Source organism: Panthera tigris, chromosome D4, assembly GCF_018350195.1.
Source record: "Panthera tigris isolate Pti1 chromosome D4, P.tigris_Pti1_mat1.1, whole genome shotgun sequence".
Classification (NCBI taxonomy): Eukaryota; Metazoa; Chordata; class Mammalia; order Carnivora; family Felidae; genus Panthera; species Panthera tigris.
This window is the reverse complement of record NC_056672.1, coordinates 4,520,277-4,661,963: the sequence shown is the minus strand read 5'-3', so window position 1 is coordinate 4,661,963 and position 141,687 is coordinate 4,520,277. Positions and strand designations below refer to the sequence as shown.

General features: G+C 51.7%; 1 protein-coding gene across 2 annotated transcripts; it reads left to right on the top strand.

Moving 5' to 3' along the window:
* Window positions 1-33,283: 33,283 nt before the first annotated feature.
* ROR2 (receptor tyrosine kinase like orphan receptor 2) lies at window positions 33,284-111,307 on the top strand. 2 transcript variants are annotated; one of them, XR_006210571.1, is made up of 9 exons: window positions 33,284-33,349; window positions 65,507-65,584; window positions 82,053-82,340; window positions 83,194-83,224; window positions 98,333-98,460; window positions 101,826-102,140; window positions 103,685-103,896; window positions 107,085-107,287; window positions 108,883-108,966. XR_006210571.1 is itself a non-coding variant. In XM_042964492.1 (9 exons), exons 2-9 carry the CDS (start codon window positions 65,512-65,514, stop codon window positions 110,323-110,325), a joined length of 2,727 nt encoding a protein of 908 aa, XP_042820426.1. In that variant the 5' UTR covers window positions 33,284-33,349; window positions 65,507-65,511; the 3' UTR covers window positions 110,326-111,307. The 2 variants fall into 2 exon arrangements, 1 of the variants encoding a protein (XP_042820426.1); XM_042964492.1 differs by having other exon boundaries at window positions 103,685-103,930; window positions 108,883-111,307.
* Window positions 111,308-141,687: the final 30,380 nt, after the last annotated feature.

The following is a 141,687-nucleotide window of genomic DNA, read 5'->3' as shown; positions in this document are numbered from 1 at the left end:
GACTGGGGGCCGTCCTCCCCTGCGGGGCCGGCAGTGGAGCATCCTCCCGTCTCCCCCTGTCCCTCGTCACATGGCCCTTTCTCACCCTCCTGTGTCTCTCTTCACAAGGGCGCTGGGGATGACAGTGGACTCACCCTGATGATCCAAGATCATCATCTCAAGATCCTTAATCACATCTGCAAAGCGCCTTTTGTCGTGTAAGGTACCATAGTCCTAAATTCTGGGCATCAGGACGTGGACATCTTTGGCAGACCGTAATTCTGTCTACCACACTAGGATTGAGAAACACGCAATGAGTTATGATTTCCCACCATCATTCTGGCAAGGTCTGAAGAGTTTGCTAAGGACTGGGGAGGGTGTGGGGGGATGGGCATTGGTATAAACTGTGGAGTATAGACCCCTCATCCATTTTGAGGCCAACCATATCTCTTTAAAAAAATGTTTTTTAATGTTTATTTATTTTTGAGAGAGAGAGAGAGAGCAGGGGAGGGGCAGAGAGAAAGGGAGACAGAGAATCCGAAGCAGGCTCCAGGCTCCGAGCTGTCAGCACACAGCCCGACGTGGAGCTCGAACCCATGAACCGCGAGATCATGACCTGAGCCCAAGTCGGGACATGTAACTGAGCCACCCAGGCACCCTCGTTAGCCGTATCTCTTAAATAAATGAACAGCGTGTACTCCCATGGGCCTGCTGGGTCCGTGTCTCGGGCTTCCAATCCAGACTCACAGAGCTTGGGGCGCAGAGAGTATATGGGGTCTTCATGGCAGTGCTGTTTGTGAGCAAGAAGAAAAAACACGAACTGTTTCTTGTGTTGCAAGCGGTGTAAAAATGCACTCGCAGATGCGGTGCATTCGTACTGGGGAGTATTATGCAGCCATGGAGGCAGTGAGGCGACTCTGCCCTGAGAGGTCCGGGCTCGGTGAACCCAAGTCATTTGTAAAATAGCACGCCCACGGCGATGCCGTTTAGGGGAGAAGATACGCTCAGAACCACGTGCTTTTGGAAGCGTCCGTGACAAAGCCAGAACTGGTCACGTGTGCGGAGATTGAGGCGAACTTCATTTTTGTCCGTGGGCATGACTCCCGACGGTTGAAAGGCATGGACAGCTCACTTGAAGCAGAAATCAGCTCTTCAGCAGTGAGCCCCCAGAAGCGTGGGGTCTGTGGGGATGCACTTGGTTCTCGGGCTCTGGGTCCTGTGTGAACTTGGCTCCGTTGCAAGAGTTAGTCCCATCCGAAGAGTTAAAGAGCAGAACCTAGAGGCTCAGCAATTGCATTTTCTTGCTTCCGGGACCATCTGCTTGTCCGTGGAGATGCTTCTCACGTTGCATTTTATTTCCACCTCCTGGGTCCCTTCCTCTGGTCTTTTTCTCTTTTCCCTCCTGAGATTCTCGGTGTTGAAGTCAAGAGAAACCCGAGACCCCTGTGTGACCGCGGTTGGGCACGTTTCCTGAGATGCTCCCGAAATCACGCAACCCCGCAAGAAGGCCTTGGGTCCCCTGGTATTGTTGGCCGAGGGGATCTCCCCACACAGTGAGCAGCCCGTGGACGCCTCCAGAATGACACAGGGGGGAGGTGGACGCGCTGATGGGTGCGTGCACGGTGGCTGCCAAAGACTTGACTTCTCAGTTCTCTGGGGTGGAGCGTTGAGAATCCTGATTTTCCTAGAGTTCCGATTGCTTCAACAGTCTTTGAACAGAGAAGTACTGTCTTAACATATTTCTTTCCCCATGTTTGACTTGGAGATCATTCTAAGGCTGGCCCCAGCCGTAGGCCAGCATGAGTCCAACCTGATATTATGGACCAAAGCCTTGTGTGCAGCTGTTGTCGAAGTAACAGAACTTCAGCAGGCGGGTGAAGAAACAAGGAGCAGGGACCCCTCCACGTCTCCTCCTCCCTCTGCATGGCTGGACACACACACGTCCACCCCTTTTTGAGAAACCAGCAGAGTTTAGAATACAGCCTCCCTCCCCTTAGTCCTGACCTTCAGGGTGTGCAGTCTCAAAAGGAGCGCTTTCTGGGGCGCCTGGGTGGCTCAGTCGGTGAAGCGTCCAGCTTCAGCTCAGGTCATGATCTCGCGGGTGGTGGGTTCGAGCCCCGCGTCGGGCTCTGTGCTGACAGCTCGGAGCCTGGAGCCTGCTTCGGATTCTGTGTCTCCCTCTCTCTCTCTGCCCCTCCCCGGCTCATGCTCTGTCTCTCTCTCTCTCTCTCTCTCAAAAATAAGTAAATATTAACAAAGAATAAAGAAGGAGCGCCTTCACCGAATGGCATTTTCCCTTGATGGATGAGAACGGCGTGCATCTGTTACTGGAAGGCGAAACCACGGGGTAGTAGAATCAAACCAACGCCTTTTCCTTGTGTTTCGTTTCCGTAAAACACATCCGCCCCTTGGGTGCAGGGAGGCCCGAGTGTCATTAGTTTTGTGCCCCAGGTGATAAGCCTCTTCAAGTTTCTGCTTGCTCTGAAAGATGCCGCAGCATAAATAACGTTTTCTTTAGAAGGCTCATCTGTTTCGCATTGCGCGGCAGTTTCGACACCGCCTGGCGGGACACGCGAGGCGATGAGGTCGGCTGAAGCCGGTGCCTGCGTGCTTCCCATCCCGGGGAAGGAGTCTGGGCCGCTCTCCAGATCAAAGACAGACGCGCGTCCAGCCGAGCGGAACTGGAGCCCTGGGGAGTGTAATTTCGGTGGCAGCATAGACGTGAAGGATGCCTTCCTGCTCGACAGCAGGATGGAAGGGGCACGGTCCGCCGTGTGCCGGGGCATTCTCGCCTGACGTCCGCCCGGCACCCTCGGGGCGGAATTGAGGACGGCCGGGTGTTGTGGGTTCGGAGCGACTCTCGAAAGACGGCAACTGCTGGGGCGCCTGGGTGGCTCCGTCGGTTAAGCGTCCGTCTTCGGCTCAGGTCATGGTCTCGAGGTTCACGAGGTCGAGCCCCAGGTTGGGCTCTGTGCTGACAGCTCAGAGCCTGGAGCCTGCTTCCGATTGTGTCTCCGGCTCTCTCTGCCCCTCCCCCACTCGCACTCTGTGCCTCTCTCTCTCTCCCTCCCTCTCTCAAAAAGAAATAAAAAAAATTAAACACATAAAAGACTGGACTTACTGTTCTATTTGTAAGCTGCCCCTTGTCGTCTCTGGTGCCCTCCGAGCCTGCCTGTGTGTGGGGTGCTCTGGACTGAAACTCCGTTTGCCCCACGTCCGCGTGTCGGAGCCCTAACTCTCAGCGGGGTCGTGTTTGGTGTTGGGCCTTTGGGAGGAGATCACGCATGGGGTCTCCGTGGTGGGTCGGTGCCCTTGTAAGAAGAGGAAGAGATCACAGCGCTTCCTCTGCCACGAGAGGACAGCCAGAAGGCAGCCGTCTGCACGCCCAGAAGAGAGCCCTCACCAGAACTGAATCTGCCAGTGCCCGGATCTGGGACTTCAGCCTCCGGAGCTTTGAGCAATAAATGTCTGCTGTTGAAGGCCCCCAGGCGGTGGTGTTTGCTCTGGCAGCTGACTGAGATGGGGAGTTAGGTTTGGTAGTGCTTTCTGGGGCGTATTTGGGTCTCTGTGTGGTGTGTGAGTGCAGCCTTCCATTTTCGGGTGCGTGACAGAGAGGAGCACGGGGGCATCTAAGCTCTTAGCAAGACGGATGCCTGGAGTGGCCTGCCTGCCACAGTTAACGCAGGCCTCGGCTGGGTGGGAGGTTCCAGGAGGGAGGGCAGGTGGCTCGTGAGAGCCCGTCCCGGTGGGGCGGTGTCCCCTCCCGGCTGGTACATGCTGACACCCTGAGTCTGATCTCCCTCCTCTTTTGGGGACAGTGTCCCACCCTGGGCTTATGGGGCTGTTGTGAGTGACTGCCTGTCCTGGCCACAGTAGCCCCTGTGTCCTTTTTTGGGAGGGACGGGGTTAGGCCTACTTTTAGCCGAGACCCCCTTGCATAGCTGCTGCCTCCCTCCGTAAACCCCCCTCCCTCTCTCTCCCCGCCCTTCTCTGCCCTGTGCCATTTTGTGCCCCAGTGCCTTTGCACATGCTGCTCCCTCAGCATGTGCTGTCTTTCCCTCCATTTCCTGGGAAATCCAGTCCTCTTTCAGCCTCGGCTCTATGGCACCCTCCCCTCCCCCGGCATCTCCAAATGTGTGCTGGTGGACACTTTTTCCTGAGCATGTCTTTATGCATTTTGACACATAGTTTCTGGAAGCGCAGTTCTGTCCCCGAGCTGTTGATATTTGGGTCGTGGGGTTTCCCAGGGAAATGCATCTCCTCTTCTGTAGAAAGCACGGAGCGGGAAACAAAAAGACGTTTCTAGCCCGGGGGGCTTTCGGGGGTTCTCCCGAGCCCTGGAGGAGACAGCTCGACCTGCAGCCCTTTGCCCACGTGAGTAGGGCGCGTCCGTCACATGCTGAGTAAGTGGGGCCTCCCCGGAGGTTTTCCTTAAGGCAAGTGTTGTGTCTTTGCGCCTGGGCCGTAACAGAACACCACGGGCCGGGCGGCTCCCACAACAGACGTTTACACCCTGCAGCTCTGGGGGCCGGAGGCCAGCATCGGGGGTACCCGCAGCGTCGTGTTCTGGGGAGTCCTCTTCCTGGCTCGCAGGCGGAAGGCCTCCTTGCTTTTCCATCGAAGAACCCTGAGTGAGTCCAGAACGACCTCCCCCAGGATAAGCGCAGACTCTGAGCTGCCCAGGCTGGCCACCGGGGTTAGGGATGCTGGGGGGACCGACCCCACCGTGTCCTCATGTCTCCAGACAGACGGCCGTTCAGAGAACGCTGTCCTCGTCCTTCCTTGAACGGCAGGGAGGGCCGCACCTGGGCCCAGAGAGGACAGGGCACGAGGAGCACCCAGCACGACACCGTAGCCACCCCCCCCCCCCCACCCCCAGTTTTGATCGGACCCGTAATTTCCAGCAGGGTCACGAATGCGTTGCGCTTTGGCCTGGCAGGAGTTTGCAAACCAGAAAATGTTTGCTCTGAGTCAGGACTCGTGTGTGGAACACGCAGGCATCAGTCCCGCTTTTCTGTCCGGCCCTGACCCAGGGGCGGCCGCGGAGGTCGTGGGGGAACAGTTACTCAGTGCAGCCTCTTTTTGTTTTTGCCCCAGTGAACCTCCCCCGGTTCTGGTTCTCCCCGCGGCCCTCCCAGCCGTGCGGGTCCTGGCAGCAACGAGATGTTCCCCAGACACGCGGGGGCCTGCTCAGCTGAACACGGACGGCTGGTCCCGAGGAAAGCGGTGGCGGCCGCGGGCCGAGTCCACGGTGGCCGCGTCCCGGGGCTGGAACAAGCGGCTGTCTGTGGACGGAACCGGAGCCAGGAGCCCGCGCCTTCCTGGACGAGGAGGCCCCGACGCCCAGCCAACAGTGTTTCTTTGTGCGCGCGGCTCCCGGGACTAACGGCCTGGAGCTGGTAGCTGGAAGTCTAGTCACAGGCAGCGGTTTAAATCAAAATAATCACTTTAAGAAACAGTAGGGAGCTTAGCTGGAGAGCCGTTTCCTCTGCCCCGAAATGCTAAGGCACGTTGTGATTTATGCCTTTGGCTCTGGGCGGCTTGCGCGCAGTTAGGAGGACCCCCTCCCCGCGGCCTCCCCCCACTCCAGGGATGAAAAAACACTTCAGAAGGAGGGCGGGGAGGCCCTTGGTGCAGCGAGTGGCTGTTGAAAGGAAGGGGGTCTTGCAGGGAAGCGGCCGGGCGGGCCAACCAGCGGGGAAATGCGCGCCCGCGGGCTGCTTTCCTTTTGTGCTGAGCTGAGGCTTTTGGGACCCTGTGCTCTGCGCCTCCGACAGGACGAGACCCTGGAGTTCGGTGTTGGAGACCCCCATTCTACAGAGGGGAGCAGGGACAGCGGGGCGGAGGCCATCCTGGCCGGGGAGGGGCGGCTCTGTGCCTGCGTTCCCCACGTTGCTGTCAGGATCTGGGCTTGATGGGACCGCTCTGCACGGGTGACCAGGTGGCTGAGCATCCGGCATCAGCAGGTGTGGATTCGGGGCCCGAGCTGATTGCCTTGTGGTGGCAGGTGGGCGAGGCGTGGAGCCCCACGGCGCCCCCCGTGGGGCCTCCCTGGCCTCTCCGTCACCCTTGCTCTGGTGCTGGTGTCTGCCCTCCTCCCCTCACGTCGGGGCTGGTGTGTCCACCTTTGGTTGAGGTCCAAGTGCAGATGGTGCTTGGGCTGAGCAGGTCTGGCCCCGTTTCTCGGACGGCTCTGTCGGTGGGTGGGGGCCACTGCCCAGGACGAGCGGCCTCTCTGCCCGGTGTCCGCGGAGGCTGGGGTTTCTGGGAAGGGGAGCAGGGGTTGCGAAGGAGGATCGCACACGTGTTCCAGGCTCTCAACCGCCCCCTGGTTTGTTACATATAGACCTCGATGTCCACTTGGACACGTGGGGTTGGTGGACATGGGGTCATCGGTAAGTGGGAAGGAGCCGGAAAGACTGGAGCAGAAGTGCCCTGATAACCACCTTGCCAACCCCAGTCTAGATGAGCACTTCCTATGGGGGGGGCTGTGGGCTGTCAGGATGTGTTATGTGGGGCCCGGAGAAGCTTTCTGGAACTATCAGTAAGGTTAGGATACACAGGTGGTCTGATGGGGCCATGTGGGCTTCTGGGTGGCTCCGGTACCTGTGCCACTCCCGGGGGCAGCGTGGAGCCCCCCCCCCCCCCAGATGGGAGCCGGCTGTATCCCTGTGCCTGTGATCGGGATCTTCCCACGGGCCCCTTCCGACATCCTGTGTCCGTCCGAAATTCCCCGGGTGCTCCCTTTAGCCTGTAGGCTCATGTCCCGCGGAGCACTTGGGACAGGCTGGTTTTCTCCAGAGTCCGTCCCTGGGGGGGCTTCTCTTCTAAGTCCATCTTCCTCCAGCAGGTGCTCATGGAAAGCAAGTCTGGAAGGCCATCTTGCAGGGGTGCGGGCTCCACCAGCGGTGTGGGTGGACACCTGGGTCCAAGGGGCGGAAGGGAGTGTGCCTTGGGAGGATGCTGCCCTGGGGGCCGGGAGCCTGCCACGATCCGTGGCTTCTGTGCCCTTCAGCTCTGCTACGTGCAGCGTCGCTCAGGGTCCTGCAGACCCAGCAGACGTGGGGCTGGTTGTGCAGGAGCCTGGGGCGTGGGTGGCGGGAGGAGAGCCCGGCACGCCTCTGCCCTTCCCCTCCCAGTGTCCTGGGTGCTCCGCTGGGGCCTGGGCCCGGCTTCCCACCTGGCTCCGTCCTGGGTCCCACGAGCCGGAGTGAAATGTTGAGGCCTCCAGAACTGACCGTCAGGGCAGGGAGCTAGGGAATTATGAACGCGTGCTCAGTGGAAGAGCTTCTAGAAGTATCGATGCCACACAAAGAAACCTGTGGACGTTCCTCAAAAAATTAAAAAGAGAACTACCCTACAACCCAGCAGTTGCACTACTAGGAATTTATCCAAAGGATACAGGAGTGCTGATTCATAGGGGCGCATGCACCCCGATGTTTACGGCAGCGCTTTCAACAATAGCCAGATGATGGAAAGAGCCGAAATGTCCATCAACTGACGAATGGATAAAGAAGATGCGGCTTATATATACAATGGAGAACTATGTGGCAATGAGAAGGAATGAAATCTGGCCGTTTGCAGCAAGGCGGATGGAACTGGAGGGTATTATGCTAAGTGAGATAAGTCAGTCACAGAAAGACAGATATCTTATGTTTTCGTGCATGTGTGGAAATGTCTGTTCTCGTCGAAAGCCCGGTTCTGGCCTTCCTCATCACAGAGGAAAGATGCCCCGATGTGACCTGTGGCTGCGGCGTGTTCGTGGGGTCGCTCGTAGGTACAGCCCGTGCGGCTGGGAGTTTCTGCTCTTGGGAGTCACGTTCTGCCTCATTTCCATCAGCCACGTGTGCAGGCACCAGTATTTGTCCCCGCTCGACCCGCAGTTACGCAGGCCTCCCATCCGGCCTCCCAGACGCAGACGCCTGGACCCACGTGGCGGGGCTGCGGGTGGAGTGTGCAGACGTCTAGGTAGGGCTCTGGAATGTTCTGGGGCGGGCTCACTCTCGGGATGCTGTCCCTGCAGGAGAAGGGAGGCCGCACGCGCGGGCTGGGCTTCGGGCAACACGGGTGTGGACTTGGCCGCCAGCAAGGCCTTTCTGTGAGCCGTTGAGACAGACGTGCTCGTGAGAACCAGAACGTGCTTCAGGGCTGCGAGCGAAGGGTGGAGGGCAGGTGAGACGCGGCTTCCCTGCAGGGGTCTCGGCCTGCGGGTGGTGTCGTGACGTCAGCCGAGACGGGGGCTTCTGGCTCCCGACGCTGCCCGCTGACCCCGTCCCAGACAGGTGCACACACACACACAGTAACACACACAGATACATACAGATACAGAGGCAGATACACAGACACAGAGACAGGCGCACACACACACACACACACACACACACACACACAGACATGCATACGCACGCGTGTGCTCTGGGCCGGCCACCCCAAGAATCAGCCCGGGATACTGGAGGAGGTATCTTGGTAAAGACAGAAGAAGGCCCCCCGCGCTCCCCGTGAGCCCCTTCCTCTGTCTGTTCCACGCCTCGTGGAGAGTGAGCTCTGAGTGTCTTTGCTTTAATGTCCTCTTGACTCCCTGCCCAGGATGGGTCATTAGGTTTTCCCCTACCGAAGGGAAATGTATCCACTTTTCCCTCCCGAGTTCACAAAGAGACCTTCTCTCTAGTTTCTGCTGAAGCAGACTTCCACTCTAGGCCGAAAAACGATTTTCTTGTTCTTTGTGCCTTTTATTTAAAACCCCAGAGCGGAGCGTTTGCTTTTATGAATGCTGGGTTTCACGAAAATTCATAACATCTGTAATGGCGAAGTGCATAAACACACAATGCCTGCTTTGCTATTTTAAAAGGGCCTGGTACCACACATCACATTTTCTGACTGCTCGGGGTCGGTGTCCCCAGGAGCCCGGGCCCCCTCCCCTCCGGAGAGGATGGGGCCGTGCTGCGGGCGTCCCCCTGCGTGCCCCGTGCGGGGACGGGGCCTGGGCCGCGGCAGGCTGGCTCAGAAGTAAGTGGAGGCCCTGATGCCTTCCCTCTGGGCCCTCAGGTTAACGCAGTCTCAAACTGGTGGTTTAGGTGGCTTGCTCTGTCCCCAGACGGCTCGTACCGCCTGCTCTCATTTGTTTTACAAGCTGACAGGAGACACTGACCTTCTCATAGGGATAGTCTTTTCATGGTCTGAGTTGCATCTTTCAGGATCCAAAGGGAACATTCTGCATCTCAGATGTGCCCAGTTTCAGGAATACAGTAAAGATGTTTACTGCCTAATAAACTATAAATCCCAAAATAAACTCTGGACAAGGCAGGAAAAAGTCCGAGTCAACAGGCAAACACAGAACTGGTCTTGTGAGGGCAGTGGGGGTGTGGGTGACTGCTGTGTTTCCGAAAAATGTGCGTTTAAGGTAGCAGTTTGACAATTAGAACTAACGTGAGGGTTGTGTTTTTTCTTTTACGTGTTTTCAGTTAGAATGTGGGAACAAGTGGCACTTTAATCCACGTCTCCCATTCTTTCTTTTTTTTTTTTAAGTTTATTTCTTTGAGAGAGAGTGCAAGTGGGGGAGGAACAGAGAGGGAGAGAGAGAATCCCGAGCAGGCTCCGAGCTGTCAGCGCACAGCCCGACGTGGGGCTCGATCTCATGATGCTTGAGATGGCGGCCTGGGCTGAAATCAAGAGTCCGCTGCCCGGGGCGCCCGGGTGGCTCAGTTGGTTAACCGTCGGACTCGGGATTTCGGCTCAGGTTACAACCTCATGGTTAGTGAGTTCGAGCCCCATATCAGGCTCTGTGCTGACCGCACAGAGTCTGCTTGAGATTCTCTTTCTGTCTCTCTCTCTTTGTACTCCTCCTCTGCTTGTGCTCTCTCTCTCTCAAAATAAATAAATAAACTTAAAAAAATAAAAGGAGTCTGCCGCTTAACTGACTGAGCCACCCAGACACCCTGCCGTATCTTTTATTCTTTTACTTCTACTGGGTAGTTTAAAATAAGGTATGGGGACCATGAGTTGAACCCACAATAGCACTTAAAAAAATTTTTTTTTCCGCTTGCCAAATGTGCACCGATTAGTCTAAGAACCCTGGACCTTAAGACATTTTCTGGGGCACGATTGGGATTTTTTTCCTCCTTTTGAAACACATTAAGAATCCTGGAAATGAGACATTTGGGAAATGGAAAATTTATGAGAAGCCTTTTTGAGAATACCTGCCCCCCCCGTAACTGATTTACACCACCCCCCCCAAACCCCTCAACATCTCCCACTCTTGGATGGTGTTCATAAGAGTCAGGTTTCCCTCCCTCCCCAACACTTACATCTCTGCTTATACTATTTGGTGATTTTTTTTACTGTTACAGTTTTGGGCTTTGCTACCCTGGATGTGACCTCATGACATGGTTTTCTGGTCTTCAGCCCGCAAAACAGCGTAGAACAGAAATTCTTAAGGAAAGACTTAATAACATGCATAGATATAAATGTTTTTAACCTGAAATGAACTTTTAAAATAGCTTCTTTGGGTACACATTCCATAAAGAAAAAAAAAATGTTTTCATTATTTTTTTCTGATGGTTCTCAAATCCAGTAATCTGGAATTATTGTAAATTCTTTTCTCTGGGAGGTAATAATAACCACACACCATTGACCGCAGTTGTAAACAGAGGTGGCCCGGCTTTCAATACTGTGTTTAGTGCAGCGTGTTGGAGCAGATAGGTTGAACGGGACGGGCTGAGGTGGCCCGGGGTGTCCTCACCTGGTACCTGGGCTGGGAGGCTGGAACCCCAGGGCGGCCCAGATCATTCTTCTCTCTCCAGGTGTGCGGGAGGCTGAGGCAGGTGGCATCACAGCTGATGCTTCATGCTCCGGAAGGGAGTTTTCTGGGGGACCGGAAGCACAGACTGCCGGGGGTTCATGAGATCTGGGTCCAGAGTTGGCATAGCATCGCTTCTGCCTTCTTCTTGGGGTCAGAGTAGCCTTGGAGCCCACCCAAACTCGAGGGGAGGTGGGAGAGGACCGAGGTTTCTCTGCTGCCTCCAGCCTGCCATGCTGTCCCATGCCTGGGAGCCTTCCTTGAGACCGTCTCAGGAAATGCTGATGCCCAGGCCCAGAAACGCGGACTTCCTCGGTCCAGGGTGTGGCCTGGAAACCTGTTGTGTTTTTTAAGTTTATTTCTTTATTTTGCGAGAGACAGAGAGCACGAATGGGGGAAGAGCGGAGAGAAGAGAGAGAGAGAATCCCAAGCAGGCTCCACACTGCCAGCGCAGAGCCCCATGTGGAGCTCAAACCCATGAAGCCGTGAGATCATGACCTGAGCCGAAACCAAGAGTTGGATGCTTAACTGAGTGAGCCACCCAGGCGCCCCAGAGCAGGTATACTTTCAGTGGTTCTAAAGTACGGCCAAGGTTAGGAGCTGCTGTTCGGACTGAATAGAAGTAGGTGTTTGGTATAGAAGCTGATGCACATAGTAGGGCGTCCCTAAATCCTTTGGGGGGTAGCCAGCTGCTGGCCAGGGCACGAATTGTTGGTGATGACCTTCAGACCCAGATGGTCTGTATGCAACAGGGGCTGCAGAGGGACATTCGTTTAGGGACCGTCGCTGCCCCGGGCTCTGTGGCAGCGCCGGTGGGGGGGGGGGGCTGCACACTCGCACTGAGCGTGTCATAGACGCGTGCACGTGGCTTGGCCCTGACCATGACCATGAGTCCTGATTGGGCGGGCTGGGTAAGCCACGCCCCGGGAAGTTCCGGCTCTTGCAGTGAGGAGGGGGGGCCCGAACAGCCTCTGGGCAGCCCCCAGACCCTGTGGGGTGTCGGGGCGAGGCGGGGTGTCGTCCCGCGTCATCACTACAGTTGGACACAGGAGACCCGGTTCAGAATGTTCTTAGCGCTGCACGAAAATGAGCCTTGGATCCGTGAGCGGGGACGGTCTACACACGCCAGGGCAGCGGGGGCGCTCCTGCCGCATCGTGGGCAAATCTCTCCGGCCGGTGTCTAACCAGAGACCGCAGGCGCAGGTGCGGGATTCCAACCTGCGGAACTGTTTTCCGCCCGGCCGACGATGTAGGTGGTCGAGGTCTATAGAGAAGTGGGGAAGCCGTGACCACAGAAGCATTTTGGTTATGTTCGGAGGGGATTGGGACCCTGAGCGGGAAGGACGCACGGAGCTGTCGCTGGAGAGTACTTTTCAGTGTCTCCTGAGGAGGACCTCGCAGGGTGACCTTTCCAGGCCAGGGGAGGGGCCGGCTTTGCCTCCCCGGGTCAGCCCCTAGCCTCCCAAGCTGTGTCCTGCCCTCTCCCACGGTGACAGGTACACCCCTGTGTTCAGGCCTTTCCTGGCCTTTCTGCAGGGACTTTGTGCACCGTTTTTTCAGGAATCTTCTGGAAGGAACGTCCAGTGCCCCTGGCACAGGTGCACCAGAGGAAGAGCGGGGCATCTTCCCTAGTAGGCGAAGGGGGGGCCAGGAATGAGGCCCGGGATCCTGGAGAGGCCCGTTCTGACGTGCATCGAACCCAAAGCCTGCCGGGGCAGCCCAGGGTTCTGGACCTGCTTATTTGGCTGAGCTGTAGCTGCTGTTTTGGAATAGGGGCTGGGGGCAGGGTGGTGGGTGCGTGGAGAGAGGGAAGGAGCCCGTAACCAAGGCCGCGATCCCAGCGAGTTGCCGAGGAAGCATGGAATTGGAATGGCTTACGAAGACCGGACACCGTTGGTACGTGAGGCACGTCTCAGCGTTCATCAGCGAGCGGCTGGGTTGGTAAAGGACACTGGCAGGGAAGGAGGGAGGTGGCTCTCGGGCCCCCTTCCATTCCTGCTGCTTCCAGACCGGCCGGGCCGTGGTCCGCAGGGTCCCCGTCGGGCGTCGACGCGGCCTCTGGCCCGCTGCCCCCGGCCCACCCGTCCGCATGACGTCTACGCTCCCAGACACGAGGCCGGGCGCATTCTTGTGCTGGGGTGGAAAAGCAATCATTCCCTGGCAGAGGGCTTGGCCAGGTTATAAAGTGGCCTCCGGTGAGCAGAGCCCGCGCTATCGGGTTTTATTAGGGCTGTGCTTGTCTTGAGCCCCGCGGGAGTCAGAGCCGAGGCTCGAGTGAAACCTTTAGGTAAACTTCAGAGCCACGCCTTCCTTCGATTCAGGATTCGACAAACGTTTGTCTCAGCTTTAAAATCGCAAGGGCTTCCACTTGGGGATCTGTACCTTTTGAGGAGGCTTTAAAAACTTGGTTCCATTTCAGGTTTTCGCCTTTGGAATTTTAAGGGGCGCCTGGGTGGCTCAGTCGGTTAAGCGTCCGACTTGGGCTCAGGGCATGATCTCACAGTGCGTGGGTTCCAGCCCCGCGTCGGGCTCTGTGCTGACGGCTCGGAGCCCGGAGCCTGCTTTGGATTCTGTGTCTCCCTCTCTCTCTGCCCCTCCTGTGCTCACGCTCTGTCTCTCAAAAATAAATAAACATTAAAAAAAAAATTACTTTGGAATTTTAAGCATTTGGGTAGATGGGTCCGTTACCTGGTGATGTTGGTTTGGGGCTAGAATGTAAATCCCGCTGACCTTGGCTTTGAGTGGCCCTGGAAGGACTGACTGGGTGTTGGGGGCTGTTCTCTCCCTGTTACTCCTCTGGGAGGCTGGTTGAGCGGATCTCCTGCCTCGGCCGGAGTTATAAGTACCGAAAATTCACACAGCACACGCCGGGCCAAGTCCAGAATTCATGTTTGCTCAGTGCCTGGATTGAAAAAAGAAACCACAGAGCACAGTGGCCCTTCAAGCAGGGCTGGCTGCAAGAGCCAGCAGCCGTGCGGGGCCGCAGGTTTGAAGGTGGGAAGCTGGTCCCAGTGATCCTAGGCCTGTCCCTGCTCCTAGGCCTGTCCCCCAAGCCAAGGGTGTGCCTTTTTCTTTTTCTCTGGGTAACAGGATTTACTGCTCTTTGTCATGGAAATCAATTTGCAACCTGAGCCACATTTTTGCTTTCCCTTTTGCCAGCTGGCAGGGAACTTGGATGAGCTTTACAGCCCAGCAGGGGAGGGTGGGGAAGGGGGGAAGGCCAGCCCTCCTTGCCCTCCTGCACCGCCCCTGACCTCAGCCAGCAGTGCTGACGGCTGGGGGGCAAGACCCCTGGAAGATACCATGTTGCTCACAAATGCTTTGGATTTTCCCCGAAAGCTGGGCTGGGAAAAAGCCGATCTAATCGGTGCATTCAAGCGGATGCTTGGGGCAGGAGCTCCTTCTCCTCTGTGGGGAGGAGGGAAGGCAGGGTCTAGGAGGTGGACCACGGGAAAGCCGGCAGGACATGGGTCACCGAGGGTGTTTGGGTGCTTGCTGGTCAAGTCACATGAGGTCCACAGACTGGGCTGGGTCTTGGGTTGTTTCAGTGGGGCGGGGGGGGGGGGGGAGGCACCGGGAGGTAGGTGGTGCACAGAACTGGGGTCTGTGGGTGCCATGGAGGGACTAGAGATGTTGTGCACTCAGAGGATGGGGCTGTCATGTCCTGTGAGTGCGGGAGTGGCTGGGGCAGGGCTGGGGACCCTTGGTGCCTGTGCCTCGTTTGGCTCTCTCTGTTCCTTGAACCTGTTCTGCAAGGTCGGCTTTGCCGTGACCTGCCAGGATCAGCCGGCGGCGAGGCCCAGCGAGGCAGGAGACCCGTGTCCGGCCCGATGTGTGGCATATTGGGTGAGGAGTCCCAATCAGGACGCCCCTTCTTGACTCTGGGACGTTCTCAGTTGTCACTTGGCCTCACACAGAGCCTCTTTTACAGGCATGGGAGACGGGTGCTCTCTTCCAGTAGTGCAAGCTGACATCCACGGTCACTTTGCTGCTTTTCTTTCTTTTTTTTTTTTTTTAATGTTTGTTTATTTTTGAGAGAGAGAGAGACAGAGACAGAGCACGAGCTGGAGAGGGCAGAGAGAAAGGGAGACACAGAATCCGAAGCAGGCTTCAGGCTCTGAGCTGTCAGCATAGAGCCCGATGCGGGGCCTGAACCCACGGACCAGGAGATCATGACCTGAGCTGAAGTCGGACGCTTAACCGACTGAGCCACCCAGGCGCCCCACTTTGCCGCTTTTCTTAAAAGGAAGGGGGTTGTGCACACAGCTGCCTCTAAGAGGTAACGGCAGTGAAATCCAGACTCTACTGGTCTCTTCCAGAAGGTCATTTGATTCATCTGACCCCAAAAACGACTTCCTGCTTGCATACTTCTTTTTTTTTTAAGTTAATGGTAATAGTCTGGTGTCTCTTTTTCCAACCTTTTTTTCCCATACATTAAAAAAAAAAAAGAATTGGGGTGCCTGGGTGGCTTAGTCGGTTAAGCGGCTGACCTCGGTTCAGGTCATGATCTCGTGGTTCGTGGGTTCGAGCCCCGCGTCGGGCTCTGTGCCAACAGCTCGGAGCCCGGCGCCTGCTTCGGATTCTGTGTCTCCCTCTCTTTGCCCCTCCCCTGCTCACTCTTTGTCTCTGTCTCTCAAAAATAAATAAACATTAAAAATAAATAAATAAAATCTTAAGGAAGAGGAAATACATTTATAGTACTGTATCAAAAAAAACCTGTGTAAAAGTGGATGGAAGCAGTTCAAACCCGTGTTGTTCAAGGATCAGCTGTATGTGCTTTGTGAAGAAATCAGTGTAAAGAGAACTCAGTAGATTTTTACTCCAAGAAAGGTCCTGGGCTCTATCTACACCAGTAGATTGATTAATGATGGCTCCTTTGTGTGTTTTAGGTTAAAATAAAATATTTATCGTAGGCGTATGTCATTTTTTTACGACTTCCCCACTCCATGTGGCTGGCTTCCATTAATCAGCCATCTGCAAATCCCGGTCACTTTGGGACGAAGGTGTCCGTTGGGCTTACACTCCAGGATATGGCCGTGCCTTCATTTGATCACTCCCCGTTCTGATTGTTTAAAATTCTTCTCTCTCTGGTGGTTCCAGGGATGTGGAAATACAGATTACACCTGCCCTGGATGTCCGCGGTTAAGCGTCGATGCGCGACAAAGTGTGGCCACACGTTTGGGGGAGAACAGCGTTGTGTTCATTCATTTTGTCTCTCTGAATGCACTCCAGGGAGGTGACTGCTCGTGCCGTGTCAGAGGTGTGGCAGAGCGATAGTGACCGCCGATGTGTATTTAAGCTCTACCTTGAGGTCGCTTGAAAATGGAATTCTCCCTCGTTCTCAGCTGGTGTTTACTTTCTGGCGTCTGTAACCATTTAGACGTTGTAAACAGGGAGATTATGAGATCCCCAAACAGGCTTTTAAGAAAATTAATCACACATTTCTCGTTTTTAAAAGCTGTAGGAAACTAGAGATAGAAAAGATAACTTTTTCTAATGTTAATTAATATCTATGCCAAAGTAGAAACCAACATGAGTTGTGTAGCCTAGATAATCCTATTAATACCAGGCCAATAAAAGAAGCCTTACGTGACGTTTGGTAAGGGGAGGTTGAATGGGTTGTGTAAGATATGGTGACTGTTTATAGAGACTGTGTACTTTAGAAACCTGGGTAAATAGACTAAAAACTTTCAGAATTAGTGAAATCATTAATATATTTGGGAAAAATCCATTGGAAAACCTTTTCTAGACACCATGAATGATCAGAAACTGTCTAGGGGAAAAATTTCACTGCACAAAGCATAACCAGTTAAACCACACCTTTACCAAAGGGTATGAATGTGTGTTAGAATGATGAAAATTTTTAAAAGGACAATTTAGGCATGGTCTGGATTCCATTTTCTTTCTCTTTATAATGTTTATTTTATTTATTTTGAGAGAGACAGACAGAGCGTGAGCAGGGCAAGGGCAGAGAGAGAGGGAGACACAGAATCCAAAACAGGTTCCAGGCTCTGAGCTGTCAGCACAGAGCCCGACATGGGGCTCGAATTCACGAGCTGTCAGATCATGACCTGAGCCGAAGTTGGACACTCAACCAACTGAGCCACCCAGGCACCCCTGGATTCAATTTTCAAGTAGACCCTACACCCAGCGTGGGGCTCAAACTCAAGACCCTGAGACCCAAGAGTCACATGCTCTTCCCGACTGAGCCAGCCGGCCGCCCCAGGAAGGTTAAATGCTTTAAAGGTGTCCATTCCCCCCAGGGTAACAAACATCAGAAATAATCTCAATCCATATCCCAATGGGACTTTCGGGTGACACTGGACAAAATGACCCAACAGCCCATCTTGAAGAATAAAGAATTGGTTAAGTGGCTACAAAAATTTTTGAGTAAGAAAAGTGCTTAAAGCAGATCATCGCTATGTTTAAAATACATTATAAAACTGTAGTCTCTAACACAGTATGATTCTGCCCCAAATAATGACTAATGAATGATAGGAGAATAGGCAAATGATACAAGTAACTTTGCCGATGGGCATCACAGAAATGTACAAAGGCCTCAACATCCTTCAAAATATGCAAATAAAAATTAACCTTAACGATGGACTGCTTTTTAGTTGTTGAATCATGAAGCTTTCAAAAAGTATATTCTTTTTATTTTTAGTTTTTATTTTTTGAGAGAGAGAGAGAACACGCACACTTGCGCATGAGCAGAGAAAGGGCAGAGGGAGAGAGAGAATCTCAAGCAGGCTCCAAACCCAGCCCAGAGCCCAACTTGGGTACCAGTCCCACGACCCTGGGATCGTGACCAGAGCCAAAATCAAGAGTCGGACACTTGACTGACTAAGCTAGCCAGGTGCCCCCAAAATTATATTCTTTTTTTGTTGTTGTTGTTTATTCATTTATTATTTCTGGGATAGAGAGGGAGACACAGAATTGGAAGCATGCTCCAGGCTCTGAGCTATCAGCACAGAGCCCGATGTGGGGCTCGATCTCACCCACTGGGAGATCATGACCTGAGCTGACGTCAGATGCTTAAGCGACTGAGCCACCCAGGTGCCCCAGTATTCTTACATATATCATAAGCAAATGTGTGGATAGGATCAGACCTTGTGTCTATTACTTACACTTTTAGGAATCCATCTTGGGAATATGGGGAGAGATAAAGAATTATAGACAGGGATGTATATTATAGCTTCGTTTGGTACAGTTAATTATTAGAAAGAGCCTGAGTGTTCAGCAGCAGGAGACTAGTTAAGTAAACTTGACATACTCCATTTTGTATTTTGTAGACATTAAAAAAAAATTACATTTTCAAAGAATAATTGATGATACAGCAAAATCTTCATCACACAATGATACCTATAATGATAGGGGGAAAATGTTACAATATAATATTCATTTGTTCAACTAAGGCATATTGAGTGCTTAACGTGTCTCAGTGCTCCAGACTCCCAGGATCTGTTTGAACTATGAAGAATTCCCTTCCTTACGGAGCATAGAGCCCAGGGAGGAATTATGACTGTACTGTTAAGGATCGTATAACAATATAAAGCTCAATTTAAGAAATGACTCTCCTCTGGTAACAAAAAGTGTTTCTATCACCACGTAAGCATGTATGGTCTGGGGAGTCAAAAAGAAACGCACACCGAAATGCTAATACTGGTTTTGTTTGGCTCAAAGTCTGATAGGTTTTTTTGTTTTGTTTTTGTTTCTTCCCTGTGCTTTCTAGTATTTCCCAAATTTTCCGTAAAATCTGACTTCTATTTCAGTGATCAGAGCAAAGCTAAGAACAAAGTTAAGAAAGGAAGGGAACTTACAGTGTTCCCTTCTCAAAATGTGACCACAAGAGTAATTAAACACAGAGCCATTTATATACACAGTAATTGTTGCCTATTCGCATTGACAAAAGATCGTCTGCTTAACCCATGAATTAACTACTGGATTTGTAGTTACCTTGTACAACTGCAGGGTCAAGGAATTTAACCACAACACATGTGGGGTTTTAGGGAGAACACTTTGGTTATAACACAAAGATGTCAAGGATAAAAAAAAGTATGTCAAGGATAAAAGGACCATGCAGAAGAAGCAAGACCTGGAGTGTGTGAGAAGACACACGCACGGGGGCACCTGGGTGGCTCAGTGAGTTAAGCGTCTGACTTCTGCTCAGGTCATGATCTTGTGGTTCATGAGTTCAAGCCCCGAGTCAGGCTCTGTGCTGACAGCTCAGAGCCTGGAGCCTGCTTTGGATTCTGTGTCTCCCTCTCTCTCTGCCCTTCCCCAACTCGTGCTGTCTCTCTCTGTCTCTCTCTCTCTCTCTCTCTCTCTGTCTCATAAATAAACATCTAAAAAAACTGAAAGGAGAAGAAAGACATATATAAAAATGAACTACCACTGTAAGCACGGGTGGGATGCTCGATGTATCATGCTCTGTCTACACTTCTGTGCATTTCATCCTGTGAACCAGGAGAGCATCTTCCTTGGGGACATCCTTGGCCTGTCTAGGACTTGGCCGAAAACTATAGGACATCTACTGCGACGTTGTCAGAACAGACCCCAGGAAAAGTGGTTACTCCCCTGCGAGTCAGAACTGCCACGTGGGCCTTCCCGTCTTCCCACCCGGTTAGATTTTCATAGAAGCCAGGAACGTGTGGACCTGAAAGCCTGTGTCCCTTGGGCCTGTGGATCACGGCTGACTTAATGAGCCCTGATGCCTTTCGTCGGTGCCTTTGCTGAATTCAGGAGGACTTTGTCTTGCTGAAAATCAGAGTGTTTGCCCGAGTCAGCAGTTTGTGGCCACGGAGAAAATCCGAGGATTCTCTCTGCGGCTTTGCTAAATTGATGCTTTTCCTTTGATGGCCCAATTCTGAGCTGATTCAAAAGTCCTGTGATTTATAAAACCGTAACATGTGACTCGTGTCCCGTCCCTTGGGCGTCCCAGAAGATGGGAGTCGGGAGGCGTCCTCAGAGCCACCTTCTCCCCTCCCGGGTGTCAGGCTGGATATCCCCCCCCCCAATTTTTTTTTTTTTATATTAATTTTTGAGAGTGAGAGAGCGCAAGCAGGGGAGGGGCAGGGAGAGAGGGAGACGCAGAATCAGAAGCAGGCTCCAGGCTCTGAGCTGTCAGCACAGCTCGTGGGCTCAAACCCACGAACCGTGAGATCATGACCTGAGCCGAAGTCAGATGCTGTGCCCCAGTCCAGATAGTCCTATAGGAATCGTTGTAAGGAATTGGGCAATGGCAGCTCTCCAGGTCTCTCAGGGGCAGGATCTCAGGATGGTTTCTCAGATGTTTTGCTCGGTTTCAGTTTTCACCCCAGCGTGATTACAGATGAATTAAACGTGAGCGGGACGTACTGGTCACCCGCACACCGGCTCTCCAGGGTGGGGGTGTCCCCGGGCCCGTCCCGTGCACCTCCCCTCCGCCCCTCCCTGCTGGCCATCTCACACCGCACGACACTGGCCCCTGTGTGGGGCATGCCAGCGGTGGCAACAGATGTGTGTTTTTCTGATCGTCCCGTAAGTCTGAGAGACACATGTTATTTGGCACTGGCTTCCAGAAGGCCGTAAAGAAACATTCAGGGGCTTGGCCGTGTGGCCCGTCTGACTTGGACACGTATCTGCAGCCCAGAGCTCCCTGTCCTCCATTTCCCACAGGCCAGAGGACCGGGGCGCCCTGTGAGCAGTGCCGTTCGCTGGGTTTAGGGGGCATTGTTTTGGCAGCTGGCAGGAGGCTTTGCTGGGCCCTCCCCTCCTGCCAGGCCGTCTCCTGATTGCAAACACATGGGTGAGTTCCAGAACTCGGGGACCGGTTGTGTGTCCGCCTGCTGAGAGCTGTGCGTGTCCCGCCCCTGATGCCCTGTTTCTCCTCGAGGAAGCAGGGCCATCCCCTCCCTTACCAGGGACAGAGGACACCTGCCTCAGCTCAGGTGCGCCTCCCGGACGCGCCCGTCACAAACGTCCTGGGGCAGGTTGCTGAGCGCTGGGATCTGGTTGCATTTGGGGCACCTTCTGCAGCTCCGGGAAATGGTTTCCAGTCTTTCTGCCTCTCCTTTCTCTTCCTGTGAATGTGTTTGCCTTGTGTCCCGCAGAGGGGACGCTGATGCCGCCCGAGGGGCCTAACCTGGAGTGGGGAGGGCCTGCGTGCACAGCAGCGTGAGTGAGTCATGGGCTTGTGTCCCACTGGCCACTTCCCTGTGGCCCCGAGCATCTGCTGACCCCCCTGAAGTCCGTTCTTTTTTCTTTTTTAATTTTTTTGATGTCTATTTTCGAGAGAGAGAGAAACAGCACGAGCAGGGGAGGGGCAGAGAGAGGGAGGGAGACACAGAATCCGAGCTGTCAGCACAGAGCCCGACGCGGGGCTCGAACCCACAAACCAGGCGATCGTGACCTGAGCCGCAGTCTGACCCTTAACCGACTGAGCCACCCGGGCGCCCCCTGAAGTCCCTTCTCGACGTAGAGGGGCCAGCAGCCATCTCTCCCCTGCAGGGGGGGGCGTCACGATGAGCACCAGGGACGCAGGAAGTGGTGTCCCACAAATGCACGGTCAGCAGACCTCGTTCTTTCCTCCCCGAGAGAGAGACCATGTGCGTGGAGCAGGGCGTGAGTTCTAAGGGCTCGCGAACCCAAGGGAGGTGGGGGCGGGGAGGGGGAAGAGTGGCTACCAATTGGGGATCTCAGAGGAGCCACCCAAATCCAGCAGGACTGCATGCGAGGACTTTGGGGGGTGACGTATCGGGCTTCCCCGGGAACCTAACTGAACATAACCCTGTGGACTCGTCGTCACCCTGCCGGTGTCCCTCCTTATGTCCCTCATGTCCTGACGATGCACATTCTCCAGTGTGCAGAAGTGTGAAAGACAGTACAGCAGGGGGGGCGCCTGGGAGGCTCAGTCGGGTAATCGGCAGACTGCAGAGTCATGACCTCGCGGTTCATGGGTTCGAGCCCCGTCTCGCGCTCTGCGCTGGAGGTGCAGAGCCTGCTTGGGATTCTCTCTCTCTCTGTCAACTCCTTCCCCCTGCTCATGCTCCCTCTCTCTCAAGATAAATAAACTTAAAAAAAAAAAAAAGTATTGGTAGGGCAGAGACGCACAGACTCCCCGCCCCCGCGCTCACGTTTTGCAAACCTCGTTCGCTGAGCTGTTTGAAACTAAGCTGATGACGTTGTGGCCTGTCCCCGGACTTTCTATCCAGAAAGTCTCCTCCCCCTTTCTTTCTATCTCTGTGACGTTGGCCATGTGGTACAGCGGGCTGGTTAGCCTGTGGGATGTCACCCGCCCCGAATGCCGGACTCCTTCCTGCTGGCTCCCCTATCCCTCGTGCACGCTCTCGGGACGGTATTTGAGCGTTTGTGGCCCGAACGCTGGGTGGGTGAGCTGTGTGCTTCCTACCGCGTCGCATACGGAGGGTCCCAGCTCCCCCACAGCCCTCTCTGCACAGTGTTCTGCCTCCCGGGACGAGCCTTGTCCCAACCAGTTGCGACGCGGCAGGTGGCGAAACGATGACGTTCTCATTTAGTCGTTAATACCGCAAGGCTTCCTTCCACCCCAGTTTTTGGGACTCGTTAGGACTGCGGGTTTAAAAAAAGGGAAAAAAAAACCCTCAATGTGTTAGAATTAAAGGCGTCTTTAGTTTGGCTGATGCTCACGTTTAGTCAGTGGAGTGCTTTAGGCTGGCACCTGTGTCCTTCGACTTGACCCTGTTAGTGTTCGAGGGTGCGTTCTTGCTGCCCGGCTCCCCTCAGCGTCCCCCTGACCCAGACAGACAAGCAGCCCTTTTCCCAGGGAGCCTGGTCCTTGCTAGCGATGTGGAGACCCCAGGTATGGGTGCTGCTGGCCTCCTGATTACGGGGCCCTCATTGCTTCCAGGCCCTTTCTGTGGCTAGCGCCATGTTTTTAAAAGGCGTGACTTCTGGGCGCCTGGGTGGCTTGGTCCGTTGAGTGTTCAACTCTTGATTTCGGCTCCGGTCCTGGTCCCCAGGTTGTGGGATCGAGCCCCGTGTTGGGCTCTGCACCGAGCCTGCTTAAGAGTCTTTCTCGGTCTTTCCCTCTGCTCCTCTCCCCAGCTCGCTCTCTCTCTCTCTCTCTGTCTCAAAAAAAAAAAAAAAAAATGATGATTTTGTCCAGATCGTTGTGATTCAAATTAGAATCGGAATGCACGCCTCTACGTTTTCCTCACTTTCCTGAATTTCCCGCATCCCAACCTCGGTTAGCTGTCCGTCTGCTGCTCCTTGAAGGGTCTTTTCTTGGTCTTTGTTTGGTGGTGAGTTTGTAACGCTGTCTCCTCCCGTGTCATCTCTGCCTGTGTTCACCCTTCACCAGGTGCACCTCAAGTACCAATTTTACGTGACCTGCCCGGGAAGCAGAAAGCCTTGGGAGACGGGGCCCCTGGGACCTGACCCCAGGCACCGTTTGCATCATGCTCCCCAACCCGTTTCTACTCCTGGCCCCTTAGAGAAACACACGTTTCTGGGGGAGGGGAGGCGCCCCCCCCCCCCCCCCCCCCCCCCCCCGTTAGCAGTTCAGAGCTGGGATTTGTCCAGTTCTACTTAGTTGTTCCTTAACAAGTTTGGTGTGTGTTAGATACCCTCCCCACCACCACCCTGTAATACAGCCCCAGGGAAGAGTGTTCAGGGCCTCATGCGGAGGAGACCGTGAAGCAAGGGTGTTCTCTGTGTGGTGATAACCCTGCGAGGTGCCCAGCGGCTGAAGGGATCGGAAGGTTAGTGACGGGATGGAGGCATCCATTCCGCTCCTGGCCCCTTGCCCGCCCTCCCCGGGCCACAGGGGATCCGGCCAGCCTGTCCCCCAGACGCTCACCCTGGCCTAGTTGCTTGCCCAGCAGTGGTCTCTTCCCCGAAGCTGGACCATCAGGCTCCTCGATGCAGTTGAGGTGGGAAAGGAGGGGTGACTTCCCCAGAGTCTGCCCGGGTAGAGCAGAGAAAGGGGCACCGTGCTTGAAGAACAGAGGCAAATGAGGTGACCCGTGGAGAGGAGACGGTAGGAGAGCGGAGAAGGTCTGATGCCCCGCAGGTCACAGGTAGGGAGATTTCAGGGTCCAGAGGTCAGAGTTCACCGGAGTTGACGCTCATGCCGTTGGCCGTGTCTGTTCCAGCGGGGAGAGAGACCCAAGTTCATGCTCCCGGTGCCGTGGGCGGGCCAGTTGGCCTCTGGCTGGTGTTTTGTGTTTCCAAGCTGTCTCGGTCCATCCAGGCTGCTGTGAAGAAACACCACAGACCGATGGGTTGGAAAAACAAGGTTTCTCAAGAGTTCTGGAGACCAGAAGTGTGGGATCAGGGTGCTCGCGGGGTCTGCCGAGAGCCTTCTTCCGGATGGCAGGCGGTTGCCTCCTCCCTGCGTCCTCTATGTGGAGGAAGGGGTGGGGAGCTCTCCGAGGCCTCTCCTAAGGGCGCTAATCCCATTCGTGAGGGCCCCCCCTCCGGGACCTGCTCACGTCCCAAAGCTCCCCCACTAACGCCACCATACAGGAATTCCGACCGTAGCACAAGTGCCCTGGGGCAGTGGCTGAGTGCTCCTGACCTCTGCCCGTTCTTTTCTGTGTTCTCCTGTGTGAAAGGGTTCGATTTCTGTGCGGCCGGGACCGTTTGTTCCCGTGTCTTCTGCAGAAAGCCACGGGGGCTACTTTTGTGACAGATTCTTCCTCTCTCCACACCGGAGGGCTCTGTTAGGACCGGTCAGGCTTCCAGAGATGCGGTGACCATGCAGCTGAGGGGTGGCTCCACGGGAGGGTCGACGTGGCCAGGTGCGGGGGTAGGGGCCATGATGGGGTGGAGGCGGAGGGCTGTCGGGGACGTGTGGCCTTCTGTTCCCATTACACATGTGACAAGAGGCACCAGCGGCCGCCTGGTGGGTGCTGTTGGGAAAGCTTGAGTGTCTCTGCCGGCTTGAATGAAAGATGCTCAGCTGTGCACATCAAAGAGTGGAAATCTGTCATCTCAGGAGTCACTAATGTACAGTTATGTGACACAGATTTGAGTAATTAGAGGGTTTGATCACCAGGCATGTGAAGCCTGTACAAATGTTGGTCGGCGTTCCTGGAAGGAAGTCAAACTTGGAGACTGTTGGAGCAAGTCACGACTCTTTAAAGGTTGCCACAAGCTGGATTGATTTAGTTTGGCAGAAACTACAAAAACAAACATGGAGCTCAGAAAAGCAAAGGCTCATGGGATCCCATCTCTGGCCCCGGAGAAGAGGAAATGCTTCATAAATTGCCCCGTGGACCAGCGCACCGAGGCTCCCTCTCCCCCACCTGATAATTTTCAGATCGTCTGGAACAGCCATAAACAAACGCGGGAGACACCGAGAGGCCTGGCCGGCCCCTCCTCCGCGCCCTCCTCCCGCCTTCTCCCCTCTCCCGTTAACAACCCCCCGGCCTTGTGGTTTCTTTCTGCTTTTACTCCCTAAGTAAATCTGCATCATCGTGGTTAAGCCCAGCTTTGACTTCTTCCGTTCCCATGGTTACCAGATGGGGGCCTCGGCTTGGCGAGATGGACGCAGGACTGCCCGGCTGCAGGGGGACCGTGGTGCTGTGTTCCTGGGCGTCATCACCCGGACCAGTGGGCACCAAGGGAGGCCCCTTCTTGGGGCCTGCCAGATGTGGGAAGACGAGGTGACAGCCTTCTGGACACAGACCCCCTTCTCTGGCTTCTGGTGGTAGACGTTCTCTTCTCAGATGCATATACACCCTGAGGCCGCAGTTAGAGGCTCCTGATGTGGCCTCGCTCATTTACCGTGACCATGTGATCCATCGGTTGGCCCTCAGGCAGCCGTGGTCCTGTGGGTCTGGGCGGCCACCGGGATCCCTGGACGCCGTGGAAAGCCTCCCACCAGTTGGAAGCAGGAATGACCTTGGGGTGATGGGGGGGACGCACCCACCCAGCTCTGTCCCACAGCTGGGTGCAAACCTCCCTTCCCCCCAGGCTCTACCCCAGATGTGATGTTGGCCACGACCGAAGCCAGGGGCCTCCCCAGCACCGAGCTTCCAGAACGTGTTGCCGAAAGTCATTGAAGCGGGGGTGGTCCGTTAAACTACACTTTGTCACAGTTTTGGGCGAGTTGAGATAATGTCGACTTAAAATAACACAACTTGCTAGCGACTGGTTATGAGTCTTTCACAAGTCGCGTTGATGAGTGTCCTTTCTTTTTGAAGTTGGGCTCAAAACCAGTAATGCGTGGTAAATGAAGGTCTTCCCCTACTGGCCTGCGCCCTTGATTTCTTATCTCATGTTTAAAGCCTCTGTGGATTATCATGTAATTTCCTTTGAAATACAAAGAGCCCACCAGTTCTGGAAAAGGGGGGAGACAGTAACCAACCAAAGGGTAAACGAAGGGATTGGGGATAGAGGTAACGGCAATGCAGCCAGCAGTGTGAGGGGATGTGGGGGGGTGCAAGCATGTGGATTATGATGGGCGAATGTGGAGGTGGAGAGCCTGAGTGAAGGCCGCATTGTGGCACCAGAACAAATATAGCGGAGGCTGGTCTTTGGGTTGGGGCAGGGGAGGCTGGGAAAAGAAACTTGCTTCGGGACCTACCCTGGGGTAGAACTGACTCCTGACCCACTGGCTGCCAGACGCAAGATGGCGGATGGTGTTTGCCTTGAACACCTGGACCAAAGACGGGGGTGTTTACCACTGATTGAGAAGGGTTTTCTGAGAGGAGGAAGCCATGGGCTCTGGGAGTTCTACAGGGCTGTCCGTTATCAGTTGCCCGTGACCGTGAGCATACTCAGAGAACCAGCTCTGGAAAGCAGATTCAAGGGCAGCGCGCCCCCACCCCCTCCCGCCCCGCCACCCCTGCCCCTTGCCCTGGGTGATTGTTGCTTTTGCATTGTTTTTATTGTTGGGTGTTTGAAGCACAGGCACCTTCCAGCCCTCTGGGTGTCGCTTAGGGATTTCGTACTTTCCTCCTGGTCGATTACAAAGGCCCCCCCAGAGCTACCCGGCATGGCGAAGCGGTCCCTTTTGATTCCTTTGGCATCCCTTCGACTAGTTTTGGTTGGTAAGGAATTTACAGGAAGACCATCAGTTTCTGGAAGGCTGACAGTGAAGGTGCTGTCACAGTTTCCATCAGGAATACCCCTCGACGGCCAGCCAGCAACTTCGGAGCTGAGAACAGTATTTACACTGTTTATTCGAGGATTAGTGAAAATCCTGTAATTCTCAGGAGCCTGTCAAATGTAAGGGGAGGTTGATTTAATGCCTCAGTCTTGACTCAAATGCAGTGATCTTACCCGCAAAATTGTGAATGTTCTTCTTTAAGCACCTTTTCTGACCCGTGTATTCTAATTGCCTTAAGGTTTATTTTTCAAGCCACGTGATAACTTTTATTATGACTGAGAACGCTGGTGGTTTCTTGGCTCCTGAGAGGGAGCGAGAGTGCTCTCTAATACCGGCTCGTCAGAGAAAAATCATTTTATATACGCCATGAGTCTGTAATACGGCCCGTTGGAAGCCATAGGTCGTTTAAAAAACGTAATGCGTATCATTTATTATGGGAAAGGGCGGTTGACATGATTGGATTTCCTTCTTGACACATAATCTGTGTAACGGTGAACTTTTTCCTAAACCCACACATACCTTCACAATTCAGTAGGAGGATTAAATTGCTTGCATTCACGGACCCTGACGTAGAAGCGCTACCATGTTCTGGACCCTGGATTTTGAGCCGATCGTGAGGGCAAACCTTGCTGGACGGCAAAGTGCCTTGACCGGGCACTTCTCAGGAACGGTTCATTTCCCACCCTTGCCCCGGGATTGTCACGGGTTGTGTCGGCCCGTGGGACTGGGGCGGGGGGGGGGGGGATAGAGCGCCCGGGGAGTGCAGCTAGTGGGTTTGAACTCCGTGTTCTTTGTTTTGCTTTCTAAATCACGAAGCCTATGTTCCCGTTTCACGGTATTGATCCGTACAAACCCCGTCTCCTCTTCCTGGGAGGCTGTGGTTGTCCCTCCATCGTCCAGACCCTTGAGAGGCAGGAAGGAACCCCGTCGCTTTACTCTTGCAGAGAATGGAGCACGAGCGGAGTTCCTAAACCTCAGGGAACAGAAGTTAACTTTCTTTTTAAGTTTATTTCTTTATTTTGAGAGAGAGAGAGAGAGACAGACAGACAGACAGACAATGAGCACAGGCGGGGCAGAGAGAGGGAGAGAGAGAATCCCAAGCGGACTCTGCACTCTCAGAGCAGAACCCGACGCGGGGCTCCAACTCATGAACCGTGAGGTCAGGACCTGAGCCGAAATCGAGAGTCGGACGCTTAGCCGACGGAGTCCCCCAGGCGCCCCAATTATTGTTACTGTTTCTAGCGTGGTCCAAAGTGCAGTCCCGAGCCGCAGGTCTGCTTTCGCAGTATTGCTTACGGTGACGTTGTATTTTTGTCTTGTATTCGGAAGTCACGGGTTGGTGGCAACCCTGCAGTCACTGAGCGAGGACCCAGCCAGCGACCAGGATCTAGGGTGCGTGTCATGCCACGGCCCTGGGGCAGCCACCTGCTGTGATGTTCTGCCCCCCCACCCCCGTCCCTGAGAGGTCTCACCCGCAGCCCTGAGTGTCCCCTGTCCTCACCAGAACGTGCACAGGGCTGTGCTAAAGGCCGGAAATACGCGTGCATGCCTTGGGCATGGTTTTCGGCTCTCTGGGCCGCTGACCCCTCAGAAATGGAGGATGGGAATATGCCAGACTTAATTTTGCTTGGACTTTTTCCTCCTTTCTTGGCAGAATTATGTCGCGGTTTCTCCTCGTGGGGAGAAAATGCAGCAGTATTCAGGGTCATCACGAGTGCCCGTGGTGCCCAGCGGGTCCCCAGCTCTCTTGTTCTGCCCTCTTTACGTTTTCCGCGTGGAGTCTGCTCATTTCCAGTGTCCGAAGGCCTTCTCTTCTCTTGCATGGGCTTCGTGATTCCGATGGGGCATCCGTGAAGGGAGAGTCGGAAAGGCCTCTTCAGGGCACTTTCTAGAGTGGGCCCCGACTTCCTCCTGAGTGGCCCAGGGCAGCCCAGGGGACGGGGCACGACAGAATCTTCTAGAAGGCTGCGCTGGGCTCTGGGACAGGGACCGGTGGGGCTTCTGTGGTGGAATGTTTCTCGCCGTGTGTTTCACCGAGGATCCAGAAAGCAGGCCCTACAACGTACCCCTGTTTACAACCCACAACGGTCTCTTCTCACGTCATAATCTCCCCGCTGCCCGCTTATTTGGCTCCTGTAAGCGTGCGGGTCCTGAGCGGCGGCCCACAGACAGCAGACCCGCCCCGACCCAGACGCGCCAGCCCCAAACAATCTGGTTACTGTTTAAACAACCGGTGTAAATAATGAGCCCCTCCATTACCGAGAGTATAAATACATTTCGACAAGTAAGAGGTCTGCCGAGTGAAAGTTTAGGTTATGTGAAAACTTCCACAGCTGTAATTTGTACACCACGGAGACGGAGGGTGTGAGTGATGGAAGCCGGAGAAAGCCCACCTTTTCGCTCATGTGTGTTTTGTCATCGTGCCAGGAGGCCAACGCCGTTCTGTTTCCTTCGCGGGGAATTAATCACGAGGGGGCAGGCAGCACCTGCCAGAAAAAGAAAAAATGTCTTTGGCAAAAGTCGACCCCGCATAGGTGGCTGGTGTTAATGAGGCTGGCTTGGGCGGGCTGACCGTAAACCCTGCACCGGGGGCCTGCTGTCACCTGTGGCGGCTCTTTTCCCGGTACTGAAACAGAACGAGAGACAAGCTGCAAAGACTTGTGATCGAGGTGACTCGGACGCTAAGCGGACAGAAGGACGCGTGAAGAACCGCAGTGTCGCCTACAAGTCCCCGGCCTCAAGCTCCGCCGCTGGGGCACGGAGGGCGGGGCCTCTCTTGTGGGAGGACAGAGCGGAGGCTCCCTCTCTATTTCTTGGCCAAGGTGGGAACTACAGGACGTCCCATAAAATTAAGTAGTTTTCTTTATGAGGAGAAACGGGAGAGGCAGAGAGCCGCCCGGGTGGGAGGGATCACTGGGGTTTCTCCCCAGCGACGGCAGGTTTCCAGCATCCCTGCTTCCCACCCAAGGCCTGTTGGAGAGGGTCCCCGGGGTGTCAGGCGGCCACACACCTGGGGGTGCCTGACCCCTGGACGTGCTGATCCCGCCCCGTGTTTGGAGGTCACCCTTGCGTCGACTTTCAGTCATTGCAACTCAGGGGCGGCTTCTGAGGCTTCCCTGATGCCCCCTCCTCCCCAAAGGCTCAGCCCAGCCTGGAGGTTTGAGGCCATATTTGTTTTAAGATTACCTACTTGGGGGGGGGGGCGCCTGGGTGGCTCCATCCATTGAGCGTCTGACTTCAGCTCAGCTCGTGATCTCGTGGTCTGTGGGTTCGAGCCCCGCGACGGGCTCCGTGCTGACAGCTCGGAGCCTGGAGCCTGCTTCGGATTCTGTGTCTCCCTCTCTCTCGGCCCCCCTCCTGCTCAGGCTCTCAAAATAAATAAACATGAAAAAAATTAAAAAGACAAGCTTACCCACTTGGGAAAGTACACGGATCGGTCATCTTGACTAGCCGTTTGCTGAATCTACTTACGTTCTTCCGCCTCTCCCCTCCCAGGAGACGAGAACCATGGGTTAGACGCGTGCGTGCACGCACCCACGCACCCACAGGAGCTGAAGGAGGGGTTGGGTGTGTTTGAGCGCAAAAGCAGACGCAGGTGCACTGAAGAGCAGGGCGGGCCTCACCAGAGCCCCGAGTGAGAGGCAGGCAGGTGCTGGAAGTGTGCGTGGGAATCCCCCCGACAGCAAGGCTCCGTTCCCAGATGTGCCTGGGATTTGCTTTAATCAGGTCGTGATACAAGCAGGCATGGAAAACGACTTTTCTGAAGAGAGAAGCTTTATCCTCACGGATCCCGGGATGCACGCAGGGCCGCGCGGGGAAGCTCGGGGGTCGGTCCCGAGGCACAGGGGAGTCTGGGCCAGGAGCCTCGACTGTAGTTTCCACAGGAAGAAATGGGTGAGACGGCGTGAGCAGGCCAAGCAGGTTGGGGGGTGGGGGTTGGTCCTGGGGGTGATGAGGGCAGGGGGGTGATGGTCTGAGAATGTGGTTGGTTTGCGTATCGGCTAGCCCCACGGGTGGGGGCCGGTGTCTTCAGGGTCCAAGAGGCCTTGAATGTCAAAACACCAGAACTGCAGAAAATACAAAGGAGTGGTTAATACAACCCCTCCCTCAGGGAGGCCTCACGTGGGCCCCAGCCACACCCAGGAGCATTTCTTTTGGAGAAAAGGATGGAAGGATGCTCACCAGGTTACCTGGAATGAAGATGTGCCCCAGAGACGAGGCAAAGCGAGGTGCGCAGAGGGAGAGGTTCTAAAGACTCTCTGTCTTAGGGTGTCTATATTATCATGGGAATTCATTTTATTTGGGTTTCTTGGGGTTATTTTAGTTGGATCACAGAAATGCATTATCGTACATTTACGATATTATCAGTTCATTTACTTTACAAGCCTGTGATATTTACATGAAGAGAAAACAATCTAAATCCTCATAAGAGAGAAGCCATGAGAAGGGTTTCAGGCCGCACTCGTGTGCCTGGCTTGACCTAAGCGAGGCAGAGAAACATTCCGGCTAATCGTTGGATTGCGACGCCTCTTTCCTGCGTGTTTTTGTTTTTGTTTTTTTTAATTTTTTTAACGTTTATTTATTTCTGAGACAGAGAGAGACAGAGCATGAACGGGGGAGGGTCAGAGAGAGGGAGACACAGAATCCGAAACAGGCTCCAGGCTCTGAGCTCTCAGCACAGAGCCCAACTCGGGGCTTGAACTCACGGACCGTGAGATCGTGACCTGAGCTGAAGTCGGCCGCTCAACCGACTGAGCCACCCAGGCGCCCCTCCTGCGTGATTTTCCACGTCTTTGTGTATCATCTTACCATTTCCACTAACATGGTTCCGGAAAAGCAAGTCATCTGGGCATGCTGTGCTTTTTCGTTTCTCCTCTTGACCCCGAGGTGTGATGGGCTCACGTTTCCGAGTTCTGGAATCCAGCTCCGTTTGAAAGGGGGCCCGAGGCATCCGCTTGGGGGAGACCTGTTCATGCCGTTCTGCCGTTTGCTTCCCGAGGGCCACACTTCTGGAGTCCCCCAGGCTGGCGAGAACCGAATATGCGGGTCCTGTTTGGAAATCCGCTCCGTGATTCACATTCCGCTGTGCAAATAGCTTCGATGCTGCTGTCACTAAAGATCGTGGATTTCCTTTATAAATTGCTCCTTTCAAGGATATATAAGGGTTCTAACTGGACCTCAGAAATTTAACACCCAGTGGGGCCTCGCAGTTCACTGACTGGCTCCCACCCTAGTCTCGAGAAGGAGCCGCTGGCCGTGGCATTGGAGAGTTGGGGCTCTTGGTTCTGCTTCTACGCAGACTGCAGACTGGCCCAAAGGCTATTGCTTGTTGACTTTTTAAAAGACAGCCGTGGTGTGCGTGGCTGCTGGGGGCTGGCTTCACCCAGAACCCCCGCCACCTTCCGCCTTTCCTGCGGACTTCTGCCCCATCCGGGCGGGCCCCGGCCTCCCCGCTGGCCTCCTGCCCATCCACGTCCACGCCTGCAGCCCACCAGCACCTCACCTCCCCGGCTCCCCCCGTCGTCTCGCTGCTCCTGGGGTCCCCGCGGGCGTCTCCTGGGCCCCACCCGACCTCAGCTTCTTCCCCTCAGCCCTGCCCATCCCCGCAGAAGGCCGGCCATCTTCAGTGACACGATTGTGGCTTCTCGGTGGCAGGTGTGAGACAGTGGTGCCCAAGGACCTAGGTGGTGCAGGCACGTGGGATCGGCTGAGTGAACGGAACACGGGCTCCTGTCACTGCAGGTGGGGTCTCATGTGACTGTTTGGAGCCCGTCCTTGGAGGTTTCTGTGAGTTCTCCTCCCCTGTGGGGCGGGGGGTGGGGTGGGGGGAGGGCACTGTGTCTACGCAGGTGGCCACACCCCTTCCAGCAGGTGCGTGGAGGTCCAGCTCTGATGCCGGGGATGAGGACCCCGTTGGCTTTCTTCCTCTACTTGAAGTGCCCCCTTTATATCCGCAGTCATGACCAAGAGCAGATCATAAGCGGGAACAGAAACAACAGCCCGGGGCCGGGGCCGCCGAGGCAGGAGACCGCCAGCCCGCTCTCGGCTCCCGGGCAGGTGTCGAGCACTTCAGGCCGCTGCAGTGGCCTTCTGTCCTCGCCTCCAGCCTGTTAGCACCCAGCGGCTGCTCGTTCTGGAAGGCGCTGTGTCCGTCTGCTGGGGCCGCAGTGATAAAGCACGACAGCCCGGGTGGCTTAGCAACAGGTACTTACTGTCTCCCAGTCCTGGAGGCGTCTCCCCTTCTTCCGAGGGCACCAACCCTATGGGCTTAGGACCCACCCTAGTGACCTCATAGTACTTTCATCACCTCTGTCCGTGCTCCTCCCCCAGATACAGTGCCATTCTGAGGAGCTGGGGTTAGGACTCCAACTCACGGGTCACGGGGGCCACGATTCAGCCCATAACAGATAAGCCGACCGGAGAAAGCAGGACAGGGAGTCCCTCTGGCATCGTCTTCTGTCGCCCCCGTCACCGGCACCCTGGAGGGGGCTCCGGCCGAGGTGGGGGGCTGCCCTCCTCCCCGCGCAAAGCGTGCAGGCCCCCGTGGACGTAGGTGGCTCGGCCCAGCCCCAGCGCAGCTGGAACACAGCCCCACAGGGCCCCCTGTGCTGAGGTCATCACCAAGGCCAGCCTCAGTACCCAGGCTTCTTGGACACCCTCCGCCCGGCTGTGCCCTCTGTCACCTCCTACGCCGGGACTGTGAGTGCAGACAGTGCGGTCCCCGCCGTCCGTGGGAACCACGCGGCAGCCTGTATTCCTGAGCCGCCGGGCTTCCGTGGGGAGAGCCTGGAGGTGCCCCGTGTTTACGGCCTGTTTCAGGTCCGGTTTACCCCAGTGTTAGAGGCACGTGGCTGCAGGGCGTCCCCTGCCGTGTCCCGTGTCTTCCCGACGCGGCCACCCGCTCTGCCCCGGGGGCCGGGCACACTTGCACGGACACCCAGCCCGACGCCAGGAGGCAGGAGTGGGCTCCGAGTGTGGCAGCCCCCGTGGGCCTGCACGAGTGCGTAGCACGGGTAGGTGATTCCTGTGGAAACAGCTGCTTACTCGTCCTGCCACGCCACCCCGGTCAGTCCCACAGGCCCTCGGGTCTCGCCAGTCGCTCCCTGGCTGCCTCTCTCTTCTGTGCCCGGTTCCCTCGCACAGGAAGGCTTAGAACGAGCTCCGTGTTCCCCGTGCCACAGACGGGGTGGCCGCGAAGGCGTTCCCAGCTCGAGCCGGGGCGTCGGGAAATCGCGGTGGCCCGTTCGGGGGCTGGGGCGGCCCCAGGCGGGGTGGCAGGTGTCCCGGGCCAGCCTGTGGACGTCGGCACCCTCTGGGTGGTGTGGGAGCCCGCCCCGTGATGCTCGCTCCTGCTTCGTCCTTTCCACGGGCGGACCCCGCTGCCTCCCTTCGTAGCTGGGGGTGCTGGGGCTCACCGGCACAGTTTGGCCAGCTTTCTTCTTGTGGGTGCGTCCCGTCCGTTTCACCAAATTGCCACAAACTGTGTCCGAGACGGGCCCTCCCTGTGGGTCACAGCTGACTGTTCCTTTAGATGCCGTTACGGGTGTGGATGTGTTACAGCCTTTTCTGGCGACGTGGTCCCATCCGTTAAACGTTAACTTCAGCCCTTACGGCACCCACGGTGGGGTGCGTGGGGGCTCCTGGGTCTGGTCTGTGGGCGCGTGGGTGCTTGGACACGCGCAGCAGTGAGGGCGCCCGCTACGTGTACCCTCCCTTGCTGCCCCCCGGTCCTCGAAACCCACAATATGTGGCCATGTGGGAGTGAATTGCTGAATGTGAATCATGCTGGTGAGCGCTGCGGTCTGCTGACCGAGTTTGGTTTTGGCCCAGGACCTTCCCGGTTAGTACAAGCCGCAGACAGCCATGAGGCAGGCCTGGCCTTTCCCTGCGTTGGTCTTCCCAACCCTCTCTTCCTCCCCCCTCCTGCCCCATCCCTCCTCCCTTCCTCCCCTCCTCCCTTCCTCCCCTCCTCCCTTCCTCCCCTCCTCCCTCTCCTCCCCCTCCTCGCCTGCCCCTCCTTCCCCTCCTCCCTTCCCCTCCTCACCCGCCCTTCCTCCCCTCCTCCCTTCCTCCCCCTCCTCCCCTGCCCCTCCTCCCCTCCTCCTTCTCCTTCCCCTCCTCCCCAGCCCTTCCTCCCCTGCTCCCTTCCCCTCCTTCCCCCCACCTTCTCTCCCCTCATCCCCCTCTTCCCCCTCCTCCTCCTCCTGCTTCCCCTCCTGCCCCTCCTTCCTCTCTCTTCCTATTCCCCACCTCCTCCTCCCCTCCCTCCCCCACCTGTCTTCCCTCTCTCCTCTTCCTCCTCCTCTTTCTCTCTCTCCGTGTCTCTTAGGTATGTGTGTGTGTCAGGGAGAGTCAGTGGTTTGTCCAAAGGGATACAGACAATTGTGGAGCCAAATCGTTGCTTCTGCCAGACGAGTGGCCGGAAAGGCATGTGGTTACTTGCAGAGAAGCAGAAGCCGCAGGGAGCGGAGGAAAGCTGGCACGCTGTTATCGCTGGAAGGTCAGTGAGCATCGGAGTCTCAGGTCCTCTCGGGGGCCGCTCAGATGACGCCACGTGGGTGGACCGTCCAGAGCAGCTGTCATCCGCATGCTGTCCCTGAGCCTGCAGCATCACACGCTGGGACCTTGTTGGACGCGCAGGTTCCCGGGCCCTTCCCACACCTGCTGAGCCCCGCGGGACTCTTCCCAAGGCTCCCAGGTGACTCTGACGCCCACACGGGTTTCAGAGGCACTGGGCCAGCAAGGTTGAGTGGGGACGGACAGCCGTGCTCCCTGGTCTAAGCAGGAATCATCCGGGGAGCTTGGCAGGCTTGGGTGCAGCCTGGGCATGGGGTTTACAAAGCCCCTGTGGTCCCGGTGTATACCAGGGTTGAAAGCTGGCTCTTCCCGGTCCTGGGGGCCCTCTAACTGCGGGGGGACCTCTTCTGAAGACACTTGGGTCAAAACGTGAAGCAGCTGGGGGCAGGTGGTCCTCCTGGCTGTTTCTCGAGCTCCACTTTCTTCCTGTGACACGGGGAAGGGGACACGCATGGCACACGCAAGCGACCGACTCCCCAGTCAGGCGTGTCGCTGTCCTGAAAAGCTGTCCACGGGCACAACCACTGGGCGTGTCTTTCCAGGGAAGCCCTCTCCTCAGTGACCGTGTCTTTGTCCTTGGTGGCCGTGTCTTGTGCAAAGTTGGAAAGTGTCCTTCTGTGTCACGTAGCCCAGCAGCCGAGCCACGTGCGTGCTGGTTCTGGGACGGGTGACCTCAAGGTGCTCTGTCTGCGTGGGTCGTGTTAGGAACGGCTGGAACAGACTTCTTCGTGGGCCCCCGACGTGGTGCTGCCTGGCCACTGAGGCCACGGACTGTGTCCTGTCTTCTTTCTCGAGTGGAGTTTTGTTTAATTTCTGTTGCACTGCCCCCGAAACGTGCAGGGTATTGTGTGGCCCGCTCCCCCCCCACCCGCCCCCAGGCTCTGTCCTGTGTTCTCCCGCTCGGTTCGGAGGCCGGTGTGCACGTTTTTGGTGTCTCTGAAGCTGCTGCCACGTCTGGCCACGAGCTGGTTGCCGGGGGTGAAGGGTCCGTAAGTGAGGGCTTCGGTGGTTGAGATTCACTCGTCGGGCGTGCGTGGAAGTTTCCAGTTTTTAAAAGAGGATTGCTCATAAAACGTTGCTGTGGCTTGGCGTACGTGTCCCCGTTCGCTTTCTCTGTTGGCAGCTCTCTTTTCACGAGAACAGCTTCAGTGGATGTTGCCGACGCTTCCCGCGATGGGCCCCGCAGGCCAGCGAGGTCTCCACAGCGGCTGTCGGGCGGGAAGATGGCTCGAGACCCCTGCACGGCCCCATGTGCATTTGGTTAAATCGCTCGGTTGCTCTTTTCCTCAGTTGACTCATCCGCAGGATGGGTATGACAGTGGTTGCTTCACGGGGTCGTTGAAAGGAACGCGGCAGGTAAGATTGCAAAATGCTCAGCACAGCGAAAACGTTCAGCAAAGGGAAGCTTGGAGGCCGCCGATGGCGTGAACGGTCCCCACGTTTGGTGCCGCGAGACTGTCAGCTGGGGGAGGTTGGGTCGGGAAGCACAGAGATGTGTCCTCTCCACACGTTTTGTTTTAACTCCCAGCGTGCGTTGCTGTGCTGGGATTTTAGCTGAGGCCTTTGAGCCACAGCATCATTCTCACACCGGCCACACCCAGAGCACATTTTCAGAGACCTTCATGTTTCCACTTCTTTTTTTTAAATTTTTTTAAATTTTATTTATTTAAAAAAAATTTTTTTTTAATGTTTTATTTATTTTTGAGACAGAGAGAGACAGAGTTATGAGCGGGGGAGGGGCAGAGAGAGAGGGAGACGCAGAATCCGAAGCAGGCTCCAGGCTCCGAGCCGTCAGCACAGAGCCCCACGCGGGGCTCGAACCCACGGACCGTGAGATCACCACCTGAGCCGAAGTCGGCTGCTTAACCGACCGAGCCCCGCAGGCGCCCCATCCACTGCTTTAAAATGGAAAGAAACCTCCATGGGGGAGCGCCTGGGTGGCTCAGCGTGTCGAGCGTCTGACTCTTGATTTCGGCTCCGGTCGTGATCTCAGGGTTTGTGAGCGTTAGCCCCGCGTCGGGCTCCGCACTGACGGTGCAGAGCCTGCTTGGGATTCTCTCTCTCCTCTCTCTGCTCCTCCCCTGCTGGCTCCCTGTCTATCTCTAACTGAATAAAAACCTAAAAAACAAAACAAAAGAAAAAGAAAGCGCTGAGACACTTGCAGCATGCGGGCCTCCGTTCCTCCCAGTGTTTACTGCTGTCATGTGCACACGGGGTGCAGTGTTGCCAGGGAACCCACGTTCATTTCTCTTCCGGAAGCGTTCACCTTTGCTTCTCTAGCGGTAACGTCCTTCTCGCCAGCGGCCCCGTGCAAGTAGCACACGGCTGCCGTGAGCAGGTTTGGGCCGACAGCTGCCACTCGAAGGCACAGGGCTCGGCAACGCGGTCGGGGCGTGGAGGGGACCAGGACACCCGCCAGGGGAGGCCAGACGGCCTGTCCCAGTGGGTCCGCCAGCTGGTTTGGAAACCGTCTGTCATGTTCCCGTAGTTTGCAGTTATCTCATCCGCCTCTCCCCACGAGCCCCGAATGGAATGCCTTTTCGCGTCCCAAACCACTGCTTACGTGTTCTCCCTGGTTCTGTTAATAATCCACCCTGGGCCCCTTTCTCTCGCCTTCCCCACCCAGGAGTCAGGAGCAGCTGGTCCTACCGCTGAAATGCACGTCACACGCAGCTGTCTATCCAAGTAAAGCTGAACTTGCTGCTGAATTCAGTGTCCGCGTCGTGGGGTGATGTGCACCCCGCCCCCTCCCGTGCTTACGTGTTGTGCTCTCCTGGGAGTTACGCCCCGGGAAGAATGCTGGCTGAGGATAATAGTCCCTTTATCCTTTTGGAAGGGATGATGTTGATGATGGAATGCAATTCCTTTGAAAGTTTGAGTGGGCTCTCATCATCCTGTCCCTGGTCCCTTTTTTAAAAAATGTTTATCTATTTATTTATGAGAGAGAGAAGGAGGGGAGAGTGGGGAAGGAGCAGACAGAGGGGGAGACTGAGGATCCCAAGCAGGCTGCTCGCTGTCTGCGCAGAGCCCAACGCAGGGCTTGATCCCGTGAACTGTGAGATCATGACCCGAGCCGAGATCAAGAGTCGACGCTTAACGGACTGAGGCGCCCAGGAGCCCCTTCCATCCCTGTTCTTTCTTCGTTCAACCCAGGGCGTGTCGTGAGATGCTTCCCAACGAGGTGTTGTGAAAAGTGTAGTTGTGTGTGCAGGTGTTGTCTATATGTGTGTTCATGTGCCCATGTGTGGGTGTGCATGTGTGTGCATAGACGTATGCATGTGCACACGACAGCATGTGTGTGCCTGCGAGTGACCCTGTGCACGTGTATGGGAATCTGCACGCGCGTGCGTGTATGTGTGTGTGCATGGGTGCACATATGTATGTGTGTGCACGCAACAGCATGTGTGCGAATGTGAGTGAACATATGTGCACGTGTGTGGGGGTCTGCACATGTGCGTGCATGTGTGCATATATATGTGCGTGCACGCGACAGCACGGGTGTACATGTGAGTTAATGTGTGCACACGTGTGTGCATATACGTATGTGCGTGCACACGAAAGCATGAGTGCCCTTGTGAGTGAACGTGTGTGCACATGTGTGGACACGTGCATCTGTGAGCGTGGCTTCCCCCTCATGACACCCCCAGAGCACGTTGGCATTTCTTCCTGTCCTGCTCCCTTTGCTTGTAAGTGTCTGCATTTTGACTTTTTCAGCTCGTGTGCTGGGAGTGTGGGACTATTGAGCCAAGAGGTGCCCCTTCTCTAGGCTTCTTGCTCTAGGCCAGAGTGCAGCGTCTTTAATTCAGGACAGAGGGGGAGAGTGGGGCCGTGTTTGGAGGGTGAGGGGCGGGTTGGAGGAGGCAGGACCTCAGGGCTGTTCTGGCTTTGCCTCCGGCCGGTCTGCCCGGGCTGACTTGGGGTCCTCGCCTGTGTAACTGGGCCCCAAGCGGCAGCTAATGCCAGAGGAGGGGCTCTCAGGTTCCCTGTTCCTCCCTGAACTCAGCGCCTGGGGAGGGAGTGGGTAAAAAGCAAGGGGCCCGTGACTGTTGCCGGCCCAGTGTGGGTGTCCAGAGGCCCGTGTCGGCCCTGTGTGACGATCTCTGTGCTCTGTGTGTGTGTGTGTGTGTGTGTGTGTGCGCGCAAGGGACACTGAGGCACAGAGAGGGGGATACGGAGGAGATTGGAGACTTGAGCATAGTCCTGTGGCTTTTGAAGGCCAGAAGCTGTTGAATACAGTTGTACTCATTGAACACTTAGTATGGGAGTGTTAACGTGAGGTGCTTTGGGTAAGTCTGGAGGATTAAGGGCATCTGCTTTATTCCTGCTGAGCGTTCTCGCTTAAAGCTTTTAAACCATAAAAAAAGGAAGAGGAATGTTCCTCGGGGGAAATGCTAATAGAGATGACTGGAGAAGACAAATGAAGCTTTCAAATGATCCAGTTAATTAAAATAGAGGAAAATGACGCAAAAGCCCTGTGCTGAAGGAATGTCCCAACGATCTGCATTCAGACTTCTGGTCTGCAGAGCTCAGGACCGCTGCCGTGCTTCGTCCCTGAAGATTTGCTCTTGGGGACGTCTGGATGGCTCAGTCGGTTGAGCATCCCATTTGGCTCATGTCACGATCTCGTGAGTCCTGGGTTCAAGCCCCGCGTCGGGCTCTCTGCTGTTAGTGCGGAGCCTGCTTCGGATCCTCTGTCCCCCTCTCTCTCTCTCTCTCTCTCTCTCTCTGTGCCCTTCCCCTGCTTGCACTCTCTCTCTCAAAGTTAAATAAACATTAAAAAGAAAAAAAAAAAAGGATTTGCTCTTAACGGAGTCCAGAGCTTAGGTGGCCGGAGAAGGGCAGTGGCCTCTTGGGGAATAGGCATCTTGGGCAAGGACCGGCCACGACGCAGGGCAGTCACGCTTGGAGCTGGGATGGCAGTAGGTTCTTGCCAACCTGCCGAGTCCTGACCCAAAGTGGGCTTGCCCAGGCTGGTCCTGTGTGCCCGTTACCTTCTGGCCACCACGCGGAGCCTGTGGGCCGGGACGCCAGGGAGTGAGCCCCCCCGCCCTGGGAGGCCTCCAGCTGCACAGGACCTCAGGTTAAGAGGCTGCCAAGCCAAGGCTCCTCCGGGGGCAGCCAGGTGGTGGCCTTGCCGCTGTGGGGACAGGCACGGGATCTAGCGATGCGTACGTTGGCTCGGCGTGGGAAATCAGGGGCTGCTGGGGCACGGCGGGGAGACGCGGGTGGCATGCGATGCTTCCACCGTGTGCTCCGCGTTGGGTGTCGCTGCAGTGGGCCAGCCCCGAGCCCCCATGTGCCCGGTGCTGTGCTGATAGGCGGCTCTCACGGGTGGGCGCTGTTCGTATTGCTCCCATTTGCAGACGGGAGACAGAGCCACGCATTTTTTTTGTTTGTTTGTTTGTTTTAATGCTTATTTATTTTTGAGAGACAGAGTGAGGCGGGGGGGGGGGGGCGGCGCCGAGAGAGAGGGAGACACAGAATCCAAAGCAGCTCCTGGTTCCATGCCGTCAGCACGAGAGCCGGACGCGGGCTCGAACCCACAAACCCACGGACGCTTAACCGCCTGAACCGCCCCCAGGCGCCCAACCCAGAGCCACAAATTGCTCTCGTTGTGTCGGACATTCAGAAACGAGCGTGTTTCTGGTGACGACGGCCTCCCCGGGGTCCCGGTACCTGAAAACTGTAAAATGCTTTCACCCAGACATGACGTAATCCCACGCGATGTGGGCCTTGACGTCCACACCCCGACTCCGTGAGATTCTAAAGGCGGCGGTCGCCAGGCAGGACCTGTGGAGTAGGAGGAGTTCCTGCCAGTGACCGAGGCCCCGTGGAAAGCCTAGACCATGCCGCTTTTGTGCAGGGCTCCAGCCGGTCCGGAGAGGACGTGTGTCCGTGTTCGTCCGTGTGCGGCCGTGGTCCCACTGGGGGCGTGTTTGTGGTTCTGCCTGGGACCGTCGGGCGCCTCTCTGCTTGGAACGCTGTACGTGGGTGTCTTGAGGCCAGACTGTGTGTCCTTGTTTCCTTTTTTTTTTAAGTTGGATTATTTATTTGGGGATGGGGGAGGGGCAGAGAAAGCTAGAGCGAGAGAATCCCAGGCAGGTTCCGTGTTGTCAATGCAGAGCCTGATGACAGGGCTCAATCCCATGAACCATGATCGTGAGCTGAGCCAAAATCAAGAGTCGGGCATTCAACCAGCTGAGCCACCCACACACCCCACCTGTGCGTCCTTCTGTGCGCCCATCCAGCGTGCACAGATTTATTTTTCAATTGTGGTTAAAAACAACCACATAAAATTTGCCATCTTAGCCGTTCCTAAGCGTGCAGTTCAGTAGTCGTAGGTACATTGACGATGTCACACAACCTCTAGAACTTTCCCACCGTGCAAGACTGAAACTGTATACCCATTAAACCGCTACTCCCCAGCCCTGGCCTCTGGCAACCGCCATTCTTTATTCTGTGCCCGTGGGGTTGACTATTCTAGACGCCTCATAGGAATCCTAGAGTATTTGTCTTTTGGTGACTGGCTTATTTCACTCAGCAGAACATCTTCAGGTTCATCCACGCTGCAGCGCACGTTAGATTTTCGTTGTTAAGACTCAACACTACGGTGTTGTGCGTATACACCACACTTAGCTTGTCCGTTCATCCCCGGGTGGACCCTTGGGCTGCTTCCATGTTTCGGCTGCTGTGACTAACGCCGCTGTGAACATGAGCGTGCGGCTGTCTCTTCAGGACCCTGCTTTCAGGTGTTTTGGGTACATACTCGGAAGTGTGGTCGCTGCGTCATGTCGTAATTATATTCTTAATTTTGGGGGGAACTGCCATACCGTTTCCCAGCAGGTGACCATCTCGCAGTGCGACCAGAAGCACGCAAGGGCTCTGGCTTCGTGACATCCTCTCCCACGCTCGTCATTTTCTGTTAATGGATGCGAAGTATTTCATTGCGGTGGCTCGTGCGTCTTGCCAGTGATTGCTGGTGGTTTTGTAATCTCTTTGATGATCGGTGATCTTTTCGTGTGCTTTTTTTTTTTAAGTCTGTTTATTTTGAGGGGGGGCATGAGTGGGGAAGGGACAGAGAGAGAGAGGGAGAGAGAGAATCCCAGGCAGGCTCCGTGTTGTCAGCACAGAGCCCTGCACGGGGCTCGATCTTGCGAACCGTGGCCTGATCCGAAACCGAGAGTCAGACGCTTCACCGACTGAGCCACCCAAGTGCCCCTTTGCATGTGCTTGTTGGACGTTTGCGTTTCCTCTTTGGAGAAGTGTCTCTTTGGGCCCTTTGCCCACTTTTTGGTCAGTCCCCTCGGGTTTCACAAGGCGGCATCCCTGCGTGGCCCTCCGACGCCCTGCACTTTCTCCCTGGAGTAATGGTGTGGTGGTTCCTGCCCCTCCCCATGGTTGGAAAGCCAGAAAAACCTCACATCCTTCCTAACTTGGCTCTCCCGGCACACATGGCCCCGTGGGGCTGGATTCAGTCCATTTCCCGTGGGCAAAAGGGCTGGTGATCTGGAGCTCTTTCACGGGCTCTCTGCACACCTCCCCTCCCCACTGCCCTGGCCTCTTCTGTGTCTCTCTTTGCTGAGCCCTGCAGGTGAACTTGCCCCCGTTTCAGTGCCTTGGAAGATGCTTTGCGGCACAGAGGAAGTACAGCCCTTACATCTAGGGTCTACAGACAGCTGTGCTCACAGTTTCTCCTGCTCGCAGGTGAGGCTCAGCAGGGTCTCAGACCCAAACGCCCGCAGGGCTCGGTGGGGAATACAAGTGCCAAGTGCGTCCTTCACCTAAAACCTCCCGGATTGAGCAAAGGTTTATTTGTGACGAGTGTCATTGACCAATCAGAGGGCCTGGTGACGGCTGCCAGTCTTAACTCACGCCAATTTGAAAGCGTGTGACCCGTCTGCCCAGAAGCCAAGACCGTTCACGATGGTCCACGGACCAGCAGCATGGCTTTGCGTGGGGGCCGTTAGGAATGCAGAATCCCAGGTCCCAGCCAGCCGAGTCAGAATCCAAAGGGGTCACCTCAAAGCAGACACTCCCCGCTCCTGGCCTGTACCCCGAGAATGGGAACTTAATCCCACCAAACCTGTCCGCGAATATTCTTAGCAGCTCTATTTGGAATGGCCCCAAACTGGTGCAGTGCAGCTGTCCTTCAGTGAAAGAATGGATAAGTAAACTGTGGCCCATCCATACCATGGAATACTGTTGTACCAAAAAAGAAGCAAGTGGATTCTCTCCACAGACACCAAATTAGACGGCCCCTCGAAGACATTATGTTGAGAGAAAACAGCCAGTATCAAAGGTCACGTAGGGGAGGAAAAAAGCTTCCTCTACTCCCTTAGGTTCTGTGACTAAGGCCTGGGAGTTAAACTGACAGACGGCGTCACGGTAGGAAAGGTGCACGGATTTTGTCGATGTTGATTTTCTCGCGCGGATGAATGCTTCGGGGGGAAAAAACCCCGCGAAAACCCAAAGAACTGCCGAGGCTCGGATGCCTTACGCTGCGTACACGAAGGGCGAAACATCGCGGAGACAAGATGAAGCGAAGGGAAAGAGTTTGGGCTTCCAAGGGTGGTGGATTGTGACGGAGTGACCCGGAAGTATGTGGGGGGGAGCCGTGGTAGGTTAAGGGTGATTTCCTGGGATTTACTCAGGCGGACTCCTCTTGGTGCTGTATCTACCTACAACGATCAGGCGATCAGGATCGTTCTTCCCTCCTGGTACAGAAGAGGGGGACGCCTTCACAAAGGGAGATGTATGCCCTGCTTTTAGGCAGCTGCCGAGAGCAGAGAGCTCCCCTCTCTTTGCTGTTTCTTAGCTGTCTTCACTTCAGGATAATCCTTCTGCCAAAGGAGCCTCTTTTGGGGATGGCATGATCTGATCTCCATCAGTTACATTTTATGTGATTCCATTTTTCTCAAAAAAGCCAATGGAGAAAAAAGCGCGCGCGTGCGTGTGTGTGTGTGCGCGCGTGCGTGTGTGTGTGTGTGTAAAGGGAGAGTGCGGGAAGAGTTTTTGGGGTGATGAGTCTGTTCTCCGTGTCGGTTGTGGTTGTGGTGAAATGAATTTGTTCCTGTGTTAAAATCTGTTAAGTCTGGACACCGAGAGACAAAATAAAAGCCCACGGAAATGCAAACAAAAGCAGAAATGCAATGCTTCGGTTACCGTGGGCGCATAGCATTTCATGCGTGCGTGAGTTCGTTTTGCGAGATGCATTTCCTGGAGGTGGAACGGTCGGGTGGCGGGTGTGAACGTCGCAGAGGAAGGTGGCTGTCCCGTGTGGCCTTTCCCCCAGATACACGCCCGTCGCCGTGTCCGCACCTTCCTCAGCCTAACCTGGGGATCTTTACCAGCTGATGGTGGCAAACTGATGGGAACCATCAGTTTTGAAACGCCAGGTAAACTCTGGTCCGGGGCAGCTCGTGGGCCAGAGTCACCCAGGTGGGCCTGCACGCGTGGGATGGTTCCCCCCACCGTGGGATGGTTCCCCCCGCCCCCCGCACACATTCGGCTGCCTCCCGTGTTAAATTGAAAGCACAAACTCCTTTTGGCAGCCTGCCAGCGGTAGTTTTGTTGCACGTGTGCGCTTGTCATTCAGGACTTGGTCACGGAGCCGCCGCGAGGCCTCTCACTTGGGACCCGGCCCCAGCCTACCTGTCGACAGGTAAGATGGCCTCAGGGATGTTGGATGGATCACAGCAGCCCTCGAGTTCTAGTTCCTTTTAGAGCCCGCTGTTGTCCAATCTTCCCGTGCACAGCTGCTGCCTCGGGCCCTCAGGGACCCGCATCGGTGACAGGCTCCTCAGGTGTGGACGTGTCTGCCCCTCCCGAGGGCCCCCCTGCGTGGACGCTGCCTCTCGTCACCGTGCCAGGCCGCAGTGTGGCATGCTTTTCTGTTCCCACTGAGGAGAGTGTATTCCCGCTGGAGGTGATCCCTTGTCGTCTTTCCCTCTTGAAAACTGCCACCGAGATATCTTTGGGCTCTTCCCTTTTTACTCCCCACTTTTAGCACAAGGCCTGGGGGTCAGCGAGGTCCAAAGAAAGCCCTGGAAGAGAGTAACCGTGCCCAGCACCCTGCCCTGCGGATCTCACGTTGTGGCCATTCCCGTGTTCAGAGGACAGCTTAGCCTCCTCTGATGCGTACGTCCGTGTCCGTGCTGCAAAGTCTTTTTTTTTTTTTTTTAAGTTTACTTATTTTTTGGACGGGGGCGCGGTGCAGAGAGGGAATCCCAAGCAGGCTGCACCCTGTCAGTGCAGGGCCCGACACAGGGCTCGAACCCAGAAACTGCGAGATCACGACCTGAGCCGAAGCCAAGAGTCGGAGGCTTAGCCGACTGAGCCCCCCAGGGGCTCCCATGCTGTAAACTCCTTACACATAAAGGTGATGGTGGGAAGGAAGGCAGAGTGGCCTGGGGGTACGATCCAGCCTCCTTTGTAGGAACGAGGCGCTATTGGAGTGCCTTGGTCTGACCTCCCCATTTCTGCAAAACCTCCCCCTCCAGCGCGGAGGCTTTCCCGGCCTTCGCGCCCTGCGACGTTTACGTGCTGTTACCCTTGGCATCTGCTTTGGTAGATATTTGAAGCAGGGCCGTGAACTTCACCATGGCCTGGTCACTAAGCGCGGAGCCAAGTACGAGAGGGTGTGCGTCTGCACGGCCGTGTGGGAGCTGGAAGCCGCAGTCCCCGTGTCCTTCCCGAGACGGCCTGGGCCGCTGGCCGCCCTCCCCTCTCTCGTTCGCGCTTTTGTGGCAATGAGAAGCCACCGGTGGGTGAGAGCCCGCGTCCCTCTCACCCTGGTCAAAGGGCATGTGCTTTCTCCAGCAGTTTAGCTGTCTGGGCGACCCCAGTCCCTCCATGGCCGATGACAGCGGGCCGCCTTCTGTGCAGCCCCAGCCAGCGGCTGGCCTGCGGGCACCCTGGGACACACGCAGGACGTCCTCGGTGACGCGGTGTCACAGAAGCAAACATAGGCGTGGCTGGTGTTTCTGCTGGTCCTGCCCGGTCCTTCACGTCTGAGTTGCGGCCGCTGCCCTGGGCTGGTGTTCGTGGGGGGTCCCCGCCTCACTGGCAGCCGTGGTGGCAGAGGAGGAAAGCTTAGACAAAGGGGACAGATGGAGAACAAGAACACACACTTACCGGCTTCGGTGGGAGGGATGTAAAGCCCAGTCCAAGAAGTTCCGTGTGACTTCCCGGGACCGTCACGGCTCTGTAAGCTTGTCTCCCGGGGTACGAGTCAGAGAGGCCGGGAAGCCACTTGTCTGGCCCCCCCTCAGAGCCGGTAAGAGGCAGAGGCGGGGGGACCTCTGTCCGACTGTAAAAGTTGGGCTCGTCCAACATGCCAGAGCCTTCTGGGGCTTAGATTGTGTGTGACATTGGGAAAGGATGAGCCCGGAGCCCCGATGGCTGGATGAGATTATATCTGAGTTTTATTCCCACTCTCAGGCTTGCGGACCCTCAACTAAGAACACGCAGCAAAATAGAAGGTAGGACAGACCCAAGCAGGGGTTCTCAACCACACGGTGTTGACATTTGGGACCTGATAATTCTGTGCGATGGGGGCTTTTTTGCATGGTGACTGTGCATCAGAGCGTCCCTGGCCTTGGGCCACGAGGGGCCACTGGTGTCCCCACCCCAGTCTGACAATCAGAAACATCTCCAGGCATTGCTGGACATCAGTGGGGGTGGAGGGGGGAGGGTGCAAAATCCCTCTGCCCATTGAGAACCAGTGGAGCGAAGGAAGGGTACCCTCTGGGAGTCTAGAAGGAGAACCGGACCAAGAGACAGAGAAAGGGTCCCATTACAGCTTCCTCTACCCCTACACGTACGGACCCTCAAAACGAAAAGGAAAAACACAGAATTAAAATGGGAGAGGGGGAGGAGAGGAAGGGAGGCAGGAATAGAGAGAGAGAGAGACTCCTTTCCATTAACCTGTTTGTTCTCTTTGAAAATTCTTTACAAGCAGCTCTCCAAGAGGGTCGTATTGTCCTTGTAAAATTGCCTGCAGATGAGCAGGGAGGGGATTTTCTCTGGCTGGTGGCCATTCTCTCTCCCCCTGCTTCCCTCACCCCGAGGTCTGTTCAGCCTCACAGATGTATTATGAGCAGAAATGCTGTTTTCCCTGAATTCTCTGCTGGGAAAGAAGGTTTCGGGAAGGTACAGTACAGTGCTGACAGACTGCATAGGATGTATCTGAGATGCTACCATTTTCATGGACAAGGAGGGAGAGCCCATGGATGCCAGCCCCCTATGCCTGTGCCTAGAGATGTCAGCCCCCTGCCCGTGTGCCTGGGGATGCCAGCCCCCTGTCCCTGTGCCCAGGGATGCCAGCCCTTATTGTTCTTTTCATCTGGTCTCATTTTCTTCCAAATCTGTCTGTTTAAGATCCTGAAAGCTTAAAGTCATGAGGAGGAAGTTGCAGGGACCCTCTGAGTCACAGGCACATGCGTGTGTGTGTGTGTGTGTGTGTGTGTGTGTATGTGTGTGTGTGTTTCCTGGGTGTCCCAACAACTGAGAGAGAGAGCTTCCATGGTGCCCTTTGGTTGTTAAAACAAATGTGCTTTAAAATATGAAGCTGAGAACACACCTTGAGAGACAGAACAGGCAAGTCCCGCCCGTGGTAATTGCCCATGACATTACTCCATGATTGATTAGTTTAGGGCTTCTGGCTGTGAAAATAAAGAAAGCCTCAAAGAAAATCTTGAAACGACCATGATTTATGAGTTTAAGAGTCTCACTTAGGTAAAACAATGTACTGAAAAATGTCCTTTTTTTATTGGAGCATGAGGAAATAGGCAGTGTCTGGTGATAGGATTGCCAACTTCATGCTTTCAGTAAATTAGTTTAAAAGAAGCTTAGAAGAGACAACGACATTCATTTATAGAAAAAATGATAATTGGCAATTAACCTGCATTTTTATGGTAACGACTTGCACTGGTTAGTATTGTTTAAAAAAAATTTTTTTTAATGTTTATTTATTTTTTGAGAGAGAGGGAGAGAGCGTGAGCGGGGGAGGGGCAGAGAGAGAGGGAGACACAGAATCTGAAGCAGGCTCCAGGCTCTGAGCCATCAGCACAGAGCCCGATGCGGGGCTCGAACTCACGAACCGTGAGATCATGACCTGAGCCAAAGTCGCCGCTTAACCGACTGAGCCACTGAGGTGCCCCTGTATTGCTTTAATATAGTCAATGTTAATGGTCCAAAATCATAACTGACTGAGTGCAAATATTCGTGTTGCTATTGCAAATCCTTGCTCTTTGCATTGAACGGATCAGATACTCTCCAGTGGGATCAGGTATTTGGGAAACAGAATATAAAGACTGTTTTCGGGTTGTTTAAAACTCCTGGGGCGCGCAGGGGACTCTCACTATGGCTGCATCTCTCTTTGTGCGGTAGATATTTTAAGTTACGTAGTTTCATTAAATTGTTGACATTCTTTAAAAAAACTAGAATATCTCATTCGTTTTTTTTTTAATATATACATATTTTTTAATGTTTCTTCACTTTTTTGAGAGACAGAGACAGAGTGTGAGCAGGGCAGGGGCACAGAGAGAGGGAGACAAAGAATCCAAAGCAGGCTCCAGGCTCTGAGCTGTCAGCACAGAGCCCGACGCGGGGCTCGAACCCACGGACCATGAGATCATGACCTGAGCCGAAGTCAGACACTCAACCGACTGAGCCACCCAGATGCCCCTAGAAAATCTCGTTAGTTATACAATTTCCAAGATGAGTTATTTTGTTCTACCTAAAAAATTTAGCTAGGTGTTTTGTTTTTTTTTCTTTGTTTTTTTAGTAGAAAAGGACATGTATAAATTTGCTAACATGACTCAGACATGGTGCATCCTGTTTCCTGTGTAAGTCTCTGCAGGGTTGTGTTTCCTGCCTAGCTTCCACGACTCTAGGTCACCTGCCTTTCTGTGTCTGGGATTGGCCTTGGGGGACACAGGGTACACTTGGCTCTCACCTTGCTCTGCTCACTCAAGAGTCTTGACTTTGCAATTTTCTGCACTTTGTGTACAGATTTACTTTGTTCAGATTTACCATGATGTGCTTTCGGTATCAGGACAATACTGGCCTTATCAAATATGTTGGAAAGTATTCCATTTTTTATTTTTTGAAGTGTCTGTGAAGTTATAGGTGTTAATTCTTCTCTAAACATTTGGTAGAATTCACCAGAAAAGCCATCCGGCCCTGGGCTTTTCTTTCTGTGCAGTTTTCTTATTGTTAATTCAATGTCTTCACTTGTTCTAGACCCGTTCAGATTTTCTGTTTCTTCTGACATCAGTGTCAGTTGCTGCGTTTCTGTAGGAATGTGTCCATTTCATCCATATTATTAACTTGTTGGCACACGATGATTTATAGTATTCTTTTCTAGACCTTTCTGTTTCTTGTAATTCAGTAGTAATGCCCCCATATTTCATTTCTGATTTTAATAATTTGAGCCTCCTCTCTTTTTCTCTTGGTCACCCTAGACAAAGCTTTCTCAATTCCGTTCATCTTTTCAAAGAACCAGCTTTGATTTTCTCTGTTATTTTTATTCTTTTCTTTCTTCTGTTAGCTTTGGGTTAAGTTTGCTCTTCTTTTTACAAGGCCTTAACGTGTAAAGCGAGGTTATTGGTTTGACATCCTTTTTAGTATGGACAGTTAAGACTGTAACTTTCCCTCTAAGCATTACTTTAGCTGCACACTTAAGTTCTGTTATTTTGGGCATCACTCTCATTCCTCCCAGAGTATTTTATAATCTTCCTGTGATTTTTTTCCTGTGGCTCATTGGTTATTTAGAAATGTTGTGTTTCATTTCACATATTTGTGAATTTCCTAAATTTTCTCCTGTTACTGATTTCTAATTCCATTCTGTTGCTAGAGAACGTACTTTGCATGGCTTTATTCCTTTTAAAGCTATCAAGTTTTATTTTATTGCCTAGAATATTATCTGTCCTAGAATACTTTCTGTGTAAGTTTGAGAAGAATGTGTATCTTGTGGTTGGTGTGGAATGTTCTTTAGTGTTAGGCATAGTGTATAGTGTTGTTTAAGTTTTCTGTTCCCCTGCTGATCTATTTAGTACTTATGTCCATTATTGAAAGTGGAAATCTCCAGTTATTATTGCTGACTTAGCTATTTTCCCCTTCATTTCTGTAAGTTTTTGCTTTGTGTTTTTGGGGCTTTGTTTTTAGTTGCATATGTGTTTAAAATAGATTGGATTGACCATCTTGTCATTATAAAATGTCCTTTGTTTCTAGTAATGATTTATATCCTGCAGGTTATTTTGTTAGGTACTAATATAGCCCTTACAGCTTTCTTATGATTATTGTGTGTGTGATACCCCTTTCCAGCTATTTGTGTTCTTGAATACAAAGTATCTTTTATAGACAACATAAAGTTGGATAATTTTAAAAATCCTTTTGGCCAATCTCTGCTGTTTTGATTTGTCCTTTCAACCCATTTGCTTTTAATTAATTAATTATGAGGTAGGTTTTACTTCTGTCATTTTGCTACTTATTTTCTATATATCACTTCTTTTTTGTTCCTCTGTTCCTTGATTCCTTCCTTTTTTTTTTTTTGTATTAAGTAGATAGTTCCTGGTGTGATTTAAAAATTTCTTTGTCTCTCATATATGTCATTTTTAAAAATCATTTTCTCAGTGGTTGCATGAAGATTACTATTATCATCTTACTTAACAAAAAATCTTGCTCACTCATGGTTCATGGGATTGAGCCCAGTGTGGGGCTCTGTACTGACAGTGTGGAGGCTTGTTGGGATCCTCTCTCTCCCTCCTCTCGCTCTGCCCCTGCCCCCCCACCCCCAAATAAATAAATGAACATTTAAAAAATATAGTTCAGATTAATACTAACTTAATATTAATAGTAAATACTTTGCTCCAATATGTTGCTATTCCTTCCCCTTCCCTCTGAACTATTAGTGCCATACAATTTACATCTTTATGTTTTAAGTTCATCAACACAATTTTATAGTTATGGTTTTATGCAGAAGTTTTTTAAAAGAAATAGAAAAAAAGAGCTACAGACAAAAATACGCTTATATAACTTTCATAGTACCTATGTAGGTACCTTACTGGTACTATTTTACTTCTTTGTGTGGATTCGGATTCCTTCCAATGTCCTTTCATCTTCCCTCAAATAACTCCCTTTACTATGTCTTGTAGAGAAGTTTGCTAATGACAGATTTTCCCCATTTGTTGTTCATGTGGAAGTGGCCTAACTTACTCATTTTTGAAAAAGAGTTTAGCTGGGTATAGAATTCTTGACTGACAGTCTTTTTCTTCCCCCCAAAACTTTTAATATGTCATCCCACTTGGTTTCTGATGAGAAACCAACTCTTAATCTTACTGAGGACCCCCACTACATGACGAGTCCCTTCTCTTGCTCCTTTTAAGATTCTGCTTTCGTTTTTCAGGTTTGTTTGTGGTGCGTCCAGTTGTAGGTCTCTTAGAGGTTGTCCTACTTAGAGTTTCTTGATTTTCTAAGTGTTTAAATGAATACTTTTTCTCCAGTTTGGTAAGTTTTTGGTTATCGTTTCTTCAGATATTTTTTTCTGCCTTTTTCATCTCTTTCTGGACTCCCATTATGTATGTGTTGGTGCTCTTGGTCATGTCCCACGGGTGCCTTAGATTCTGCTGCTTTTCATTATTCTTTTCATTTTCTTCTCTTCAGAGTAGATAATCTCTATTGCAGGAAAGATAGTAAAGTGTCTTCTACTTCACTGAATCTTCTGCCAGCTCACATCTGCTGTGGAGCCCACCTGGTGAATTTCAGCTATTGTTCTTTCCACTGTAGAATTTCTATTTGATTCTTTTGATTTCTATCACTTTATTGATATTCCCTGTTTGGTGAGAAAAAGTTGTTGTAATTTCCTTTGATTCTATACAATTTTTTTGAGGGTTTATTTATTTTTGAGCGTGAGCATGGGAGGAGCAGAGAGAAAGGGAGACACAGAATCCAAAGTGGGCTCCAGGCTGTGAACTGTCAGCACAGAGCCCGACAGGAGGCTCAAACCCACAAACTGTGAGATCATGACCTGAGCTGAAGTCAGACACTTAACTGACTGAGCCACCCAGGTGCCCCTCCTTTGATTCCTTAGATGTGGTTTTCTTTCTTTTTTTAAACATATTTATAATATGTTTAAGACTATATTTATAATGGTCTTAGTCTCCTCAGGGACATTTTCTGTTAGGTGTTTTTTTTTTCTTCCTGTGTATGTGGCATGCTGTCTGATTTTTTTTTTTCTGTATGTCTTTGTACTCTTTGTTAAAACTGGACATTTTGGTTTTTTTATTAAAAATGTTTTTAAATTTATTTATTTATTTTGAGAGAGAGAGAGAGAGAGAGAGCACACACAAGCTGGGGAGGGTCAGAGAGAAGGAGAGACAAGATCCCAAGCAGACTCCATGCCATCAGCACAGAGCCCGACATGGGGCTCAAACTCAAAAATCTTGAGATCGTGACCTGAGCTGAGATCAAGAGTCAAACAGACACTTAACCAATTGAACCACCCAAGCACCCCCAAAATTGGACATTTTAAATAATATTTTAACAACGCTAGTAGCAAACCCCTCTACCCAACAAGGTTTGTTTTTGCTGCTGTGGTTTTGTTTTTGTTTTTCATTTCGGTTTTTGGGGGTGTTTTTCTTGTTACCGTTTGTTTGTTTAGTGGCTTTCCTTGACTAATTCTGCGGGTTCTCTCTTTCCTATGATGTGTGACCGCTGAGTTGTCCGCTATTCTTAAGTTCTCTTTGTTTTGTTTTTAAACCACTCAATTGAGGTATGATTGGCATCCAGAAAACTTTACAGATTTAACGTACACAACTTGGTAAGTTTGGGGATCAGTGTATGCTCGTGAAACCATCACCACAGTCTGGGCTATAAACATAGGCATTGCTTCCAAAAGTCTCCTTCTCCCGTCTTTATTACTGTTGTTAGTATTGTTATTATTTTGTCTGTGTGATAAGAACACTTAACATGTGGTCCTCTACATTTTATTTAAAGTTATTTAATGTTTATTTATTTTTTGAGACACACACACACACACACACACGCACACACGCAGAGTATGAGTCTGGGAGGGGCAGAGAGAGGGAGGCACAGAATCTGAAGCAGGCTCCGGGTTCTGAGCTGTCAGCACAGAGCCCGACGAGGGGCTCAAACTCATGAACCATGAGATCGTGACCTGAGCTGAAGTCGGACGTGTAAACGACTGAGCCACCCTGGCGCCGAAGGTCCTCTACGTTTTCAAGTTTGGGTTCCTGAGGGTCACCTCTCAGTCAGCACTGTTGTGTGGCCAGCCAGTCCCTGGTCAGGAGACTTTCTTACGCACCTCGCTGCGTGTCTTGAACCTTTTGCCAAGGGGAGCTTGTGAGCGGGCATCCATCAAACATCAGCCTTCGCTGCCTCTTCCTGTTGGCACCAGAGATGAGGGGCCGGTGTCTTCCGCCTTCTAGCCTTCCTGGGGTGTGCGCACGGCCTTCCACGTGCGCAGTGTTGTTGATCCGGGAAGTACGTCAGACTTCTCGAAGTTTCCTGTGGTCCCCTGGGTCTGGATTTCCTTTTGAATTCTGGGCGCCTGGTGTTTCCTGCCCTGTGGTCGCCACGAGGGAGCTGCTGAGGTGTTGCTGGCAGCCTGCTGCTGTTTGACAGTGTCCCAGGGGTGACACCCCCCTCCCCGCTGCCTCCCTACGACCCCAGCCCCAGCCCAGCCGAGTCAGACCTAGGATCTCCCCCGGGTGCTGTACGTCCAGACGATGCAGCGAGGCCATCTTCCCGGGGCCCAGTCCTTCAGTCCTTTCTTTCACGTGGACGATTTGTTTTCAGCTCATTCGGTGGCCCTGGTGAATTCTCGGAGTTCCGACGTGCTTGGTTTTCATCGCGTGGCCCAGGATTTTGTGGTTTTGGAGGCAGAGTGAGTTCACCGAGATCCTTAGGCCACCGTTCTGTGGGCCAGTTCTGCGGCGTGTGGTCCGGGGGCCTGGCGTCTCTCAGCAGAATGCATCTCAGGTGCACCTGCTGGGGCACGGGGAGGAAGGTCGGGTCGGAGGGCAGTGGAGCAGGGAGGTGCTCGCTTGCTGTTGGGAGGAGCAGGGGCCCGCACTGTGACCCCCTTATCTGCCTCTGAGAAGAGGAGTGCAGCAAAGGGGCCCCCCCGCATGCCTGGGACAGGTGTGAGCCCCCCCTTCACACCGTGAGCTGAACCTCAGGGTTTCCGGAACGTGAGCGTGACGGTCCCACGACTCTGCCAGCGTGCGTTTTGTCCTCGGAGTTTTGGGGTGCTTCCTGCATGCCGGGGTTCGAGGTAACGCCTGTGACCGTCACCCACAGCCTTGTTCCACGGACCACCCTCTGCTGACGTGGGACAGACACGTTGCTCCGGAGAGAAATGCAGCAAGGGACGGGGAGGGTGGCCTCACAAGCCAGCAACGGAGCGGAGAGGTCTCAGGTGGCGTTTTCCAGGCGGGGGGCAAACAGACGTCAACTCTAGAGGGAGAAGGGGCTGGAGTTGTTGACGGGGGGAGGGGGGCGTGAAGGGTAGAGGAACCCCGGGCGAGTTCAGGAGGGCGTGTGTGCGTGTGCATCTGCATGGAGGGCGGACAGAGGGTAGAGCAGGTGGAAGGTGCTGGAAGGTGTCGAGCACGGGAGCATTCATTCATTCACTCGTTCGCCAGAGGAACCATCCCTGCTCAGCTGCCGGGCTGAGCAGGGAGCAGACAGACGGAGGAATAAACGAGCATGTGGTTTTTAGGCAGCAGGACTGAGAGCTTGATGTGGAGGGAAGGGGTCAGGGCGGGCCTCGTTGAAGGAGGTAGTGTTACAGGAGCGAACACGCCAGGGGAAACGCGGTAAGCTTGGGGTGGGCGTAATACGCATACGTGCATCAGTTCGCACGTCGCCAGCAGCCTCGCAGAAACCTCTGTCCTGCTCCGTCGTGGCCGTCCCCCGCAAGGGTGCTGCTGACCTCCGTCACCACACGTGCCTCGGGCTCTCGTTGAACGTGGTGTAAGCGGGAGTCGCACAATCCGGGCTCTTCCGTGTCCGGCTTCTCCCGCTGGGCCTTATGTTTTCGAGGGTCACCTCTGCTGTCTCAGGTGATGGCGCGTGAAGCCCCTTCTGGAGGGGAGGTGGGTCATGCAGGGGCTGTCATGTGACCCAGCAGAGCCAGGAGCGAAGGGGACCAGGCGTGAGCAGCGGGGCAGGGGCGAGGCGGGGGTGGGGCGGGGCCGGCAGCATCGATTCTGATTCATTTTGAAGACCGAGCGGTTGACATTTCATGACGGGTTGGACGCAGAATGTGGCTGGAAGGGAAGTCAGACACAACTGGGGGGGGGGGGGCTGGGGCCTTGGCCTGTGGATCGACGGAGTCAGAATTCAGGAGGTGGGGGGCAGCCGCAGGGGAGTAGTCTGTGGAGGAGAGCGGGGTTCCTGCTTGGACACGTCGAGTATGATGTGCGTATCAGATGGGAACCGGTCCTCGGGTCTGTGACACTGGCTTCCCGGAGAGGGGTCTGACCTGACAAGGTACATTTTGGGGGCTCCGTGCATTTTCTTTTTATTTCTTTTTAAGTTAATTTTTGAGAGAGAGAGAGAGAGAGAGAGAGAGCGGGGGAGGGGCAGAGAGAGAGGGAGACACAGAATCTGAAGCAGGCTCCAGGCTCCGAGTTGTCAGCACAGAGCCCGACGTGGGGCTCGAACCCGTGAACAGCGAGATCATGACCTGAGCCGAAGTCAGACGCTTAACTGACCGAGCCACCCAGGCGCCCCTGTTTTGCTCTTTTAAAGCCAAGCCCTCTCTCCCCTCAAGGGTGGAAAGAGGGAGGAGCTTTGCAGGTGCAGCCTTCGGAGGAGCAGGGAGGGGAAGACACTCAGTGGCACGGAAAATGAGGGCAGGAGGAGAAGGTCCAGACGCGGAGGTCATGGGAAGGGGCTATGAGGACAACGTGGGTAAACTGAGGCGCCATGTAAACGTTGACGAGCGCCCCCCTCCCTGCGGGCCTCCCTGCCGCCCAGCGGGGACAGTGGCGCTGACGTGAGTGAGCGCCGTGAGCGGAGGGACCTGGCGGGTGCGGGCTCGGAAGGCGTCACAGCTGCTTCTGGAAATCGCGGGTGCATGGAGCTCGGAGAACCCCTGTCCTGACTCACGTCTGGGGGAGCGCAGCCACGGGGTGTATTTCGTACAAGAGAGGAGGTGTCTGAGGCAGCAGCGAGGGCGCTAGAATCATCAGCGGGCTGTGGGCGGGTCCCCCAGACGCACCTCTGTACCTGGTCCAAACCCCTGCCTCCTGTCTCGTTGAGGCCTGTCTGTCCGTCTGCACCCCGCGCTCGCAAAAGCCGCTTTCACATCCGCATTCTTTCTAAAGAGGCAATGAGGGCAAATGAACACTACCTGTTGTCGGTTGAATCGTGCTCCCCCAAAGTAGACGCGCTGCAATCCTAGCCCCCCGGTATCTCAGAGGGGGACCTTGTTTGGACATACTGTCTTTACAGAAGTAATTAAATTTAGATGCGGTCATTAGGGTGGGCTCAAAGCCAATGCGACTGGCGTCCTTATAAGGAGAGATTAGGACACAGAGGGGACGCAGAGGGGACGGCCGTCTGCACGCCTGGGAGAGGGGCCATGAAGAAACCAGCCCTGCTCGCATCGGGATCTCGAATTCGGCCTCCAAAATTTAGACATCCGGGCAGTGGTGCATTGTTGCTGGCAAGCTCATACAGAAGGTACCTTTAAACAAAATCATCACTGGGGCGCCTGGGTGGTTCAGTCGGCGAAGCGTCCGACTTCAGCTCAGGTCATGATCTCGCGGTTCGTGAGTTCAAGCCCCGCGTCCGGCTCTGTGCTGACAGCTCAGAGCCCGGAGCCTGTTTCGGATTCTGTGTCTCCCTCTCTCTCTCTGACCCTCCCCCGTTCATGCTCTGTCTCTCTCTGTCTCAAAAATAAATAAACGTTAAAAAAAAAATTTTTTTAAAAATCATCACTGTCACCACCTGGGTTGTAGCAGACATTGACCCCCATTTTGTTGCTTATTTCCATGAACTTGAGGCGATCGCATGTCCCACTTTCAAAAGAACAATTGGACGATGCCTCTGGGGACGAGAGCAGCATCTGGCCACACAGGCCGGACGTAGATTCTTGGTTGACGCAGGCCTCTTCTGACCCTCGGACCCTGTTCTCTCCAGTCCCGCTCACGCCAGCCTACGGGTCTCGCAGGCCTGGGTCCCGGGGCTGCGGCGCGTGTGGCCGAGGCCTTTAAATCCCTTCCTTAAACAGTTAGAAGGTCACTTCCCCTGTTTCTATGGGTTACTGCACAACTGGATTCTTTTCCCACTAAGGGTTGCTTTATTTGTTTGTTTTAAGGTATCTTTTCCTCTTTTTACCTTTAATGAAATCTAGGGATTCGAGGTAAGAAACGACTCCTCGTGTGCAGGGGGACAACCGACATTCAAGACTCGTCCGTGAAACCCAATGGCAACAGGGAACATACCCAGCATGTCCGTTGGCTCCTTTTCTGCGGGGGGCTCTAGGTATTGGGGCAGACGGAAGTCCCCGATTCAGCCTCCCGAGCGGCCCCTCGCCCTCCTCGGCCAGATCCTCACTGGACCCTGACAGCGGGGCCTCTGTTGGGGGTCCGGGGGACCCACCGGGGACCCAGGGTGGAAAAGCCCTCCCTTCAGGGGGTGCCGGGGCGGCAGCTGGGTCTGGGCTCCCACTCACCCGCGGCCTTGATGGGGTTTTTTTTTTTTTTTGCCGCAGAAGTGGAATCAAAGCGGAGTGTAAGTTGGTGAGGGACCCTGGTGACTCCGTTTCAGGTTGGTGGGTGTTACTTCGTGTTTCCAAAGCAGGGTTAGGCCAGCCCTTGAGGGAGAACACCACCAATGTTTACTCAACCCCGAGGTAGCAATAGTGAGAATAAAGACGGCCGGCGATTGGGCACAGGCCGCTCACCCTGACCGCTGTGCGCTTTTCTGGCTGGAGACACACAGCGTGCGACGTTTTAACCAGCGTGTTCCCAGAGACGTTATGGAGTCTTCTTGTTGGACGTACCTTCTCTGGCCGAACGCCCAGACTAACGGACGCGCCTTTTAGGACCATCTACCGCGCTCCCTCTCGGTTGTTAGTTTCTTTCCCTCCATTCTTACACTTCCGGCGTCACGGATGGTTTCGGTTGCACATGTTGCTCAGCCGAGGGGTTGCGCTGGATGCACGGCCAACGTTGCCCGTCGAAAACGGGTGTGCTGTCTGGGTTTTCATCGTAAAATCCGGGCCTGTCCTTTGAGAGGCTCCTGTTCTGCTACACGATCACCCCTCCAGACTGTGGGCTTTTTCTGGGCCCTCCCTGACTGCTGTTCTTTCTCATATCCTGGAAATTATACCTTTTCGCAAGGATGACCAAACCCAAGAATGCCAAGCTCCGGTGAAGAAGGCAGCCTCACTAATTAAAAGGAGCCTGCTTTGAAGGTGTCCAGATATTCTAGAGACTACATCTAATTAAATCACAGCACGTGTACCGATTCAGATCAGCAGGTAGGGCGTAAGGATGAAAACAGTAGGAATAACAAAACACTTTTTAAGAGACGCAAATCGCAAACAGAATAGCACCGTGGGCCCACATCCGAGGGCGTGGGTTGAACTTCATTAGTAAATTCTTGCTTCATAGTGTCTCTGCTGCTGATGAGAAAGCTGGGATTTTAATAGGACAGAAAGAGCCTGGAAATCAGCACAGACCCACTTGCTGCTTTGCAGACGTACACGTCTCTTACGGACGCCCTAAATCAGGACGTCACGCTGGAGGCCCGTGTTGAGAGAAGGTCTGTGGAAGATTCCGTGTGTGTGTGGCTGGTGCCTGGTTCCCAGTTGCTCTGCATTTTCCCACGTGTGGGCAGCGTGTGTGCCATGAAATATCAGCATCAAATCTTTTCATCGGGCCATTCTGACGCCGGTCAGTTCAGCCCTGAATGTGCGGGACACTGATTAGTGCTGCCCAGAATATGCCCTAAGTTCCTGAGTAAGAGCTGACGTCACCACGCCTGATGAATGACGTAGGATTCAGGTCCGAACCTAACTCACTTAACTTCTGAGTAGTCACTGGCCTGCTATGGACTCTTTGAACACCTGACACTAAATCTACTGTTCATGCCTGGCTTCGGGGCCGTATCCAGTGATCAAGAATGCGAGGTGTTTGGAGATAGGATCTTTCCTACAGCCCTTCTCTACCTGTGAGCCTTGGTTATGGGCTTAAGCCATGTGATGGGATGTGTAAGTGTTTTTGAGTAAGCTCTTCGGTGAGGACAGTTTTAGATTTGTAGAAAGGATGTGAAGGCCGTATCGAGTTCCTCTGCACCACGCACCTGTTTCCCCCGATGTTAAATCTTACACGTTAGTGTGGGACATTTGTCACAACAAATGTGCCTCGATTGACTGATTCTTTTTGAAAAAAATATTTATTTATTTATTTTAAAAGAAAGAGAGAGCATGCGGTGGGGGGAGGGAAAGAGAGAGGGAGAGGTTTTTTTTTTTTAATTTTTGAGAGAGAGAGAGCATGAGCAGGGGAAGGGCAGAGAAAGGTGGGGACAGAGAATCCGAAGCAGGCTCCACGCTGTCAGCATGGAGCCGGACATGGGGCTCGATCCCACGAACTTCGAGATCACAACCTGAGCTTAAATCAAGAGTCGGACACCCAGCCGATTGAGCCACCCGGGTGCCCCGGCCCCTCAGTATTCTTAACCAAAATCCATACCGTTCCTCTTTGCTTAGACTTTACCTAATGTACTTTTTTCTGTTCCAGAATCCCATGTTCCAGAAGGGTTATCATCACGTTGTGTTCAGCCTTTGCTTCTAGGCATTAAAGTATAATTTTGACTATAGTTTTGACTAAAGTATAATTTTGACTATAATAGTTTGACTGTCAAACTATACAATTAATGTGTCTTTGCGCTAAAGCAGCCACATTTCAATTGGTTTCAAATTAAATGTTCTCTCTTCTTCAAACATCAAACAAACAATTAAGGAGCTAATAAACCCCTTACTTGATTGAGGCCATCGATGGTTTGTGTTCCGGTGGCCTTCCGTGTCTCCCTGTGTGGGTTTTCACAGTGAAAGCCCCCCACGTCTGGTGCGGGAGAGTTAGAGCATCAGAAATTCCAAGCCCCTGATGGACACGTGTGGCCTTCATAGCACGCCCTGTAGCCTTCTACCAAAATGGAAGACATGTGATTTGCTCCATTTCAGAAGAGGATTAAGTCCCGAGGCGTTGGGGCAGCCGGGGCTCCTCCCCTAGGTTGTTCCCTGTTCGGGTCTCCTCGTCTGTCGGATGGCCAGCGGAGGCGAGGGCAGCAGCACCAGGCAAGCCCGAAGCGGGGCTTTGTGTGAGGAGGTGCTGGGCAGGCCATCAGGGAGATGGCACGGGGCTCACACCGCCGGGGACTGTCACCGGCCAGCCGGGCTGGCAGGGATCACCAAGGCAGTGTGCGGGGTTAGGAAGGTGGGTACAGGTCGGTCAGCCAGCAGCAGTGACATGCAGGAGAACCCGCTAGTCAGGGCGCAAGCAGGAGAGACCAGCTCCAGTGCTGGCGGTGCTGAACCCCGACTTGGTCCCCTGTGTCCAGAGCCCCGGAGCCCCGCCTTTCCCGTGGCAGCGTGTGGAGGTGTGCTGGTGTCCTGGCAGGTGACTTTCAGACGCGTCTTGGCGTCCATAATCCCGGTGACTCCAGCCTCCTGTCCTGTACTCACCTCGGGTCTTGTGTGCACTTCCACGCGTAGTATCAAAAAGCAAAAGGAATCATACAATTGGTGTTTGTTCAAAAGGCCACATGTTGTGTGATTTCATTTATATAATAGGCCCAAAACATAAAGCTCTAGAGACAGAGAGCAGACTGGTGGTTGCAGGGCCTGGGGGAGGTGGGAATGGGGAGGGCTGCCGATGAGAACAAGATTTCTTTTGGGGGCGATGGAATATTCTGGAATTACATAGTGGAGACAGTTGCACAATCTTGTGCATATCCCCAAACCCGCTGGAGCTGGAAGGTAGACTTTAGTTTTAGTTTTTTTGAGATTTTTTTTAGATACTTTTTAAAGTTTATTTATTTTGGAGAAAGAGAGAGAGAAAGAATGTGCAGGGGAGGGGCAGAGAGGGAGGCAGACAGGATCTCTGTGCTGACAGCGCAGAGCTTGATGTGAGGCTTGAACTCACAAACTGTGAGATCATGACCTGAGCAGAAATCAAGAGCCTGGCACTGAACCCAGGCGCCCGTGGACTGTCGACTTTAAAATGGCAAATTTTGTGGTATGTGAATTACATTGACTAATAATCTGATGCTTTTTCATTGTAGAGGTGTTTAAAAATAAAATAAAAGAAGAAATTTTAAATTACCTTTATAATTCTGGCTATGCAACAGTGACATTTGGGTGTGTGTGTGTGTGTGTGTGTGTGTGTGGTAGTTTTTGCAGTTGTTTTGTTGGTTTTGGCCTGTGTTTGTTTTGTGTTTTTCCTCTGGGGTGTTTCCAACCCTTTTTGGGGGCCGGGAGAGATTCTGTTGGCATCTGCTGAAACGCTGGACCCACTTGTCTCCTTTCCCCAAGTTCATATTTGCACCTGTTCCATTTGGCTTTTAAATTTTAGGACGTGCAGCATCTTGAGTGCGGACAACCATTCTGTGTCTGACTTCATGCTCTGTAGGAGAATGACAGTTTCTAATATCAGGCTATCAGTGGGGTCCTCCTTTCTCAGGATGCAACAACGGGGCCCCGTTCTGTGGAAACTTAGGGTGTCAGCTCTAAGGACCACGGTAATGGGCCATATTCTGCCTTTATTCACATATGTGACCCTTGCTGTCATTTTTTATTTAAAAAATTTTTTTAAATGTTTATTTTTGAGAGACACACAGAGTGTGAGCAGGGGAAGGGTAGAGAGAGAGGGAGACACAGAATCCGAAGCAGGCTCCGGGCTCTGAGCTGTCAGCACAGAGCCCCACGCGGGGCTCGAACTCACTCACCGCGAGATCGTGACCCGAACCGAAGTCGGATGCTTAGCCGACTGAGCCACCCAGGCGCCCCTACTAAGTTATTTTTTAAGGCAAAGCTTGAGGCCGAAAGAGATGAAAAGTCAAGTCGCAGCCTCCGTGCTGACCATCACAACCTGTTCAGAGTCTTAGCATTTCTGCGGTGAACAGCGACTTTGCAGGTCTGGGTGGGTGGGTGAGGTCGACCCGAGAGTCAGCAGAAGCATCGGGGCCACCTCCGGCTCCTTCGCACCGTGAGGGGGACACCGTGACTCAGACGCGCCGGGAAACCTTGGGCCGCAAAACAGAAAGCTACCTTGGAAGAATTGGGCTAATAGTGCTTATTTTTCTTCACGGTGTATATTTATTTGACTGTTTCACACCATTTGTCAATTTCTAAGCAGTTAATAATTTTTATGCCTCTTTCAGATGTGTGTATATAGTACAAGTGTGTTTGATTTCCTGTGGTCTCTCTGCATTTACACAGCGCTGAGTGATGGCATGTATAACATGCCCATTGAAAATTTCCAACCCAGCTCAAGTTTAATTCTTTAGCACACATCCGTGGACTGCCTTGCCCGGTTTCTGCCTGTGTCTGTGCTGCCGGGGCCCCGGATTCTGTCCAGGTTCTAATGCTGGGATGGCCTAGCCGCTGTTTACAGTCCCCTGGGGAACATTGAGCGATACGGGGAATTGGAGAATAAGGACGCGTGATCGATGGGGGACATTTTACGGAAGCCGGCATGGAGCGTGGCGTCTGTTGTGTGGTTGAGTTTGGACTAGAAGTGATAGAAAGAGGGGACCTTCCTTAACTGGGTGTGAGAAGCCCCGGCCCGGGCAGAAACACCCTCCCGCTGGCCGCATGGGTGCTGCGGCTCAATGCCAAGGGCGCTGAAGGCTGATGTGTTCCCTGGCGCATCCTGGGGTTTCGGACCTGGCGGTGCAGACAGGTTTAGCTTAGAGATGCCGGTGCCCTCATGAATCAGCTGGCCAGTCGGTGTTTATTCAGCGAAACAATTTGAAGACTCTTGCGTGAAAGCCGCTCTGTCTGAAAACCGCTTGTACCCTGTTCGCAGGCCCCAGCTTCCTCGAGCAAGGCTTCTCATCGCAAGAGCGGCCTCGAGTGTCTGGGTGCTTTGTTGGTTCCTGGGTCTCGTGTAAGAGAGGCAAGCGGGGTGACCCGGTTTGTCACTGAGTTATAAACCGTCTTCCGGAGACTTTCAAAGAAATTGTAATAAATGCACATAACCTAAAAGTTTGCCGTGTTAGCCATTTTTTTAATAGGAAACTTATTGTCAAATTGCTTTCCACACAGCACCCAGGGCTCCTCCCAACAGGTGCCCTCCTCATGCCCATCACCCACTTCCCCCCCCCCCGCCATCAACCCTCAGTTTATTCTCAGATTTTAAGAGTCTCTTAGGGTTTGGCTCCTTCCCTCTCTGTAACTTTTTTCCCCTCTCCCCCTCCCCCCGGTCTTCTGTTAAGTTTCTCAGGATCCACATAAGCATGAAAACATATGGTATCTGTCTTTCTCTGCCTGACTTATTTCACTTAGCATAACACCCTCCAGTTCCATCCACGTTGCTAGACAAGGCCAGATCGCATTCTTTCTCATTGCCGAGTAGTATTCCATTGTATTTATAAACCACATCTTTTTTATCCATTCGTCAATTGATGGACATTTAGGCTCTTTCCATAATTTGGCTATCGTTGAAAGCACTGCTATAAACATTGGGGTACAAGTGCCCCCGTGCACCAGCCCTCCTGTGTCCTTTGGGTAAATTCCTAGCAGTGCTGTTCCTGGGTCATAGGGTAGATCTATTTTTAATTTTTTGAGGAACCTCCACACGTCTTAGCCATTTTTTTAAAAATGTTTATTTATTTTTGAGAGAGAGAGACAGACAGAGCGTGAGCAGGGGAGGTGCAGAGAGAGAAGGAGACACAGCACCCGAAGCAGGCTCCAGGCTCCGAGCTGTCGGCACAGAGCCCGACGCGGGGCTCGAACTCATGGATCGTAAGATCATGACCTGAGCTGAAGTCGGACACTCAACCGACTGAGCCACCCAGGCGCCCCACGTCTTAGCCATTTTTAAGTATGGGGTTCAGTGGCGTTAACGGCACTCACATTATTGTACTCCTGCCATCACCATGCATCTCCAGAACCTGTCCCCATTAAACCACCAACTCCTGCCTCCCCCCCCCCCCCACCGCCCCCCTGTCTGCTTTCTGCCTATGAATTGGACACCTCTGGGGACCTCACTGGTCAGACACTATTTGTCTTTCTGTGTCTGGCTCTTTCCCTCAGCATAATGTCCCCCGGGTTCATCCACGTGTAGCAGGGCAAGATTTCCTTCTAAGCCACGTGATGTTCGGCACGTGTGTCCCATTCCGTGCTAGGCTTTGATGTCACAGACCCGGATCCATCCGGATGTGTCATCAGAGCCACCATTTCTACCCCACCCTCCCGGCCCGACTGGTGGGACCCGGGAACAGGGGCCCACGGCTCTGTGTGGTATTCCGGGTTAGGTGGACCAGATCTGCTCCCGCGCTGGGTGGGGGTGAGTCTGGGAGTGGTTGCGCCTGCTGTGACCCCGTCTCTAGAGGGTGGGTTGCTAGAGCTGTAGGACGAGATACCTCTGTCCTCACAGCTGTAGGTAGGTCCGTCCTTGGCTGCTGGCTGCCAGTGGACAGGAGGGGAACGCGCTGCCTGAAACATCCCGGTTCCGAATTTATTCACAATCTCCAGGGCCCCCCTCCGGAGAGCCACCTGCAGACTCTGGCGACTGAGGTGTTCTCTTTCGCCAGCCGGTGTTCGAATCTCTGTCCCTCCCTAAATGGCGCGCAGGGCTTCGGTCACACGTGTGCTTCGTCTGTGTGTTCTGCCACCCTGGGGGTCAGCGTGAAGAATCACTTCTGCTGCAATGCCAGATCAGAGCCTTCCAGAAGCTCCCACAGTGCCTTGTCCTCCTAAGTTTTCTGTACACGGTGGACGGTGTTGCTAGAATACTGTTGTTCTTGCACGAGAAGCAGAGTACAGGGCGTGCAGTAAACCTCACGGATGTATGTGCTGTGCTCTTTCTTTCGTCCAGGGGAAATGGAGGTTCCGGACCCGAATGACCCTCTGGGAGAGCTGGATGGACAGGACGGCCCTATTCCGACTCTGAAAGGTAAAGAGTGAGGAGCTCTTGGAAGCAGGTGTTCGGAAGTGTTCTCGGGGGCCCGCGTGGAGAGGCGTGGGGTGCCTTCTGTACCCGGGGCGTGGCTGCTGGGATGGGTGGCGGGTGCCCGTGGCCCGGCGCTGCCCCATTGGTGGGTGTGGCGACGTGCCTGCCTCGGCAGCCGTGGGGGCATCGAGGGCTGGTCCCAGCCGGTCGGAAGGTGGCGGCTGGCAGGTGGCGGGCGGATGGTCGCGGGAGGGGGGGGAAGGGGCCTTGTGGGGAGCCCCGTGGGGCTGAGCAGACCCTCAGGAGCTGCACTCTTGGCTGGGCCGCCGTCACCTGATGACGGGTGGCGGTCTCCTGGGATCCTCCCTGAAATCGTCCGGAGCCGGTGGGCGTCCCGCCTGAGCGGGTGGCTCACGGAGGAGCGGGTGGTCTGTCTCGTGCCTCAGCCTCCCCCACAGGTCACCGTCTGGCTCGCTGCTCCCGCGGTGCACGCTGCAGGCATCTTGGGTTGGTAGCGTGAGTGGATGGGACACATTTCTTCCGATACAGCCCGATTCCTCGGGGAGGTGGCCGCCCTCCCGCTCAGCCCTTTGTCACCCTGTCGCCTTGATCGCCGTCCCAGCCCAGCTGCTGTAAGGAAGCACCACGTGCGGGCGGCATCACCCGCAGGAGTGCACTCCCCAGCGTCCTGGCGGCTGGGGGGCGAGGGTGAGAGCGCCAGCAGGTCAGTTTGGGTGAGGCCTCTCTTCCTGGCTTGCGGACGGCGCCCTCTCTGGCCTCACGTGGCGGAGAGAGCACTCCGGCTCGTCTTCCCATTAGGGCACCGACCCCCTCGTGGGGACCCCTCGAGACCTCATCTAACCTAACCCCTCCCGAAGGCCCACCTTCAAACGCCGTCGCGCTGGGCGCCGGGCTTCGACGTGTGCGTTTCGGGGGAGACGCAATTCAATGCCCGACGATTGCCTGTTAAAGCGACCACTCTGGGCGCCCGGGTGGCTCAGTCTGCTGAGCGTCTGGCTTTCGGTTTTTGGCTCAGGTCATGATCTCCAGGTGGGTGGGATTGAGCTCCTCGTCGGGCTCTGTGCTGACGGCACACAGCCTGCTTGGGGTTCCCCCCCCCCTCTGCCCCTCCCCTGCTCACACGGGCTCTCTCTCTCCCATAAAATAAAATGAGTAAACTTTACCAAAAAAATGGGAATGCTAAAAAAAATCCGCTCTACTTCTGCCTGATTTCTTCCTAATTATTCAAAGGCCAGGAATCCATAATCATTTCTTAGCCCACTGTATGTTGAGGGTCCCGCGTCCCCTCAGGAAGGTCGCCCCTCCGTGTGTCCGCAGCTGGGTCTCCTGGGCATTGAGCAGCTAGGACCCAAGTCTGCTGGCCTCAGTCTAAGGGCCGGCTTGTCCCTGCAGGTCCCGAGAGATTTCCCGGGGTCCTACGGGGTGCTGAGCTCCCTCCGCGTCCCAGAACGCTCACCAGTGGGTGCTGTTTGCTTAGAGGCCAGTCATTTCAGTCAAGGGCGTGTGGAGCCGTGACTGCCCTTGGTGGGGCCTGGTGTGTGGACCTCGATGGGACCTCACAGGGACACGGGCTGCTTGCAGGGGTCAGACCTCCATCAGGATAGGGATGTGTCCCCAGGGGGCAAGGCCTGTGCTCTGGATGCTGGGCCTGGTGAAACATTTCTCAGAAGGCTGACTTAGCCTGCAGTCCGGATGGTCCACACACATTCCCTGACCGTCTCTTTGTGCCCCTGCTGTGTGATGCCCAGGTACATGCTGGTGACCCAAACAGCACGACATCATCCCGTGTGGTCTCTGTTTGATGACGTTTCCCCGTATTGGGGAGTCAGAATCCTGAATGCTCGACAGAGTAGCTGGAAGGAAGAGACAGGGCTGTGTTGATCTGGAAGGAAGGGAAGGGCGTCTTGGCATAGGACGAGATGTTACACTGAGATCCGAAGGGCTGACAAAGACGGGGGAGTCCTGAGGCATGGCAGTGCCTGTGCAAAGGCCCTGAGGCAGCTGAGAGAAAGGGTTGGGTAGCTGAGGTCAGAAGAGTCAGGGGACTAAACCAACATGACCTAGTTCCAAGGCCATCAAGCCACGCGTGGGTCTTCAAATTTAAATCAATTAAAATTAAGTAAAATCAAGAATCTAGTTCCTTAGTTCTCAGAGCTACATTTTAAGTGGTCAGTGGCCATATGCGCTAAAGGCCACGATGGACAGCACAGATCTAGAACATTCCATCACCACGGAAAGTTATATTGGGCAGCCCTGGGTAGAACATATACAGCGTTTTAGGTGGCAGGAGAATGTTCTGTTTTATTCTGAGCGTCATCTTCCACTGTGCAAGGTTCTGGCCTGGGACACAGTGTAGCCTGATCACTGTGCAAAGATTGCCTTGGTAGTCTGGAGGGTGATGGGGGGGAAATGGGAGGGGCGGTGGGAGGGAGGTGAGGGGCAGATAAGAGAGAGGTGAGGGGGCGGTGGGCGGGAGGTGGGGCTGGCTGAGGAGAAGTGGACAGCCACAGTCAGAGTCTAACTCTAACCTGCACTCCCCTCGTAGACTCCAGACTCCCCAGGGGGCAACGTGTTTACAGCAGACCTGTCCCCCAGGTGCAGGGTGCGGGGTCTCCAGGGGCCAGAAGGGCCTGTCACAGCTGCGAGATGAAAGGTCCTTCGGGCCTGCCTGGATGCAAGACGCATTTGCTGACCAAGGCTCGGAAGCGACCGTAGGCTGAACGTTCACAGAAATTTTTATTTGCATCCAGCCACAAGCTCCAAACATGGATAAGTCAGATCCTGTGCCTTGGGTGGGATTCCAGGCCCCCCTTCTTGGTCTGGGAGCAATTTCTCAAGCCCACAGCCGCATGCTTTGTCAGGCCCTCTGCTTGGTCGGGATTCGACTGCCTCCTGACTGCTTTTGTTAACCCACATGTGATTGTGTGAAAACGGAGCGTGCTTTCGTGTCTGCAGTGCTGAGGCTTCTGGAAGCTGGCCTTGGCTTCTCCAGGGCACAGAAACACGAAGCTGCAGATGCTCACTGGCAAAGCGGGCGTGTGTGCACACGTGTGTGCCTCGCGTGCGTGTCTGTGTGTGCACGCCGTGCCTGGGCCGTGGGAAAGAAGCAGGGGGCCACGGCGAGCTGGGCCCCTCTCCCCGTGGGGGCCGCCTGGGTGCTGCCACCTGCTCAGAGCAGCCGTGTGAGCCTGGTGTGGCTGGAGGACACCCCGGGATCGGATGCGGCTCCAGCATCCCGCTGTGGCCGGCGCACCCCCAGCTGTCGGCGGGACACGAGGGCTCAGCGCACGGCACTCACCCAGGAAGCAGTGGCAGGAGGCCTGTGCTGTTTGTCACTCTTCCCGGGTGCGACCATCCGCGTGTGCCTCAGTCCCAGGCGTCCAGACCTCAGCAGCCCCTTGGGGACAGGATCCTAGCGAATGGCCCCCGCCAGTCATTGCAGCCCAATTCTCTGGTTCTGTAGTGTGGTTTTCTTTCTTCCTGGGCTACAGCTCTTGCACAAAAGGGGACTCACTCTACCCTTCCTTTCCGCTCCCCCGGCCTCCTCGTCACGCGCTCGTGACGGAAGGAATTGGCCTGGCCATGCCACACTTGTTGTTCCGTGTGCTTTTTTTGCCGAACTCCAGGGAGTGTCACTATTTGGCCATATGTGGCTTAAATCATACCAAAAAAAGTGTTGGTTGCTGAATGGACTCTATGAGCTCTTTCTTTTAATCCGGTTAGCATTTATGACGCCCCAGCATCTATAAAATCACCAGCAGGGGGAAATGGCTGGCAGGCCAGTCCTTCGGTGAGAGAACCGCTTCGTCTCTTCCGAGCAAACCGGGACCTGGGAATTAGGCACACGTGTAGACAGCGTTTGTGTTCGGATATACTCTGGCATCTGCCAGTAGTCAGTTTTTAACAGATATATAGTGGGTGGTGGGTATCGGCAGAGAAAGACCCCCGAGCGAAAAGCCTACGTAGGAGAGAAAACACAGAAGACGTGATTTACACCAGGAGAGTTTGCCTGAAGTTTTCCCACGCCAAACGACCGTCAGGGTTCGGACGGAAGCCGGCCTAGGACTCCTGGGTTACGGTGCTGGGCTAACCCAGGAGTGGATATATACCAGGAGCTTAGATTCCTTGCCGCGTTAGACACACTACTTATTACTGGCGAGGTCACTAGCATTTTTGTCATTGTCACTGTCATTGTCATGACATTTACAAGAGCATACGTTTGCCCCAGAAACCCTTTGGTCTTGTGCTCCAAGGCTGTATTTGAAGTGGAGAGGTAACACGTCTGGGGTTTTGTCAAATCAGTACTTTGGGATGTGTGTGGGAAGCGGGTAATTTCTGAGGGCCCAGGAGGAGAATTCCAAGCTCTCCCCGCTTGAGGATACGTTGCAATTGTAGGTGATCTCAAGGGCATCCTAAATCACAGGGCAGGAGTCCAGGCTGCCCCCTGCTATTTGCAGGTGCTGCGCTCCGGTGCCGACCCGAAGTCTCCCGGGACAGAGGGAACGGAACAATCAGCAGAGATCGCAGATCACGGTGTTGGCCTGGCCCTGAGCCCTGTTGTCTCTGTCTCCTGAGCTTTGGGCTCATGAGTCCTGTAGGGCATGTGGATTGATTAGTGTATGCGTTGGGTACGCTTCTGGAACTTCTGGTGTGTGTGTGTGTGTGTGTGTGTGTGTGTGTGTGTTCATGCCCCTGACCCTTTGTGAGTCTGTGGGTGTTGCCCGGTGCAGGTGTAGGCTTGTGGGGCCAGCTCCTTCCTTCCTCAGTCCCTCTGCAGTAGCTTCCGAGGGCTGTCCTACCAAAGGATCACAGGCTAGGTGTCTCAAATGACAGAAACCGGCTCCCAGTTCTGGAGTCAGATGTCCCAAATCAGGGTGTCTGCGGGGGCGGGGGCGGGGGGTGGGGTGGGGTTGTTCCTTTGGGGTCTCTGAAGGAGAGAGTGTCCTGGGCTTCTCTCCCAGCCGCTGGTGGCGTCCACAGCCCGCGGACTTCCTAGGCTTGTGGCCGCGTCTCTCCCGTCCCTGCCTCTTGTCGTGTGGTCTTCTCTGCGCATCCGTGTCCACATGTCCCTCTTCTGATAAGGACAAGAGCCATTGGACTAGGGCCCACCCATGTGATCCCCTCTTAACCTGATTGCATCGGCAGTGACCCTATTTCCAAATAAGGGCACGGTCACAGGTTCCAACCTGTGTCGTTGGGGCCACCGTTCACCCTCCTCCAAATGCGCAGAAACTCTCACATACTTTTCTGCATTTCTCAGATCCTTCGGGTTCCTTTGCTCCTGTTTCCTGTGTTCTCTGACTCCCACCTTTGCCCATCTCACCACCCCCCATCCTGTCCCTGTGGCTCTTCTGCTCAGCCATCCTCCCCCCCGACCCCAACCTGTAGCTGGCTCTGTGCAGACTGCTAGACAGCTCAGCGGGAGCGTCTGAGCAGAGTGACCCCTCGCCCCTGCCCCCGGCTGATTTATGGAGCTGTAAATACTTCCCCTGGAGAAGAGCGGCTTTATGTCCTCCGTGTGCTCCTCAGGGTCCCCTCCTCACCTGCCCTGCCAGGCAGCTTGTCTGTTGTATTTCCCACCAGTCAAAGCCCTGTGACCTTGTGACCCCTGGTGCATAAGGCTTTCCTTATCTCCTTCCCAGACCAGTCAGCGTGGCCTGGTAAACAGGCCGCTTCTCAAACACCTAAGTAATTTGAGCGAGTGGGAAAACGTGGGGACGGTCAGTTGGGAGAAAAAGACCATCCATCACTGATCCGACTGTGAGGCGGGAGTGCTGGCCCATAATAACGGGCTCTCTTGTTACCTCTGCTCTTGGCATGTCGTTCCTGCTTGGACTCAGGTCCGGTGTCCAGAGTTAGGGGTGAGCAGAGAGCTGGCCCCGGGAACAGGGGTGCGGAATCCATTAACATCGTTAACGGTCCCCCACTGTGCAGAGGGGAAACCGTTTCTCTTGGATAATTAGAAGGGAAGACTTCTGTTCTGCCTCTAACACTGTGGGGTGCTGACTGATCCAAGTTAACCAGATTCTCAGTCGCCGGGGTCTGGCCCCTCCTGGCCTGTTCTGTCGTGTCCGGAGTGGTTTGGAATGGTCCTAAAAGGAAGCCTTGTGAGCTGGAGGAAAGCTGAGCAAAGATTAGTACAAACGCCGTATTTTGCACAAAAGGGAAGTGAAGCCAGGAGTTTAAATGGGAGGCTGTGAACTAACCCCAAAGGCCAACACAACACTGTGCTTCCTCTTCAGAGAACTTTCTTTCTGGCTTTGATCTTGGCCTCCAGAGCATTAATGATGGTTACGATGGTGGACCAAACTAACTTGCCCCCCACCCCCCCCCGCCACTTAAATTACATACAAGTGCTCAATAAAAATTAGTAGAAGATGTAAGTGCTTACATGCACTTGCAAAGAGAGATGGAGACATGACCAGGAGCCAGGAATGGGGAGGAAGCTGAGTTGTGGCCACCCTGGGCTGCCAGGGCACGAGCCACTTGAGGTGGTCCTACTCTGTTTGCAGCCTCGGAGAATGTCCCCATGGTTTAGTTTATCTGAGACAAAGAGTGGTGTTTTGCAGGTGTCGTGCACTTATGATGCGGGCTCCCCAACACGTGTCCCCATGTGGCTGTGGACACATCCGTGGGCTCCAGAGTAGAAGGAACACCAGTAAGGCGTGCACACGTTGGCAAATGCTGGGGACAGGCAAAAGGCTCTGCGGATGCCTCAAATCCTCCAAGCACTGAGGCTGGAGGAGTATCCCCAGACGCAAATGCGACACTGGAGAGAATAGCCAAGAGAGGGAAAATGCTGATTGTGATCACGTGAATAAATTCCTTAGCTTTACTGACATCACTTGGAATTGGAGGGATGACATTTCCTTCAATCAGGAGAAATAAGAGGTTGAGACAGAAATCGAATTCGGCTTCAGGAAAGTGAAAGAATTTACATTTCTTGTGCCCTATGTAAGGTCTCTGAATGGTCATCGAGGCTCAGCCGCAGCAGGAACCTTGGGTTTCAGCGTCAAACCAGGAAGGAACCTGTGGGGTCCAGGGAACTGAGTGTGGTAGGTAAGCGATTGGCAGCAGGCGAGGAGACCTAGGGGCTGCAGTCCTCGCCTCAGCCCTGGCCCGAGGGGGCGAACACGGAAGACGCTACCGTGAAAAACAAGACGTGGACCACCCCCCAGGAAACCCGGTTTACATGCTGGGAATGTTGTGGGGGGGAATCCCAGGCCCAAGAGTTAACGTGAAGACTTGGCATTGACTGTTGCAGGAACCTAGTCCCCAAGGGGTTCCCACAGAAAACCCACCCTGTAGTGGAAAATTACAAGGCACACTCGGAGAGGCTTGGGATGCATGGTGAGCTAGTAAACAAGGAAGCCAGAAGGATGAAAAATAAAGGAAGAAAAGGCAGTGGTGGATTTGAAAACCAAAGAGGCTGACTAGAAATAAAAAATTGTAGCCGGAGAAATGAGAAACTTAATGGGCAGATCAAGGAGCAAGAGGGTGCCCAGCTGGAGATTAAAAGGAGCTAGGGAATATCAAAGCAGCGAAACACACGGAGAAACTACATATGGGAGGAAATTCGGCATCTATGCAGAAGCCGATTTCAGAGGAGGAATAAAGGGAAATGGAGGAACGATATTTCATGAGGTATTGGTGGAGAATTTTACAGAATTGGTGGAATCGGGAATGGTACTGAAGCCCATTAAGTCTATATACAGATAAATCCACAGCTAGAGATACGTGGGAGTGGTAAAGATAGAGGGAAAACATGAAAAGCAGCCTAAGAGGGGAAACATCAGATTACCCACAAATGAACAAGAAGCAGCCTGATTTCTGCAGTAAACTCAGAAGCCAGAAGATGGCAGTGTAAGTGCCAGGCCAGAATTCCATACCCAGCTAAACTATTACTCAAGTGTGAAAGTCATGGGTAACTCTTAGACCAAGACCAAGGGTGTTTACAACCTCAGTCCTTTACCCAAAGACCAAGTACGATTCAGGATGAGCTCAGCTGAGCCCAGAGGAAGGGTGCAGTACAAGCCACATAAGCAAGGAAAAGCACTTGGTTAACAGATCAGCAAGTCTAAATAAACTCTGAGAGTAAAAATCATAAATAATAATGACCGCTGGGGCTTAGATATCCAGTATAACTGAACACCGGGAAGCAGTAACTCAAAACTGGTTGGTGGGCATGTGGTTGCATGTCTGAGCATTTCATGGCACTTGTATTTGGTCGCATTTGGAGGAAACTTTGCCAAATTAGGTCTGCCTGTAAAAAATAGGTAAGTTAGCTGCCTACTACATGTTTTAGACAAGTAAAGGGGAAAAAGAAAAATTTTAAAAATCAATCAAGTAGAAAACAGGAAAGGCAGATTAAAATGAAAATGAAATGAGAAATAAAATACAAAATGGAAACATTCAAAATAAAACTTGCCAGTTAAAAAACTCATGGTTCATATGTAAAGATTCATCAATTAACATGTTAAATTATATGCTGTTTACAGGATTCGTTTCTAAGGTATAATCATAAAAATGGTTTTAAAAATTAAAAATACAGTGCAGGACTATGTTAATCAAGAGTACCCTACATCAGGGGTGCCTGGGTGGCTCAGTCGGTTGAGCGTCCAACTCCGGCTCAGGTCGTGATCTCACGGTTGGTGAGTTTGAGCCCCGCGTCGGGCTCTGTGCTGACAGCTCAGAGCCTGGAGCCTGCTTCGGGTTCTGTGTCTCCCTCCTCGGCTTGCACTCTGTCTCTCTCTTCCTCAAAATAAATAATTAAAATTAAAAAAAAAAAAAAGAGTACCCTACCTCAAAATCAGACAAAATGGGCTTTTAGACAAAAGCGTTAGACAGTATATAAAGACTAGCTGATGCCATAAACCTGAAGTTTATTGCACCCAGTAACATAGTTCCCAATATGTAAACACACCTTCACAGAGTTACTAATAGCCATGTGACAAATACAGAGTCCGTGAACACACATGTCATCGAAAGTAATAGATGAGCCTATTAACACTTTGAAAAACTTAACAAGTTTAATCTAATGCCCGTATGTAAATCCCTGCACTGAGCGGTTAGAGAAAACACATTCTTATTGGTAAAATGTGGAACGCTACCCTAGGTATTGAGTCTGTGCTAGGCCGTAAAGCAAATATCGGTGGTGTCGAAGAATCATCATCACGTAGACCGGGTTCTATGACAACAGTGTGGTAAGCACGCTTTCAATAACTTGGAACTATTATAATGGAAGAAAATATTATAATGGAAGTTGGAAGATATTTGGGTCTGGCCGACCAACCGTATGGAGATTAAATAACTCATTAGATGGCTGAAGAAGAAGTGGAAGGGAATCTGCACACTGAATGCTTATATTAGAAAAGGAAAAAGAAAATTTATGAATGGCAGTAGTTAGAGCAACAGTGCAAAGGTTTGAACAGACGGCTGCGGAAGGAGAGGCCAGTGGCCAGTAACCTTTCCAAGACACTCCAGCTCATGGTACATTCTTCCTTTTTTTTTGTTTTGAATGTGTATTTATTTTTGAGAGAAAAGGCAAACATATGCTATTCGGGGAGGAGCAGACAGATGGGGGGAGACAGAGGATCCAACGTGGGCTCTGCACTGACTGCAGAGAGCCCAGCTAGGGCTCGAACTCCTGGGCCGTGAGATCATGACCTGAGCCAAAGCCGGTCGCTTAACTGACAGAACCACCCAGGAGCCCCATCTCAGGACACATTCTTAAGATGGAGAGTGAAACAACCCTATTTCAGATTCATCAGGTTGGCAAACGTTCTTTGGCCCCTGAACACAAATGTTGATATAGTTGAAGGGGAAACAATTCGATTGACGTTGATGGTGAACGCGGATGGTTTCGGGCACCCTTGAGACTTACATAAATGAGAGATTTCAAAGCCCCGTGACATCACTTTTGCATCCGGGTGGATACTTTCAAGGAATTCTTGTATGTGTGCACGATGAGACGTGTGTACAGGTGGTGATTAAGCCCTAACAAAAATGTGGGAACAATTTACTGCCCTGCATTTGAGAAAAGGATAAAGAAGCTATGGTTGGTTTGTACAGTGAAATATTACACAGTCATTAAAATAAATAAGCATCAACAAAAATAAATCCCAAGCCGACTTTGAACGGGGAAAAAAAACTAACAAAGTGATCTTTCAGGGAAAATTTCTAAAAATATAAAACAGTAGAAATGTGCATTGGCTTGGTGCATAACCAGTTTTCAAGAAACAGGGAAATGTGGGTTTTAGATGCATTCTAGAACGTGTAATTTTTTTTAACAGTGTTCTAAATCAAATATGGCAAAATGTTAGCATAAATGTTAATGTTGTGTACACAGGTATCTATTATATTAATATTTGTAGTTTTGTGTGTTTGTACCATTTCAGTATTTAAAATTGTTAAATTAAGAAGAACTAATATTGGGGCGTGCCTGGGTGGCTCAGTCAGTTAAGCATCTGACTCTCGGTTTCAGCTTAGGTCACGATCTCATGGGTTCATGAGTTCGAGCCCCAAGTTGGGTCCCGTGATGACAGCATGGAGCTTGCTTGGGATTCTCTCTCTCTCCCTCTCTCTCTACCCCTCCCTCGGGCGTGCTCTCTCTCTTTTGCTCTCCCTCTCCCTCAAAATAAATAAGGTTTAAAAAATTATTTTAAAAAATAATGTTGAGCAAAACAACTAGGCAAAAGGAGATGTGAGTGGTATGAATCTTGAAAGCAAAAAGGCCACACTATTGCTATTTGAAGAAGAAGAGATCTGCACGGAAAATCCAGGACAGTCGACTCAGAAACTGTTAGAACTAGCAAGATAGTTCAGTAAAGGGGCAAGATAAAAGCAAAATATACACAGTGGACAGAAGAGAAAGATGCCCCTGGAACCTGTGACGTGTTGTTACTTTTCACGGTGCAGGGATTTGCAGATGGGATTAAGTTAAGGATTTTGAGATGGGAAATGATCCTGGATGATCCAGGCGATTACATTTGCAGAGGTCCTTATAAAGGCAGGCCGGCCGGTGACAGTTACTAGTTGGAGATGTGGTGATGGGGGCAGAGGTGGGGCCAAGGGAAGTGCCACGAGCCAGGGCATGTGTCGCCTCCAGACGCTGCAAAAGCAAGGACAGAGACTCCCAGAGCCTGCAGAAGGAACAAAGCCCTGTCACTACCTGGATGTTAGGACTTCTGACTTCCAGAACTGTGAAACAAGAAATTGGCACGGTTTACCCCACTAAGTCTGTGCTAACTTGTTACAGCAGCAGTGGGAAGTCGATGTAGAAATCTAAGAGTCGTCCTCCACGCCTTCTTAAACCACTAAGCCTCCTTTAAACTACTTAGATAGAAATGAAAACAGTTCACACACCAGTGACAAGAATTACAGGATACCTAAAAAACTACCTAAAAATACACGTGAAGGTCTGTAGGAAGAAAAAGCATGACAAAGAGATGTCCTAAATGAGGGAGAAGGCCCGAGACTGAGACATAGAGCATGCTTTCTCCCTGTTGTCTAGAGGGCGGTTTTTACAAATCATCTCTGAACGCAACGCTTTCTCCGTCAACACCCCAGGCTTGAAATCAAACTTACCGGGGTGATTCTAAATTGAATCTGGACAAGAAGTAGCCATGAAGTTGAGAAACATGCCCCCAAAAAGTCACATTTTGTTATTCTTGATGTCAAAACTTACTAACTTATTTCAGTTACCGTAATTTAACCATTATGTGACTCTGCCATAGCATCAGGCCAAGATCGGTGCTGTGGGGGAGCAAGGTTAGAAATGAATAGAGGCTGTTTTAGATGGGGAGGCCAGGGGAACACCGTCCGTGGACATGACCTTTTGGCAGAGACTTGACCCTGGAGAAACAGCAGAGATCTGGGGACAGGGTGTTCTGGTTGACTGCAAGATGAGGGACCAGCTGGGTGTGTTTCTGGAAGAGTAAGGGACCCCCCCCCACCCCCCCGCTGCTTCCAGTGGAGGAAGAGTATGGGAAGGTTAGAGAAAATTCCAGAAGCATTGATACCATGGATATCAGCTGTTCACCATGACGTCTTAATTTCTTCCCAGAGGCTGTTTTAGGCACTCACCTAGGGAGGGTACTATGAGTTTAGTAAGTTATGATGGTATCTACCTATGGTTTTGGTCTCTCTAAGCTTCTGGTAGAGGCAGATATAAGACCCATGTCGAGGCAAGGGTGCCGTCCGTGGAGATTCTGCCCTGTCCGTTCCCAGCTAGACGAGGCTTTCGTACGCCTTCGCATCCAGAACCTCCAGGGGTTGGTGCTGGACATACAGACACGTTCTTTCCAGTCCTGATGCTCTCCTCCAACAATGCTTCATCTTGGGGTTGTCTCTGGTCTGTGCCGACTTTGTTCTTGGATGGGTTTGGTCCATCCCAAGAGAAACCGTAGCTTCTCTTTGTCCTCTGCGTTTTTAAGCAGGTGTCCCTGGTCCTGACTACACACTTAGAGCTTTTGACGAATGCCATTGTCCAGACCCCTCCTGGGTCCTGGTTACCGCGGGTCTTCTTGTAAGCTCCCAGGTGGCTCCAGTGTGAAGACAGAGCTGAGCTCCCTGGTTTAGATGGTGGAGGGTCAAGAAGAATTGGTTGAGAACTCCACATGCGGGCTGGATCACTGCACCGGATTCTCCTTTGCCTTCTGCCAACTGAGGAGGGTGTGGCTTCAGGGGTGAGGGTTCATCTGTTGCCAGTGAAGGGGATCTGGAAAAACTGGACACCTCAGGCCCGGAAGAAATCGGTGGTGGCCTCACCCCAGGATTCCAGCAAATCTGAGGGTGGTTGCCAGCACCTGGGGAAGGATGCTTTCGACAGAGCGGCCCCTCCCCCACACCTGACGCTTCCATCAACCCCACCGTACCCCCCACTTTTACCTGGTTTGTCCGACCTGGTCTCACCTTCCCCGTCCCTCCTCAGGAGCATTTGCTGAGCCAGGACCACACTTGTGGTGTCGTGCGACCATCAGCACACTTCCGTTCCAAACATTTTTAGCACCCCCCGGGGAGACCCCATACCCGTTGAGAGTCACTCTGTAAGTTCCCCATCCCCAGCCTCTGGCAACCACTCACCTGCTTTCTGCTTCTATAGGTTCACCTGATCTGGATATTTCATAGAAACAGACAGAGCCAAGAGGGCTCGAGTGATTAAGTCAATGGCGTAAGGTGTTTGCTTCCAGCACATACGCGTCTCTTCAGGCCACGGTAGCTATTATGGCTGAAGCATCTAAAAAGGAAATACTGGCACCATCTCTGAATTAGGCCTTGTTCTGACTCCAGTAGATGGTCTCACGGCACCTTGCCGGGTGGGGTGGGGTAACACCCCGCCCTCCGTGTCCTTGCACGGTGCAGGAGAGGCAGGAGTTCATGTTCCCTACTCTGACTTCTCAGAAAGGAGCCTTCTTGGGGAACACCGAAAGACTCATTGTCAATCAACAGTGCAGGAGAAGCTGTCGGCGGGCAGGGTGAAGAATTATTCCGTGTTTCCCTACCTATTCGATGAGAAAAAAAAGATATTCTGGAGAAGCAGATACTGGGTCTGTTTGTGGTAATTGTGCAGCAATTACCAGCTGGCTTCTCCTCAAGTCTCCTCGGTGGTTCAAAAGGAACGATCCCCTTGACCTTCCTCTCTGACATCTTCCCCCACTTCCCTCCCTTTCTAGATGAATGTATCCGTGTTGAAGAAGATCCTCCTGTATCTTTCAGGAGACGCAGCCCCGGCTGGCGGAGCTGTCCCAGGTGGATGTGTGCGAACGTCCTAAAAGTGGAGGGAGGCCGTGGGAGAAGTACCATCAACCTGGTCCCCTAGAGGGAGGAGATGAGAGCCAGTCGTGACCATCATGTCCCGGCCCCCAGATCCCCAGGGCCTGCTCCTTGTAGATGTTTTTGCTGATCAGCCCAGAGACGCCGATGCTCCTGTTCTACCCGAATACAGACCCGTTGGCCGTGCCTGCTGGGAAGCTACGGTTTGTCACCTTGTCACCGAGCTTTGGAGAAACTGTCATCAGTTTCTCCCATCAGGGGAGATGGGAATTCAGCTCACGCCCGAAAGAGAGCATTGTGATTTTAATGTGTCATTTGCTATCTCCCATTCCGGCTTGATGACCACTTTATATGCCCTCCCGGTGCATTCATGTTACGCAAACCTTGACGAAGCATTTGAATATCAAGCAACTTGGAAGTTTCCTTCCTATGAAACCCTCCGATTAAGCTGGGCTCTGGCCAGAACACCGTGACGTGGTGTCTTTATCCTAATCAGGGCGGTCCAGATTGTGTCGAAGTGACCGCTGCAGACTGTCAGATCGCATCGGGTTTAGTGTCCAAAAGACTCAGGGTCTAAGGTGGGAGCCGCGGGAACCAGGGTTCCCCCAGCCCAGCTTGTGCAGTTGCATTTATGAAGAGTGTACGTCCAAATGCCACCCTGCTTGGTCCGGCCCGTCTTTTCAGGGGGTTGTTCCACATTCCAGCTTTGTGTCCCTCCACGAGAATTCTCACCTGCAACTTACTTCAGTGCACTGAGGAAAGGGTTGGCTAGGAGAGAATCAAGGTAGAAGCTTGATGTGGTTAATGATGTGGTTAATGATGATTACTGCTAATTAGCGACACCTTTACAAACAGCTATGCATCCACTCTCCCTTGTGAAGTAAGACCATCCCTTCGTCTTAAAACCCACAGCCTCCCCTCCCCCCGCTGCCCCCTGCCACACAACATCTAGGGGCCACCATCCATCCTGTGAAATGTACCCCAAGGGCCCACTAGAAATCCTGTCATTTGTCATCCAATTAAGGCAGTCCTAACAGATTTCAAACTCACTGCTTAAAAAAAGCGTAGGAACCCAAAGATTCAGAACATGAATGTATTTTGTGGTCATTTTCAGATTGCTCAATTATATTCCTTTGGTCTGAAGCGAGTTCATCTCATGATTGACCGTCTTGTCTGTCGAGCCTTAGTTTTGTTTTTTTTTTACGTGTTGACGGAATTTAGCAGTGCACGTCCATCTCGAGTAATCTCTCAGTTCCTGACCCACACCAGGCACATACACGCACACACACACACACGCACACACACACACACACACACCTGTCCTCTGCCATCTGTTTCACTTCCTCTTGTTCACCAGCTGAGAATCCCGCCCCTGGATGGGTTGAGCCCAACTGTCCAGCCCCACTCGTGCTGCACCCCGGGCACTGTCAGGCCTGCTCTCGCTCCCGCGTGGGGCTGTGCCCGGGTCCCCTGCTCCTGCCCGGGGTGCCGTGGGACAGAGCCTTCGGCAGCACTCGGCCTAGACACCTTTGTTCTGTCCCGGCCAGGGATTAGCTCATTTTTCAGTGTGTGTCTGTTTTGTGATGGATTTTTCCTCATCGAAGCTTTGAGGTGCTGTGGCCAGAAGGGGGATGGCCTTTCCGAGTGCAATTACATCATGAGTCCCCGAGGTTGGATTAAGATCTAGGGTTTGCAGAGAGAAACACAGCTGATCTTCATTTTCGGGTTCCGTATTTTCGAGTTCACCCACTGCCTAACGTGTACGTGTAACCCCAGATCAGTACTCCTGGTGCACTGGGGGCATTTAGGCGTGCCCAGAGCCGTGAACATTTAGAGTTTCCCGATGCACACGTTCCTAGCTGAGGCCCAAGAAGGCAACACCCGTCTAATTGTCCCAGCTTATACTGTAAACAAGGGTACTTTTTGGAGTCTATATAGTCTTTTTTTTTCCTGCACTTTTGTGCTTTGTTTTGGTGATTTCGCAGCTTAGTTTTTTTAAACGTTTATTCATTTTAAGAGAGAGAGAGAGAGAGAGAGAGAGAGAGCAAGTAGGGGAGGGGCAGAGAGGGAGGGAGCCACAGAATCCGAAGCAGGCTCCAGGCTCTGAGCTGTCAGCACAGAGCCCGACGTGTGGCTCGAACCCATGAACTGTGAGATCATGACCTGAGCCGAAACAGGACGCTCAACCGACTGAGCCACCCAGGCACCCTGGTGATTTTGCAGTTCAAAATCCCCCCGGGGACAGTGCTGAAGGGCGGCCTAGCGTTCCTAAACACCAGAAGGCTGTGATGTGCCTCGTGGTAGGAAACCACGTGTTAGATAAGCTTCTTTCAGGCATGAGTTAACAGCAGCGTCAGCCGTGGGCTCGATGTCAGTGAATCAACAATATGTGTTATTAAGGCGTCTTTAAGCGGAAACACACAGAAAATGAGGTTATGCCACGATTGATGAAAATACTGTGATCAGAGGCCCGAAGGAACCTGACGCTGTATTTCCCCGGGAGCGGTGGTTCAGTGTTTGCTGATGCATGTCTCTCAGAACATTCTAGAATGTAATCCCCACCAGTGACAGGAACGGACTGTATTCATGAGAGAAAATGGAAGGCTTCCTCGCAGGCAGCCCTTTCTTCCAGCCCTCGCTCAGCTTTGCTGTTTTGTGACCGCTCTCTCCCCTGCAGGCTACTTTCTGAATTTTCTGGAGCCGGTGAACAACATCACCATAGTGCAAGGCCAGACGGCCATCCTGCACTGCAAGGTGGCCGGAAACCCACCCCCCACCGTGCGGTGGCTGAAGAACGATGCCCCGGTCGTGCAGGAGCCGAGGCGTGTCATCATCCGCAAGACGGAGTACGGTTCTCGGCTTCGCATCCAAGATCTGGACACGACAGACACGGGCTACTACCAGTGCGTGGCCACCAACGGGGTGAAGACCATTACCGCCACCGGCGTCCTGTTCGTGCGGCTGGGTGAGTCGGGGCGGCCCAGGCGTGTGGTTATCAGCCAGCGGCGCTCGCAGCCACGGAGCAGGAGATTGCTTTGCAGCCTGAAACCGAACACGCACGAGCCAGCAGAGAGGAAATCCATAAAACCATTCCCCCGGGGCCTTTCCCATTGTGCACGAGGTCCCGGCTTAACCTGTTAGCCATTTACTAGTCGTAAAGGAAAACAGACACAGATGGAGTGGTCTGTAAACCTGGAGTGCAGAAAATAACCCCAGACACAAAGGTGAGCGTCGAGGCGTAGGGGGAAGGCCGTGCGCCGGGTGGGGGAGGCCGGCCTCGCGCACCGAGATGGGGACACGGACACCCGCAGAAGCCCGGGCCCAGCTGAGAGGCAGAAGCCAGAGCGGAGCGCATTGATGGTTCCACACACTTGTGCCCGTCCGAGGTGGGGGGGGGGAAATCACACGACCGGAGGGGACGCTTCCTCTCTCATCCCAGTTGTGAGATGGTCCCCACAGTGCCCCAGCCCTGTCACACAGGCTCCAGACCATCTGGACCCCTGTTAGTAACCAGATCTTGTGAGTCAAGGTTGGATGAGCTGAGAGAGAGAGAGACAGAGAGAGGGAAGACAGCAAAAACCCCAAAAATCCCTCTAGACGTTTCTGCACACACAGAGAGCGTCTCTTCCATATTTTGTGGTTTTTCATCGTCCCTGCCGTATAATCTTGGGCAGCAGCAAAGCCTGGGGCCCGAGGACGGCTCACCACAAATGAGTGCATTGGGCTGTGGCTGCCTTTACCATTGGCTGGTTTGGAAAAAAGTTTTATTCCAAATTATAAAGCATTAATAGCCTATCTTTTTTTTTTTTCCTTTTTAGGTCCAACACACAGCCCAAATCATAACTTTCAGTAAGTATCTGTTTTCCTCGAACCATTTTCTCATTCCCTGAGGGTTTCCGTTATGTAAGAATCCGGGTTTTTCAATCCAGCAAGCACATGTCTTTGCCGAATTTGCTGGACGCTGGCTGGACTTCACACAGGGATGGCGACGTCCTGGCCTCGGGCCGGAACACTTCTGTTTTCCATGGCTCAGGGTGAGGGAGGAATGTCTCAGAGCAACGGTTGCTCGTTCCTTTCCGTGACCGTGACCCTACAAGGCTGGAGGGCGTGTGTGGGAGTACAGGCCAGGTTGCTGGGGCCACCCAGGACCCAGGCGTCCCGAGCACATTGGGAAACGGGGAGGCCGTTCCCACGGAAATCCCAGCACTGCCCCCAACCGCGTCACCTGCTGTGGTGTTCGATGCGTGTGGCCATCGTCCGGGGCACAGCTGTGAGTCTTTGGAGAAGATGTCTGCGATTTCAAAGTGATTTCAAAAATATTGAAATTATTTTTTTATACTTGTAAACTTTATATAAACATTCTATAACGCAAACAGACACTATCGGGAAATAAGATACAAAATATAATTTATATGTAATCATAATGTAATTCTTAAACATGTAAATATCAACTATAGTCACATTTTATATAAAAATTTCAGCAATATTTTTGCATTTATTTTTTTCTCATTTTTAATTAAGGATCCATTTTAATTAAGGATGCATTTAATGAAGGATCAACCATTCGGACCATTCTGGTCCAGTGAAAGTTTCCCCGGCCCCCAGGATCATCTCTCCCACTGGGTGGGTGCCAGATAAGGCCTCTCCGAGCATTTAGCACACGCGTGTATCTGGAGAGTGGCTTCCTCTGGCTGCTGTGCACTTTTTTACCTAAAGGATATCACATTGGACATGTTTGATGCCCAGGACGTCAGTATATTTTAAACTTCCCGGGTTGTCCTTCTCCCTCTCTCTGTCCCGGGAGAAGCGTGTGATATTCCCCCAGTGATGAGAATTTCCCTTGACCCACATCCACCGCGGCCTCCCTGTGTGTGTCCCGAGGCTGGCTGGTGTTTCTCTGGGGGACATTCTGAAGCGTAGACACGCAGGGGCCCAGGATCACCTTTGATCGGTGATCTTGCCGAGTAGGTGTGCGCGGGTTCCTTCCCTGCCACGAAGGGAGGACCCGTTTCTCCCTAACTTCCAAGGTGATTCCCATAAATCTCTTCGTTGTTGCTACCCTGAAGGAGGAAGACTGGTATCGACCACTTTATTTTCCCTGTCACCAGTGAGGTTTGCTCGCTGTTTCTGGACACTCATGTTTCCACTCTGTCACCTGTCTCCCTGTCTTTGGCCACTGCCCTCACATTGTTCCTTCGTGATTTTTAGTTGATCACATAGAAATTAAAATTTTTCTGTCACTTATCAGTAGTCACCAGTAATTTTAAGGTGTTTGTATCAGGTCTTAAAGAACACCCCAATTTCCTTGAAGAATTCCGATGGTGTTTTTGATTGGAATTACAATGAACTGTAGGATAAAGTTGGTGGAAATTAACATCTAAATTGAATTGTTGTGTCAAGGACCATTTTCTTCATGCTTTGAGACGCTCTTTTCTTCCCTGACATTTTATTAGGAAAAATTTCAAGCATATGGAAAAGCAGAAAGGATCTGACGATGAACATGGGATCCATATACCCACCAACCAGACCCTGCCGTTTACATACACTTCACTGTGCTAACCTTATCACCCGTCTCTCCACCATCAATCCATCTTATTTGTTTAATGTGTTTCATGATCAGTTATAGGTATTTGTGTATCTGTACTGAAATATTGCAGCGGGGAAATCATTGACAAGAGTTCAGTGACTGTGTCCTAGTCTTGTTTCTTCTTGTGGAGTTAAAACTTACGGGGCGCCTGGGTGGCTCAGTCGGTTAAGCGTCCGACTTCAGCCCTCGGTTTGTGAGTTCGAGCCCCGTGTCAGGCTCTGTGCTGACGGCTCAGAACCTGGAGCCTGCTTCAGATTCTGTGTCTCCCCCCTCTCTCTCTCTCTGACCCTTCTCCACTCACACTCTGTCTCTGTCTGTCTCTCTCTTGAGAATAAATAGACATTAAAAAAAAAAACACTTACATACAATGAAACACGCAGATCTTAAGTATCCCATTAATAAGGTCCAGCGAATGCCAAAAAATCTCTGCGGTGCAAACCCCATGTCCAGGCACAGAACATTCCTATCACTCTAGAAAGTTCCATCATGCAGCTTCTTAGGCAACTCACTTCCTCCTCGGGCAACCACTGTTCTGTTTTGTTTTGTTTTGTTTTGTTCTTTTTTCTACCATGGACTTGTTTTATGCGTTCTGGAGCTTCATAGAAATGAAATCCTACAGCACATAGCCACTTAAGGCTGGCTTCTTTCACTTAGCATAACGTTTTTGAGATTTATTTGTGCTGTGCCTGTATCAATAGACCACTGCTTTTTTTTTTTTTTTTTTTTTTTTTTTTTTTTTTGCTGAAGAATGTTCCACAGTATAACCATACTGGTTGGTTTACCCACTCTTCTGTTGATGGATGCCTACGTAGTTTGCATCTTTTGACTATTTGGAGAAAGGTCCTAAGGATAGTCTCATCCACGTTTTGGTGGACATACATTTTAATTTGTGTTAGGTGAATACCTGGGAGGAGTGTGGCTCACAGGGTATTTGTGTGCTGAGTTTTGTAAGAAATACCAGACTTCTCCTTACAAGAAGAGAAAGACGCATCAGAACTCTCTCTCTCTGCCGTGTGAGGACACAACGACAAGGCGGCCATCTGCAAGCCAGGGGCTGAAGAGGCCAGCACTTTGATACTGAACTTGTCAGCCTCCGGAACTATGAGAAGTCAGGTTACCCCATCTGGGCCATTTGTCACAGCAGCCTAAGCTGACACATACATCCGCCTTACTCCCGGACCGTGTCTTTTCGATCTCCTGGCCATTGTCTTTTTATTCTTCCATCCGGATTTTTGTCAGTTTGTGTTTTATGAGAGTTGCATAGAAATCCAGTTTTTGCTGTTACTTTTTCAGACACAGAGGTGACTGTGTAGTTTCTCTCCTTTGAACATACTATGTTGCATAGTAGAACTCCTTGAGTTGGGGAGCTTTACAGTTCTAGCCTGAAATCCCTCAGTCGGGGGGAGTTATTCTTTCAGGAGACTGCTGAATTGATCTGCTGCGTTGTGGTGGCAGATGACTTTCTGTAATCGGGCACCTGGTGGTCGGGGGTACCCACGCTTGACCATGATCACGGGTCTCTAGACTAACCTCCGCCTCCTTGTGGCATCTCTGGAAGTTAACCAAAACTAAGACAGAAAGAGGGGGAAATCAGTGGGCTTAAGCCAGATGTGTCCACACGTTCTCCATTTTCGTCCCTGGAGTGTCACCCACTCTTCCCACCTGTGACTCCTCTCTTGGGCCATTTCCCAAGGCTCTTTCCTTGTTGGACAAGCGGGGTGCTGGGGCCTTCAAGTGGGGAGCTGAGCAGTGAGTAATAGCGGAGCTTTGGCCGATCCCCGAGTGCCGCGGGTCAGCGTTGGGACGTGCTGCTGTCCGGAAACACGAGCAGGGACGGCCGCAGTGACTCCCATCCAAGGTCACGCCCCCAGCTGCTGCCCGCATGCACCCACACGCCCAGACTCTGGAGGTTCGCCGGACAGCGGTTCATGTGTGTCGGGGGAGGTAGAGGGATTTACTACCGTTAAAACATTGCTCTTCCTTTCATCTTTTTGGAGGGAGGGTGTGGAGGGTGTGTATATGGGGAACAAAGCCTTTCAGAACAGGCTGTTAGCCCACAGACGCAGGTTCAAAGACAGGGTTATTATAGCTTACTCAGGTAGCAGCCTGGGGAACGTGAGGGGATTAATGCAACACTTGCGTGTCTCACGTTTCATATGTGGGTTTCATTTTTATCTGCTCTCTTAAATAAAAGTGGCTCGTGTTCATGACTACAGACCCATACGCACACCACGGGGTAGCCCGGTGGCATGGCCGCACAGTGGCGGGGTGGCCCCCGAAACCTGCACGTGAGAGCTTCTGTGTTTCCTGCGTTGCTGTCCCGGGCCGAGTTCGTGGGCCACAAAGTGTGTGCACGCATAATGGGCTTCAACAAACACTGCTTAATGGAAGATGTGTTGTTGTTCTGGACAAATACAACTTACGTTCGTTATTGGCCCCTGGGAAACCGTCTTCCTTGGGGCTGCGTCCTGAGCCCCTTTATTTTCTTACTTCGCAAACTGCAGGTGGCTCTGAGGCTTCGGCTACTCACCACCCAAATGCTCGTGGCCCCGGAATCCCCACTTCCAGACCCCCAACCTCAGCCATGGGCATCTCCAGGCGGGTGACTCAGAGGCACCCCACGGTTGGCGTGTCTAAACAGAACTCGGCTGTCTGCTCCCTCCAACTGCTTCCACTGGTATTTTTAGGGAACTGTCATAACTGAGTTCAAACTTTATCCTAATTACGGGAAAATAGCACTATGAAAAAAACACAAGACCTGAGACTGCCAAGCCAGTGATTAAAAATGACTTCAGGAGAAACCAAGCTGCCTTAACCGTCGGTAAGTAAACTAGCTCAGGCAGAAGGCTGACGCAGAGCATTTGATGTTAAAGCCATTAAACCACCGACCTAATCAAACTGAGTTGTTGGGAGGAGAGAAGCCAGCCTGATTTGTTTTTTTTTTTTTTCCTCCGTGACTTCTCATTAATGATAGGTTCCATTTCTTGGAAAATGTAACTCCTGGAATCCCACAGCGCGGAACTTGAATAAAAGATAGAAAGGTAGTTCATTTTAAGAGTGTACGATGTGGGTAACGAGTGACTGAAGAGATCATCGTGGGTAAAGTAGTTAGAGAACGCACACACTCTCCTTCATTCAGACCACGCAGGCGACACAGACGAAGACGTTTGCGCTTTAGCGGCAACGAGAGTATTAGCGCTGGACGTGTAGTAACACATTTAATGCTCCCACTTAGTCTTTTGTTTTCACTTAAGCCCATGCATTAGCTGGTATGCCCTATGATGCGTGGATGAATGGTTTTTACACACCGACCTCCAAAGTCATCCAAGGAAATACCAACCTTCCAAGGTTTGCCCGGGAGGGGCCGGCCCCGTGAACACAGTAGAGGAGAATTACACTTCTCGGTAAACCGGTAACGCCAGAGCCGCCGTCTCTCTGCCTCTGGACGCCGTGTGTGATCCTGGCCTTAGAGAGGGCCACGGCAGAAGTGAGTATTTCTAAGAGGTGCTGCAGACTTGAGTTTGTATGACATGAATGACAACGAAGGAAACAGACAAACGCTAAAAATTCCTGCCATGGGGTGCTTACATCCTCTGGGGAGACCCTTGGGTCTGGCTTCTTTCATGGAATGTAATATCCGAATGATTGTTCCTGTGGTTTATTCCTGTTTATTGGTGATAACTATTCTGTTTTATGAAGATACTACAATACGTTTATTCACCTGTTGATGGAAGTTTGGGTTCCACTTCGGGGCAGTTACAGTTAAGGCTGCTATGAACGTTCGTGTTCGAGTATTTTTGTGAGCATGTTTTCATCTCCCTAGAATGCATCCTGGCCGTGCGATTACTGGGTCAGATGATAATGTGTACCTAAGGCATAAGAAATCGCCAGACTCTTCCCCAGAGTGGTCTTTCCATTTTCACACTGCCACCAGCAGTGTGTGAACGTTCCAATTATTCCACGTCCACGCCAACGTGTGGCCTCGTACGATTTTAGCCATTCATCATCTTGTGTTGTAATGATTCACGATGGTTTAACTTACATTTTCCCATCACCAAAAGCGGGCCGTCTTTTCAGGCCACACTTTTGTGAAGTGTCTGTTAGGCTTTTGTCCAGTTTTACTGTGGTATCTTCCTATTTAGGTATAGGAGTTCTTTATATATTCTGTATATGATTCCTTTGTCAAATATGTAAAATGTCTTCTCCCAGTCTGTGGTTTGCTTTTTTATTTTTGTAGTGCTGTCTTTTGATGAGCAGGAAGATTTAATTCTGGTAAGTCTGTCATTTTTTTTTTTCTTTTATGCGTCGTGTCTGAGAAATCTTTGCCTTTCCTTGTCTCAATACTATAAAGACATTCTCCTGTGTTTTCTTCTATAAATGCTATGGTTTTAGCTTTTATGGTTAGGTCTGTGATCTATCTCAAAAGCAATTTTTGTGTACAGTAAGAGTTATGGGTTCAGGTTTATTTTTTCCGTACAAATACCCAGTTCTTCCAGTATTGTTTTTGAAACGATTGTATGGTCCTCCTCAAATGCCTTAGTGCCTTTATTGAAAATCAGTTGACCACAGGTGAGCGTCTATTTTGAGATTCTGTATCGCGTCCTGTTGCCCTGTCCTTATATCCCAACGTGACATTGTCTCGACAGTTGCAACGCGGTAAGTCATACAATCAGATGGTGTAAATGCACCCTCATTCTTCCTCTCTTTCATGATTGTTGTGGCCATTCTAGTACCTTTGCATTTGCAAGTAAATTCTAGAACCAGTTTGTCAATTTCTACAAAAGTATGTGCTGGGATTTTTTTTTTTTTAACTTTTCATTTTGAAATAACTTCAAATGAACAGAAAAGTTCCACAAAGAGTAATACGTAGTCCCAGATCTCTTTCCCCAGGCTTATCCCTTCTCATTTGATTTATCACTTGCCCGTGCATGTTTGTAAGTGTTACTTTTCCTGGGCCAGTTGAGAAGTGGTTGCATTCATCACACCCTTTTCCCCTTAATACTTCTGTGCGTGTTTCCTAAGATCAACCGTATTTCCTTACAGAACAACAGCTTCAAATTCAGAGTGTATGTCAGATTGGCATCACTCTCCAGTTGCCTTCATGGCCTCAGTGATTCTGTGGAGACCCCCTCCCTGGGACAGAATGCCCCCTATATTGCTTTAGTGAGGAACAGTTCCTCAGCCTTTCACGACATCGAAATGTTTGACACGTGCAAGGCAGTTATTGTACAGAACGTCCCTGGATTGGGATTTGCCTGATGTTTATGATGTGATGACTATGATGTTAGTTTCTGGCCATGCATTTTTTACTTAAAAGCGGATCGAGTGATGTTTCCTTTTCAGGGTCTTGTATCTGGAGGTACATGATGTCAGTCTGCCCCTTACTGGTGCTGTAATTGTGCCCACTCAGTTCTTTTCTTTTTTTAAAAAAATTTCTCATGATAGAGTTATTTTTCACTGCATAAGTGAAACTAATTTGTAAGAAAATCCTGCTAGGATTTCGATGGGTGGGATTGCACGTTGGGAGAATTGACTCCTTAATGCCATTGAATGGTCCACCCTGTGGATATGGTAGATATTTCTATTTCTGTCCCTTTTCTTTCTCTCTACAGTGCTTTGAAGTTTTAAGTGTGGAGGTCTTCTATGTATTTTATTAGGTTTTACTCCTAAATATCTCACCATTTTAAAGTGTATAATCCAATGATGCTAAGTACATTCACACTCTTATGTGGCTGTCTGTCCTCACCATCCATTTTCAGAACTTTTTCATCTTTCCAAACTGAAACTCTGTATCCATTAAACAATGGCACCCAATTTTCCCTTCCCCCTAATTCTTAGCAACCACAATTCTACTTCCTGTCTCTATGAATCTGACTACTCTCTTGTGTGCTTTTAACACGATTGTAAATGACATTTTAAAAAACTTTCATTTGCTAATTGTTAAAAGTATAGGAAAACGATTGTATTGACTTAGTCCTACGGTTTTACTAAATCTGTACTAGTTTTAGTAGTTTAAATTTTTTTTTAATGTTTACTTTTCTTTGAGAGATAGAGAGAGTACAGGTGGGGGAGAGGTAGAGGGAGAGAGGGAGACACAGAATCCGAAGCAGGCTCCAGGCTCTGAGCTGTCAGCACAGAGCCCGATGCGGGGCTCAAACCCACGAACTGCGAGATCATGACCTGAGCCAAAGTCGGGTGCTTAACGCACTGAGCCACCCAGGCGCCCCTGTTTTTAGTAGTTTAAAAATATATTCCTCACAGGGGCACCTGGGTGGCTCAGTCGGTTGGGCGTCTCACTTCGGCTGAGGTCATGATCTCGCAATTCATGGGTTCGAGCCCCGCATCGGGCTCTGTGCTGACAGTTCAGAGCTTGGAGCCTGCTTCGGATTCTGTGTCTCCCTCTCTCTCTCTGCCCCTTCCCCGCTTGTGCACTCTCTCTCTCTCTCTCTAAAAAATGAATAAACGTTATAAAAATTAAAAAAATATATATATGTATACATATTACTTAGCATCTCCTATGTAAATTACGATATCAGCTGTGAGTGAAAGCAGTTTTATTTCTTTCTAATCTGTAAGTCATTTATCCAAATACCATTTACGTGTCTGTTTATCAGTGGATGGATGATTGATTGTCTCCTGATCATAATGGTTAAGATTTCCACAGCAATTTGGATAAAATTGGTAAGAACAGACAGGTTTGTCTTTTTTTGATGTCTGTGGGGAAAGTGTTCTGTATTTCCCCATTAAGTAGCATATTCACTGTAGGCTTCCGATAGATGCCCTTTTGATTAGATTAAGAAAGCGACTGTTGAGACTTTGGGTAATGAATGAGGGTTGACTTTTGTCAACTGCCCTTTCCCTATCAACCGAGATTATTCCATGGTTTCCCTCTTTGTCTCTGTGCTTTCGGTGACTGGTTTTGAAATGTTGAAATAACCTTGTATTCTTGGTTAGCGCAGTGCGTTCATTACCCAAGTCTCTGTTATCAAAAAGAGAATAAATAAAATATAAAAAATAAAAAACTTTGCTGGGTCCAATTTGTTTTGGTTTTGTGAAGCATGGTGCCCATTTGGTCAAGGGCATTTTGGTCTATAATGTCCTTGGGCATCCTTGTCAGGCATTAGTATCATTTTACCTTGTAAAGTAAATTAGGAAGTATCTTACTCCTTTATGTTCTGAAAGAGTTTGTGTAAAATTGCTGTTTCTTTCTTAAATGTTTAACAGAAGTCACCAGTTTCTATTGTTTGGGGCTGGGGTTTTAATCGTGGGGAGGTTTTTTAATTATAATTTCAAATTTCCTTAAGACGTTTAGGTCTATTCTGAGTTTTTATTTCCATTTCCATTAATTTTAGTGTATTGTGTTTTTCAAGGAGTTTGCCATATTTTTCTAAGTTATTGGATCTGTGTTCACATATTTGTTCATAATATTTCTTATTATCTTTTAACATCTTGTAGAGTCTTTAGTGATGCCCCCTTTAGCAATCATGATATCGGTAATGTGTGTTTTTCTCTTTTTCTTGATCAGTTTTTCTAGGTATGAGCAATTCCGTTACTTTGTTTGGAGAACCAACTTTTGGCTTTATTGATTTTTCTATTGTTTCTTTTCTATTTTATTAATTTCCGCTCTCATCGTTAGTATTTTCTAATTACTTCAGGCTTAACTTGGTATTCTTTTTCCAACTTGTTAAGATACAAAAGCTTGTCTACGCATTTAAAGCTATAAATTTCTCTTTAATTACTGTTTTAGCTGCATTTCACAATTTTTAGTAGCCTGTTTTCATTTTTCATATTTTATATTTTCATATTTCATTTAAAATCCCATTTAATTTTCCTGGGTTCCTGGGTGGCTCAGTCAGTTAAGCATCCCAACTCTTGATGTTGGCTCAGGTCAAGGTTTCGTGAACCATGAGATCGAGCCCAGCATCTGCACAGAGCCTGGATGGGATTCTGTCTCTCTCTCTGCCCCTCCCCCTCTTGTTCTCTCTAAATAAATAAATAAATAAATAAACTTTAAAAAATAAAATAAAATACCATTTAATTTTTCTTGTATTTTATTTTTTGAGCCCAAGGATTATTTAGAAATGGGCTCTTCAATTTTAAAATATTTGCAGAGTTTCTAAATAGGTTCTTGTTACTGATTTCTAATTTAACTCAACGTGATCTGAGATTTGTGGCTCTAGTTCTATTAACTTTATTGTGATTGATTTTACGGCAAGAATATGGTCGGTCTGGGTGAATGTGTCATGCGCACTGAAGCACCCATGCTGTCTCATTGAGTATATTGTTCTCCAAACGTCCATTAGGTCAAGGGGGGTGGCCAGCGTTTCCACCATTGTTTCTTCACTGATTTTTTTGTCTAGTTTGATTAACTACTGACAGGTGTTAATATTTCAACTATAATTGTGCATTTTTCTGTTTTGTCCTCTAGTCCTGTCACTTCTTGTTTATGTTTTGTTGTGTTGTTTTAGATGTTTATTTTGAGAGCGAGAGCGAGTGGGAGACAGAGAGAGAGAGAGAAGGAAAAAGCATGATCAGGGGAGGTGCAGAGAGAGAGAGAGAGAGAGAGCGAGAGAGAATCCCCAGCAGGCTCCACAGTGTCAGCAAAGGGCCCCACGCGGGACTCGATCTTATGAACCGTGAGATCATGACCTGAGCCGAAATCAAGAGTCAGATGCTTGAGCGGCTGAGCCCCCCAGGCATCCCTTGCTCATATATTTTGAAGCTCTGAAATTAGATGTATTCGTATTTATATCTTTTTGGTTAACAGACCCTTCTGTTTGAAAGATGTTTCTGCTGAGTGTGGAATTGCAGGTTCACGATTTATTTTCTGTGCTGGTGCGTGGAAGCTGTCACCCTGTTTTGTGTTGTTTCTGATGAGGGGCCAGCCATGATTTGTCGTGTTGCTCTGCCTCTATTTATCTTAGGTTTTGCGCAGGTTGACTGTGATGTGAGCAGGTGTGATTTCCTCGGTGTTATCCCACTCGCTCTTTGCTGACATTGCTTAGTCTGTTACTGTTTTTTTAATCAACTCTGGAAAAATGTTGGGGATTATTTCTTCAGACCTTTTTCCTGACCCCTTGCGTCTGTCTTCTCCTGGGGCTTGATGGCACATCAGTTAGACCCATTGTATTTGCCCCCAGCTCACTGAGGCTCTGGTTATTGTTTGTAAATCTTTTAGTCTGTCTCTGTTTCAGGTTGGAATTTTTTTTAAGTTTCTTTATTTATTCTGAGAGAAAGAGCGTGGTAAGGGCAGAGAGGGAGGGAGAGACAGAGACAGAGACAGAGACAGAGACAGAGACAGAGAGAGAATCCCCAAGCAGGCTCTGCACTGTCAGCACTGAGCCCAATATGGGGCTCGAACTCAAGAACCCATGAGATCATGACCTGAGCTGAAATCAGGAGTCAGATGCTTAACTGACTGAGGCCCTTCGGTTTGGAAATTTTCTGTCGACCTTTCAAACTTACCACTTTTTTTTTTCTGTTTTATCTAATCTGTTCATACCATCCAGTGAATCGTTTACTGGAGACTATATATTTCAGTTCTTCCACTTGATTATTTTACAGTGTCTGTGTCTTCTTTTTTTTTTTTTTTAATGTTTGTTTATTTTTGAGAGAGACAGAGACAGAATGTGAGTAGGTTAGGGGCAGAGAGAGAGGGAGACACAGAATCCGAAGCAGGCTCCAGGCTCTGAGCCGTCAGCACAGAGCCCGATGCGGGGCTCGAACTCACGAGCTGTGAGATCATGACCTGAGCCGCAGTCGGGCGCTCAACTGACTGAGCCACCCAGGCGCCCCAAGTGTCCGTGTCTTCTGAAACTACCTGTATCTTCATTACACTTTGCACTTTGTTCCATGCACTGTTTACCGCACTTAGAGCTCCTTAAAGCCCTGGTCTGCCAAGTCTAACATCTGGATCGTCCTTGGGTTTGTTTCTCTTGACCCTGGGTTATAAGCTTTCCTGTTTCTCCACATGTTTGGTTATTTTTCTTTGTATACCAGACATTGTAGTTTGTACTCTAGATTTTGTTACCTTCCTCTGAAGAGTGTTTTGTTACTGCAGCCTATTAGGTTGCTGTCGGGTCACCTGAAACTTAGGGAGTTTCAGGCTTTGTTAAAGCGATTTATCTCCATTTATTCTTCGTGCTTTTGCTCTTTCCTGCTCTCCCCCCGTTCCACTATGCCGGAGAGATAGCCTCCTCTGCTTCACTCTATCAGACAGCCCATTTAATGCAGGCTGACCCTTTCATAATAAGAACAACAATTATGAAAACGGTGTTACCACAATTTTAGCAAAAAACTGTTTGGGGGGGAAGTTACCTTCCTACATAATGTGTAACTACATTGGAATTTTGACACTGATTACCTTTCAATTTCAAGGGAGCCTACTTCCCTTTAAAGGTCATTAATTGGGGGCACCTGGATGACTCAATCAGTTAAGCATCCAACTCTTGGTCTCAGTTCAGGTCTTGATTTCAGGGTTGTGAGTTCAAGCCCTGCAGCAGGCTCCACGCTGGGCATGCAGCTTACTGGGGGGGAGGGGGAAGAAAAAGGTCATTCATTTCTTATATCCAGGAATTTGTCCATGTTTTTCTTCAGACTGACTTTTACGTGTGTACCATTGAGGGGAAGGTACCTGCCATCAGCCCATCATCTTCTCTGCCTTTTGCGGAAAAGACTTTCTGTCCTTCCTCCGTTTCTTCTCAATCGCCTACTCCTTCCCTTGCTTTTTGTTTTTTTAATCCAATATTGTAGTTGCTCATGTCTCCCTTCCTTGACCATGAATCTGTTGGTGTGTAAGTTTCTTCTTCATCTGTGTCATTAGGCCTTAGATTAGTGCCTGGGACATTAGGAATGTAGGAGATCCCCAAAATTGCATTTCTGTAACATTGAGGTTCTGCGATTTGGTACCCGGGTCTGTTTCAACTTGCGTGGCTTAAGAGATTTTACAGATGACGGCGTCTGTCTCAGTGCTTCTCTTTTGTCTTTGAGGGGCCAGTTGTACACACTTTTCCAGCTCTGTCACTCTTCAGAGGTCCCCAACTCTGCCCCGTAAAGATAAGATAGAACTGTGCTTGAAACTAGAAAGTAATTCCAGCTTGTTTTACCATAATTCAGAAACCCGAAGCATGTCATTTTCCAACCCCTTCTGTCTGTGTTTTCGGACATTCTCTGCAGTTCAGATTAGACGCCCCCTGAGCTGAGTTAGCAGTGGATGGGACACAGTGGCCTCGAGCCCCTTCTCAGCGTTATCTTGCCCGCCCGCTGCTCCTTCCCTCATTCTGGGGGCACCTGACAGGGGCCAGGAAGACGCCCACGGCAGAGGACCACGCTCTCTATGCCTTGACTCTTGAAGCGGAGGAAAGAAAGTGCTCGCTTTGTGGGGTCGCCCCCGGGGACTGGCTGCATCAAGTCTCCTAACCTGGGAGTAGGTGACGGTAAACAGAGCACGCGCCTCTCCGCGATTTTCCCGGCACAGTGTGCGAGCGCCCCGAACCGAGCTGCGGTGACTCGGAGCGCACACCCCGGGGCAGAGTTGACTTGCCCTTCGGTGCGTTTGGTGAGCGTGGGCATTGGCTTTAATTTCATCAGCAGTTAACTCGGCTCACGGGGCCGGGGGTGGGGTGTGTGTGCTGGTGTGTATGGCCAGCACGCGTGCTGGGCCATTTAAACTATATTTGAGGAATCCTTGACCCGAAGAAATGATGGCTGAGCGAGCTTACGAGAAAGGGCATCCCGCTGTGGTTGGCATCACGGTCTCTTTGTTTAGATTATTTATGGCTCCAGCTTCCTTTCTTTGAGAGAAAAAGAGCTTCTGCAGGTGCCGAGGCGGGAGAGAGCCAGAGGCGGCTGAAGAGAGGGTGTACCGCCCGGTCCTTTGTCTCCACTGTTAGGAGCGTCCAGAATTTACATCTGGGAGGGAGCTAAGATAGGGATTTTTAAGTCCGTTTGGCGGAATTGGACAACACAGAATTTCAATGGGCGGTGGTCTACATCAGCGTAGGGTGAGATGACGAGGCTTAGGGGCAGGTTACAGATTTGCAGGAAAACAACTGACGTAATTACAGGGCTAAGGCGTTTGCTAGAAGCTTGCCCTGGGAGCCCCAGGCCCCTGTCCTTTGCTCCCCAGCAGGTGGCATTCCTCATGTATCTGCTGTGGTAGCTTCCACTGTCTCCTGGGAGCATCCTCAGGGCCCCCTGAAAAGCGTCTGGGTCCTCAGAATGCCTGATCCCGTGGGCTGAAGGCAGGACTGACAGGTTCTGCAGGAAAGAATGTGACACAGACTCCAGCGGTGGCAGGGGGTGGGGGCCTGCGCGTGGTGGGCATGTGCAGGCTGTTCCCCTTGGGCCCCGGGGCAGGAGTCAGACTGGGGGACCCAGCGGGAGGGCCGTGCTTTTGCCCAGCACCCCCGTCTGTCCCCCATGTTCCTACGTGTGGTCTGTGCCACCTGCAGCACCCACACATCCACGGTCTCCCCGTTAGTTGCATCTTGCGTTAATGTGGTGCATTTGTTACGATCGATGGGCCAGTTTCAATACATGATGATCGACTCAAGTCCACAGTATTCGTTAGCATTCACTCCTGGTGATGGACATTCTGCAAATTTGGACAGATGTTCAGTTCACTCTCGAACAACACGGAGATTGGGACACTGACCCCCCGCATGGTTGAAAATCTGTGTATAACTTCTGACTCCCCCGCCAGAACTTGCCTACTAATAGCCCGATGTTGACCGGAAGCCTTACTGATAACGTAAATGGTCAATGACCACATAGTTTGTATGTCGTATGTATTATACACTGAACTCTTACCATAAAGTAAGCTACAGAAAAGAAAATGTTACCAAGAAAATCCTAAGGGAGGGGCACCTGTGTGGCTCAGTCTGTTGAGCATCGACTCTTCATTTCAGCTCGGGTCATGATCTCGGGGTTCGTGGGTTCGAGCCCCGAGTCGGGCTCTGTGCTGACAGCATGGAGTCTGCTTGGGATTCTCCCTCTCTCTCTGCCCCTCTCCCTCTCACATTCTCTCTTTCAAAATAAATACACTTTTAAAACATCACAGGGGAGAGAAAATACATTTTCAGCGCTTTGTTTCTGGCACTGAATAACATTCCTCTGTCTGGATGGACCACAATTTATTTATCCGTTCACCTACTGAAGGATAGCTCGGTTACTTCTGAGTTTTTGGCAGTTATAAATACAACTGCAATCAACATTTGTGGGCAGATTTTCGTGTGGTCCTTTTCAATCCATTTGGGTAAATACCGGGAACGAGACGGCTAGATCATAAGGTACGGATTTTCAAGGGGAAAAAAAAATCTCGAAGGATACTCGAGATCTTCTGGTGTGCTCACAGACTGTGTCTTTCCCAGAGACGACTACCACGAGGACGGATTCTGCCAGCCTTACCGGGGGATCGCCTGTGCGCGCTTCATCGGGAACCGGACCATTTATGTGGACTCCCTCCAGATGCAGGGAGAGATTGAAAATCGAATCACAGGTAGGAAGGAGCCCGACATCTTTGCGGTGAGACAGTGAGCACCCCCTTGTGTTTGCCAGTTACTCGCTCGGACAGTCAGTCCCTGTTCTGTGTTCTTGGCGATGGAAAGGCGGAGACCTTTATTAGAAGCATTTGGAGTCGCCATTGTGGTTTGATCCAGAATGTCCCCATTTGGTGTGCTCACAGTACCAAGTGCAGATTGCTTAGAATATACGTCTGATTCGTCGAATCGGGCCAACCAGATCGGTCCCAAGTCTTGCCTTGTCCTGTCCTCACTGCGTCGTCAGGGCCTCCTGTCCCTGGGCTGGCCACACTGCAGGCGGGCCGGTGCCCACGGCGTTCCGTCACTTGACTTCTTTGTTCCGCCTTTCCTGACTCTTGCACCGTCTCGGACTTGTGCTTGGTTACTAGGGCCACAACTGCGCTGTTGGGGAGAGAGGTTTGCAGGTTGGCGGTGGTGCGTGGGGACGCTGCACCATCAGACCGAATCAGCCTTCGGGTTTTCAGGTGCCTCTTCGCAGCACGAACAGCGTAGCTGATCCTTCAGCATGAAGCGGCCGGCTCTCTGTCTCTTTGGGAGTTAGCGTTTCTGGTGGGCGGTTAGCCCTCAACGCACTGACCTTTACATGTTGATGTGAAGGTCATCTTAGGGGAAATCCTCTGAGAAGTAAGAAAATGAATTAGACCAAAGCCCCGCAAAGCCCTGTTCCTCCTGTCTCTGCTGTCTCCCCAGGCACACGCTGGAGCCACCGGCCAGCCTCTGAGGCTGGGCTCCCCAGGAGACGTGGTGGGGTTGGCAGAGGGCCTGGCAAAGAAAGCGGTGCCCTGGTAAGGGGCAAGAGTGAGGGTCCTAGGTGTATGCTCCTGGGGGTGTCATTGACACGCCCTTCTAAATTCGGGTGCGCCGTGGCCTTGCCTTTCACCCCAGCCTGGAGGGGCTGAGGTCACAGTCATGCATAGACCTGCCTGGCCCATGGTGACTGAGCCCTCTGAAGACAGGGCCAGGTGTCCAGGGAGAAGTGGAAAGGGCAGTGGGGGGCCCAGCAGGAGAACGTTTTGAAAACATTGGTATCTCTCCTCGGAAAAGCTTTTCATGCCATTGGAAGCAGAACTTCTCAAACCTTTTCGGGGACCACATACAGCGAGCTATGTTCTTTACATTAGGACTTGGTGTATGTGTGCATGTATCTCACAGACATGAAATGGGTTGCAGGAAACAAAATGCACCCTTAACAAAAGCAGTGGTTTTTCTCTTTGGTTTTATTTCATTAAGGGAGAAGAGCGGGTTACCGCCTTATCGTGAACCCTGCATTCTGACGTCCTCTCGGGTGTTCTAACCCTCTTTTAGAATGCTAGCCACAGACTCTGGAATTTTACATCCCACTAATTGGCAAGCCCTGATTCCAGGCACAAGATTGCCCCTCAGTGATTTCTTTAGGAATTGTCTGAAGCGTTAAACAACTCAGATACCTAAGCAGACTGATTTTACAGCCGTCTTTGGGGAAAAGGGTCAAATGAGGATCTCTAGATTTGTGGATTGAAGTGGAAGTTGCTCTAGACTGACCGGCTTGGGGTTTAGAGACTGGCTGTGGAGATGTTCTGTTTGGAGAGCGTGCTTGTCCCAGGACTCTGGAAGCTTCCAAGGAGTCTTCAGAGTGATGTGGGGAGCAGGGGAAGGTGAGGACATGAGTTGTTGGATCTTCTGGGTGATCGGAAGTCAGCCCTCATGTGATATGTTCTGAGGGAGAGAGGGAAGAGGAGAGACCCTTACAGGGTCAGCTGTGACACCCTATTGGTTGATCACCCCAAAAGAAATGCCGGGTTTGGCTTTCTTAGACAATCTTTCTCTGCCTGGTGGTCAAGGTGTACATCATGACCACCCTCCTGATGGTCACCAGCTCTGCCATGAGGGGACAGAACTGGGTTCACACCTGGTTCTTGAGCCGTCTCTGAGAGACCCTGCACCCACACCCGGTCCTCAATTTTAATATAGACCGGAAGGGACCAGGCAGGACCATGAATGCACCTCATGTGCTCATACAGGCTCTGTGCAGCCATCCATTCCACAGTGTTTGGCCTCAACAGCCTCAACAAATCACTTGGCAGATAAAGACACAGGACCAGAAAGGGACTGAGTGACCCACTGGCCTATAGTAAATAACAGGGCAGGGGGCTCCCACACCAGCTCACTTATTCCTGGGGCTGCTGCGGGTGCCTCGCGCGTCCCCCCGGGGTAACCGCAGCGCCACCTGCTGGTCACACTGGGCACCGCACCATAAGTCCTGGGTAGAGCTGGGGCTTCCCAGGGATTGAATCCCAGCCTGTCCCATTTTCTCCCCATGTCTGCAAGGTGTGCCAGCAAAAGGACCTCTTTTTCTTCAGCTTCCTCGGATCAAATTGTTACAAGCAGGTCCTTTGCAGGTCAAAGGGGATGGGCCTCCTGGCAGTGGGCATGTGGCTGATGCCTTCCTTTGGGCTCGATGGCTGAGAGGGGGCGAGTAAGGGCTCTGTTCATCCTGCTCACCCTGCAGCTCCCACCCCGTATCCTCTCCCCACACCAGGGGTCAGGTTCGTTCCTGGCACACTCCGTCCTGTGTGTTACCTCTGAACAGCAAACCAGCCCATCCTGGCTCCGGACCCCCTGCCTCTACCTGCCTCTCTGCTCTCTTTGTCACAAAGCCTCCCCGCCTTTCCCACGTTGAGCACCTTCCAGCTGTTTCCTGGCTCTCCCTTTCGCCTCTGCCTCTGCCACTGTCTTCTTACTCCTCCTCCTGCGGTGCATTTCACAGGGCTGGCCGCCTGTCCATCTGTCCGGCACAGTCTTCATCCTCTGGGGTGCCCTCTCACCTCCTGGGGCTGCGGCATTGGCCTGCAGGCCCACAGGACGGGGATGCCGGAAGACAGTGGCTCCCTCCTGGGTCCTTGTGCTTTTTTCCAATCTCTGCCTCTAGAAGTCACTGCTCTACCCACACAGGTCACAGAGGGTCCTAGCAAGTGGCTTTTGGGTCGGAAATCCGGATCTTCCTTTGATGGAAAAAGCATCCAGCTGGATGAGACCCTTGTTTTCCTTGTTCCCCCTTGGATTGTGTTAAGTGAGGCGTGGGGACCAGGGCCTTTCTGTGTCTGGTGCCGATCCGGGCGGCTCTTGCGCGGCCCGGGGGGCCTGCTCGTGTGAGCGCCTTTCCGGGTGTGCGCAGGACAGCGTGGAGGGTTGGGGGGGGGGGGCTCGGTGCCGGGAAGGAGAAAGGGGGCCGGGGGCCGCGGGCAGGCGGGGAACACCTGGCTAGAGCCGGGGCCAGGCGCGCCAGGTGGGGCGGGGGGTTCGGGGGCCCCCACAGCTAACGCCAGTCTCCCCGCCCTCGCAGCGGCCTTCACCATGATCGGCACGTCCACGCACCTGTCGGACCAGTGCTCGCAGTTCGCCATCCCCTCGTTCTGCCACTTCGTGTTCCCGCTGTGCGACGCGCGCTCCCGGGCGCCCAAGCCCCGCGAGCTGTGCCGGGACGAGTGCGAGGTGCTGGAGAGCGACCTGTGCCGCCAGGAATACACCATCGCGCGCTCCAACCCTCTCATCCTCATGCGGCTGCAGCTGCCCAAGTGCGAGGCGCTGCCCCTGCCCGAGAGCCCGGACGCCGCCAACTGCATGCGCATCGGCATCCCTGCGGAGAGGCTGGGCCGCTGTGAGTCCGGCGGGCGCGGGGCGGGGCGGGGCGGGGTGTCTGTTAGAGCCCCGGGGTCCCCACCGGCCCGGCGCAGTCACCGGGAGTCCTTCCGCCGCAGGCTGACAGCACCGAGGGAGGCAGACTTGCCCTGGGATCCCCGAGGAGCGCCCCAGCCCTGACCAGGTCAGGTGCGCTGCCCCTTGAAGGGGGCGGGGACCCAGGGAAGAGACCACCTTCTCCCCTACCCCCCCAGGCTTGGGACTGGATTCACTTCTTTGGTGAGGCTGGGGGTTCCCAGAGCGGGGCGGAGCTCCTCACCAAGGGCAGTTCAGAGCCCGGTCCCTGGGCTCACCGCTCACGCCCGGATCCTGGCTGTAGGGCTTCCCCAAGTGTGACCTTGGACAGTTTAAATTTTTTTTTTTTTTTTTTACATTTTATTTATTTTTGAGAAACGGAGTGAGACAAAGCGTGAGCGGGGGAGGGGGCAGAGAGAGAAGGAGACAGAATCTGAAGCAGGCTACAGGCTCTGAGCAAGCAGTCAGCACAGAGCCTGATGCGGGGCTTGAACCCACAAACTGTGAGATCATGACCTGAGCCGAAGTCGGAGGCGCAACCGACTGAGCCACCCAGGCGCCCCGACCTTGGACAGTTTAAATACCAGTTTCCTCCCCTTGCTCGGGGATAAGAACCACTATCCTCCGAAGCTGGGAGGCAGATCAAGTGAGCTCATCTTTAGAAAGCGCTTAGAACGGTGCCCGTGCCCTGCAAGCTCTGTATAACCGCTGTTCAACGCCCACACCCCAGGTCTGGCTCAGAGAGCTCTCTGGGTCTCCTCCTGGGCTGCAGAGATGCACGTGGTGTCCTCGCTGGGCAGCAAAGAGGGTCTCCGAGGCTGTGGGCCTGGGGGTTTACCCCCCCCACCCCACCCCGTTCACTTCTGCTTTGCCTCTGCTGCAAGTGAACATGAGGTTGGGGTTGACGTCCTCATTCTGGAATGCAGGCTCCTGGTGGGTCCCAGAGGTGGTTTCGGGATCGTGGTATAACACCGGGTGGGTTTTCTTCCCCACCTGTGTGTCCCTGATATACCCCCAATTTTTAAAACAAATTTTTGAATGGTTAGTTTTGAGAGAGAGAGAGAGACAGAGAGGGTGGGCAGGGGAGGGGCAGAGAGAGAGGGAGACAGAATCCGAAGCAGGCTCCAGGTCCCGAGCTGTCCGCAAAGAGCCCGACCCGGGGCTCGAACCCACAAACCGGGAGATCATGACCTGAGCCGAAGTCGGACGCTCAACTGACTGAGCCACCCAGGCGCCCCAGATGCACCCCCAGTTTCACTCGTGGGCTCAGGGCTTTATGAAGTCATGACTTTTAGTGGCGCTTTTCTGGGAAGCTACGTACGTACAGTCTTTTGGTCTGGAAATTTCCAGTGTGGGGGACGTGGGCGCGGTGGTTTCATTGCTTCCGTTTGTGGGGTAGTTGAAGAAGGGTGCTGTCCGTCCCCCCCCCCCCCGGGGGTGGGCCGCTGCCCATTGCCCTCGGGCCTCCTAACACATCCTCCCTCGCAGACCATCAGTGCTACAACGGTTCCGGCACGGATTACCGGGGGACCGCCACCACCACCAAGTCCGGGCACCAGTGCCAGCCGTGGGCCCTGCAGCTCCCGCACAGCCACCACCTGAGCAGCACGGACTTCCCCGAGCTCGGAGGGGGCCACGCGTACTGCCGGAACCCCGGGGGGCAGATGGAGGGCCCCTGGTGCTTCACGCAGAATAAAAACGTACGCATGGAACTGTGTGACGTACCCCCTTGTAGTATGTATTCTCTCTCTCTCTTTTTTTTGTAACGTGTTGACTGTTGTGTGCGACCTCGTGGGGACGTGGGGCTGCCGCCGCCCCCACGTCACCACCGTGATTGTCGGTTTTAAGTAAAGCCGTTGGCGGTTAGGGAAGTCATACCTGGTCATTCTAGGACGTTTTAAGTTAGAGACAGGTCTGAGGAGGCGTGGGCTGGTCACCCCTAATTGCACCGCTCCGTGGACTGCTGTTTACGTTTTGGGGGCCCTCTGTCACCTGTGTGTGGTGCTGGGATGCTCGGTTAGGCCCCTCGTCTCTCCACGAGCATCGTCACGGAACGTGTGCCGGTACAATAAAACCTTGATTTGCAAGCGTAATTCGTCCCGGAAACATGCTTGTGACCCAAAGCGAATTTCAAGAACCCTTGGCTCGGGGCTGATCATGTGACGTCCGGCGTCACATACGACTCGTATCGCCAGACCTCACTCATCGATCAAGTTAAAATTTATTAGAAATGTTTGCTCGTCTCGCAGAACACTCGCAGAACAAGTTACTCCCAATGCAAGGTTTTGCGGTATTGATAGGGTGCTTCCTGGCGTCGGTCGCTAGGGACGCAACACCGCCTGGCCCCCCCCTTGCCTCCCGCTGCGCCAGCTTTCATAGGTGGGCTCGGCAGAGTTGGGAAGAACAGGACTTCAGTCTTGTAACCAGTTTCCCTGCAATTTCTCTGTTACATTATGAACAGGAAGACAGGGTGTGACTAAGGGCTGCAGACAGTACAAACTACAAACGTTATTTCTCTATTGCAACCATTTATTTACGTGTTGCCATAAAAATAAATGGATACCCCGAGAGAAGAGCCTGGATACCATCAGCCTGGATACCCCGAGAGAAGAGCCTTCTGAGTCTTATATTTTGGCCCCTGTTGGCCCCGGCCCGGGCACGTCTCCACCTGCAGCCACCAGGAGTGAAAACTAGCATCCGTCACCTTCTGGAAGTATAATTGGGCAGTTCCAAATTTGCCACTCTTTACTCAGCACAGATCTTTCTTTTTCTTTTCTTTCATTTCCTTTCCTTTTGTTTCCTTTCCTTTCGTTCCTCCGTTTCGTTTCGTTTCCTTTCCCTTTCCTTTTTCCTTTCCTTTCCTTTCCTTTCCTTTCCTTTCCCTTCCCTTTCTTTCTTTCTCTCTTTCTTTCTTTCTTTCTTCCTCTCTTTCTTTCTTTCTTTCTTTCTTTCTTTCTCTCTTTCTTTCTTTCGAGAGAATGAGAACAGGGGAGGGGCAGAGGGAGAAGAGTGAGAATCTCAAGCAGAGCTCGACGAGGGGCTCAATCTCTGTGAGATCATGACTCGAGTTGAAAGCAAGAGCCAGCTACGGGGCTGACTGAGCCACTCAGGCACCTCTCACCGCAGATCTTAACACTGGCCTTCAAGAATGTGTGATCGCTGCAGGAATAAACTTTAAGAATGAAAATGCCAGTAGTTAGATTATCGTAAAGCTACTTCGTGGAATGCTACAGTTGTCTATAACAATTTCCTGCAAGGGAGGATGTCCATGGTGTCCTGTTGAGGGAAAGAGGGAAATTGTAGGGCAACAGCTGTGTTATTTCTTTGCTCTTCCTCCCCGCAACTCCCCTCTCTGCATCCCTCCCTCCTTCCCCTTCTCTGTCTCTTTCTTCATAGAGGAAAGGGTTGTGTGTGTGGGTGTGTGTGTGTGAGCACACATAGGCACCTACATTTTTTGGGTGAAGCTTTGGAACACTGCACACCGAACTTTCAGCGGTGATTTCCCACGGCCTACAGAGATGTTAAAATGTAAGACGTTTTTACAACGAGCAGTGATTACTTTTGTAGCTAAAAATAAACCAAAACCTAAAAATCTGTATGTCGTTTGATTTGGCAATTCTAAGAATACCTTACATCGCGAAAATACCTGCACTCAAGAGGGCAGAAATGCTAAGGGTATTTATTGCAGTGTCACTTTTAGTAACTAAATAAGAAACAGGCTGCTTGTTTACCAGTAGGGGGTTGGATGGTGATCGAACCACATCCGTACCATGGAATTGTGTGCGGCCATTGAAGAATGCGTAGGGCTGTCTGTTTCTCATGAAGCCTTGTCTGAGATGTGTTATTCTGCCACCAAACCAGGAACAGGAAAATATGGGTGATATGATTTCTATCTGAAAAGAATTCTACTGATAATTCTATTTTTAAGAAACATGTCAAATTGTTGCTTCTGTGTGCCGAAATAGCCGAATACCGTTTATTTCAGGGTCACCTTAAAATACACATAGAGAATCAGGTGAACGCCAACCTGTTGACAGTGGGATAGCCTTCGGTGAACGTGCTGTTAGGAATACCCACTTTCCTGTAACACTAGAGTCCTTAGTAAGCATGTTATCTGTTGGTGATTTTGAAAAGATGGATGGTCGCAAGGGTGTTTGGACTGAGCTCACATCACTGACCTTGGCCTGAGGGGCATGTGGAATCTCCCCCGGCCCTCCTGAAGACAAATGACCATGACCCGGAATCTCCACTGCCCCTGAGGCTTCTAGAACATCTGCCTCGAGGGTGGGGCCAGGAGAGTTTTGATTTTATGTGTGGGGGTGGGCGGCATGGGACTGACGGGGGGGACAGACAGACCCTGGTCTGGGACAGTGCTTCAGTCCAGCGTGCCCCCTGTGCGTCTCCGTAAATCCTGTAGAGGGAGACAGAGTGTTGCTTCTCATTACGGAGAAAGGTAAATCCTCACGGAGGCCTCCCACATCCCACCATGCTTTCTTCAAGAATGCTCGAGCCCCAGTTGCACACCGTATAGGGTCAAACTCGCTGGCCGCCTGTGCCCTTCAAATCAAATGCGTTTTTCATTATTATCTTAAAAGAATATGTGTCCGTTATACAGAAAATGTGGAAAATCCTCAAATGTTGCAGACAAGGGTCACTGCTCATCCCAGTACCTTGGTTATTACTCCCGTAAGACCCTTTGAGTTCACTTGTCTTCTGTGCTGGCTGGGCATTCCCATTTGATTCCTTGGTGGCAGTTTGGGATCGTGTCTCATAAACGTATCCGCTTGTGTTTGGCTCTTATAGTGGAGTCGGGGCGGGGGGGCTGGTGGAGAACGTCGGGTGGGAAGGGGGATATTTCTTAAAAACTCGTGACCCTTGCCGTTCACAGGCCCCCAGGACAGCAGCAGGATGGGAATTCTGTACATCCTGGTTCCCAGCATCGCGATTCCCCTGGTCATCGCGTGCCTTTTCTTCCTGGTCTGCGTGTGTCGGAATAAGCAGAAGGCCTCTGCGTCCACACCACAGCGGCGGCAGCTGATGGCCTCTCCCAGCCAGGATGTGGAGATGCCGCTCATCAACCAGCACAAGCAGGTCTCCTGCCCCTCCAGGCGTAGCCTCTACCTGGAGATCGCTGGGCTTCTCGATTTGCTCGAAACTCAACACGCTACGTAGCTCTTCTGTTCTATTCCATTCTAGTCTAGTCTAGTCTAGTCTATTCTTACCCTGCTCTATCCTATTCTTTCATTCTACTCTGTTCTATTTTTACTTTATTTTGACTTTTAATTTGTTTTGTTTTATTTTTATTTTACTTTATTTTATTTTTACTTTCTTTTGTTTTATTTTTCTTTTTACTTTCTTTTCTCTTTACTTTCTTTTCTCTTTACTTTCTTTTCTCTTTACTTTCTTTTCTCTTTACTTTCTTTTCTTTTTACTTTCTTTTTTTTTACTTTTTAATTTTCATTTTACTTTCTTTTCTTTTTCCTTTATTTTGTTTTATTTTGTTATTTTACTTTTTATATTTTAAGAGCGCGAGAGCACAAGCTGGGGAGAGGGGCAGAGGGAGAGGGAATCTCAAGCAGGCTCCACACTCAGCATAAAGCCCAATGCGGGACTCGATCCCAGGACCTTGGGATCATGCCCTGTGCCAAAACTTTGGGGGGGGTCCGACACCCAGCCAACTGAGCCACCCGGGCACCCTGACACGTAACTATTTTAAACCGCCCTTGATTTTGCTGTGTGTTCTCTAAGACGTATCAGGACATTCGTGTGCTTAGGAAGTAAGCTGTAGGCGTGTTTGGGATCGCCCGCCCCACCCTCTACGGCTCCCCCCTCCGCCTAGACCTGCGCGCTAACGAGGGAGCCCGAGGGAGCCATCCTGGTCCTGAACCTGCAGGGCTTCCGCGCTCCCCACGGGAGAACAAAAGGAAAAGGGTTTGGATCGGCCCACGACCCGAGGGCCAGGCTGGCTCTTCCAAGGGGCTGGGGTGTGTTTTCTGGTCCGTGTGGAGTTGGGTCGCAGCAGACTCCTAGTGGGGGTAGGACAGAGCGCTGCTGAAGGCCCCCCTCCTCCCCGAGAGCTCCTAGGACAGCGAGAGCACCCCAAAATACAGCACAAGAGAAAGTCATCACCCGCCTGCCTTACGTGAGGGGACGTTTCTGTTACTTGCAGTCACTGGGGGAAAGCTCATTCCCATCTGGGCTCTGAAGGAGGTAGAGTGGACTCGTTCAGCTGTGTAGCCGGCAGTCACTGTGTGTTTGCTGGGGGGCTCTGGGGATGGATGGTGAGGAGTCGCAGAACCTCGTTTGAGGGCGGGCACATTTCCAGAGCAGCAGGAAAGGCCGGGGTGGGGGCGCGGCTGGGAGAGTCCAGGGGTGCCCCCGGGACAGTGGAGCCCAGCTTGGCTCGGGGGGGGCGGTGTGCGCTTGAGTGTTAACAGGTGCACGCGCACTGCGACGGCGTCCCCAGAGTATTTGGGGGGACGTCATCTGCAGGCTGCTTGGGAGCCGTTCAAGGTTTTCAGGCAGCCTCACGGCTTCAGAGCGTGTTGAAGAGCAGAGAGTGGTGGGCAGGGCCCGGGGGGCTTTGCTGGGACTGCCCCCTAAGCTTTCCCCCACCCCCCCCCCCCGTTCCCAGCTGCTCTGCTTGTCCCCCTCCCGTGTTTCACTGGGCCTCTTCTCCTCGGCAGGCCAAGCTCAAGGAGATCAGCCTGTCCTCGGTGAGGTTCATGGAGGAGCTCGGGGAGGACCGGTTCGGGAAGGTCTACAAAGGCCACCTGTTCGGCCCGACGCCGGGGGAGCAGAGCCAGGCCGTGGCCATCAAAACGCTGAAGGACAAAGCGGAGGGGCCGCTCCGGGAGGAGTTCCGGCACGAGGCCATGCTGCGGGCGCGGCTGCAGCACCCCAACATCGTGTGCCTGCTGGGCGTGGTGACCAAGGACCAGCCGCTCAGCATGGTGTTCAGCTACTGCTCGCAGGGGGACCTCCACGAGTTCCTGGTCATGCGCTCGCCACACTCGGACGTGGGCAGCACCGACGACGACCGCACGGTGAAGTCCACCCTGGAGCCCCCCGACTTCGTGCACGTCGCGGCGCAGATCGCCTCGGGCATGGAGTACCTGTCCAGCCACCACGTGGTCCACAAGGACCTGGCCACCCGCAACGTGCTCGTGTACGACAAGCTGAGCGTGAAGATCTCAGACCTGGGGCTGTTCCGCGAAGTGTATTCGGCCGACTACTACAAGCTGATGGGGAGCGCGCTCCTGCCCGTACGCTGGATGTCTCCCGAGGCCATCGTGTACGGCAAGTTCTCCGTGGACTCGGACATCTGGTCCTACGGCGTGGTCCTGTGGGAGGTGTTCAGCTACGGCCTGCAGCCCTACTGCGGGCACGCCAACCAGGACGTGGTGGAGATGATACGCAGCCGGCAGGTGCTGCCTTGCCCCGACGACTGCCCGGCCTGGGTGTATGCCCTGATGCTCGAGTGCTGGAACGAGTTCCCCAGCCGGCGGCCCCGCTTCAAGGACATCCACGGCCGGCTCCGGGCCTGGGGCAACCTGTCCGCCTACAACAGCTCGGCGCAGACCTCGGGGGCCAGCAATGCCACGCAGACCAGCTCCCTGAGCACCAGCCCGGTCAGCAACGTCAGCAACGCCCGCTACGGGGGGCCCAAGCCGAAGGCCCAGCCCTTCCCGCAGCCCCCGTTCATGCCCATGAAGGGCCAGATCAGGCCCATGGTGCCCCCTCCCCAGCTCTACATCCCCGTCAACGGGTACCAGCCCGTGCCGGCCTACGGGGCCTACCTGCCCAACTTCTACCCGGTCCAGATCCCGATGCAGATGGCCCCGCAGCAGGTGCCCGCCCAGGTGGTCCCCAAGCCTGGCTCCCACCACAGCGGCAGCGGCTCCACCAGCACGGGCTACGTCACCACCGCGCCCTCCAACACGTCCATGGCGGACAGGGCGGCCCTGCTCTCCGAGGCCACCGAGGACGCACAGAACACCCCAGAGGACGCGGCCCAGAGCCCTGTGCAGGAAGCCGAGGAGGAGGACGGCTCTGTCCCGGAGACCGAGCTGCTGGGGGACAATGACACTCTGCAGATGGATGAGGCCGAGGGCCAGCTGGAAGCTTGAGGGGCAACGGGCCGCCGGGCACCCGGGGAGGCTCGGGCAACCCCCACCGGGCTGGTTTGCGGTGTCAGCATGCGAAATCTGTTCCTCGTCGTCCTCTTGTGCACAGAGCTGCCGCGGTGGCCACTCGTGGTTGGAGGGTGTGGGTGCTCGTGGCACCCAGCCGGGCGGGGGCGGGGGCCCGGGAAAATGGGTGGCACCCACCTGCACGGCCTGCATTCCCTGAGGTCAGACCGGCGGTGCTCTCTGCCCGTGCTCGGCAGGAACGTAGGTGGCATCTTCCCTCCACGTTGGCATATGGATCGAATGTGATGAAACTTTGGGAAAACAGGTCCCGGGGTGGCGGCGAGGTGCGACCTCGGGCTTTGAGATTCCCGGCGGCTGGCCTGTGTGAGGCCGGGGGAGGCCTGCCTTCTCCCTGCCGCCCCCCGCCAGGGTCGGTCTCCCCCTTCAGCCACCCAGGATCGGCGGGAACAGGATGCTGCCACCGACCAGCGTCCCACGAGCCCGGGGCTCCTGCGGTGGGAGTTCTGTGTGCCTTCGATGAAAATGTGCCTTAAAAAAGAGAAACCCACCGATGGGATTTTGTATCTTTGTGAAATGGTTTGAATTCTCCCGCATGTGTATCTTGCCCACTTTTCTGGAAAGCGTTTCTTGGGTTTGGAAACGTGAGGAGCGACGTCGTACAGAGCACGGTGTTGTTCTTTTGTGTCTTGAGAATCATGTACAGGCCCGAAAACTGTAACTTATGTGGTTTCTGCACCATTTGCCTTGACGTATTGTGCGCTTTAGTAATTTAACCGTTGGTGCCACCCGTGCCGGGATGCCACCGGATCTTGCTCGTGCGTTCGTTTGCTTGCGCTCCTGCCACGTGGAGGCGAGGTCCGCTCCTGTCCCAGCTGGCCGGAGAGAACGCTCAGTCACAGCGCGACCCCCGCATCCCGGTGGCTCTCACTTGTAACTCCCATACCTGGCGTATCCAATAAAGCGAAACAGAACTTTTGGTAGGCTCTCTGCGGGTTGCGAGGACGTGGGGCAGTGGAGGTGCTGCGTGACCCCACGGCGATGCCTGGGGCTGAGTGCTTGCCGTGGGTCGGGGTGGGGGGGGGGCGGTCTCGTCCAGGACCGGCAACTCCGTCCGCGTGTGGACTTACGTTGCCACGTGACAGATGCAAATCCATGCCGTCGCTCTTCTGCTAGGGTCTCTCGGAGGTGATTTCCAGGCCGATGACGTGAAGTTGGTCTGGGGTTTTAGCCTGTCTCCTCCTGAGGTCCCATGGCCCCTGACAGCTGGGGACCTGGAGCCCGACACTTCCCCGGGCCCTGGAGCAGGGCGGGGGTGGGGGCGAGGCGGTGAGTTGGGAATGGGCTGCCTGCACCACCGCCCAGGGCCGCCTGTGCCTCTGTTCACTGGGCAGTTCAGCCCGAATGAACCGGCCCCCCCCCCGGGGGTTCCAGGGCTTCCGGTCGGGAGAGGGGCCACTGTAGCAGCACAGCTGCGGGGGGACCGGCAGGCAGCCTGGCCCCAGTGCCAGCCTGGGAGGAGGCTGTCGGAGCTGGTGGCAGTGGGTCCATGGCACTGGGGCCGGCGGGGCTCAGCGGGGAATTTGCATCACGTGTGCTGGAGAACTGCCGTCTCTGCTCCCCGGCGGGTCTGGATGGGACCAAGATGTTGCCTGTACAAGCGGCCGGATGGGGGGCGGTCAGGGCCCCCGGGGGGGGCCACGGAGCCACAGACCGGACCACGTGATGGTGCAGCCCCTGAGGTCATCTTGAGCTTCAGGGCTGTCGTGTGCAGCCCTCACCCGCTGCTTTGGCAGAATGCTGCTGACACACGAACTAGGATGTAGGAATGTGTATCCTGAAACCGGAGGGCCTCCCTGCTTGGCAGAGGAAGTGGCATGATTGGGCGGTTGGGACTGGGACACCACCCCCCCCCGGACCCCCCCACCCCCCGGAGCCCCCTGCTCCTGGCGAGTGTGGTCTGAGGTGCGGAGGAAAAGAACTCAGGATCGGTTAGGGCTGCTTCCCGTTTGCATTGACCTGATGGTTTAACCGTTGGGTTGACACCTGAGAGTGGAAAATGGGAACTGTCACCTGGCCGCGGGCACAGGCGGGCAGCAGCTGCCGCTTCGGCTCCCCAGCCCTGGGTGCCCAGCCAGGGACAGCGGTCCAGGCCGCCGGCGCCTTGGAGCCCCCAGCAGAGGCTCTGCAGAAAAGTTGGCAGGGCTTTTTTTGCGGAGCAGGAGAGGCTTTGAATTGAGGGATTTTGTTTGTTGGGTAAACACAGCATCTTTTGTTACGGCTCTAACTGTAAAGTCTCTTACATCCTCAGGAAGGTGACTGAGTTTCTGGAGTCCACCGGACAACAGGTACTTGGTAGGGAGGTTCTGGAACCACTGACGTTAGAGCCAAGTTGCAGGATTCAGATAAACGTCCCGCGCGCCGTGCGCGGGCCGCACGCCCGTCCCCGTCCATCCCACGGCGGGAGATGGCCGCAGCTGCTGAGTAACTCGTGTACGTGTGATTGGTTTCGTCAAGCCGTGCAAAGCCACAAATAGCTTTTTCAGTTCTTCTGTTTTTTGACGAACGGTCTTTGTTGGAACAGCGTGTCAGAGCGATGGCTGATTTTTCTGTACTAATTTTAGAGGGTTGGACCAAACACCACAGTATACGGTAGCCTCCCCTCTAAATCAAGAACACCTCTTGCTTCTCTCAACACGGAAACATTTTTTAAATAGGCTCCCTTGACATTCAGTTCCTCCTCGGAAATTCGGCGTCGGTACCTACGTGGGGGCACTTGGTGATTTTACACCTTTGTTTGAAACGGATCTTACACAGATGTCAGTTCTGTGTGGGATTCTTACAGGAACATTTAAAACGTTTTTTTTGGGGGTGGGGGGAGGTTTGAGGTTAACTTTTAAGAGGTTAACTTTTAAGAGTAAATGGAGTTCGGAGTACCGTCTGGAAACCTCGCCACCATGAGCCAAGGTGACCTACGGAAGGTCTGTCCCCCTCCCACCACGCCCCCGCCTCCCTCCTCATCAGTCCCCAAAGTACTAGAGACTAAGTACTTCCTGGCATGATACTTGGTGAGCACGCAGCCATTGGCTCTTGAAATAGGAGTGAGGTTTTATTTAGGTGGAGGAAGCCTGGGTTTAGCCTCCCTGGCACTGGCCCGCGAGGACATGAGCCCCGGGGTCAGGTGTTGAAACCAGAATAGCGCTGTCATAATTCTGTATTTCTGTTTCACTTAAGTACTGCCTAGTGAATTCGCTCCTGCAGGTCAGAGACACGGCCCGTCCCGTCCGCCCCGTGTCCCTCCAGGTAAACTCCTGTCATTGGCTTGTTAAGGGTCCCCCCAGTTTTTAGTACATGCATGAGGAAACGTACCTGTATGTTCTCATCTGTAGCCCTTTATTTCAATGCGTACGCGGTCCCCTTCTCTACAGATTGTTTCCTGTCTTGCTTTCTTTCATGGTGACCATGTATCTTGGGGCTCTGTGCCCTCCGGTGGGTAGGGAGCTAGTCTGCTGGAGAAATTTCTCGCAGTGCCCCTCAGTGATGTCTCAGTGCCAGTCCCGAGCCCCCGGGCCTGGAACGCTGTTCGCCTGCAGGCGTAGGTGGGGATAAAGCTGAGCAGGACTGAGGAGCCTTGGCTTGGTGCTCATACATGTTTTTAAAAGGACCGGACGGGACGGGGGGTCCTGGGTGGCTCAGCAGGTTAGGCATCCGAGTCTTTATTTTAGCTCAGGTCATGATTGTGGGTTTGAGCCCCGCATCGGGGCGTGGAGCCTGCCTAGGATCCTCTCTCTCTCTCCCCTTCTCCCTCTACCCCTCCCCTGCTGCCCACACACTCTCTCTCTCTCTCTCTCGAGAAAAAAGAGCAAGTTAGCATTTTTAACTCCCTAGTATTGCTTTTTCTGGAATTTGTCCTGTTCACTTTTTCCCACTCTGCAGTGCTGAGGCCTTAGTGGGAAATGTTGCCCAGAGGCAGAGAAGCAGCTTGATGAACCATCCCTTGTGTGTCGGAAGGCCTTAGGGGCATGTGCGGCTACCCGGGGAGACACAGGACCAAGTGAGAAAACTCCAGAAGGCAGCTGTACGGATACCCGCCAGCCCAGGATGGGTATTACCGCCCCTGCACCCCCGCTCCAGGTAGTAAAGTACAGGTGTCATTCGCTATCACGTCCACCAGGGGGCTGAGTTCAGGTGAGGGGTGTTACCTGCTTCCTGCTCTTTCTTAGTGGAGGGGAGGCGGGGTGCAGGCAGGTTAAAGGGAACTGGGGGGAGGGAAGGCAGCCTGGTCCCTCCCTGTGCTGCTGCCCCAACTCATGCCAGTTCCGCGTTGAAGCTCCTCCTGTTTCTCGGAAGGAGGGCTGTATGTACAGGTGGAGGAGAGTCCGGCCCGAGGAGGTCTTCGTTTGACATGGGCACGTAACAAGGCCTGACTCTGCAATGCCTGATTCCGTTTCTTTTTGCTTAAAGATAAATTGTAGACATGCCCAGAAGAGCCCTCTTCATTCCTTACTAGAAGGTGTCTCCTCACTACGGTGTCTTTAAAGGAAACCTGCACCAAAGCCACCTCTCTGGGGGACCGCCAGTCTAAGCCGATCCCAAGAACGTGCAACCATGGGGCGCCTGGGTGGCTCAGTCGGTTGAGTGTCTGACTCTTGATTTCGGCTCAGGTCGTGATCCTGCCAGGGTCGTGGGATTGAACCCCACCTCAGGCTCTGCACTGAGCACTGAGCATGGAGCCTGCTCAAGATTCTCTCTCTCTCTCTCTCTCTCTCTCTCTCTCTGCCCCTCTCCTCCACTCACACTTTCTGTCTCTCCAAAAAAATTTTTTTTCTTCAATTAAAAAAATACATGCAACCGTAGAATTTTAAGAAGATTCGCCGTGACTTTGAGATGCACAAATTAGGCTTTGAGAGCCCGGAAAGAGGGGCGCCTGGGTGGCTCAGTCGGTTGGGCGTCCGACTTCGGCTCAGGTCACGATCTCTCGGTCCGTGAGTTCGAGCCCCGCGTCGGGCTCTGGGCTGACGGCTCAGAGCCTGGAGCCTGCTTCCGATTCTGTGTCTCCCTCTCTCTCTGCCCCTCCCCCGTTCATGCTCTGTCTCTCTCTGTCTCAAAAATAAATAAAACGTTAAAAAAAAAAATTAAAAAAAAAAAAAAAGAGCCCGGAAAGAGGGTGAAGAAACTAACGTGCAAGTTGCCTGAAAGGTGGTTTTTAGTGTTCAGGACCCTTCCTCCTGCTACTGGTGTCTACACAGAGCTTTCCCCGTGGGTAGCACAAGGGCGTACTTTGGCCACGGCACTAAATCCGACGTGACTGGGTGTCTGCATGACTGTTGCAGGTGAGGAATGGCCCAGCCTTCCCACTTGTAGATAACGACACTTCCACGTCTGGCTTTTACCTCGTTTCCAGGCTCGGAGGTACCGTATCTTCGCACTGCTCACCCCGGGAGACCCACAGCATTTTGTACCAGGGAGTTCCTTCTGGGCTCCGGAGGAGGCGTTTCCCTTTCCTTCAGGTGGAGGTCTCCAGGACCCCTCAGACTCCACTGGGAGTCTATCACTCTTTTCTTAACAGGCTTAACTGTGCTGTAATTGACTCCCGTAAAATTCACCCCCTCCGGGTGCACAAGTCAGTGGCGTTTAGTAAATGTGTTAAGCGTGCGGGCTTCACCCGAATCTAACTTCGGAACATTTCTGTCCCCTCGCAGAGATCCTTCCTGCACGTCAGGTTTTTGTCTCCACGTGGACATTTGGTACAAACTTTGAGATAGAGACAGAGTGGGGGGTGGGGGCAGAGAGAGAGGGAGACCCGGAATCGGAAACAGGCTCCAGGCTCTGAGCGGTCAGCACAGAGCCCGACGCGGGGCTCGAACTCACCGACCGCGAGATCATGGCCTGAGCCGAAGTCGGGCGCTCAACCGACAGAGCCACCCAGGCGCCCCAGCAAATACTTCTTGAGTGTGTGCAGTTGGCTGGATTCCGTGATGAACAAGACAGGGAGCGTTCCCACTTTCTCAAGAGGAAGGTTATTGCGCAAGAAATACTGTGAAAACAGGCTGTTTCCCCCCACCCCCACCCCCACCTCCACCCCCACCCCCACCTCCACCCCCGCCGGGGTAGCACTAATTGCCATTCAGTGATGCCTTGGGCAGAAGCCAGCTGTGGCCACCGATGAGGGTCCCTCAGGTGTAATTAGATCAGGTCCCTGCCTTTGCCAGCGACAAAGGACAGAAACTTTCCCCGCTGTCACGAGCACACTGGCGACTTGCTGCCCACTGTTGTCAGGGCTTGTGAGGACTATAGATTCCTGGGGTCTTTCTGTGGACGATCCGCTTTCATCTAGAGACCCCAGCGTTTCCTGGATCTCAGAAGACATTGGCAGGGCCCTGGAGCCCTGCAGGTGCCCCCCCCTCCCCCCGCCTCCAGACCTGCCTGTGAACGTGGTGGGGAAACCACATGTTTATTTTCACTAACCTCTGAGTGAAATGTAGCATTTCCTCTTATCATAAACGTAGGGAAAACCCAAAGAGGTGTTCATCGCTCTCAGGGCTGGCTGCTGGTGGAAATCGCTTATTCTTCTGAACCCCTGTGGTTGTGACAGATGCCCCCGCGTTTGGTTTCGGTCCTCAGTCCTCCAAGATCATGCCCCTGATCAGGCCTGCTGCAAAATCTTGCTCCTGAGTGAATACAGGAGCACACATACCACATCCTAACTTTGCTTTTAAAAATACTGCATAGGGGCGCCTGGGGGGCTCAGCCGGTTAAGCGTCCGACTTGGGCTCAGGTCATGATCTCATGGCTTGTGCGTTCGAGCCCCGTGTCGGGGTCTGTGCTGTCCGCACGGAGCCTGCTTCGGTTCCTGTCTCCCTTTCTCTCTGCTCCTCCCCTGCTCGTGCTTTCTGTCTTAAAAATAAATAAAAACATCCAAAGCAAAGTTTTTTAAGTGCACATCAAGAAGACAATGTGGCGATGTAGGAGCTGGATGGGGGCACAGAATGCTTCTGTATTTTTTTGAAATTTCAAAATTGTTGCTTTTTCACATCTCCTGTGCTCACAGGCCCCTACAATACACTAGGTGTTCTCTCTGTGCCCCACCGTCCCCGGAGGGAGCAGAGAGGCCTCGGGCTCCTGGAGGCTCCGGGAGCAAGGCCATCATCTCACCCGGAGAACCAGGCCCTCCCTTTCCTTCCGGGGACATGTTCTTCGAGTTTTAATGATTATCCAATAAGGCTAAGTTTCTAGCTACTTCAGATCGCTCTCAGGGTGGATTTCATTAGCATAAGAGAAATGTCCCATTCCTTTCTTACAAACTTAGGGCGCTCACTTCATGAAGTGCAGTGGTCTGATGAGAGCTGGTGATGATGTAGGTGCGATCAATATGTGTGTTCATTGTCTTCTCTTAATAAATTTCAGTAGCTTGGTTATACCTTGGGGGCATTTTTTTGCGGAAACAGTCGTGTAGAAACCTGATACGTGCAAGGAAATGAGAGTGCTTAGTGGCAAACTCCGTTCTTGACACGCTGGAGGTAACACTGTTCCCTGGAACAGCAGGTGCGGATCTCATTGTGGGTGAAACGTTCCGTACAACGTCCGTCCAATAGATTGGGCCACAGGAACCACACAAGACCCTCTCCAAACTGACCCCAGGCGAGATCATTAGATTAGCGTGGTGACAAATGCTGGTGGCAGCCTGCTGTGCTGGGGGTCGTGCGAAGAACCAGGGAGATCCAGCAGATGGGCTCAGAAGCAAAGTACATTCTCGAATGTCCATGGTATTCCGTTGTCTGAGGAAAACCCAGCAGCACGAGGGGAGACCCCTTGGCGAGAGTGGGCAGTTGACACGATCTGGTCTTTACTTGCCAAATGTGCCTCTAAGATACACAAATGTGCCTCTAAGATACACTGTGACCAAGAATCCTCTGAAAAGGTTTGTGCTCAAAGTTCCTTTCCTTGTGACCAGCGGTGGCTTTTTTTCACTCACTTTAACTGGAAACAAAACCATGCGGGTATAGCAACGGGGCTCCCGCTAATCCAAGACGGAATAACCAGAATAACAGAAACTGAGAAATTTGCCGTATTAACTACATCTATCCCTACAATCCGTGAATTTCTAATTCACAAGGTTGGGGTTTTGGAATCATAGGGAGTGGCAAAGAAACTGGTGGTAAGCAGTTTTGATTTTTTTAATGGGGACGAGAAGCCAGTCTTACCCCACAGGGTTAGCTGCGTAGGAGCGTGGTGTCTTTTCAGCTGAGCCGGGAACTAGTTTTGGCGGGGGGGGGGGGGGAAGGAGAGGCTGGGGGCGGGGGGGCGGGGAGGGTGTCCTCAGCCTTTTGGGGCAGTCAGGGGTCTCCAAAGCACCGACTGAGATGCAGTTCTGACAAATGCCACTAGAGGCCACTAGAAAATAAACTTGAATTAATTCACTGAGCTCCCTCTCTGTCTCTTTTCCTAGAAATAATTTTAGTTCACAGCCAGAAAAAAAGGGCAGGGTGGCTGTTTGATGCACCATCAAGTGTGCTGGGGCATAAATATAAGTCAGTGGAGAGAAGTGTGTTCCAGGTGCCTTTCCATCCAGAGGTCAGTTCCCTCCTGCAGAGGTCGGTTGACAAGAGTTGAAAGTCCCCAAGACAGAAGCCTCCCCAGGGCTGGGGTGACACCTGGGCTTTGCTGGGCAGATTCTGTACATTTGGAGCCAGAAGGGGATCTCCGGAGGGAGCACGTTCCTCCTAAGAGGTTGCCCAAGAGAAATGAAAAGATGGGTCTGCCCGTGGCATCGTGCAGGAATGTGCATAGTGGCTTTAGTCCTAGTGTCCAAGCATGGGAAACCTCCCAGTGTCCATCGGCAGGTGAATGGAAAACCAGCTATGGCACACCCAAGGAAGGGAACACCACTCGGCCATAAAAGTAACACACACACATACACACACACACGCACACACTGGTGGGTCTCGAAAACATCAGAGCAAAGGAGACCACACAGAAAACGTTGCCTACGGTACGACTCCGTGTCAAGTTCTGGCACAGACAACGGGAATCTGTAGTGGTAGGAGGCATCTCCAGGGTTGTCTGAGACTTCCAGGAGGGATGGAAATACTTTGCAGTTTGAACGTGGAGATGGTTACGAGTATACATTTTTCAAAATTCACCACGTTAGACACTTTAAGTGGGTGCAAATTATACACTTCAAGTGACACCTTGAAAAGGTAGTGCTTTTTATTTTAACATACAAAGCACCCTTCTCGTGTTCTTAAAGGCAGATGCCGATGCCTGCCAATCACAGAATTTCAAAAGGCCGGTCTATTTACATTCACACGTAATCAAAAAAAATTTTTTGCTCCGTCGTGTAGATGCAAAGACCGTTTCCGCTTCAGGCTTGGAGAGAGGAGTGAGAGTTGGGTCGCGAGGGGCAGGCCAGTCCCTGGACATGGGAGGTGGTGACCCCGGCTTCAACCACCACGTGACTGCAAGTGGATGAGACTCCCAAGGCCAGTCTGCCCCTAATTCAGGGCAACACGGGCGAGTATGGTGGCTGCAACCGCTGTGGGACAGCATCGGAGGATGGAAATGACCAGATGAGGTGTTTGGCTTTGGCCAGGCTGGGCTTGCTCTTGACTGACGTGGGAGGGGCGGCAGGGTGCCCCGTTCCACCCCTTGGGACCCTCCGTGTGGGTCTGCTGCAGGGCCACACCACGTGCCCTGGGGACCCGCTCCGGAGACTCCCTGTCTCCGTTGAGGTGACCACATACATGCCGCCCACATGAGCAGGGGCGCCGGGCTGAGACCGTGAGCCGGGGAGGTTGGAGCTGGTGGGTTGACCCCCTGCAGATCGACTCTCCCCAGTTTGTGACGACACATGTGTGACGACAGTCCCCTGATTGTGCGTGGGCCCAGCAGTGCCCCCTCGGTCTCTCACTCTGTCACACTGGCTCTCCCTCAGTCCTGGTCTCCCCAGTTTGTTCCACTCTGCTTTCTAGGGCACCCAGTGTAGATAGACGCCCGTAGGATGTTCAGCCAGAGATGCTGACCGAGGCCGGCGGGTGTGCAAGCTTGGAATTCTGGGTAAGTTTGGGAGCCTTCAGCACCTTGTTCGCATTCCAAGCCCTGACACTGGACGAGATGTCACCCAAGGAGTGAGCGTTGATTAAAAGCAGAAGAAGCAAGAGACGGAGCTGGGGAGCCCTCCGCTGGTGGGGCCTGGAGGCGAGGCACGTCCAGGGAGGCTGGAGGACGGCTGAGAGAACAGCCGTGGCCACGCTGTTGCTGAGGTCACCAGCGGTCCTTACTGTGTGCACTTCACGAGGGACAGCCATTCAGGTCTCGACAAGAGACACCTGGGTGGGGAGACAGAGGGCTCCAGAGCAAAGGGGAAGAGAGAAATGAATGACAACCATTGTGGGCCACCCTTGAAAAAGTGTCACTGTCCTGGGAGCCAAGTTCAATGCCGCTCTGATTCTCTTGTTACATTATAACCATCTGGTGTTTTCTGTCTTTTCGCTTAAGATTTTTGTCCTTCTAATTCAGCAATTTCATCAGGCTGCTGCCAAGTGTATTGGCTTGCTAGAGCAGTCATGACAAAGGCCCACAGATGGGCCGGCTTCCCCGACCTGGAGGCTGCAAGTCTGAGGTCAAGGACAGTCAGTAAGGTTGGTTCTTTCTGAAGGCCGTGAGGGAGGGATCTGTGCCAGGCTCTCTCCTCGGCTTGGACGGGTATCTTCAGGAGTCCTCACATTTTCTTGCCTCTACTTGTGTCTGTCTCTATGTCCAAATTTCCCCTTTTTATTAGGACACCAGTCATCTTGGATTAGGACCACCCCCCGCCCCAACACCCATACTCCTCGTCTTAACTAATTACATCTGTGACAGCTTTATTTCCTAACAAGGTCACATTCTGAGTTTGAGGGAGTTAAGACTTTAACAAATTTGGGGGGGGGGGGAGTGCCATTCAACCCATGACCCCAAGCATGTGTCCCTTTAAATATACTCGATCGGCCAGTTTGCGGGTCTGATTCTTCACGAAGATCATGTCGGTTGTGTCTGCTTAGGGATCTCTTCTCTGTGCTTCTACGGCTACACGTCCCGTCTGCTTGGGTCTGTGCTCGAAGGCTCCTATCTTTCTCCTCGTGATTTCCCTCTTCGCATCGTTGCTCTGCATTCTGAGGTTTTCTTCTACTTGGTCTTCCGGAGACAATCTGAACAAAGACCATCCTATTTTTCGTTTCACGTATTGAAGTTTGAAAAGCATGTATTTACTTCTACAAAGTCATTTTATGCTTTTAGTGCAGCTCCTTGAGAATTCTTACTAGTGCTTGGATAACATTCTCATCTAAGCCTTCCAGTTCCATCTGCCCCCATGGGAGGCACCGATTTGACGTTTGCCATCTGGGCCTTCCTCCCTCTGGTGGCTGGGACGGACGTTTGCGGTGAGCCTCTCCTTTCTCCCCTCTCGTACGTCCATGGCTCTGCGCATCGTCAATCATCAGCAAACGCTACAAAACCTCTTAAGTACCGATAAACCCGAGTGGGGTGGGAAGCAAAGAGGCTTCTGGTCTCGTTGGATGACGGCTGACAAACCCAGAGAGGTGAGCGGCGTGCTGGCGATGGTTATGTGGGCGTCAAGGTCTGCGGCCGCCAGACAAAACCAGTTCTCAGCTAGTGGGAGACTCCCTCCCTTCCCTCTCCTCCCTCACGGTGGGAGACTTGTCTTCCCTTCAAGGCTTTGTCTCTGGGGCTTGTACAGTTTCACATGCCCCTGAATGGATGTGGAACGAGACATAGGTTCAAGGTTGACCAGGTCTTCTGTGACAGTGAAATACACGCTCCCTGGGCAGATCTTTCTCCGAGCACGTTTCCAGACACGGGGACTTCAGGAAGACATCGAGGTGTGATTAGAGCAGGGATAACATGCTAATAAATTTCGTGGCCCTCAGTGAGGCCAGGTCAGCTCGTTCCTCTGGTCACGGATGGCTGTGCGTACAACCTGGACAAACACCGAACTGCTTTCCGCCCACGTGGCTCCTCTGTGACCCACCCGCATCGCTGTCAGAGGTGTGGGCGAAGCCCTTTGCCTTGGAGTCAGAGCCTCTCTGGCCAGGTCTCCTTCCACAGCAGCTCCTCAAACTGCCACAGAGGCTCTCCCGAATCTGCTCTGTGCCCCCCAGCCAGCCCTGTGTCATCTGCATGCAGGCGAGCCCCTGGAGGAGAGAAAACGGTCGTGAGCCTCCTGGGACCCGGGGTCCTGCCGTCAGGTGGCTCCTTGCTCAGACATGCTGTAGACCCCAAAGGGCACGGGGCTGCTGGACGTACGGTTTTTATTTTTAGTTTTTAATTTTTTCTAAGTGTATCTATTTTGAGAGAGCGAGAGCACAAGCAGGGGAGGGGTAGAGAGAGAGAGAGGAGAGAGAGAGAATCTCAAGCAGGCTCCACGTTGTCAGCACAGAGCCCGACACGGGTTTTGAACCCACAAGCCATGGGCTCGTGACTTGAGCTGAAATCAAGACTCGGACGCTTAACTGACTGAGCCACCTGGGCGCCCCTGGACGTGTGGCTTTTAAAACAGTGGCAGATATCATGGCAACGGAGAAAAGAGAACCTTCTGTTAAACCACGAGTTGGCTTTTCAAATAGAGTGGCTGACGCGAGCCTCTCGTGTCTTCTTCTTAGAATTAGAGGGCGCCTGGGATGCTTCCTGAAGTCCTTCTCCAGAGTGAATGCCGTACCTTTCTGCAGCCCACGGGGGCTCTGGTCTGTGTGCTGTGCATGAGAAAATTTATGACTTAACTGCTTCTTGTCCTTCAACTTTGTCTGACCGTCAGCCCAGAGCCGGAGAACTCAGTCAATGAAAACAAAGCCAAACAAGGGAAGAAGTAAATGAGCGGTGAGCTCTCTGAGGGTCCCCCAGGGGGGAGAGTCAGGTCTCTAAGCCACTCCCTGGCCAGCCGGGGAGGGGAGCGGCCCCCATGCAGGTCCCTCCCAGGACCGGGCAGTTGCTGAGATGTGACCCTCCCCGTGCTGTCCTCTGCTGGCTGAACTCCCAGGGCTGTGGATTCCTGGCCTCGGCCTGAGGTCTCAAGACAAGGCAAGCCCCCTCCTCTGTGCTGCCGGTTCCCCAGCCGCCATCCCACCTTGTACCGGCTTTCTCCTGATCGGACCCACGGCCCCAGATCCCCCCAGCTCCTTGCTCTGCAGTGTCTGAGCCCCGAGAGAGCTGAGACAATGAAGTCAGAGAAGAGCTCAACTGGCCAGCTTCCTTGAACAGTTTCAGGGGACAGTTGCTGGCTGTCACCATGGCACCTGTTTCCCCCGTCGCCTTTCTGACGTCCCCGAGTTTCAGTTTGGGAATGCCTATGGCCTTAGCGGGGGCTGGCTCTGCGCTTGACTTCGGGTCCGGGCAAAGTGGCGGCGGTGGAATCAGCTGGGGACCAGTCAGCTGAAGGGCTTACCAGAAGTGCTGGACAAAGTCTCTGCCTCTCTTCCCTTCTCTGGGCATGATCCGTGAAATGTGGGGCTCCCGCGGCTGCTGGCCAGAATTTGGGGATCACAGTAGAAGCTGTTTTAGGTTGACTTAGCAGCGTGAAGACAGAGCTAAACCCCAAAGGAAGCGGCTCTTGGTGAACTGGTAAGCCCAGATCCAATGTTTCATGCCCATACTCACACATCCGAGTGCCTTCTGGATGTTTCCGCCTGCATGGCGCACTGGCTCATCAAACTCACAAATCTTTCACGGAAAGACATATCTTTTTACCTAAAACTCATTTTCCTCCTGGTTTCCTGTTTCAGAGAAACCCAGTTCTGCTCCCTCCATGCAAGCCACGTCACCTCTTACAAGGGGGACACCAGCAGCCTCCGAGCCCCCTGCCCCCAACCCTGCAGGACCGAGCTTCTCATCCATTCTAGAGGTCCGACTCAATTTCCTAAACTGTACATTGGATTACCTCCCCTTCTCTGTGTAAGGCCCTTGGGATACAGGCAAACACCCCAGCCTATCTTACACCAAGACCGCACCTAAGCTGATATCTCTTGGGGTGCCAAGAGCCTTGTCTCAAAATGACCTCAAGGTTTCCCTCTGGGTCACTGGCTGGACCTCTGGGTGAGCTAGGTGGGATCAAGGCCTCCCTGTCTCCCAGCAGGACAGCCTAGACCCTCACTGGCTCCAAGATTCCCAGGTGGGGCAGCCGGCTTTCCCAGAAAAGTTCCAGGGAGCAAGGTTCCTCCCCAGGATGAGAGCCCACGGAGGGCCCTGGCCCCATGTCTCTCCCTGGGGCCTTGCAGGGGGTGGTGCTGTAAGGGACCAGGGCCTTCTCACCTCTTTTGGATCCCTGCATTTCCCCCTCTGTATCTTAGGCTTTAGAGTAACACACGGCACTGTCTCGGCATCCGGAGAAATCAATCCGTCACACAGACAGTGTCATTTTGTGCTGGACCGCAGGCCACAACTTTTGCCACCAACCCCCGTGGGTGAAATGGTATCTTGCTAACGGTTTTCATTTGGATTTTTAATTCGGTTCTAATTTGCGTTTCCCTGATTACTAGAGAGGTTGAACGCCTTTTCATATTTCCTGGCCACCTGGTTTTCTTTTTCATTGAGGCTTTTCTAGCTCTTGACTGTTTCTGTTGAGCGGCTTGCCATTTTCTTACTGTCTTATAGGGGTTCTTTACGTATTTTTGGATATTAATCCTTAGTTGGCCAGATAAATGAAATATATATTTTCCAATAGATCTCTGGCTTTGACTTTGTTTATAGTCTCTGCCTCACAAAACGTTTTATTCTTAACACAGTCAAGTTTTTTATATTTTTAACATAATTTAAAATATAACATTACATCTATATTTAGCATAATCAAGTTTTTTAGATATTTAACACAATCAACGTTTACACTATGCATTGTGTCTTGCTCAGCAGTTTCTTCCTTATCCTGGTGTTCCACAAGGAGCTGCCTGTATTTCCTTCCAAAAATTTCAGTCTGCTTTCACAGGTAGGTCTTTAATCCATTTAGAATACACCGTGGTGTGTGTGTGTGTGTGTGTGTGTGTGTGTGTGTGCGCGCGCGTGCATGGTGTAAGGTAGGAAAACAAAGGTGCGATTTTTCTGTAGGACAGCCAATTGTCCATTGAGTGGATGGTTCTCTACCTAATGAAATGCCACTTCTGGGGGCGCCTGGGTGGCTCAGTCGGTTGAGCGTCCGACTTCGGCTCAGGTCACGATCTCGCGGTCCGTGAGTTCGAGCCCCTCGTCGGGCTCTGTGCTGACAGCTCAGAGCCTGGAGCCTGTTTCAGATTCTGTGTCTCCCTCTCTCTCTGACCCTCCCTCGTTCATGCTGTCTCTCTCTGTCTCAAAAATAAATAAACGTTAAAAAAGAAAACAGAAAAAAAAAAGAAATGCCACTTCTGGATAACATATGAAGTCTGTTTCTAGACTATTTTCTCCATTGGTTCATTTGTCTAGCCATATTTTAAAAACAAATGCTTCTAAGGATGCCTGGGTGGCTCAGTCGGTTAAGCGTCCGACTCTTGGTTTCTATTCAGGTCATGATCTTACGGTTTTGTGAGTTCGAGTCCTGCATCGGGCTCTGCACCGACAGTGTGGAGTCTGCCTGGGATTCTCTCTCTCTCCCTCTCTCTGTGCCCCTCTCCCACTGGTACTGTCTCTGTCTCTCAAAATACATAAATAAAAACTTTTAAAAAATGCTTCGTTAAAACCAATAATACTCTGTTTTTAAGGTTCCATTTGCATGCTGAATGCCGTCCACACATGACAACAGGTTGGGAAATTACACTCTTGTGCCACAATGAATTACCTCTCATTTCTCAGTCTCTCTCATCTGGATTGTAGAGAGGAGCAGGCGCATCATCTTTTGGTGAGGCTCTGAGTTGCTCGGGCGGTCACAGGACCACAGGACCAGTGCTGTTTTCCCTCACCACCGACAGTGATCCCAGGAGGCATCGGGACGCTCCGAGGTCGCCCTTCTAGGCAATCAGTCAGCGACTATTTGATCGATAAGCAGTTTACTTTTATCTGCCAAATGAGATTTTTTTCTTCCTTAAAACCTAAAGGGTGGCAACGCCAGTCTTAAGGAATCTTGTCGTCCCGTTACCTGTTCACTTCCTTTTCTTTCAGAAACCCTCAGCGTTTTCTTAGTCCTGAAACTTAAGCTTGCAAGCTCCTGGGCCGTTGAGAAGTACTCCCTTTCTCCAGAATTGTCGTGGGAATCATTGCCGCCAGGTATATGGCACATCTTGGATCCATTCTCTTTTCTTTTCTTTCTTTTTTTTTTTTTTTTAGAGCTGTTTTATTTTCTGAAATAAGATGTACTTGGCAAACAGTTGCTGCTTCTCCTTTTCCTACTTGGTATGTTTTGGGAATGACATGTGGACAGACCCTCAGGTGTCTGCCCGCCTGTGCTCACACCTCCGCAGGGTCCCCTCTTTCAGAGTGTGGCTTGCTTATGCCAATGCAAATGGTCAAGGGGTTGGCCTGTTACTCTGTGGTCAGAGCGTGTTATTAAAGACTCTGTTGCCGGCAGGCTTGCCCTCCTGTCTCCGCTGCTGGCCTGGGAGAAGGAGACTGCCGTGAATCCTACGGCCGCAGGAGCACCCCCAACCAAGCCTCTGACGGGAACCCAACCCCGGTGGGCACCCCTGTTACCGCCTCTCTGACCTCAGACAAGGACCCAGCTCAGAGCGCCTGGACTTCTGGCCCAGAGACACTGGGAGGTAATAAGTGTGTGTCATTTTAAGCCTGTCTGTAGTGACGTGGTGATAGTTATGTAGCAATTGAAACTAATACATTAACCTGCAGATAATTTCTGAAAGTCACTCCCTGGCTAATGCGTATGCTGTCGATTGGAATGTTCCAACCAATTCCACTGAGTTTGTATTTACCCAGATAAGAGATACGAGAGTGTTTATATGACCTCTCTCCCAGCATAACAGTGCTTCAGAATCACGTAACATTTTCCTAATTTCCCTGCCCGTGAGTCGGGGCTCCGGAGCCGGTGGCTTTGCAGAAGGAAGGGGCCAGCGAGCGCCTGGTGCACAGTAGGCTCCAGAAATCCTTGTGGAATCAGTAGGTGAATGAACAGAGGGCTGTCACCACCTTCTTGTTATTACTGTAATTCTCCGTCTCGGGCTCTGTGATGTGTCCTGCGCGTCATCTTCTGAATCACTGAAATAGTCTCGTCAGGCAAGTGGAGTCACTCCCTTTTTACGAGTGGGGAAGCAGAGGTTCCGAGAGGCTGGTGATCGCCCCAGATCAAACAGGTTGAGTGGCAGATCGAGCTCGGGGTCAAGGCTTCCCCACTGGAAACACCGGAACACGCACACATGCACACGCGCGCGCGCGCACACACACACGTCTATGTCCGTGTATAAATTTTGAGTACAACTCTCTTTTATCTATCCCGATCACTCCCCTGGGAAGGGACTCGGGTTTGGGAGCTGGGCGAGCCCGGCCGCCTGTGACGGCCGCCGCGGCCTGTAGGTGGCGCTCGAGGGCTTGTCACCCGCGGCTTCAGCGCTGCTCCTTAGAAATGTGTGTTGACTCCCGGCATCCTTGGCTCTTCGGAGAGCTGATTTTCTCACAATTCATACAGATGGGTGGGCCCATTATGGCCGATTCTTCATCTGTGAATTATTTAGTGCGAAGAGAAGTGCTTGCACACGCTTAATTTCCAATCACGATCGGATGCCTCTGTGCAAACCGCTAGGAGGGAGCGAGGGGAGCAGAAAGGTCCTTCACAAGTCTGCAATTTTCCTCCCGAACGAAGGTAACCAGGGACGGGGTTCGCATTTACAGAGTGCTTACTCTGTGACTTCAAATGACTTGCCTCGCCTCGTTAATCTCGCGGCATCCTTAGGAGGCAGGTACTAGTATTAGTCCTCTCACAAAAGAGGGAGCAGATCGAGAGAGTGGAAATATCCTAAGGGAAGGGAAGGACAGGGTAGCGCGTGGTCCCAGACTGGCCGCGTCCCCACACCTAGTCCTCAAAGGCTACAAGGAGCCAAAGACCCCCTTGGATGACCTCCCCCACCTTGTTTCTGCGTGTTTCCTTTTCATTGTTGACAAGAGCCAGCCACAGAGTCATGGACATGAGCTCAAGCCTCATTTTGGACAGTGTGATCTAAACAACACTGTGTCATGGGGTCCCTGTGGCACAGATATCCACACCCTGTGGTCACATCTCTCCCTGTTGTAGGAGGAAGATGGGTGGAGAACAGGGGTGAGGGGCACCTGGGAGGCAGGTGCTGGTGCCCTTGGGGGACCACGCGATACGTTAGGTGGGCATGGCGGAAGACAGGGACCGGGAAGGCGTCACGGAGATCCCTGCTGTTGAAAATAATTTCTATGCCATTTAAAGGATCACCCTTGGAAATATTAGATGAAACAGGATCCAACTGAACAGCACGAGCCAATAGGATGTGAGATGTGAGTTGCTCTATTTTAGGTCAAGGCCACCATAAAAAGACGGGAACTCTGGCTTTCATAGAGCTCCATGAAAAAGGGTTGGATAGGAGGAGGAAAGCCAAAGACCAATCCTTCCTGCAAAGTTCAGGGGACAGAGACCGCCTCTCCTAATTCATCCACTTCGGTAAGTTCGGGCTGCCGGGAAGGCTGGGCCGGCCAGTCTTCCCCAGGGTGTCTCAGAAGTCCCGTCAGTCAGCGCTGGCACGTTCAGAAATGCACCAGGATTTCTCATGGAGCCTTTCTCATTAAATCCACGTGTTTGCCAGAGCTAATACAGGTCACACTGAAATGATGAGACAAACGCTACGAATTGAATTACGCTAATTTAGTTGTCATAAAACCACAAGCTGTCATTTGCAGGATGAAGAAACACGTATCGAGGCAGCGAGGACTTTGCGATTAGCTCGTTAGGTGTGGGGCCAGAGGCCTGACCCTGAAGTCTTCGTCAAGTGTCTGGATCTGATGTGTTGTCTCCCAGGCCCGAACATTCTCCTGTGAAACCTCGGACTGTCGATCACGTACCCCGCAGAGTCTAAGTGACACTGTCGAGTTGGCTTCAGACCCAGAGTTCGCGGACTGACTCAACCAGGAGGATGCTTTTTTAGCCTCACAGATGTGGCTCCCAAAGGGACTTCCAACCACTTCTTTTCCAGAACGGGTGCCTTAGCACTGCTTTCTCACAGAGCCTTTCCACATGTTTTTGTCTCCATAACACATGACGGGGGCTGACACCCATCGTTTATCTAGCAGATCGGAGGTGAGGACTGTGTCACCGGTGTTCGGTTCGCATTGAGAGAGTGCTCAATCAGTGCGGATGAGTGAAAATTTGAGATGAGTTTGATAACGTGGCCCAAAGGATAAATGGACCTCATTTTCTTCTGTTCCCGGGCCTGGAGGGCTCTTCTGTATGCTTATTAGCATATAGGAGGCAGTGACTTATTGCAACTCACCAATGGGGCGGTACAAACACAGGAGAATCTTTAAGACCCTTTATTCTGCTGATTTTCTGGAAGCACACAGAAACTTCTAGACTTTTTTTTTTATTACTCATCAAATATTTTGTGGGTGTACATGTAATAATGAGCCAGGCAGCTGTGCTCAGGGCTGGGAATGCAGCAATCAAGGGACCAGGGACTGTGTTTTCTCGAGCCCATCAACCCCACAGGGAGGCAGCGACTCAACCAGCACTGAGTGGAGGGAAACCAAGAGTAGAAGAAGGCAGCAGGAGGTAGACCAGTAGTCTGGAGTGGGAACAGGCCTCTCCAGAAGGATCAAGACTTACCCAGGTGGCTTCGGGCCAGCCCCAGGTGGAGATTCCCAGGAGGGAATGAGAAAGGCGGGGGGGGAGATCTCAACAAAGATGAACAAGGCTAAGGGGAGCACAGCCCAGAAAGCAGGTCTGGTGAGGGGGGCGGAGAGACTCGAAAGGCCTCGAGAGCCCTGCCAGCCCCCGCCAGCATCACTCTCAGCAGCAGGAAGCGTCTGGTAAGCTTAGAGGCTCCCTAACGCAGCATGACCTGGGCACTCGCTCGTGCCCGCAGGAGCTAGGAGGTTTGCAGCCTTATGTTGTCCACGAGAGCACGCCCAGGGAAGGGCGCCTTCTCTATCTGCCTCATCTCAGGTTCACAAATGACTCGCTTCACGTTCTATTGTTTGTCTATAATTTAAATTCATAGAAACAAACTTTCCACAGCTTCACTGCTAAGGTGGCGTAACACCATGTGTTACTTTGCTAGGGACGCCACAACGAAGTGCCACCGACTGGCGGCTTACACGACAGAAATGTATTTCCTGCGGTGACAGAGGCTGGAAGTCTGAGATCAAGGTGTCGTTTCTCCTGAGGCCCCTCTCCTGGGCTGTCGACGGCCACCTTCTCCCATGTCCTCACGTGGTCGTCCCATGGTGCCCGTTTGTGTCCCAGTCTCCTCTTCTTATAAGGACAGCAGTCATCCTGGATGAGGGCCCACCATATGGCCTCGTTTTAACCTAATTACCTCAGGAAAGATCCAATCTCCAAATATAATCACATTCCAAGGTTCTAAGGGTTAGGGCTTCAACATAGGAATTTGAGGGCCAGGGATAATTCAGCCCGTAACACTCCACTTAAGTAAAATGCTTCTTCTAAGATGTTACCGCCAAAGAATTTTAAGAAGCAAAGAAGCTAACGAATTTTCTCTTGGGACACTGGAAGCTCAACCAGTCAAATTTAATTAAATTCATTTGCCAGTAAGTGAGTGTCTCATACACAATGTACTTCCTCTAGAGGAAAGCCTATTGTCACCTAATCTTCGTAATTGAATCACAAAGCATTGCTCTTCCTCCCCACTCCCCCCCCCCCCACCGCCCCCATCAAGTCCTTTTATCCCTTTGGAGTAAGGAAAGAAGAGGGCTCTTCTGGGCCTGTCTACAATTTATCTTGAAGCAAAAAGAAATAGAATCAGGCATCGTAGAGTCAGGCCTTGTTACGTGACAATGTCAAACGAAGACCTTCTCGGGCCGACTCTGATCTACCTGTATGTTCTCGGTGTCCCTGAAATGGCACGTGTGTTTCGACACAAGGAGAAGTTAGGGGAGCCATCATAGTATATTTGTGAGGATAAGGGTGTTGTTACTTAAAAAGCCTTTAGTGCTTGTTATTGAATTTAAAAGGCCCACTTTGTCTTAACTACCGCTTTTCCCGATTTCGCTGTGATTTGCCTCATACTCGCTTACATAAAAATTACTCTCCAGACCAGAAATTCTTTATTCCGACATCTGTCCAAAAATGTTCCTTCTGCAACTTGCAGTCGTAACTCCTTGTTTTAATACCACCACCTCCTTCTTCCTGCTGTCACATTCTTGCAGAAATGGCAAGTGAAAAGAAAACATTCCCTCCTGGGAGCCCAGGAAATGCAATGTAATTCTCTGTCGAGTGATTTGCTATATTTATATAACCAGGAGAAAACAAACACAGACATGTACTACACTCAGGAAACTCCTGTTTGCTCTATTTTTAAAAATTTTGGTCTGCTTTCTCGAGGAGAGCCAGCTAAAGCCAGGGTTTATAGATTCTTTATCAACATGGACAGGCCAGGCAATGGTTGTCTTAAAGATTTCTCATTTAAAAGCAGCGACATAAGCTAGTAGACCAAATGCCCAGTTAGCATGGTACATCCTGTAGGAGTTCATAGCCCTACCACTAGGGTGGAAACCTGGGAAAAGCTGAATTTTTATAATAGAGCAGTGTGATGTGCTAGAAAAAACAGAAGTCACTGAAGAGGACAGACCTGTTGAGGCAGAACTTTATGATCAACCGGTTACATATGAAGTGAAACTCTTCTGATCTTGGAACCTTCATTAAGTATACAGGGCTGATATGTGAACCTAAGATTTTCAGGCATTCTGATATGAGACCCTGGATTACTTACGATTTAGTTACTGAATATTTTACATACCTGGGTCACAGAGTCACCTTACATTTAATCTAATCTCAATGGGGATTTTAAGAGAGAAGTCAACAAGTTTATCCCAAATAGTCTCTGAAAGAGCAAAACATAATAGCCAATATAATTTTGAAAAATAAAGATGAGGAGTGCCTGGGTGGCTCAGTCGGTCGAGCGTCCGACTTCGGCTCAGGTCATGATCTTGCAGTTCGTGGGTTCAAGCCCCACATCGGGCTCTGTGCTGACAGCTTGGAGCCTGGAGCCTGCTTCAGATTCTGTGTCTCCCTCTCTCTCTGCTCCTCCCCCGCTCACACTCTCTCTCTCAAAAATAAATACACATTAGAAAAAAGAAAAAGAAAGATGAATGGAGATCGCTTTTCTTTAACAGAAGGAGAACATGCTATAGTGACTTGTGCTGGGGAAATGAAGAAGGTGTACATTTCCCTACACTTCCCAATAAATACAACTAAAAACCTTAGAACTTATATATAAAACAACTATAGGATATATATACTCTGATTGGCAGACAGCAGAAGCAGACTGTTTAGGGACCTTGGAACCCGAGAATGACATGATGGTGAATCCCCTGGGTTTTCTCTTTGGCCTCGTATACCTCAGACTGGATAATGGAGAAGCCAGCAACCTAAAAACGCCCATGTGCACAGGACAGAAAAATGTTCCCAGAAACGTCTCCTTCCTACAGAGGACCAGGAAAGGAGCAGCACAACAAGACAGAACTGTCAGATAGTAACCACTTTGTTCACATCAAGCACCACAGGAAAGGCTGTGGCCCCAGAGCCATACTCACAGCTGGCAGAGAGGGGAGCCTAGATGTCCACTGTTGACAGGTCAACAAGATGCTCCAACTTCCCACTGGGATGGGGTCAGAGAAGGCAGAGTGAGGAACCGGGACTTTCATTCACACTGGGTGGCCATGAGCCCTTCTCCCACATCCTGTGGTGGCAGTGCAGATCAGATGTGGAGGTTAGTCTTCCACCCCCACTCAGGGTGCCCCTACTTCTTCTCACAGGAGTGACATCAGAAGAGGCCTAGTGGAGAATTGGGGTGTTCACCACCAATCAGTAGTCAGAAGGTCACCTTCCCGACAGAATCAATGGAGGCCTCTTCTCAGCCAGGAGGGTACCATTAGAGGCCTAATTGGGATCATGAAATCCTGCCCCTGCCCAACAGTAACAAGGAACCCCTCCCTTCCCAGAGTCCATGGAGATCAAGAAGAAAACCTGGAATTCCGTCCCACCTGGTGGTAATGTGATACTGCATCCTTTACTTCACCCACCAGAGTGGTGTCAGAAGAAGCCTTCTAAAACGCTGGTTTCAACAAGATGTCTTATAACATCAAGGTCCAGCCAGGTCTCAATCAAAACCTCTTGGCAAACAAGAAGCAGGAGGATCTGAACTTGAATGACAAAAGACAATCAATAGACACCAACACCAAAGGGCACGTGTGTGGAATTGGATGACAAAGATTTTAAAGCAGACATCATAAGAGTGTTCCAACAAGCAATCACCAACACTCTTGAAGTGAATGGAAAAGTAGGAGTCTCAGCGAAGAAATAGATGATATGGAGAACCAAATGGAAATTTCAGAACTAAACATACAGTGACCAAAATAAGACACTCCCCTGATGGGCTTACCAAAAGAATAGAGAGGAAAGAGGAAAGAAACTCGAAGATAAAATGATAGGAGTTAGCTAGCCTCAACAACAGAGAGAAAGCAGACTAAGAATAACAATGAAAGGAGACTTACAGACATGTGGGGCTTTAACAAAATATCTAACACTCATGTCATTTGATCCCAGAAGAGGAGAAAGACAGCGGGACTGAAAAAGTATTTAGAGAAATAATGGCTTTAAAAAATACCCATATTTAGCAGAAAGCATAAACCTATAGATTAACAAAACTAAGTGAACATTAAGTCTGATAAACTCAAAAGAAGTCCACTCAAGAACATGTAACAGTCATATGTCCCCAAATTAAAGACAATGAAAGAATCTTAAAGGTAGCCAGGGAGAAATGACACATTACCTATTAGGGAAAACAATTTAAATGATGGTGGATTTCTCACCTGAAAACATGGAGTCCAGGAAGAAGGGGCAAATTGTTTGATGTACTGAAAAGAAAAAAAAGTCTAAACCCAAGAATTCTATATCCAGCAAAAATATCCTTCAGTAATAAAGATGAAATAAAGGTAGTCTTAGGTGAAAGATTGGACGTTATTTCCCACATTCTTACCTGAAAATAATGGCTAAAGGAAGTACTCTAAACAGAAAAAAATAATAAGAGAAAGAATCTCGGAACATCAAGAAGGAAGGGAAAACACAGTAGAGCAAAATAATGGATAAATACAGTAGACTTTCCTTCTCTTTTTGGGTTTTCTAAATTATATTTGGTGGCCAAAGCAAAAATTACAGGGTTCTCAAAGTATGTAGAGGAAATATTTTAATCAACTATATTATTCACTATGAAGGGTAAAGGGGTATAAAAGGAGGTAATTTTTCCTCACCTTGCTTGAACTGGTAAAATGTCAACACCAACAGACTTTGTAAGTTTTGAATATATAATATAATGCTTAGAGCAACCACTAAAAAAGCAATAGAGACAGTCAAAGTTGTTGTAAACAAAGAAAGATGAATTCTAGAAAAGGTCAAGAAACCCAAGAAAGGCAGGAAAAAGAAAACAGAGAAATTTAAAAAGGGAAGAAAAGCTTGAAAAATAAAATGGCTGACTTAAGTCTTAATGTGTCAATAGTTAATTTAATGAAAATGTCCTAGATGTGCCAATTAAAAGACAGAGATCAGCAGAATGGATTAAAAAAACATGACTCAAGTATCTATTGCCTACAAAAACTCATTTCGAATATAACGATACTCATTGGTTGAAAGTAAAAGGATGGAAAAGATATACCATACAAATATTGATCAGAAGAAAGCTGGAGTGGCCATATTAATATCAGCTAAAATAGACCGTAGAGCAAAGAAAATTGCCAGGGCTAGAAAGAAACATTACATACGATGACAGAGTCACCTCACAAAGAAACAGCAATTCCAAAGGTGAGTGAACCAAAGCGCTGCCAAATACGTTGAGCAGAAATGGATAAAACTGGAAGGAGAAAGACAAATCCACACTGGGGACTTCCACACTGGTCTCTCAATAGCAGAGAACACTCCACTGAATGATGGCAGGATTGCTTCTTTTCAAGAGCCCACAGAACAGACACCAAGACAGATGGACGGCAACCTGGGCTATAACGTAAACTCCACAAATGTAAAAGAATTGAAGTGTGTTTTCTGACCACGGTAAGATTAAAGTGGAAACGACCGGAAGATAACTAGAAAATTCTCTTTTGGAGATACTTTTCTCCAAGTGTTTCTCCAAACACTTGGAATCTAAACAGCTCGCTTCCAAATAATCCGCGGGTCAAAAAGGGAGTCTCAGAGGAATAAAGAAACAAAAACAGAAACACCGAACTAAATGAAAACGAAACACATCTTGCCGACATGTGTGGGACACGACTGTCCCACTAAATGTCTGCAGCGAAAGAGAGTAAAATTCTCCAGTGAGTAATAGAAACCAGAAAATGAAGAGCAAAAACTAACTGAAACAAGAAGGAAGGAAATGATACAGAGAAGGGCAGAAATAGGGGACATTGTGGACAGAGAAACAATACAGAAAATCAATGCAACAAAAGGCTGGTTCTTTGAAAAGGTCAATGAGATTGACAAATCTCTGGCAAGACTGACAAAGAAAAAAAGAGAAGACACAAATTACTGATATCAGGAGTGAAACAGAGGATACCGTGACAGACCCTACAGACATGAGAAGGGTAATAAGGAAATACCGTGAACAATTGTGCCCACATAAGTTTGACAACTTACATGAAATGGACCAATTCCTTAGAAAATAAGCTGCCACAGTTCACCTAATGTGAAATAGATCATCTGCAGCCATTTAACAATGAAAACAATTAAATGTGTCATTAAAAAGCTCCTGAAAAAGAAATCTCCAGACCCAGATGGTTTCACCGGAGAGTTATTCGAGTATTTAAAGAAGAATGATCACTAATTCTACAGAATACCTTCCAGAAAATAAAAGCAAAGGAAACATTTTCACCTCATCCTATGAAGCAAATATTACGCTGATAGCAAAACAAGACAAAGATAGTACAAAAGAGAAAGAAAATCTAGAGTAGTATCTTCATAAAGATGCAAAAGCTCTTAATATGAGCAAATAGAATTCAGCAACATGTGAAAAGAACTCCCCATCATGTCCAAAATATGCAAGAACGCTAGACAACTAAAAGTCAATCCATGTAATCCATGATATTCCCATGCTCAAGAAAGGTCACACAACTCTATCAATCGATAAAGAAAAGAAGCATTTGAAACATTCACTAATTTATGAGAAAAATCTCTGAAGAAAACTGGGAGTGGTGGGGAACCTCCTTAGCTTGACAAAAAATACGTAGAAAAAACCCCACAGCTAAAACCATCGACAACAGTGGGTGTTTTCACTATGATCAGGAACGATGGAGTTGCAGGAGATAGTTTTTTCAACAGGTAATGTTGAATTGGATATCCACAGGCAAAACACTCAAAAAAGAACCTCCACCTATATTTCACCCTTCATGCAAAAACTGACACAAAATTGAGCATAGATTTAAAAACAAAACCGTGTTTAGAAAAAAAAGAATAAGAGGGGCGCCTGGGTGGCGCAGTCGGTTAAGCGTCCGACTTCAGCTCAGGTCACGATCTCGCGGCCCGTGAGTTCGAGCCCCGAGTCAGGCTCTGGGCTGATGGCCGGAGCCTGGAGCCTGTTTCCGATTCTGTGTCTCCCTCTCTCTCTGCCTCTCCCCCGTTCATGCTCTGTCTCTCTCTGTCCCAAAAATAAATAAAAAACGTTGAAAAAAAATTAAAAAAAAAAAAAAGAAAAAAAGAATAGGAAAATACATCTTTTGGGACCTAGGGCTGGGCGAAGCATTTTTAGTTATGACATCAAAAACATGTTGCATGTTAAAAAAAATTCAAGAAGTAGACTTCATCGAAAATGCAAACTTTTGTTCTACAACGTACCCTGTTAAGAACATGGAAAGACAAAGGGATAAAGAAATACTTGCAAGCCACATATCTGACAAAGGACTCATGTTTAAAATGATAAATTCTCAGAAATCAAAGCTAAAAAAAAAATAATCGGGTCACAAAATGGGCAAAAGGCATGAAGAGAATATATGGATAGTGAACAAGTTCTTAAAAAGATATTTAATACCATTAGCTTAATTCTCATTAGGGAAAAGCAAATTAAGACCTTGATGGGATATCATTATACATCTATTAGAACGAAAATGTAAAAAATAGTGATAATCCCAAATTCTGACGCGGAAGCAGAGACACGGGATCTCACATATTGCTGGTGGGGATGTGACACGTTACAGCCACTCTGGCAGAGAGTCGCAGTTTCGCAAAAAACGAAATCGTGCGTGTACCAAAGAAACTCAGCAGCTGTACTCTTGAACATTTATCTCAGATCAATGCAAACTTATGTTCCCATAAAAACCCGTAAATAGTTGTTTCTAGCAGCTGTACTTGTAATAGCTCCAAAGTGGAAATAACCGCGGTGTCCCTAAACAGATGAACGGTCAAGCAAAGTGTGATACGTCGTACGTGGGGTAGACTGTTGATAGACACAGCGGCTGGGCTGGGTCTCAAGGGCGTTACGCCGAGCGGTAAAAGCCAATACCAAAGGTCACATACTGTATGATTCCATTTATACACCATTCTTGGAAAAACAAAATTGTAGAGATAGAAAACAGATTAGTGGTTGCCAGGAACCAGTTAGGGATGATGGGGACAGGTGTGTGTGTGCGCGGGGGAGGGGGAGAGGGGGATGCGTAACTACAAAGGGTCGCACAGGCAAGATCTGTGTGACGATGGGCTATTTTTGTATCCCGGCTGTAGTTGTTGTGACACAAATTTGCACCTGTGATAACATGGCATGGAACCGTACACACACAGGGTACGATGTCAACTTCCTAGTTCTGAAGTTGCGTTATAATTATGTAAGACGGAACTACCGGGAGAAATGGGAAGGAAACGCAGGCTCTCTCTCTACTGTCTTTGATCTATAATTGTATTTTTTAAAGTTCCCCAAATGACAGAATCCAAAGTTATACCAATTAAAACCACGTGGTAGGGACCAAAGGATCAACAGAAGGGAGTCCAGCAACTCAAACACGTAAATATGGACATTTGGTACATGATAAGAGTCGCATTTCAAATCAGTTTGGAAAATATGGATTATTTGAGAAAATTGGCAATCTAAAACAAAACAAGTGAGATCTCTATGCCAAGTCGTAAGTCAATTCCAGAAAGCTTCAAGAACTAAAATCTAATTCTCAGTGGCAGAAAACATTGATACTTTTTATAATATTCTGTTGGAAGAGTCTTTCTGAGCACGATGTCGAATTGGAAGCCTGGAGGACCACAGACTTCATACTTAGTAAGCCATACCGTAAAGAAACCAGCAAGACCTATGTGAATACTTTTGGAATGATAATGAGTAACAAATCAAATACTCCTATCAACAGGAAAGAGATCGTGTAACTGAAACACAGACCAAGGAAATGAACAGAGAAGAGGAAGACCAAGATGTTCAACAATATCGGGAAAGAAACTCAGCCTTACCAATAACCAACGAAACACAAGTTAAATTAAAATTTAATTTAAGTTTAAATTAAAGATTAACCAGATTAATTGATCAAAGCTAGTGATGGAGCCCTCCGTTCTGAGGATATGAGGACGCGGACGCTCATGCACACAGTTCACAGGCCGGGTCACTATTTGTGTAGAAATGTAAATATGACCCTTGGATCCAGCGGGCTAGATTGTAGAAATCGATCTCATAGAAGTACCCAGGCACGAAGCGTCAACATACGTGAAGGGAAGTTATTCGAAGCATTGTTTACAATTGTCCAAAATGTGAACCACGTTCCTATCTTTAACTCAATAGTTAATTGGTTAAATAAAATACGGTACTTCCATATATTGGAACATTGAGCAGATTTAAAAAACAGTGAACCAGAACTGTATGTGCTATAAACACTTAAAAATGTAGAAGGGTAGCAGTTCAAATGAAATTTGACTATTAGACAATAAAGGGTAAGGAGCTTTATTTAAGCTTCTACTATATATATTGGCAATTATATATGCTTATATCCATACATATCTATGTCAATATATAAAAAATACTTTTGTATATTCATAGAAGATTTATAAAAGGATACACAAGAAATTGATAAAACTTCCTGGAAAGAACAGTGGAATGGGGGAATTGGAGGGAGATGATTTCTTACTAAAGTGATACAGTTGTGTTTCTAAACAATGTCAAACGGCCCTACAGATTCATAATGAAAACCAGGCTTATGTGTGTGTTAAAGGTCTCCAGTTAAAGATAATTTAAAAAGGAGAAACCACCGCTGAAGAAACAAAAGGAAAGAGAAGAAAGCATGGATTGGCCAACTCAAGTAGCCACATAAGCACAGACATACTTACCTTCCTCGTCTGTGATTCTTATGAACACAATACCGTAGACCTTTCATGATATTTCTAAGGTAATAGACCATCTGTGCTGACTTAGGGGACAGCAGGCCAGGTTCTGGGGGACTGCCCAGCATGCAGCCTTAGTCAGTATTTTAGGTATCTCTCTTTCACGTTAACAAGCAGCAGTGTTTTCTTTGTGGAATTAAACTCCGCGAAAACCTCTCTGCAAGCAGATTTGCGTCTTGATGACAATCTGTGGATGACTTGGGCTGAGGCACGCCGATGGAGTGTGTGGATGTCCGGGGAAACTTCCAGCAGATACGCATCAGTGCAGCCACATTCTTCCAGCCTTTACGGCCGTCAGGGCGGTGTCTGACCGTCCTGACAGCCGCCTGCCTCCAGCTGAAGGCGCACGGCGCCTGCGTTTGCCTTTCGCAGCAGTTCGTGGGTTACGATCACGCTCCCGCCTGCCTCAGTTTCTCTGGTGGGTTCCTGAAGACACAGGAACTTTACCTCTTCTTGTAAAAAATTTTTAAATGGTTTTTTTAAGTTTATTTATTTTGAAAAGAGAGTGCAAGCAGGGTAGAGGCTGAGAGAGAGAGAAGAGAGAGAAGAGAGAGAATCCTAAGCAGGCTCTGAGCTGTCTGCGCAGAGACCTGAGCCCAAGGCAGATGCTTAACCGACTGAGCCACCCAGGCGCCCCAGGAAGTTTTTTTCTGAGGGATGCGGGGCTTATTCTGTTCGCCCTCCTTTCTCCAAAGATCCTTCCTGGTTTTGTCCAAGGGGGATCATAATGGGCAGAAGAAGGAGGCAGTATAACCTATGGTAGAGAACACCGCATTTGGAGTTAGAGCTCCATCTAAATCCCGGTGCTACTCTTTACAAGTACTGTGTAACCTGCACATCTGTTTCTTTCTGTGTCAAATGGGGCAACACTATTTTAATAGGAGAGTGTTTTCATAATAATAGAACTAGTAGGACGTGTATATGAATACACACACACACACACACACACACACACACACAATGGGGTTATTATAAGGAATTGGATCACATAATTATGGAAGCTGACAAGTCCCAAGATCTGCAGGATGAGTTAGCAGCTAGAGACCCAGAAAAGCCAATGGTTTCGATCTAGTCCAAAGGCCTGCTGGCTCAAGACCTGGGAAGAGGTGATGTTTCAGTTCAAACGTGAAAACAACAAAGGGCTGATGTCTCAATTTAAAAGCGGTCAGGCGGGAAGAACTCCCTCTTACTTGGGAGTGGGTCAGCTTTTTTGTTCTATTCATGCCTTCTACTGATTAGACAAGGCCCATCCACACTGGGGAGGGAGATCTACTTTACTCTGTCCTACTGATTTGAATGTTAAACTCATCCAAAACACTCTCACGGCCACACCCAGAATAATGTTTGGCCACATATCTGGACACACCGTGGTCCAGTCAAGTTAATATGTAAAATGAGACATCATAGAGACTTTTGAGAATCAGAAGTTAATGTTTGGGAAATGCTTTGGTACAGGGACACGGAATATGGGATTTGGGAAGTTCTTAAATGATTATTTAAATTAGAAAACGTTTTATTTATTGAATCATTTGATCCCCATAACAACCCAAGGAGGGGGGAAGGGGAAAGGTATTCCCCTCCTTTTAGAGAGGAAGAAATCAAGGCATCAGTCAGTTGTACAGCTTGATCAGGGCTTTCCAGAACATACCAATCCTTTACCTTCGGGGTGGGGTGGGGCAGATGCGGAGGAGTGTGGGAGTGTGGGACGTATACCAAGGCCAGTGGAGCTTTGGAGACTCTGGGACCTCTGAAAGCCTTTGAGGGATGGGGGACTGGAGTCACTGGGGTAGCCAGAGGACTCTTGAACGCCCCTTGCCTGTCTTTTTGTGAGTAAGTCTGAGAAT

What these genes read in the sequence shown, in the direction of transcription:
- ROR2 (XM_042964492.1), top strand. Translation starts at nt 65,512, where the DNA reads ATGGAGGTTCCGGACCCGAATGACCCTCTGGGAGAGCTGGATGGACAG. An exon ending in CCCTATTCCGACTCTGAAAG is followed by an intron (nt 65,585 to 82,052) that starts GTAAAGAGTGAG and finishes TCTCCCCTGCAG; the next exon opens with GCTACTTTCTGAATTTTCTG. An exon ending in GTGTGACGTACCCCCTTGTA is followed by an intron (nt 103,931 to 107,084) that starts GTATGTATTCTC and finishes TGCCGTTCACAG; the next exon opens with GCCCCCAGGACAGCAGCAGG.